General features: G+C 33.4%; 15 protein-coding genes, 1 long non-coding RNA gene and 1 pseudogene across 20 annotated transcripts in view; 9 read left to right on the top strand and 8 right to left on the bottom strand.

Annotated features, from left to right (window-relative positions):
• LOC146951010 (factor of DNA methylation 4-like) overlaps window positions 1-4,399 on the top strand; it is a 4,408-nt gene extending 9 nt beyond the window's left edge. Inside the window, exons 1-7 of the mRNA XM_085746979.1 lie at window positions 1-99; window positions 587-1,577; window positions 1,783-1,964; window positions 2,270-2,338; window positions 2,431-2,715; window positions 3,410-3,667; window positions 3,933-4,399. The exon at window positions 1-99 is cut by the window's left edge and continues 9 nt beyond it. Coding sequence (XP_085603105.1) covers window positions 587-1,577; window positions 1,783-1,964; window positions 2,270-2,338; window positions 2,431-2,715; window positions 3,410-3,667; window positions 3,933-4,166 — 2,019 coding nt within the window. The 5' untranslated portion in view covers window positions 1-99 and the 3' untranslated portion in view covers window positions 4,167-4,399. The remainder of the gene's footprint in view (window positions 100-586; window positions 1,578-1,782; window positions 1,965-2,269; window positions 2,339-2,430; window positions 2,716-3,409; window positions 3,668-3,932) is intronic.
• Window positions 4,400-14,965: 10,566 nt separating this feature from the next.
• Window positions 14,966-20,013, top strand: LOC146951009 (proteasome subunit beta type-1). The gene is made up of 8 exons (XM_085746978.1): window positions 14,966-15,075; window positions 16,180-16,237; window positions 16,357-16,464; window positions 17,396-17,477; window positions 18,841-18,970; window positions 19,054-19,196; window positions 19,291-19,377; window positions 19,657-20,013. The coding sequence occupies exons 2-8, from the start codon at window positions 16,191-16,193 to the stop codon at window positions 19,729-19,731; spliced, it is 672 nt and encodes a 223-aa protein (XP_085603104.1). The 5' UTR covers window positions 14,966-15,075; window positions 16,180-16,190; the 3' UTR covers window positions 19,732-20,013.
• A 1,605-nt stretch (window positions 20,014-21,618) lies between these two features.
• LOC146951008 (large ribosomal subunit protein eL20y-like) lies at window positions 21,619-23,298 on the bottom strand. Its single transcript, XM_085746977.1, has 4 exons — window positions 23,248-23,298; window positions 23,041-23,156; window positions 22,890-22,953; window positions 21,619-22,212 (listed from the first exon to the last, which is right to left on the bottom strand). Exons 1-4 carry the CDS (start codon window positions 23,260-23,262, stop codon window positions 21,871-21,873), a joined length of 537 nt encoding a protein of 178 aa, XP_085603103.1. The 5' UTR covers window positions 23,263-23,298; the 3' UTR covers window positions 21,619-21,870.
• Window positions 23,299-25,343: 2,045 nt separating this feature from the next.
• On the bottom strand, window positions 25,344-28,847 carry LOC146951007 (1-acyl-sn-glycerol-3-phosphate acyltransferase 3-like). The gene is made up of 11 exons (XM_085746976.1): window positions 28,522-28,847; window positions 27,971-28,093; window positions 27,823-27,862; window positions 27,615-27,688; window positions 27,400-27,459; window positions 27,210-27,287; window positions 26,938-27,096; window positions 26,531-26,656; window positions 26,291-26,383; window positions 25,976-26,062; window positions 25,344-25,796 (listed from the first exon to the last, which is right to left on the bottom strand). The coding sequence occupies exons 1-11, from the start codon at window positions 28,600-28,602 to the stop codon at window positions 25,548-25,550; spliced, it is 1,170 nt and encodes a 389-aa protein (XP_085603102.1). The 5' UTR covers window positions 28,603-28,847; the 3' UTR covers window positions 25,344-25,547.
• A 1,974-nt stretch (window positions 28,848-30,821) lies between these two features.
• On the top strand, window positions 30,822-36,219 carry LOC146951006 (uncharacterized). The gene is made up of 5 exons (XM_085746975.1): window positions 30,822-31,850; window positions 33,007-33,151; window positions 33,281-33,476; window positions 35,477-35,496; window positions 35,865-36,219. Exons 2-5 carry the CDS (start codon window positions 33,036-33,038, stop codon window positions 35,893-35,895), a joined length of 363 nt encoding a protein of 120 aa, XP_085603101.1. The 5' UTR covers window positions 30,822-31,850; window positions 33,007-33,035; the 3' UTR covers window positions 35,896-36,219.
• Window positions 36,220-37,295: 1,076 nt separating this feature from the next.
• On the top strand, window positions 37,296-42,543 carry LOC146951005 (RNA-binding (RRM/RBD/RNP motifs) family protein). Its single transcript, XM_085746974.1, has 7 exons — window positions 37,296-38,005; window positions 40,158-40,231; window positions 40,304-40,434; window positions 40,669-40,765; window positions 41,497-41,658; window positions 41,741-41,835; window positions 42,123-42,543. The coding sequence occupies exons 1-7, from the start codon at window positions 37,351-37,353 to the stop codon at window positions 42,217-42,219; spliced, it is 1,311 nt and encodes a 436-aa protein (XP_085603100.1). The 5' UTR covers window positions 37,296-37,350; the 3' UTR covers window positions 42,220-42,543.
• Window positions 42,544-43,381: 838 nt separating this feature from the next.
• On the bottom strand, window positions 43,382-47,911 carry LOC146951004 (aldehyde dehydrogenase family 3 member F1-like). Of its 2 annotated transcripts, none has more exons than XM_085746972.1 (10): window positions 47,689-47,911; window positions 47,512-47,580; window positions 47,263-47,359; window positions 46,947-47,180; window positions 46,718-46,842; window positions 46,131-46,235; window positions 45,862-46,034; window positions 44,608-44,698; window positions 44,326-44,475; window positions 43,382-43,810 (listed from the first exon to the last, which is right to left on the bottom strand). In XM_085746972.1, the coding sequence occupies exons 1-10, from the start codon at window positions 47,887-47,889 to the stop codon at window positions 43,544-43,546; spliced, it is 1,512 nt and encodes a 503-aa protein (XP_085603098.1). In that variant the 5' UTR covers window positions 47,890-47,911; the 3' UTR covers window positions 43,382-43,543. The 2 variants fall into 2 exon arrangements, with proteins under 2 accessions (XP_085603098.1, XP_085603099.1); XM_085746973.1 differs by having other exon boundaries at window positions 46,947-47,153.
• Window positions 47,912-50,705: 2,794 nt separating this feature from the next.
• Window positions 50,706-54,542, top strand: LOC146951003 (uncharacterized). Its single transcript, XM_085748698.1, has 5 exons — window positions 50,706-50,857; window positions 51,233-52,805; window positions 52,899-53,554; window positions 53,657-53,948; window positions 54,033-54,542. The coding sequence occupies exons 1-5, from the start codon at window positions 50,706-50,708 to the stop codon at window positions 54,540-54,542; spliced, it is 3,183 nt and encodes a 1,060-aa protein (XP_085604824.1).
• Window positions 54,543-55,045: 503 nt separating this feature from the next.
• LOC146951002 (uncharacterized) lies at window positions 55,046-55,396 on the bottom strand. The gene has a single exon (XM_085748697.1). The coding sequence runs from the start codon at window positions 55,394-55,396 to the stop codon at window positions 55,046-55,048; it is 351 nt and encodes a 116-aa protein (XP_085604823.1).
• Window positions 55,397-80,621: 25,225 nt separating this feature from the next.
• LOC146951001 (transcription factor MYB46-like) lies at window positions 80,622-82,893 on the top strand. Its single transcript, XM_085746971.1, has 2 exons — window positions 80,622-81,049; window positions 81,870-82,893. Exons 1-2 carry the CDS (start codon window positions 80,760-80,762, stop codon window positions 82,549-82,551), a joined length of 972 nt encoding a protein of 323 aa, XP_085603097.1. The 5' UTR covers window positions 80,622-80,759; the 3' UTR covers window positions 82,552-82,893.
• An 11,818-nt stretch (window positions 82,894-94,711) lies between these two features.
• LOC146951000 (uncharacterized) lies at window positions 94,712-97,261 on the bottom strand. The gene is made up of 3 exons (XR_015027756.1): window positions 96,839-97,261; window positions 96,186-96,369; window positions 94,712-94,892 (listed from the first exon to the last, which is right to left on the bottom strand). It is a non-coding gene; the product is annotated as an uncharacterized LOC146951000 (long non-coding RNA).
• Window positions 97,262-105,376: 8,115 nt separating this feature from the next.
• On the top strand, window positions 105,377-109,762 carry LOC146950999 (MATE efflux family protein). The gene is made up of 14 exons (XM_085746969.1): window positions 105,377-105,461; window positions 105,877-105,971; window positions 106,205-106,326; window positions 106,680-106,889; window positions 106,995-107,161; window positions 107,308-107,443; window positions 107,521-107,617; window positions 107,768-107,868; window positions 108,093-108,256; window positions 108,337-108,408; window positions 108,532-108,648; window positions 108,747-108,842; window positions 109,202-109,323; window positions 109,444-109,762. The coding sequence occupies exons 2-14, from the start codon at window positions 105,895-105,897 to the stop codon at window positions 109,484-109,486; spliced, it is 1,524 nt and encodes a 507-aa protein (XP_085603095.1). The 5' UTR covers window positions 105,377-105,461; window positions 105,877-105,894; the 3' UTR covers window positions 109,487-109,762.
• Window positions 109,763-110,845: 1,083 nt separating this feature from the next.
• LOC146950998 (uncharacterized) lies at window positions 110,846-114,483 on the top strand. Its single transcript, XM_085746970.1, has 3 exons — window positions 110,846-111,181; window positions 111,268-111,310; window positions 114,084-114,483. Exons 1-3 carry the CDS (start codon window positions 110,912-110,914, stop codon window positions 114,233-114,235), a joined length of 465 nt encoding a protein of 154 aa, XP_085603096.1. The 5' UTR covers window positions 110,846-110,911; the 3' UTR covers window positions 114,236-114,483.
• Window positions 114,484-116,578: 2,095 nt separating this feature from the next.
• Window positions 116,579-118,858, top strand: TIM10 (Tim10/DDP family zinc finger protein). 2 transcript variants are annotated; one of them, XM_085746967.1, is made up of 5 exons: window positions 116,579-116,765; window positions 116,987-117,039; window positions 117,838-117,876; window positions 117,969-118,038; window positions 118,567-118,858. In XM_085746967.1, the coding sequence occupies exons 1-5, from the start codon at window positions 116,721-116,723 to the stop codon at window positions 118,612-118,614; spliced, it is 255 nt and encodes an 84-aa protein (XP_085603093.1). In that variant the 5' UTR covers window positions 116,579-116,720; the 3' UTR covers window positions 118,615-118,858. The 2 variants fall into 2 exon arrangements, with proteins under 2 accessions (XP_085603093.1, XP_085603094.1); XM_085746968.1 differs by having other exon boundaries at window positions 116,593-116,769.
• Window positions 118,567-122,699, bottom strand: LOC146950996 (serine/threonine-protein kinase BSK5-like; annotated as a pseudogene). The gene is made up of 9 exons (XR_015027755.1): window positions 122,357-122,699; window positions 122,005-122,228; window positions 121,618-121,753; window positions 121,371-121,504; window positions 121,171-121,276; window positions 120,837-120,922; window positions 120,308-120,496; window positions 119,742-119,906; window positions 118,567-119,219 (listed from the first exon to the last, which is right to left on the bottom strand). The product of XR_015027755.1 is annotated as a serine/threonine-protein kinase BSK5-like (transcript).
• A 1,140-nt stretch (window positions 122,700-123,839) lies between these two features.
• LOC146950995 (uncharacterized) lies at window positions 123,840-128,314 on the bottom strand. Of its 2 annotated transcripts, none has more exons than XM_085746965.1 (3): window positions 128,077-128,314; window positions 124,484-127,095; window positions 123,840-124,361 (listed from the first exon to the last, which is right to left on the bottom strand). In XM_085746965.1, exons 2-3 carry the CDS (start codon window positions 126,959-126,961, stop codon window positions 124,062-124,064), a joined length of 2,778 nt encoding a protein of 925 aa, XP_085603091.1. In that variant the 5' UTR covers window positions 126,962-127,095; window positions 128,077-128,314; the 3' UTR covers window positions 123,840-124,061. The 2 variants fall into 2 exon arrangements, with proteins under 2 accessions (XP_085603091.1, XP_085603092.1); XM_085746966.1 differs by lacking the exon at window positions 128,077-128,314 and adding an exon at window positions 127,549-128,062.
• A 5,946-nt stretch (window positions 128,315-134,260) lies between these two features.
• Window positions 134,261-139,525, bottom strand: LOC146950994 (uncharacterized). Its single transcript, XM_085746964.1, has 4 exons — window positions 139,007-139,525; window positions 138,357-138,891; window positions 136,482-136,586; window positions 134,261-134,867 (listed from the first exon to the last, which is right to left on the bottom strand). The coding sequence occupies exons 1-4, from the start codon at window positions 139,193-139,195 to the stop codon at window positions 134,755-134,757; spliced, it is 942 nt and encodes a 313-aa protein (XP_085603090.1). The 5' UTR covers window positions 139,196-139,525; the 3' UTR covers window positions 134,261-134,754.
• Between the last annotated feature and the right edge of the window lie 2,221 nt (window positions 139,526-141,746).

Genomic DNA, 141,746 nt, shown 5'->3' with positions numbered 1-141,746 from the left:
ATAAGTAGTATCAAACCAATCACACAAGAAAAAACTTTCATTCTCATTTCACACTCTCTTCTACACATTTCTTAGGGTTTCCTCTCTCACACTCACGAGGTAAAACCATAATCACTTTTTTCCACTTCAGCTTAATCATTTCTACTCTGCTTCACAATCACTAGTATAACAACATTCACCTTAATAATAATCATCTTCTTTTTACTTTCAGTTCACCTTATTTTTTCTTACTCTTTCTATGATTTCAATTCATTCATAATTTTTCACATTTTTGTTCAAAACGGCTTAATCTATGAAAACAACTGATTCTCTTTTTACAGTTTTTGTTAGTTTCTCATACTTGTTTATAATTTCTACTGATTATTTATATTCTGATTTGCTTCATAATCTCTTTATTCCATTTTAGTATAACTTTGAGCAACTGAATAAAAAGCATAAGGATAATCATTATGTTATAACTTTAATTCATAAACTCATTCATGATAATAGTATCATCTAGTTTCTATTTTAGTCACTCTATCTATGTATGTAGCAGCTATTTGTTTAGCAACTTATTTTGAATTGATTTTATCATTTTCATTTTCAGATGTACCAAAAATCGGAACAAGCTCGTGAGTCTGATTTGGAGTACTACAAGCGTAGATATTATGAAGACCTGAAGGATGATTACTACAAGGAAAAGCTCAAAATCTCTGATTCCACGTATCGCTGTCCGTTTTGCTACAACAAGGATTACTACTCTTTGAGTGAGCTATTGAGACATGCATCCAGAATTGTGGGTGACTCAGGTGAGGCAGTTAAAGATGTTGCTAAGCATTCAGCTCTGGAAATGTATATTGAAAGCTATGGTGATAAGTTAATTGCTGTTACTATTGATAATGATAAGACCCCTTGTGTTAGTATTGTTAATGATAAGTCGGTTAATTTGAGTATCGCTAATGAGAAGTCACTTATTATGAATGATGCTGAGGGTCATTTGGGTAATGTGAATGTTGATGATGATGAGTTGTTTGTATGGCCATGGATGGTGATTTTGAAAAATATTGTTACTCATATTGACCCAAAAAGTGGAAAGTATGTTGGGAAGAATCATAAAAAAATTAAGGAGGAGCTGATCATGAACGGGTTTCACCCATTGAAAGTTACTGCCCTGTGGAACTTTAGAGGACAAACACCCTTTGCAGTTGTTCAATTTGGAAGAGAGTGGGATGGTTTCCACAATGCTATGAAGTTAGAGAGGAGCTTTCAAGCAGAGCACTGTGGTAAGAGGGATTACTTGGCTTTACGGGAGCAGGAGCGGGGAGATAGACTCTTTGGGTGGATGGCACGTCGTGATGACTATAATTTCAAAGATATAGTTGGCAAACACCTCCAGGGAAATGGGGATTTGAAAACTGTTTCTGGGAAAGAAGCTGAGGACAATAGGAAAGCGAGGAAGCTTCTCTCTGGTTTGGCCAATACCTTAAAGCTGAAGACCGAGGAATTGGAGCAGACAGCTAGCAAGTATGATGAGGTGAATGTGTCCCTAAGGAAAGCGATGGATCAAAAGGAAAAGATGCTTGAACATTTCAATAAGGGTATGTTGATAGTTAAACTGAACTGTTCTAATTAATATTGGTTAATATTGGTGTTCTGTTTCTTTGATTTAGAGGTGAAACATTCTGATTTTTACTACTATATCATTTTGGTGTAGCTTACAGTCTGTTACATTTTGGAATGATTTGTAGTTGATTTGATTTTTTAATACTTCATGGTAGCTTCTGTTTTATATTGTTTCATTAGAGATCAGCAAGATGCGGCAGGTTGAACGCGAATACCAGGAGAAAGTATCTAAGGATCATGAAAAGGCCAGGCTGGAACTAGAAGCTCGGAGGAACGAACTTATTTCCCGTGAGAAGGATCTGCAGAAGCGTGAAGCAGATAATCACAATGAGAAAACCAAGCTATATTTTGAGAAGAAACATGTAATATATTTCTGGTCTTTTAATTTATGATAGCAATGCTAAATGAATTATTCTTTCCTTTTGACCCTCTCATGAACACACTTTTGTGATGGGTCAATTTCTAAAATTTTAACACATTTCTTTGTAAGTGATCAATTTACAGGAGAACTAAATTTGCTTCTTTAAAATGGACCAATCACAAAAAGTGTTGTTAGCATTCCTTACTCTATGGACCATTTGGTCTTTTGTGTCAAATGTTTTACACTCCCTGTTATTTTTCAATAACTTATGCAGATTAAATCTGTTCTTCATCTTGTTGTTTACAGAATGAGATGGCAATAGAAGAGCAACAAAAGGCTGATGAAAAAATGATGTCTTTGGCTGAAGAACATAAGGCACACATTTCATTTTCCTTTTATCTACAGTTTTTAATTCAGTTGCATGTATATGCTTAAGTTTTGAGGACTCTTTTGGTTGGATGTTGCAGAAAGAAAAAGAGAAACTTCACAAGAAAATTCATGACCTGGAGAGAGGACTTGATGCCAAACAGGCATTGGAATTGGAGATAGAACGGCTGAAAGGAGCTTTCCAGGTAATGAATCACATTGGAGAGACTGATATGGATGAGAAGAAAAAATTGGAAGCAATCAGAATGGAGCTGCAGGAAAAGGAAGAGGAACTAGAGGGTGTGGAAGATCTTCAACAAACGCTGGTTGTTCAGGAGCGCAAAACTAATGACGAATTGCAAGATGCCCGCAAAAAGTTAATAGCTGTATGTATCTTCCTCAGCATATAAATGTTAATATTAATGTCTTTTGGCCATCAACTCATCTAATGGTCTGAAAATCAACTTTAAAATGTCTTCTGTAACTAATCTTTTACAAAGTCAGGATAGATTGTTTTATTTGTATAAATTGCCTTGTAAAACTTAAGCAGAAATGTAGGGTCATTTATATTTTTTAATTGACATACAACTGTTTATATAAAAATGCTACTGAAAGAAAAGTGTCCTGTTTGCAAACATTCAAATCATGTAGTTGAAATCTTATTTAAGTTGCTTGGAAGACAATGTCTTGTTCACATGTATTTACAATGGCCAATACAAATTTTCGGTGTTTTCAATTCAGTTTCTATAACTAAGGAATTTCACTTTATCAGCGTATCATCTTATGATGTGAATAACTTGGTTGCTTGTCTAAACTGTCTATTAGCTATCCAGTTGTTTGTGTCCATAAAGTTTTACATTTTAGGTGAAAATTGGTAGAATCAGGTCAGGTCTACGAAAAGAGCAGATTTTGTTTTTACATTTTCAGTTAATTTGTCATATTGTTTCATACTGGTTCAATCATAAGGTATCTGATGCCTAAACTTGAAGCAAAATAAGTTCAAGCAGTTTGTTCCTGTTGCTTTGTTGCCATGATTTCATTGTTTGTTTTGTCCAATTAATTACTTTTACTTGTGCACAGTGGATTGGCTGCCCAAAGAACACTGCTCGAGTCATAATTTCTGTGAAAAGGATGGGCGAACTTGATATTAAGCCATTTCTGGAAGCAGCTAAGAGAAAATTTTCTGATGAAATGAATGAGAAAGCAGTAACTAAGAGAGAATTTTCAGAGAAGGTGCAAATGAAAGCAATCGAGTGGTGCTCAAAGTGGGATGACTTTGTTAAGGATCCAAGCTGGCATCCTTTCAAAGTTGTAACTGACAAAGAAGGGAACTCCAAGGTACAATGACTTCACGAATTATGTTTGTTCGTTAAAATTAATATTTGTTCTCAACTGTTCTGTTAAGACACACCTTTGGATATATTTATCTCCTAAAATATATAATGCACCATTTCTTAATAATTAGAAAGCATGGTAATTGGTATTGTGTAGTGATCTATTATTTACTGGAAATTTGCTGGTGTTAGCACTTATTTGGCATGTTTGTTTCCCTGCTATGAGCTGTATGGACCATGATCTAATATATGTTCAACATATCACACAGGAAATTTTAGACGGAGAAGATAAAAAGCTGAAAAGTTTGAAGGATGATTTCGGGGATGAGGTGCATGATGCAGTAGCTACAGCTCTGAAGGAGTTAAATGAGTACAACCCTAGTGGTAGGTACCCAATACCAGAACTTTGGAATTTTAGGGAAGGAAGGAAGGCTTCATTGAAGGAAGGTGTTTCCCATTTAATTAAACAATGGAAATTAAATAAGGGAAAGAAAGCTTATTGAGGCTTCATTTGGGTGGTAAGAGCTTAGAATTAGACTTACATATATATGCAGGAAATTTAGTTGAAATTCTAGCTCTAACAGGCTTTGGTACAACTCAATCATACTGCCAGTGGTTGGTGCCTTGTGATACTTCGTATGGTTGTTATATATAGTTTTTTTTTTTTTGACAGTAAACAAGAGCTTAACATTTCATAAAACATAGAATATTACATCCAGCTAGTGTTGACATTGAAGGGACATTCCCCAGCAAACTTGAAGAGTCAATACAAGAGAAATAGCCTACTAAATCATGATTTACGATACACTTTGTAGACAAATATGAGAAATTCGACCATAATTCACAACCTAACAATGCATTCATCAACATCTTCCATCTTCTAAAGGTGACAAAGGAGATGTGAGAATCCAAAGTCTTTTTTCCTATCCAGTTATGGATCATTTTTTGGCTTCATCACGTACATTTCGACTATATTTGGTCTCGGATTTTTTCACTTTGTCACTCTGGACAGAAATCAGCCGATAAAAGGCAAAGGGGTTGAACCTGGAATCATCCTCATAAAAGGCAACAAAACTTGTGTGATGGTTGTTATATATAGTTACTTATCATGTAGGAGTACTCTTTTCGCAGATAATGTGTATGACTTTTGGGTTAAAACTTTGAAACGAGTTGAAGTTTTTTGAAATTGTTGATTATTGAAATTTGTTGAAAAGTGATCACGACGAGTAGGTGGTATCAATTGTCTCCCTTTTGTAGTCTGGTTTAAATTTTTGTCTTGAAGTTAAATTCATTTGAAATCGTACCTGAACCTAAAAATAAAGCATTATATCGTTTCCATACAATAAAAAAAGCTTTATATTCTTGATTTAGTTTGAACTGTTTTTATAACAATTAGCAATATGTTGCCTTAAAAAACAATTAGCTGGAAGTTTTATATATTTATATTTTGATGCTCTGTGTACCAGTTCAATCCTCTAAAGTATTTCAGAGATTTTTTGTGACAGTAATTATCTTAAGTTTTCCTTATTTGCATGATTTTAGACATTTAATATTTCTATAAATTTTCCCTATAATTTCTCAAATATTGCAATTGATGTCCATATTTTGTGTTACTTTAGATTTATGAGAGTACCTAGGGTGTATTGATGTTGTTTTTTTTTACTATCAAAGTAAGTATTATATATATCGTCTCCTCATGGATTAGTGTGATATCACAGATCGTTCGACACCAAATATCATTCTAAGTTTAAAAGAATAATTTGTTTGTTTGCTTAGAATCAAGTTAACTATGTTATGAGAATAAAATTGAGATTAATAAGGCGTGAAACTTGTTAGGATTAGAGTTCCTTGATCGAGCATCACACATAACCTAAAGATCATACATGGCTTCTAGCTTTTCTTTGATATTATCACGTATCCCTCTTCAATATCATTCGTGTCCAAATAATATCGTGACTTCAATTGGATTGTTTAATCGTCGATGTCTCAAACTATTAAACGAATCAAGAGTCGTTCTTATCGTTTAATCGACGATTTCTCAATCTATTAAATGATAAGAAAGCATTAAGTTTGGATACAAGAGTGATTATCTAAACATCAATTCCATGTCTAGAATTTATGTTTGGATAGAGGATTATTCTAAACCTAGATTCAAAAGTATTTTTCAATCACAATTAAATCAAACATAAACAATAAAGTGCAAGAATAATCTCAATACCAAATCAAATGCTAGAACCATATATTTAAAGATCAAAGGATTACATGTTTAGCTAAAATCAAGTACCTCTAATCTCAACGATGAAGATTTAGCTACTCATTGTCATGGAAGCTTTGCAAGATTGAATTGAAAGATGAAGATTCATTACAACTTGTGATTTCTCAACAATGAGGAAGAATCCACCTTCTATCACTCTCACTCTATCAAGACCTAGCCATATCTCTCTATGAAGCTAATACAGAAAAGTCTATGAGATTCTAAGATAATGAAATGAAATGATCAAGTGGGCTTTTATAGACATTCTGATCTGCATCAACTCGCCTCGCGAGTTCCTTCATTCGCCATGGTGAGTTGAGGTTCCTTCACCAGTGGGTTTGTGCCACGTCATCTCTGGGAAGTTTAAGCCGCCCTAACTCGCCTCGCGAGTAAATGTACTCGCCATTGTGAGTTGCTCGCCTTCCATTCGCCTTTGCGAGTTGAGGGTGTGTAGTTTCTAGTGCTCTCTGGAACTTGCTCGCCTTTGAAGCTCGCCTTTCACTCGCCATTGCGAGTTCACTCGCCTCCTGCTCGTCGTTGCGTGTTGAGTGCGAGTAGTTTCTGGACTTTCTGTCTCTTGCTCGCCTCTGACTCGCCTTTGGTCATCTTTTACTCGCCATGGCGAGTTCAGTTTTGCACTTCTTCTTTATTTTTCTTCTTTGCTTAGTGTCTTGAGCTCAATTCCTGCATAAATGGGTGAAGTAAGATAGATAAAGCGTAAAAGGGCAATAATCACTTATCTCTCGGCTTTTCCCTAAGTAACTTGCAAAACAAGTAACAAAAGTGCCTTATATATTCATTTGAAATACAACTTACTAGCACTTATCATGTATGCCTTTAGCCAAGCCTCTTGTCCGGTCGACGTAAAGTTAATCCTTGAACACTATTGTGATCTCTAGTACGGGTGAAAATAAGCTATGCCAAATTAGACTTTGCAAGATCTAAGTCTTGTTTGATCAAAAAATTTAAGGTCTGAGTTTGACCCATTATAGGTCATAGTCTTGTTTGTGGTGCGAGTCTTTGGCATATCCTAAGAAAGAAACATGGGTGGCATATACCATTTTTATGCCTAGCCACTTCAACATTTCCTACACTTCGTATGGTTATTATATATCATTACTTATCATGTAAGAGCACTTTTTTAGCAGATAATGCTTATGACTTTCGGTTTAAAACTTTAAAACGTAAAACGGGTTGAAGTTTTTTGAAATTGTTGATTACTGAAATATACATTGAAAAGTAATCGAGACGAGTTGGTGGTATCAATCGTCTCCTATTGTAGTCTGGTTTAAATTTTTGTCTTGAAACATTTAAGTTAAATTCATTTGAAATCGTACCTGAGCCTAAAAATAAAGCATTTTCCATACAATAAAAAAGCATTTATAGTCTTGAGTTAGTTTCAACAGTTTTTTAACAATTAACTTGATGTTGCCTAGGAGGGGAGGGGCAGGGGTTTTGATTACTGACGTGAGCCTGCTTCTGTCATGTTTTTCGAAGCTGCTGCAGGGCTGTTGGTGTCTGCTTTTTTTTCTGTTGTTTTGGGCACTGGTTTTTCTGCTACTGCTGTGAGTTTTCTGTCAGGGTTTTGGGGGTGCAGGTAGCATTGGAGTTTTGTTTCTGGGTGTAGTTTAGGCCAAGCGCTTTGGACTGTCTGGGCTTGTGCTGGGCTTCTATTTTAGGCACAGTTTTTGTCTTGGAAGTTAGAAAATTGCTTTTCTGACATAGAATACTTCCTTTTGACACAAGTAAATGACCAAATTACCCCCAGCGGCAGTTAACAACCGCTGGGGAAAACGCCGGTAGTTAACTACCGCTGAGTGCCAGCGGTTGTTAACAACCGCCGAAGCTGAAGGTAGCGGTTGTTAACTGCCGCTACGTGCTTGCCCATTTTCTAGAAGCTCATTTCCATTTTCCTGAAGGTTTCCTAACCAATTTTCATTTTCATATTCATTTTCATCTAAGATATTCATCAAATAACCACTTGAAAATTCTTCTAAAATTTTCATATAATAACCAATTGATACCTAAACATATTCATCCAATATTTAACAGGAACATGGTAAAATTAAAACGCAAGAAATAATATAAAACGAACGTACGTATATGTCATAGAAATAGGAAAATGTATGGAACATGTCATAATAATACATCATGATCATCATAGTCAAAAAATACATAAAAAAATCCTAATACTAATCAGCCCTGCCTACCCTGCCTCTGCTGCCCCCTGCGTCGCTTGGAAATCTGATAAGTAAGTGCAAGCTCAGTAGCACTAGCTATCCGCATGACCTCCTGGACAATCTCCTCTTTGGTCATCTCGGCTTGCTTGGCCACAATATCTCGGGCTATGTGCGCCACATCCCGGACGATCGTCAGTGTGTCAGGCATCTCCCTGGCATGCTCCTCCTCAATGAGCTGCTCCACGTTCGCCGGCCTGTGAGGGGATCCCTCATCAGGTGGGAGAATGCGAGGGTGAGAGACTCTGGCATACCAAGCCATGTAGCCAGGAACATGCTGCCATGGTGTCTCACACCCATCTCCCCAAGCAGGTACTAACCATGCCGCAGTGTCCATCAACACTGTGGTCAGCATCTGTGTAGGCACCGGAGGGACAGCTGAAGGATGTCTGGGAACGTCCTGGACAAAGGAGAACTGCCTCTTCACCCGCTCAGGCAAATGACGGTACACCCTCTCCTTCCCGCACATGAGCCATCCCGAGTAAGTGCACAAGATATTAAATGGGTGCACGTCTCTGTGATCACCATAGGTAGAAAACCTGATGCCATCCACCTCCAAGCGATCCAGGCGTGAGCGGTAATGGTGCACACTCTTATGGCCTTTGCTAGTGAGCCATCTCCCAACACATGGTGTCCGCGGGTCCCAATCCGGGTTACGCTTCCTTGGGTAAGGACCTGGCAAATGCTCCAAAATCCATCCCTGCAACAAAATAAATAATACACAAAAATAATTATTCGAGTTAAAACTTCAATAAATCTAAAACATTATAAAATAGTCTAGCATGATAATAAAATTTATAAAATAAATTCATAAAGAAATTAAGATAAATATTACCATAAAAAGAGTCGCATAGCCAGCCATCGTTCTGTTATTCAAGATAACAGAATCATCCAGATAATCATAGAGGTAGGCTAAGGTCATCCCTCCCCATGACCACTTCCCAATCGCCCCCAAGTCCGCCATGCAATCAAGATATATCAAGTCGATGTGTCTGTTCATTTTGTTAGTGAACAGCGCACAACCGACAAGATATAGAAGGAAACTCCTCACACAGCACGCCCTCCTCCTGGCTCTCTCCTGCATCTCCTCCCTCGACTGTGCATGCTCAAGGCGTCTAGCCTCAGTCAGGTGCTGCTCATAAACCGGCTTCAGTGCAGGATAACTGATATGACCAGCAGATTCTTCCCTAACCTGAGCTCTGGCATCAGCATCTGACATGCCCAGCAACCTAGTCATCAGATCAATCGAACGGTCGCTATCCATCGCCTCGTCGTGCTCCAGCATGCGACCGTAAATAGGAATGTGCAGAAGATTATGCACATCGTCCAGAGTGATCGTCATCTCCCCCACAGGTAGATGAAAACTACTCGTCTCTGTGTGCCACCTCTCGCATAGAGCACGTATCATCGCATGGGTCACAGTCGAATACCCAACGTGTATCAAACCATGGAGGCCAGACCCCTCCACATGCTCCCAAAACCACCTCAAAGCCGCCTCCGGCTTATCAAGATCTTTCAACCTTTTCCCCGCGTTTACGCACTTATAACCCGCTGCATCATGCCACATCTGAAATTCAAATTAAATAAGACATTGTCACTATTTGAAATAAATAAAACACTTACGCTACATTATATTAATTAATTAAACAACTTAAGCTACGTTATATTAATTAATTAAACAACTTACGCTACCTAATTTTAATTAATTAAATCAATTACGCTACGTTATATTAATTAATTAAACACTTACGCTACATTATTTTAAATAAATAAAACACTTACGCTACGTTATATTAATTAATTAAACAACTTACGCTACCTAATTTTAATTAATTAAATCAATTACGCTACGTTATATTAATTAATTAAACACTTATGCTACATTATTTTAAATAAATAAAACACTTACGCTACGTTATATTAATTAATTAAACAACTTACGCTCTTACGCTACGTTATATTAATTAAACAACTTACGCTACGTTATTGTAATTAATTAAACCACTTACGCTACCTAATATAATTAATTTAAACATTTAAAGAATTTTAAACAATTTAAACACTTACATTATTGTGGTTCACCCAAAGAGGGTTCGCCACGTGCCTCGAGTAGTCGGACAACAATGACGTGGTCTGAGGTCCTCCAGGAAAGGGAACCTCTCCAGCAGGATAGGGCGGTATACGCGGAACACGACAACCTCGTCGTGGCTGAGGCTCACGCTCAGGCTCACCCTCGGGAATAACATTTTGTGCCTCCATATAATCTGCCATAACATCCTCTGCCATCCCCTCATCATCTCCCACCTCCTCATCCTGTGCCTCGGCCTCCGGCTGATAAAACATCTGATCCTCCTCCATCCGATCATATCCACTAAAACCCTCCTCATACACACCCTGGTCATGCGCCGGTGTCGGATCAACCACCTGGGAGGAGTAATCCACATGTGCCTGTGACTGTGAGCCCTCTCCATGCATCCTCGGGTCCCTGCGCCTCCGAGTCTTAGGGACATACGGGTATTCAGCCCTCTTTTCTCTCCGAGCACTAGCGGTACTCGCCTCTTTACCTCTCCGCATCCTATCCTCTCTAATAACCCGCTGCTGCTCATCCGTATCCCTAGCCATATCTGTACAAAACACAAATTAAAAGAAGGCATAAATACGTGGGCAATGTATACTTTACGGTTCTAAGCCATTGAACATATCATAAAAATCCAAGACATTGAACCTAAGACATTGAACCTAAGGCAAGTAACATGTAACATATCACAAATTTTACTTAGGCATTCATAGAAATCCAAACTTAGAATCATTCAACTTGGGCATTTCATCAAAAAAAATTATGTATCGTATAACATTATGTCATTCTTAAACTTGCCAAAAAATGTCAAAATCCAGGCTTATAATAATTACAACATCTATACATTATAAAATTGAACATATTTGAAAATAAATTACAAAAAAAAGCAACATTTTCTCACTTAGGCATTTCGTCAAACACCTTATGTGCATTCTAAATTAGGAGCACAATTAGTGTTATTTGAACATCTAAACAACTACATTGTACCTACACTTATTCTAAACAACAATTCCAGCATAAACAATACATTAAAACATCTAAATCATAGTTAATTTTCAATTTTCTAACCTAACCTAAAACTACCTAAAACTAACATTTTGCTCAAAATTATGAAAACTAACACCCTAAACAAACTACATTGCATGTAAATAGGAAAGAATGAACTTACTTGTGAATTAATTGATGAAATTTGGCGCAAATTCGTGAAGTACAAGTTTGGAGAAATTTGGAAGTTGTGTTTTTTGTGTTTGTGTTTCTGGAAAATGAAGAAATGAGGGTTCTGGTGTTGTTAAATCGCAGAACTCAGCGGCAGTTAACAGCCGCTGGAAGCCAGCAGTAGTTAACTGCCGGCGCTTTAACTAGCGGTAGTTAACTACCGCTGGGGTAAAAGCGTCATTTCCATGTGTCAATTGGAAGTATTCATTGTCAAAAAAGCAATTTTCTGGAAGTTATACCCCACATCCCTATATCTATACCTTCATCCCAATTTTTAACACAAAGTTCCAATTTTACCCTTTATTTAAAATAAAACTCAATCACTCTTTCACTTGTTCACCCCACCCTTTTTCTGGAAAACTCACAAGAAACGTTCACCCCCCACCTTCTTTTTGAAAATGTTCGCACAATAAGCATTTTTTAAACCCTTTTTCACCTGGAAGATTCGATTTGATTTTTATTTTATAGGCATCAACCAAAATGTTATTGTTAATTGTTTCTTCATATGGTTGTGTCTGTTCTCTCAATTGTTTACCGGAATTGTTTCGTTTCGCTCTATGGTTGTGTTGGATTCACGCCGTGTTTTAGATTATCGAAATCAGAATCAAAATCATTCTTTGATTATACGGTATACTGTCGAATTCATAATTGTAGGTTTCATAATTGTTTTCATAAATTAAAGAAATTTTGGTAATTATTTTGTCTGCTATAGTATAGTCGACGTGTGAGAAAAGAGAAAGAACCATGGACTGCTCTATCACTTTTTTGTAATCACAATATTGGGAGTACACGTGTGATTCATCACACAAGACTTGATGATTTCATAAGCAGGAATATTATTATATATTTTTATGATAACTATTTTCGGAACGGATTTGTGGAGTTGTTCGGCATACCTTTCGAAAAATTAAAGATGAATGTTCCGGGAATTTCGAAAATGTGTTATAGGATGAATAAATTGGAAATACATACCCGGAAAAATAGCATGTGGGGGTGAACTTGAATGGAAAATGTTGAAATTGAGGGTGAAAAATTACGTGGAAAAAGGTTTAAGTAAGGAGGGTAAAATTGGATTTTTCAAAGATTTGTAGGGGTGAAAGTTCATGTGTTAGGGTATAGAGTAAAATTTCCCTTTGTCTTTTGCCAGCTGTGGTATGACACCTTAGTACCCACCTCGCCTCATAACCGCATAATATATATTTATATTTTTTTTATTCGTATTATTATGTAAAAATATATGTATAACATTTTTAAAAAAATACAATATATAACATTATACAGACTCCTCTTACTTTTTTCTTGGGTTTGATAAAAATATTTCACAACTAAGTTATAATCTTTGAAAATTGTTTTAACAGTGTTGATATGATATCATATTTTTATAATTGATCAACTAATTTTAAAGAAATGCAGGTAACGGGTATTGGTACTTAGATACGCAGAGGGCACGAGTACGAATGTTGCTACCAACATGGGGCTCGTTTATGGTGATTTCTTCGAACCACGATGATTCCTTCGCACACACCTTGTTGCAAAAGCAAAAGACTCTAAAACTAAGATGACTCTCTAACTATCCCCTTCTCATCTTGTGTAGCTTCATCGTCGCGCAATAGTGGCGGTAGATCCTCTACTTGCGGCTAGCTGAGTATAACTCTTGCATCCTTGAGTCCCCTTCCTACTAGAATCAAAAAGTAGGTAAATCCAATACTACAAAGAGGCGATGAACCTCATACCATTATTGAATTAAATTTGTTTGGTTTTGCAGTGTGGGTTTTGTTGTGAAGGTTATTTTGTTGCCGTGTGGTTGACTGATTCTATTGCGAGAATGAGAATAATCGTGGTAAAAATGACAAAAGATTTGGAAACTAAGGCAATAATTATGTTTTGGTTGATGAAAAAATGGTGGTGAAAATTTGGGGGAGGGAGGCTCTTTGCAAATAATCGGATTTGTCTTGCGTTTTTGAATATTATCTTTATACTCCATATATCACAAAAAATTCTTAATATCATCGCTAGTCACAATATAACCCTTGTATGAATTTTTGTGTGAGAGGGAAAAAAAAGAGACTGTAACAATAGAGATAATACAAATGTGCTTGCGATGCGAAATAAGGAGTAGAGGGAACACTTGCATCCCATTTTGCATGATGTTTTGCGTCTTTGTCGTCCCTTATCTATTTTTGGCCCCATCTTCGTCAACACGGTCAATCGTACATCCAACAACTCAACTAAATTATGACGAACACACACACACACACACACACACACACACACTTGCATTTCATCACCATGCATATTATGGTCATGAGGTAGCAACTTTCACACACAGACGCTTACATTTCATCACCATGCATGTTATGGTCATGAGGTAGTAGCTTTCACACACACAGAACCACATGGTTGAGTATAAAATCGGTATGAGCACATCCAAACTAAATACTTTTTTTTCTTTCGGTTTGAGTTGCTTCGACTTGCGTCTTTCTATTGAGTTTGCTCAATTGTGAACACCTCTATTGAAAATGACACAATAAGTAATGGTGTTATGTGTAACTCTTCTCGCACAGACTCATTTTGTACCACTTGCGCATGTTGCTCAAACCTTCCATGCCCATGTTTTGTACGCGAATAAGTAGTAGTGCCACATCTATTATGACTAACATGTATACGACCCATCACTGAAATAGAAGAAAAGTATAAGAAATATGGGTTATCTAATTGTTTGGAACAACAGATCCAAAACCAATCTTTGTAATGCTCAGATTGATTGGTTCATATCCAACCATTAAAACATTTAATTTTTTTTTCAAATACAAATGCATATATACTAACTCTCTTATTGACCACGAGTAAAAACTTCAAATGTGATGTATTAGATGTAAACCCGGTCCAAATAGGAGTTTTGTAGTTGAATGTTAGTAAGCCAAAGGTGTTAAGTTGTTTGTTGTGAAAAATGTAAATGAAAGTGAAGAAGACAAATTGCCTTTTAAACTGTTCCGTGCGAATCGGTTGATCCAAACGCTTTTGTCTGGATTGGCTAATTCGTAGAGAGACAAATTTAGCAACGAAAAATAAATACTCCCTCCGTTTCAAAATGAGTGTCGTTTTAGCCAAAAAATTTGTTTCAAAATGAATGTCACTTTCAGTTTCCAATGCAATAATACCTTTTTCTTTTCAATTGTACCCTCCAATTAATACTCTGCACATTACTTCCAAAGTATTACTTTTAAAACTAACCAATAGTTAATAAGGATAATTTGGTAAAATAACCATTATCTTTCTTTTAATCATTGCATTTCTTAATATATGTGTAAACACCTAAAACGACACTCATTTTGAAACGGAGGGAGTAAATTATTTTGGGTGGGGTTTTAAGAGCAAAAGGGGGTGGAAGGATAATAACTTTCCAATATTTATCATCTTATAAAAAGATGGCCCAAACCCAAAAAACCGAAAAAAATACAACGAGAAAAAAAACGTGGAAAGAAAGAAACTAAGGTGAAGTTATTTATTAGAAGCAGTAAGAAACAAATCTCAAATCGCGAAAAGCTTCAATCTCAAACCCTAACCACCCAGAACCACCGCGTTCCGAATCGTTTCCGGCCACCACAGTCCTAGCTTTCTCCGCCGTGGTGAGACTTTCATTCTATATTTTTTTTTTGTTTCTGCTTTTTCCTGAGTGAATTTCGATCTTTCTGTGTTCTATTTGATTATGAGTTGCGATTCATCTAACATTGTGTATAATTTCTCTGTTGTTATTGATTATGTGTTGCGATTCCTTGATGTTTGATTATTGGTTTTGAATTAGATTTAGGCCTTGTTTGGATGAATAGCTTAATTTGCAGCTTATTTATAAGCACTTACGTATAAGCTGTTTCTTTAACCAAAGATAAACTGAAGTTAAGTTTTTTTTCGTATAAGCTATAAGCTGTTTTCATAAGCTATCTTGGCGAGCTTAAGAAAATAAGCTGTTTTTATAACTTCTTCCTGAAGTGCTTATACCAGTAAAAAATCTCAAATAAGCCAATCCAAATAGGCCATTATTTTTGTTGCTGTTTGTTTGTTGGTCTCTGATTTAAGTTTGTTGCCGTGTTTGTAAATTTTGTTGTCTTCTTCCAATATGAATACTTGTGGTGCTGTGAAATGTGTGGATGATGATGATATTCAAATTTTGGACGAAGGGTGGGACTGCTCTTTGGGGGAAGTAGCTAGGTTGTCTTGGGTGGGTGGGAATTTTATTTTTGGTTTTTTTCTCATGGCTTGGATGTTGGAGATGATGGTAGTTATTTTTGTGTGGTTCCCTCCCTATATTTTTATCTGGATATGAATATCTTCGATTGTTATTTGATTTTGCTAGTTTGTTCTTTGATTTTTTGTTTGATTTGGTTAGTTTGTCCATTTGGCTTGAGTTGCTAAGTTCATTGCCTCTGTTTTTTTGGTGAAGTGCTAAGTTTGTGTTTGAAAGAATTCTGATTTGTATTTTGGATTGCTAAGTTGGTTTGTACTTTTCAGTTGTAGTTATATTATGGTTTGTGATAATTGGAGCCAATATAGAGCTCTGGAAAAATTGCAATTTTCCACATTCCGAACCAAACCATCCTGTATATCATTTGGGTAGTTTGGTTCGTGTAAGGTCACAATAATTGCATATACCCTATCACCCGTGACACCCTTGTATACCCTCATCTTCATTACACTATTCTTCATCTTGTTAACATTTTTTTTGTGTTTTCCAGTTCCATTTACCATGACTAAACAACACGCTAATTGGTCTCCATATGACAACAATGGAGGGTAATTTCTCTCTCTCTCTCTCTCTCTCTCTCTCTCTCTCTCTCCCTCTCTCCCTCTCTCCCCCCCCTTGTTTTAATATTTTTCAATTACTATCTTTTTAATATTATTATTATTTGTAGATCTTGTGTCGCAATTGCTGGATCGGATTACTGTGTGATCGCAGCTGATACAAGGATGTCCACCGGTTACAACATCCTCACTCGTGATTACTCCAAAATCTCTCACTTGTAAGCTATTTCTCATCCAACACAACTTAATATATATATATATATATATATATATATATATATATATATATATATATATATATAGGGAGCATATCCGGTGAGAACCAATATCTTATATGAGAAACGAGAACTATCTATATCGGCTATCAGATTTAATTAACGCGTAAGATTTAATTATTTCCTTAAAACATACTGTGTAATTGATATACAAAATCACAAGTTAACAAATTGAGCTACAATCTTGGCACAATTAACGCTGAGTTCCTCTTCTCCAAATAATTAGGTTTTACGTTTATTGTTCCCCCGTTTTTTTTTTTTTTTTTTTTTTTTTTTCTTAATATGATTTTGCCTTTTGCTCTCTTTCAAGAAAGCTAGTATATACCGCTAGAAATTTCTCAATCTTGTTTATCCTCACCAAATTGATAATCGTTCCAATTATCATGCATAAAATTGTGTCTATTACCTTTTATCGATTAATTAATTCTAGTGTTACTTGCTGATTTGAGGAAAAGGTTTGAGATTTGGAAATGGCTGCAACAAACAAGAAATCAAAGAAAGCGTAAAATCTAATCTGGTAATTAATTGGAGAAGAGAAACTGAGCGCTAATTGTGCCAAGATTGTAGCTCAATTTTTTAACTTGTGATTTTGTATATCAATTACACGGTATGTTTTAAGGAAATAATTAAATCTGATGGCTGATATAGATAGTTCTTGTTTCTCATATAAGATATTGGTTCTCATCGAATATGCTCCCTATATATATATATTGCTGAAACCCAATTGGTTTTCTATTATTGTAAAACTTCTAGTGGGGTTAATTTTCTTGATCATAGCATTAGACAAATGCCTCTTTTTTTAGTTGTGTTTATGCTGTTAAAAGATGCCAAGTCTAAACTAGGTTTTTGGGGTTTGTGTTTTGTTTCGCAACAGAGCTGAGAAATGTGTGATGGCTTCTTCTGGTTTTCAAGCTGATGTGAAGGCTTTGCAGAAGGTTTTGTCTGCTAGGCATTTGGTGAGTCTAATAATCTCAATCCTTGTAACAGATAAATAAATAATACTATTTAGATTGTAAACATATTCAGGAAACAGGGTGGCTTAGCATGTGAGAAACTTTCTTCTTTGTTGAATTTCCTTGTGTTTTTGTTCTGTTTGTATGCTTCACTATGTTGATTACTTGTTGGAAAGTTGGAAATATTTTCTAGATGAGTAAAGAAGTTTAGAAGAAACTTTATTCAGTTGCAAATTCCTTTTAACCTCTCTATTTGTTAACATAACTGATTTAGAACTACAGAAGAATAAACTGAGAGTATTCCTCTAGGGTTAAATGTTGCTTTGATTTGGGTTTCAGATATTCTGATAATAAACTAAACTCAATATTCTTAGTTATACAAAAGCAGTGTTGAGCATTTGATGGTTTATTTATAGACTGCCATGGTAACCGAAAACCTCTTTTCTCGGTATATAGAATTAGATACATTGATTAATTGACACCCATCATGACATAATGTGTTACGATATATAATAATTGCTAATTAAATTAGTTAAGAGTTGCTATAGTTAGTTACATAGTTATTTGGATTAGTTATAGAGTATGTGTATAAATTAGGAGAACACAAAGGGTAGAAAGTATCTTTTGAATATCGTAAAGTTTGTGAATGGAGTAGCAACTCTAATGCGAAGGGGAAACTCTTGGAGGAGAGATTATCTCCTAGTCTTTCTTATTTTCTTAATTCAGTTGTTCTTTCTATTCCATTCAGCTCTTGGGTTCCTAACATAATGCATGTCATGTATTGAGTTGTAAGGATTGAGATCGACCATTCACCTCTATATTTATTTTGATGTTCTGCACTAGTATTTTTGTTGGTCTCCTTTTACCTATACTTATTGGACTATTTTTGTCACCCCTCTTTTCTAATGTTTCTATAAGTTCCTTTAAATATGTCCACGATCTTTGCCATCTTTTCTATATAAAAGTTATTGAGTTAAGCCCACCTTTATAGAAGTTTATACTCCTAATTTTATTTGTTTTGCATAATCATCATCTGTTGTGTAAATTGTATTATTATCGTCTTTTTGACGCCAAGTATAATTGTATATCCAAAATTGTAAAGAAATGATAAGCAGGATTGAGGGGAAAGTAAAAACTGGCGAAGTGTTCTGTCAATTGCATTGCATCAATTATTAAAGTTTTAACTCTTTTATCAATGCATATAACCTTATCAATTACGTTGTTAGATGTTAATTTGAAATTTGGTGAAATTGGGTGTTTGACTCACAAACTGTTATGTACCTTCCATGCTTCCATTGTTTTGAATATTACCGTGACAAATAATTAAAGCTTCTGATTGAAATGACACTATTGATTCTTAATGCAGACTTATCAGCATCAACACAACAAGCAGATGAGCTGCCCTGCAATGGCTCAATTGCTTTCAAACACACTTTATTACAAACGCTTCTTTCCTTACTATTCTTTCAATGTGTTGGGCGGCCTTGACAGTGAAGGTGAGCTATTTCTAACTTTCTATACTTGTTCGTGTCCCATTTTTGTATTTGCTTGCTCTGACTTCAACTTCAACCTAAAATAGGAAAGGGATGTGTCTTCACTTATGATGCTGTTGGTTCCTATGAGAGGGTGGGATATAGCTCTCAGGGTTCTGGCTCCACTCTCATTATGCCGTTTCTTGATAACCAACTGAAGTCCCCCAGCCCACTCCTCTTACCTGCCCAGGTGAAGTTCTTGAATTGGTGTTTTTCTTGAAGTATTTTGGTTCTTTAAATTATTTTTGAATAACACCTCTACATTAAAATATGATTTATTGCAGGATGCCGTTACTCCACTGTCTGAAGCAGAAGCAGTTGATCTGGTCAAAACTGTTTTTGCGTCTGCAACTGAGAGAGATATATACACTGTAAGTTTGTTTATGTATGAAAACGGATTGTCTGCCTTCACACATTCATACTTGCAGAATTGGATCGTCTAATCTTAATCAATCCACATTTTGACTTTAGTGTTTAAGACCTGTTTTGCAAAGTCAAAATACAAGCCGTCCTATTAAGATCAGGCGGTTGAAATCTCGTGACTGTGAATGCAGGGTTATTTCGACTGCAGAAAATTGTGGTCCTTTTACATAATTGTCATTTTGCATTAGGACAAGCTTTAAACTTGCTTTGGGTGTATGTTTTTACAGGGGGATAAGGTTGAAATTGTCATCCTAAATGCTGGTGGTATTCATCGTGAGTTCATGGACCTAAGGAAAGACTGATGCTTTTACAGAGGAGTGTATGTTCATGATAGACTTGTTCTGAGAATGTTTGGAGTGCTCCTAAATTCTGAATGTGGTCTATGATTTGCCCCCTAAGCCAAATCGAGGAATGCTTTCCAATTTGCGCTATTTCTAGTCTGCTCACATTGTAACTAGACTGTGCTTTTACTTCTGTATTTGCATCGGATGTTATCCATTTCTTAACTTTATTCAAGTCTATTGTGTTGAAAAATGAATAGCCTAAATATTTTGTTATATTAATGTTATCCCAAATGAAACCAACTCTAGCTTTGCAGTAGTGTGAGTAATATGCAATCAGGAGTGCTACCAATTGTCCTGGACATTTTTTCCAACGCTATGCGTGTCTAAAAAATTTCTAAGGGACCGTGTCCAAAATGGTGAATCCATGTGATTTAATATTTAGAGGAAGTGTTGAAAAGGTAGTATCAAAGATTTCATTTCTAGATAACTATAACTATTGTACAATCCTTAATTTGAATTCTTTTGACAGATTCAAAAAAGTTTTATATGTTGACTGTCGACTGCCTGGTTTGGACCGGCTATGCAAAACTAGGCTAACCTAAGCAGAATTTAATATGCTGTGTGTATAAATTTAAAATGGCAAAGGATAATCATTTTACTACAATTGCCAAATTGTTAACAAAAATTTTGGTGCTTAGTCAAACATAAAACATTAAAAAGGAACTGGAACAATTATATAGGACGCAAGATACAATTGATACACAAGAGATTAAGGGAGTGTCAATTTATCCACCTGTATCATGATTTTTGCCATGATTAAGGAAGTGTTTGTTTCATGATTTTTGTTTCATGATTTTTTAAATTGGTGGTTATACATGGCTAGGTAATGTCTACACCTGTATTTGTTTCAAGATTGAAAAAAATTATTCCTTGGTATAAAGGTTCTAAGGAATTGAATAACTTCTCATAACATAATTCCAATGAATTTATTTTCATGTGATAAGGTGGAAATGTACATTTCCATGAAAATTTTATATAGATTTTTTTTTTAAAATTATAACCACCAATTTTGCCATGATTTTTAAACAAACACTCCCTTAAATTCCATGGCTAGGTAACCACCAATTTTTTAAACAAACACTCCCTTAAATTATAACCACCAATTTTGCCATGATTTTTTTTTTAAATTGTGTCAATTTATTTCTTAAAAATTAAAAATTAATATTTTTCAATAAATATTTACCAAGGAATCCTTAACACGTGTCAACTATTTTGAGAAAGATAAAAAATCGCAAAGTGACATTTAAAATGAGACGAATGGAGTAAGACGAATGGAGTAACTACCAACATTAGTATTAAAACAATTGCAAAATTAGGACATTTTCACTTTGGATCCTCTTCCCTTCATTCTCTCATTCTCGCTCCTTCACCAAGTTGTGTCTATCTCTGGCTCCCTTGATCTTATTTTTTGTTATTTTCTCTCTCTTGATCTTCTCTCTAAAATTTAGAGAGAGATAGATACAATGTGGCGAAGGAGAGAATGAGGTAAGGAGAGAATCCAATTTCGGACATTTTATATTTCCAATCATGCTGGCTAGGGCACATTTCTGTATCTTGGCAAACTGATACTGCTTAAAGTACATTTGTACTCTTGAAAACTGTATTCACTCACTATGCATTGGTTGTATTCAGTTCTTTCGAAAACAAACTGATTTTTTAAAATAAGTTCATGAAAAACAATAGTCCAAACTCCAAACAACAATGAATGAGCTAGAAGGTTGGACACAATTACCAACACAGCTTCGTTCATCAGCTTAAAAAACCTAGCTCATTAGCTATTAGCATCTGAAATTACATTTTTCCAGCAATAAGAGTGCACAAACAATAGAAAATTATAAACCCTCCTTCAAAACAAAAAGTTCACTAAATTCAAAACCAAGCTTGTACCGGTACATCAAAAAGAGAAAAATAAATAACAGCATAACAAAAAGATATAACAAAATACTTGATAAATAACGGACTAGGAAAAATGCGAACACTGTCTGAGTTTGCTGGTAATGGAGTTTGTTAAAACACGATTATCTTCCGAAAGCTCTTAAAGTACTGACTGATAAATCAAGCAACTCTAACATGAGAAGGGAAATGTGATTCACTGAATCACATAAACAGGTTGGGCTTCTTAGCTTTGTAGGTTGTTTTTAGGCTCCTAGTAGGAGGCCTAATCTTCTTGTACACCAAGGGGAACTTGATTTTGGAATTGTGGAACTGCTTAGTGCTCTCCCTTTTGCACAGATTAGCTGGGATGGTGGCGGTCTTAATGATCTGGATGCAAGGAAACCTGACCCTATGACGAGATGCCATTTCGTTGTACATTGTCTCCACAGCACCGTTTAGAGTAGTATCACGGTATTCCTTGTACATATTGTGATAACCAGTACGACTCTGATAACGCAACCAAATTCCATAGTTCTTAATCTTGGTAGGATTTTTCTCAAAGATCTGCAATCAAAAAAAAGATACCATAAGCCCCTATGTCCAAAAAGACTGCAATTGAAGGTAAAATAACAACTAAAGCAAACACAGGGAAATCATACTCCACATATTCTTTCACCACAATTAGCCTTATTTTGCCTATAATAATTGAAACAATACGCTATTAAAAAAATGAGCATAATTTTCAAGTTCAGCTATGAAATTAGTCACTGGTTTCATGCTAAAACCCTCTAGGAAATACTCAAGACAGGCATACAGTAACAGTTTGAAGGAAAAAACTTGAAAAATTCCTTAATAGATATGTTACAACAACAGGTAACCTATGTTTGGATTTTGACATAATTCAACTTCAATCAAAACAGCTTACACTCAAATGTTTGGTCAAAGACTTCTCAAAACAAGTAAACAGAGCAAATTTTATCCCAGCACTAATCAAAACAGAACAAGCCCTTTCCCAACCAAAGTACTTTCAAACAAGTCATAAACTGTATCATGGAATGGTAATCAAAATCAGTTAAAATCATTGAAATGTCATATAGGTTGTTCTATTTAGAATCACAAAATACCGAACAAGTGCTTCTAGGGGTCGATAAATACAAATAAGCTGTTGATAAGTTGAATCCAAACACAGCCTAAGTTGTATCAAATTTGAATTAAGAGGTAGAATAAATGAATGTGCATACCTCATTGATAGCCAAAACTTGTCCATTACTTTTCTTAACCTTCTTCAACTTCCTCAAGAAATACCTACAACAATTAACATTATTAAAAACACAATTATTAAAATTTGATAATATTAAAATTTGTTAATTAATAAATAAATAAGGAACTTACCAGAACTTGGATTTGGCACGAACCTCGTTGGTTGCCCAAAGCTTCATGCGATAAATCTTAGGATGTTCATCCTTTTCGGTGGGAAGTGCTCTTCCGACAACCTGGTACTGGTGAAACTGTGGAAACAAAAATTTATAACCGTGTTAAGATTCACACACAAAAAACTAAAAAATCACACTGATGAAGAAAATTAAACGATTAATTAACCTTAGCGTTAACCATTTTCCGAGCTGATTGTAGTTTTCTGTAAATGTGAATGAAGATCAATGCAGCAGCATTTACAATGTAAAACCCTAATCAATGGTGGATCTTTTTGACCCATTGAGTTCGACCCGATTGAAGCGGGTCAAACCTTCATGTAAATATAAGCCCATTTATGTATGTTTATTTTATAATAAAAAATATATATTGTTTGACACTCGATTCTTAATGGACATGAGTGTGACGTATGTGACTGAAAAAAAAAATGGTTCAACATGTTTTTAGTTGCTACTCCCTCCGTCCCGGTATAATTGACCTACTTTGGTTTTTCACACGGATTAAGAAAAGTGTATAAATGAAGGGGAAAGTGGAATATATTGTATTGGGAATGATAAAAGTAGTACTCCCTCCGTTTCAAAATACATGTCCAATTTTTGCAATGTGCACTATTCACTTGACTTACTTTGACCATACTTTTTTACTAATGTATAAATACAAATATTAGCATGTAAGATGTTGTTTGATTTGTCTCGACAAATATTTTCAAAATATTAAATTTTTATAATTTTTTACTTTAGATAATTAAAGATATTAACGGTCAAAATTGTGCATTGACATATGTGAAGTGGTTGACTTGGACATGTATTTTGAAACGGAGGGAGTATTATTTAGTGTTATATTGTATTGGGAATGATGAAAGTTGTATTGAAAATTGAAATGGGTCAGTTATATTAGGACACTTTTTTTTAGAAAATGGGTCAGTTATTCCGGGACGGAGGGAGTATATAACATTCATTCACTTTTCTTAAATAAAAATAAAAATCATTCACTTATGGTGTTTGTTTCAGAGAATCAAAATGTAGCTTTAGAGAAACATTTGTGGTCCTCGTGAGTTTAATTCAGTTGGTAAGGACAATACATAATAATAATATATTTGTTAAGTCTGAAGTTCAAACTCAGACCACCACCAAAAAAAGAAAAACAACTTGTGATAACAGTTGGGAATTGGATCATTCCCATCCTTTCATGCTAGGAATAAAAAGAGAGTAAAATGGTTAAAAAAAAGTTTTCAGGAATGATTTATTCCTAAGAACTTTTCTACGTGCATGTGGATCAAACATTGGAATAAATAATTCTCATCTTAGATTTCTTGGAATTTAGTTTGTAGAGGTGAAACAAACGCTCCTTAAAGTATTTGGTATAGAGGATTTTTGGTACTAAACGCAAATTAAGAGCGAACAAAAAGTTGGTTTGCTAACAGGGACTGTACCAGAAAAATTTATTAAGGGTGGCGAAAATTTAATACATGTGTGGGTCTATTTTTTTGTTTTGAAAACATAATCGTGTTAGGCAACTTGAGCGCATATTGTACACGCATATATACTTATATACTCCATACAAAAAATTATAAATTCATTTCAATAACTGTATTAATAATTAAGATGATTTACCTTTATGATCTTACCGAAAATTTATTTTGAAAGAGCCAAATTTGATGTACAACAATTGATGCAAGAATTAATCTCATTTTGAAAATATGTATGAAAGTGGCATTCGAATGAGATGCTAGGGTGATGTGGATAGGACACTATAAATGAAACCATTGTGGATTGGGTGGGTGTAGTGAAAAGTACTTGAAGTCAGTGATGTATGCTGCAATGCAGTTAATGAGTGATGCTATGATGAATCAACAAGAGCGTCTCTCTTTGTGTGTGTGTGTGGGGGGGGGGGGGGGGGGGGGGGGTGGTATTGTAACTTCTCAAGTACACAGTCTGGACCTTGGGGTGGCGACTGCTACTGAATTCGTACAACTTGGGAGTATGATTAATGAGTTCTACTAAAGAACAAATCATTTTGAAAGAATCCAAGTTCGATTTCTGGTGAAACAACTCTTGATCATACTATATTCACCTCACGATCAAACTGCGAATTTCCATGACCCTTCTTCTTGAAGAATGAGAGGGTTAAAAAAAAAAAAAAATTAAAGCACGGGAAGACAAATTATTTGAACCAAACTTTGCGTTACCATGAGATTAAGATTAAATGGACCTGCTCAGGTGGGCTGGATTAAATGGTACCAGGTACCATGAGATTAAGATAAATGGCCAAGTACTTTTTACTTTTAGGTGTTATTGTATATAGTTTTATAATAAGTTAATCCTCTTTTTTCCCTCAAAAAAAAAGTTAATCCTCTTTTTATTAACAAAAAAAAAAAAAAACTAAATAATAATAAATAAGTTATGATAGACATATATACATGTAGAATGTAACATTAAACTATTGGTCTCCTAAAAAAAAAAAAAAAATTAAACTATTGGTGCATGTTTGATAATGTCTGAATTAAGAAGCCCTTGCTTGATGGGGTCTTGTATGGGTAAATTGGTGGGCTTAGAATGCTCAGCTTGAGTTGCATGTATGAGTATTTCCATAACAGCTGTTACAATGACCATGAAAAGCACTGTAAAGAAGATGCCTGGCCACGTGGAGAGTAGTTTAGTCCATTGAAAGAATTTTACTAGAAGAAAGCAAAGGAAACTTGACCAACAAGCCATAACCTGCATTAGTTCAATTGAAATGAAAATTTATCATGAATAGAATGATTTTTATGAAATAGACAATGAGTAAAGTGATTATAAATAATAATTTTAATCTATCTATCATAATCCAACTCAAAATTTATTCAATTCATCTTTTGCTACCCCTACAGAATAAATATAAATAGAACAAAACTTACAAATATTGCTCTTTTAGGCCGACGGAATTGATGAAGTTCTAGCTCACTGAATATCTCCGTAGTACTATATTTCTCCAGTAATGCATCCTGATAATTAGTTGAGAAAACACACATTAGTTGTTACAAATTTAATACAGAAAGTTTTGAAGAATGCATGCATCAGATTTGTTTGTACAAAGTGCCTCTAATGTAGAATGTGAGGGGCTAACTTATAAACTAAGTCATACCAAATATGAGTAAGTAAAAAAGAATTGCAATTATTAGCGAACAAATTTTCTGCTACTAGAACATCTTTTACATTATTTGTAGTAATACCTTGGCAACAAAAGCATCTTTGCACCATTGTGCAATGCCATCTTCTGTTTCTGGAAGTTCGTCTATTTTGTGGCGCTTAATTTGAACCTTGACCTGCAAAAATGCAGAGGAGCGTAAATATATTTTTAGGTTGTAAAACAGATAACTATAAACAACGTCTAATTATGAAGGAATACATAAACAACATTGTTTCTTTTCTCTAATTTAGTTACTGTCAAGCAAGGTTTTCAATTGCCTTACCTTACAAGGAATCCCTTTAAAAATTCTCAACAATGTAGGTGAAGTCTCACCCCTTGGAACTGTAAAGGTGCAATCATAAATGGCCGGAATGTATTTTCGCGTTTCTTTTACGGCAGTCACAAAGCCCTGGAGAGAGATCATCAACAATAAACAAAAGATATCAGCTAATAAAACAAAGTCAAATTGTAAGCGGTAATTGGAAACTTATGTTGCTAGCTGCTAATATAACTTGTTTAAGTAGCAATTGATCATATTACTGCTATCTCCTATAATATATAGGCTTGAGGTCGCAAAAAAAACATTCATCAGAAATGACTTTTATTTTTAAGTACATAGATTCTTTTGCAGGGCTGCAAATTCTCATTTTCTCGTAACCAAACATATCCTAAAGTATCGATATTTTTTACCTTGGTACGAGGAATCAAAACATTTTTAGGTACTGGAATTCCTCTTGAAATAGCAAACTCTTGAGCTGCTAAAAGTTTTGTGTGCGTAAAGCGAGTTCCTTCAACAAAAAGAGCCACCCAAAAAGGCACTGGTTTGTGTTCAAGCTGCTTAAAACCTGACTGCCAGCAAAAGTCAAGAGATTTATAAATAAAATGCTAATAATTAAGGAACATTATTCTAATAATCACATATATATCTAAATTAGTTAAATAATATGTTTGGATTTATTTACCTTCAATGATGATTCATCTTTAGCCCAGTTTCTTTCTAGAAATAAGTATTCAGCAAACCACATTGACCAACCTATAACCTGCAAAGATATTGCAATGTTGTTACTGAACGGATCATTTAAATTAATTAAAAGCCTTAATGCATTCCTAAATTTACAAAGAACAGAGAAAGAGAGGTCTACAGAAACATACAGGTAGGTATTTAAATTCTTTCTTCATAATGGCTACCGTGCTACCAAGGCAACCTGTGCGCTGTGACAAACGAAAAGGAGATAGAATACAAGAACTATATGACTCTGAAATTGTTTTAACCCTTGTAATTTGAAGTAATACAAAAGCACTAATGTAAGCTAATCATATATATCAGTATGTACATCATTTTTTTTTTGCATATAATAGGCACCTACCTGAGCCAAGACCCATCCAATAAGCCAATCAATGTCACTCCTGTGATTGCATATCAGAAGTGCATTTTCTTTACCTGAAATTTTCACCAGAAAAAATAAAAATTTGTGAGAGATCCTATTATACTACTTTATTTTGAGCAATTAATTATAAGAACTTAATCATCTTAAAAAAAAAATTATAAGAACTTAACAAACCAGGTTAACTTACCCAATAATTGAAATGTTTCTGAATCTGCATACAACTCAACCTACAGTCCCAAGATTCAACAAATTTTTACGGAAAAAGAGGGTTAGAACATAGATAAACAACAAATTAATTAATATGAGGTAATTAATTAAGGTAATCAAACTAAGACCTTGACGCCCGCCCACCAATCAATGAGCCATATGAGTTCCAACCATAATGATTCTGTGAGCACTTTGTTTATTCTTCTGTAACAATATCTTGATATCGGACGAACAAACACAAAGAAAAAAGCCTGCAAATGCATATATATCTTATGTAAATAGTTTATTACCAACTAAATAATCATCAAAAAATGAAAATTCATAAACCAAATAGCAATTCTAATTATTTTTCTCCTTTGAGAATTCCAACTCCAAAATAAACAAGGCAGCGTTGATCAAAGAATGGATCAAGTTTTACAAAGAAACAGAAATATACTACAAACTTGATCATTTGTAGGCAATATATCATACATATACATATCAATGTTGCGAATAGTGTTATTGCATAGCAGAATTTGAACAAATCGTTATTGTTTCATGATACACTGTTGCATGGCAGGTGATTACGTCAATAGGTCAATGTACACAGATAAAATGTGAAATCAGAATGATGATAAATTTACCAACCAAGCAACTATAATAATATACATATTGTGGGTTGAAATTGAATGAAATTTACCTGAATAACATTGATAATGAGGCCTGAAAGAATGAAAATAATGCCTACAGGAAGAATAACAATTGTAGCTGGGAACGCCATGTTTTTCCTAACCTTTCTATTAAGCTAATTGAGAATTATGAATACGAGAGGGTTATCAAATAACAAAAAGGAGAGAGAGAGAGAGAGAGAGAGATAGAGAGAGAGAATGTAAAAGTGTAATTTGGGGAGAAAAAAATTTAGATATTTGTGATGAAGGAATAATAATTATGAATAGCTAGCTGTGCCACGCTGGGTTAAATAAGGAACCATAATTTTTTTTTATTATTAAATACCAACTATGGTATACAAATAATCAAATGCAAAGTTGGCACTTCTTCATTCACATGTTCATAATATAATAATTGAATTTCGAAGCTTAGTTGAATCTGAATGCCTCTCCACATCAAACTTCAATTCACACTCATCTATACACATATGATATTAACCTTTTGTTTTATTTTTATTTATTTTTGGAATGAGAAATTATTAATAATTAAAATAGCATCAATGACCATTTTATATATGTATCGATGAGATTTGAATTATGTCACATGAAGTTATATGGTAAAACTCTTACCTTTGATGTTATATTTCATAAACTCGCGGCCCAAAATTTGTATGTAAGGAAAACATCCTAAACCAATGCGATTTTTTTTGTGGTGGTCGATGTTTGAACCCCGACCTTACATATATTATGTAGTGTCCTAACTGAGCTAAGCTCACGATGACATGATAACTATTAGTATAATTGTTTTTATTTATTACGAGTCTTTTTTTTTTCTAATTTTTTTTAGGTCTAATGCAAGGGCAAGGATTTGGTTTAAATTTGATGGACAATAAAAATACAATTCATTAATATGATTGACATCTAACTAATTTAATTGGCTAAGATATATTTTTAATCTTTTATCTTTTTCCTAATTTTTATTTTGATCCTTTATTTTTCTTTTTACGTTTTGCAATGTATACAAGTTAATCCTTTTACGTATTTCTATTAAAAGATAGTTGAGTTGACAATTAACTTGAACACTTGATGACATGATTTCTCTTAAAAATTAGGCTTAATTACACCACAGGTCCTTTAAGTTTGACGTTTGTAACAGATAGGTCTTTTAAGTTTGTTTGACGTTTGTAACAGATAGGTCCTTTAAGTTTGACAATTAATTTAAACCCTAATCAAGTTCATTCGAAAATTGATACTATCTTTTGTGATTTTGATTCGAGTTTTGTTAAACCCTAAAAGATTAGTGTTCAAGGAATGCAAAAGATAATCACCCAAAAGGAATACAAAGTTAAACAAACTTAAAGGACCCCATCTGTTACAAACTTCAAACTTAAAGGACCTGTGGTGTAATTAAGCCAAAAAATTATTAGGATTCATACTAAACTTTAGAATTGGATAAAATTGAGATAGCCTTGAGGGCCAAAGTGGAAATTATCATTTTAATACACAATTTTGGGTAATTCTTACACATGAAGCAATCAAAAGAAGCTCAAACTAAAACAAGTACTAATAACAATTACAAATCCAAATCAAATGCCAATTTACCAAAAACAAACAATTCCAATACAAAAGGCAATGAATAAAATTCTACCTCTCTTACTCTCCCAAATCAATGTTCATCCTCAAACACCAAAAAATGAACAAACTTGCAAAAACCCAATTAAATGTCCAATTTCCCTAAAACAACAAATTGAAAAATTGTAAAGAACTTGACTGATGAGGAAAGACAAATGAATTTGAAAAGCATAATTGAATTTGAGTCCTCAATCGAGCAAGCAAACAATGCCATCATCCAAAACAGTCACCAGTCACCACCTCCCTCAGTTTTTCACTTTGGCCCTAAAGACTAACCTTAACATCGTCCAATTCTAAATTTTATTATGAACCTTGATAATTTTGAGGAAGAAGACAACAATGTAAGAAAAAAATCACCACATGTTAAAATCAACGATCAATTCAGCTTTTTTTTAATGAAGAAGATAGGTAAATGGACTAACTTGTAGAAGGTGGAAACATAAAGGATCATATCAAATAGAAAAAAATAAATGATCAAAGTATTTTTTTTTCGACTGGAAGTGATCAAAATAAATGTTTAGTAAAAATATGAAGGACGAAAAAAATATTTTAATCAATTTAATTTCTTCACGTCGGCCAACTAATTTCATCGAACAAGATTCTCAAACATAAGCCAATAATTCGATTCATCTAAATTCCATTCACTCCTTAGATTCTCCATCCAACCATCGAAGGTCCCACTAGAATATGCAAAACACAATGAGCACTACGAGACAATTTCACTTTTTTAATAAAAATTATATTAATTTTGGGTGAATTTGAAAATTAAATTTTACTTAACAGATTTGGAGGGTGCGGCTGTCCGGAGACAACAGTTCATTTTCTTCTCTGATGCGACATCTTTGACAGCTTGTGGTACTTTATTTATCAGTGGGTTGATATTTCTTTCATATCTTCCGAGTCGGTTAGTGATTATCTTCATCATTTTGATCATTTGGTGGGTTTGCCGTGATTTACTCATTCTTTTCTCAAAGTGATCTGACATGCTTGTGTTTGGGTTGTTTGGAAGGAAAGAAACAACAATATTTTTAAGAGTAAAGCTGAGGATTTGGTCCAATTATTAGACACCGTTAAGTTTATGTCTTTTTTATGGTTAAAAGCTAAGATGTTCATTTCTGCTTTCAATTATAATGATTGGTGACGACACCTTTTATTATGTATGGGTGTTAGGCTGTAACTTTCTTCTTGTTCATTTTTTCGTTGTGTTTTTTATAGTAAAAGACTCATAACTTTGTATTCCTTTTGGGTGATTATCTTTTGCATGTCTTGTGCGATTCCATTTTGGTTTCTTCAAAAAATAAAAATTTTGTGATTTTATTTTAGGGTGTAACAAGAATTAGATAAGGTGTAACTAGAAAAATTCATTTTAAAAAACTAAAGTCAAAATCAAATTTAAGAGAACAAAAATTAAAAATATTTGTAAAAAAATATATGTAACCCTTCAAAATTCTCAAATAGTTTAAGAATCTATAATAAAATAACCAAACATTTTTTTTATTTAAAATAAAAAAAAGTTGTATATTTGTAGTGTGTTTCTGTAACAAAATAAAAAAAAAAAAAGACTGATATTGGTTCAACTGAAGGCGCATTGGCACTCCGCTTTGTTCCCGAAACCCAGCAGCTCACCGCCAACTGTAGAGAATTTTGGGATTTGACAGTTTTTTGAGATCAAATACTGTTACGTTTCACCCAATTCACTATTCTCGCAAACCCTAACTCTCAATCGCAGGTTGGTTCCTTTCTTTAAATCGCACTTCTCTGTGTAATAATCATAAGAGGATTGATTTTGCAGACAATAGGAATAGCCAAATAGCTGCAATAGTTTCTTTAATTTATTTGGGCCATTAGGATTCAACTAGCATATAACATGGATATATGGAACATCTGATTTGAAGCGTTTTGGTTGGTATACCGTATACATATTGAATATATACTAGAAAAAATTGTCTATATGTTCAAATTTTGTCGACATTATATTGTTTGGTCTGCTTATTTTTCTCCAACTTCTTATTTATTCCTTACCATGAAGCACAGATACGGACACGACACAGACACTGACATGCCGACACAGTGCTTCATAGATTCCTTAGTTTGTACTCTGGAGTGGTCAACATTATGATGTGTTTATTCCTGTTTGTTAACCACAGTGCAGTGTTTCTTTGTAACACTGATATAAAGAGAACTCCAAAATTAACTCCCAATTTTGGTCTGACCATTTTTTTTGTACAAATTTGCCCTTAATAACAGAGTTGTTTTCCAATTTTAAAAGGGGAATCAAAAACATACACCGTAATAACATAGATCTTATGAAACAGAAAAGCGAATTAAATTTAAATGAACAATACAATAATACACAATAACATATATATACAACAAAGCGCAAGCAGACAGTTACATTAGTGTTTTTCTTTCGCTAGGAGTTATATGCAGGAAGTCCAGGGTTCAATCTTTGCTACTAACATTTTCCCCCTCCAACAACAACAACAACCTAGTCTTATCTCACTAAGTGGGGTCGGGTACATGGATCAAATTACACAATAATGTTCTATCATAAACCATATTAAGATTCAACTGATTAATCTCTAGATCTTTCTTTACTTAGTATTTCTCTGCCTTTATTAATCTCTATCTGACTATCCTCCATCTAAGCCTAGTTTGCACCATCTTTTCTACTATATGTGCTACACCAACTCTTTCTCTAATGATGTCATTTCTAATCACATCTCATACAGTCTTACCACACATCCAACGCAACATCTTATTTTTCGCTACATATATTTTTCCCCTTCCCCTAACAAAGTAACTACTAATATTTGACTAAGAAAAATTATGAATTCAACATTTGCCTTTCAGTAAAAGTCATTGAATTACCTTTCTGTTTACAGGAACAGATCATCAAATTAGACAGAATATAATGGCTGGACATTCTGGGTCAGGTTCATCCGAGAAGAAATCAAGCAATGGACTGAATGAGTTGCTGACTTTTAATGCTGAGAATATGCAAAGCAACATGAAAATCATCTATTACAGGTTTGGTTTCACTGCACCTTCTTAATACTATGTTTACTTGAATATATACATATAGTTGAAAGCGTTATATGTGTGACTGTTCAATGTTGTCTATGGATCACAATTGAATTTTCTCTGTTTCTTTTATAGCCGAACATTCTTATCTATAATTGGCGGAGTTGTTGCTGGTATTTTGGGATTTACAGGCTTGAAAGGATTTGTCTTCTACGCACTTCTCATGGCATTTACTTCACTTGGGCTCATAGTCAAAGCAAAATTTTCAATCCACACATACTTTGATTCCTGGAACCGTGTGCTAATTGATGGCTTTCTCGGTGGTCTAATGGTAGGTTGTTTATGTTTACTTCATCTTTATTTTGTCATAATTTGTGTTTTAGAAACTTTACGTTTCATGAATGAAGAAATCAGTTTGGATAAGATAGGTAGACTAGAGTAAACACACATACAAATAGGAAACTAGATATTATCCACAGAAAATAAAATTTAGAATGTCAGGGAAAGCAACAAAAGACACATCAACAGTTTAGGGTTAGCCAAACTAGAGCTTATTAACTAATAGAATCCCCTGGAACAACATGAATGAGGTCACTGTATATTCTTTATGCCATAAAGGATGCAGTGGCGAAGATTTGTCTAGAAAATTGTTTCAGCACAAAGACTCAAACTCACAAGACATGTCAACGAGATCTCTCCTTGTCAATATTTTTTAATAGAAAAATGTGATGAACACTTAGAGAGACTATGAAAAGGCATGTGTACCTTAGATGTTTTTCGTTTGAATGAGCATTATGCTCCAGCAAAAGATTCCACGAGATAGTTTGCAAAGTTCATTACCATAATATTTCCTGATACTCTAGTCAAAAGTTTGAACTTATGAAGGAAAATGCTTCAACTGTTGAGAGGATACATGTTGTAGTCACCAGACACACTAAATGGCCTACCCCAAATGTAATTAGCTGCTTGCCATTGTGAAAATAAACGTGCTGTATTTTCTAATTCTAGGGTACATGCAACATACAAGTGAAACCAACTGTTATTGACCTTATTTATATGTAAAATTTACCTTTAGTTATTAATCATACTAAGTACCACTATGTCGAAGCCTGTGAATCTACTAGTAACCTTTGAAATCATCGGTGACCTTCTCTGGCAGAAATTTTTCTCTGTTTGGACTCAGAAAATGGTTAACAAAGTCAAAAAACGACTTACAAATAAGTATACTAAAATAACCAAGAGTCGAAATCATTTTTTCCAGGTTACATGGCAAATGAACAGGGTCAAGCAAAGATAGAAGAAAATCCAATTGAAAATATTCTCTATCTTTTAAATTCCTAGAGAAATTAAAGTTCCTACAATTAACATCTAGTACTATGAAAATTTAAGATGAGATCATAAGAGACTGATACTGGGAGAAAGACAAAATAATCAAGGTTTCGCCTCCATGAATATTAAATTCCTTGTGCACCCTAACCTAAGATTTACCTAGAACCCAAGTGTCTAACCTGATAATTATTACTTACCTAGATTCCCACGCTTAGTCACCTAGCTAAACCATACTTGTTAACCCATTTATTCAGCAATTATATATGACTTTCATGCAATTGTGTGTGATCTCTTTCAAAACATGTATTTCTGTGGTCTCTATCTTAGCAAGTGTACAATGTGATCACTTTTGCTATTACTACTTTCATGCAATTGTGTGTGATCTCTTTCAAAACATGTATTTCTGTGGTCTCTATCTTAGCAAGTGTACAATGTGATCACTTTTGCTATTACTGGCTGAAAAGAGATTTTCTAATGTTCTTAAAGGCAATGTAATGCTTTGTTTCATTGTGATGATTTGTGTGTATTTCATGAGTCAGATATTGTACATTGTAAAATACATAGCTTTCCCCCCTTTTAGGAAATAAAAAGAAAGAATCAACTTGCTATTCATATTATTGGCATCCCTTATATGGACTTCTGATGTTTGTTTGAGCGGTACGTGTTTGATGACAATATTTTTCCCGTTCTCTCCCAGTCAGTAAATTAGGGCCTTTCTCTGCAAATTAAGGGAAAAGAGAGATAGAAAAGGGGAGGTTTATCCGGTCCATAATTATTTTAATATATTGGATAAGGCCTTTATATCATATTGAAATTTTAAAGTTTATAAAAAAAGACTTGCTGTAATTGCCTTGCTGATCTTATCTGGCAAGTTAAACATTATATTTAGATCATAATAATGTATATGTGGGGGGTTTGTATCCTCTTTTGCTCCCTATACATTTTATGCTTGAATGTACATTTGTTCAACATTCTAACTTTCCTTTTTTTGATCCCATGCAGTCGTTCGTGCTGTTTTGGACGTATCCTTCTCTTTGTCAATAATACTTGGAGTATTTTAATTTTAATTAAATATTATCAAATATGTTAAAAATGGAGTTAGTTTTTTCATAATTGTATCAAAAGGTAATTCATAAATATGAAAAGAAATTTGGGTTGGTGAGGATTTGGGTAAAGATAAATTCATGTTTTATTAACAATTTTGAAATGTTATGAATACACCGGTGGAACTTTCAGATTTTCTTGAGCAGCCATTCCCATGCTCATTCAACTTAACAATAGTTACTCCAGAGCATCCTACTAAAACACAACCTAAAACAACCGGTATTCCTGCATATCTATCTTCTGCTTAAATTCTTGTTATTATGCTTGCATCCTTGACAAAATACAGATTTGCATATGACATTGCTCATATATTTTGACCGCTGGGATGTGCAAATGTTTTTAGAGAAGACAGTTTTTTCTCCATTGCGGCTATTCAAAATGAAGTTACAACTTACACCCTTCACTTATGAGATAGTTTTCATTATGTTCCCGATTTTAAACAATGTAAACTTTACTTTCATTATCTTATATGTTCATGTGTAATTTAATATAGTGGGAAGCACTCAATGTCGAGGGCTTGTTGTGGCTGTTGAATTGTTCTCTAGAATATTTTTCATGAAGTTTACTTTGTGATATAGATTGCAATTTGGCCAATTCCGTATGAAACAATATCAATGACTCAGGATAGAAGTTTTGGTTGACATTCTCATGTTTAAGCTTGAAATTGAATTTGCTTGCTTCGAATGGTTGTAATTAATAGTTTGGTGTTTTTTAACAGGTTTAGAAGTGGTGTTTTTTATTTAAGAAACTAAAAAAGGAATCAAGAAATTAATTTTTCAATGAAAAGATAAACGTTTAAATTTTTAAAACATTAAATACACAATTTTTAAGAAAATATTTTTATCTTTAGCTTCTTAACCTGTGGATGAAGGATACATACAAGGACTCACATACAAGTTAACATTTTCCTTTCTTTTTTTTAAAAAAAGTTAGCATTTTCCTTATTTAAATGGACTACGCTTGTTTTTACGAACACACGAAATGACACTACATGAGATGTAGGTTTTAAGCTCCATACAACCATGATTCTGTTAAATATGTAATTAATCATTTTTTATTTCTTTAAGCTAGATACACACCATATTCTTGTGATCTCTAAAGAAACTTATTGTTGCGATTCTTGTGTCGTACTAGATAGCAATGCCCTATTTTTTTCGTCAGGTAGTCTCATAGCAAAAAATTTACCTTTAAATGAATAACTGGGGTGTCAAGGGTTCGAACTTCGACATCCACATATATTATACAATAAACCGTATGATCTAATGAAAACTTAAATATACCTTTACTAATCCCATGCCACTTCATTAATCCAATTTCCTCTATTTTATTTAGTATTTGAACTTTACATTTCAAATTTTCCTTTCCCATCACTCTCTCTTCCTCAATTTTCTCACCACTCTCTATTTTATTTTATTTTATTTTCTCATCACTTCAAAAGAAAGGGACAAATATTTGTATCAGGCACTTAAAAACACAAGAAAAATATTTGTGATTGATAAATAAAAAAATACGTAAGACAAATATTTGTTACAAATACATAAAGTTAAATAGTTGTTATTGATAAATATAAAAAAAAAAAAAAAACTTAATATGATACATTTGGATAATATATTTGTTACCGATAAATATAACAAAACACATAACAAATAATTATTTCTTAAAAAAAAAAAAATTATAATCATCATCATACTTAAACCCAGTTCACAGCAGCGTTGGCACTCCGTTTTCTTCCCGAAACCCAGGTCACCGCCAACTGTAGTCTGCTGTTAACAATGGCAACAACGTATCACCAACCAGCATCCCTCGAAGAAGTTCGAACCCTATGGATAGGCGATTTACAATACTGGGTAGACGAAAACTATCTCACACACTGCTTCTCCCACACCGGCGAAGTCATCTCCATCAAAATCATCCGCAACAAAATCACCGGTCAACCCGAAGGTTATGGTTTCATCGAATTCGTCTCCCACTCTGCCGCCGAACGCGTTCTTCAAACCTACAACGGCACTCAAATGCCTGGTACCGAACAAACCTTCCGTTTAAACTGGGCTTCCTTTGGTATCGGTGAACGCCGCCCTGATGCGGGTCCCGATCATTCGATATTTGTGGGTGATTTGGCTCCGGATGTTACGGATTATTTACTACAAGAGACTTTTAGGACTCATTATGGGAGTGTTCGTGGTGCGAAGGTTGTGACTGATCCGAATACTGGGAGGAGTAAGGGGTATGGGTTTGTTAAATTTAGCGATGAGAGTGAGAGGAATCGGGCTATGTCGGAGATGAATGGTGTTTATTGTTCTACTAGACCTATGAGGATTAGTGCTGCTACCCCCAAGAAAACTACCGGGTATCAGCAAAATCCTTATGCTGCTGCTGTTGGTGCTGTTGCTGTTGCTCCTGTTGTTGCTGCTGCTCCTGTTCCTAAAGGTATAACAAAGCCCTACACTTTTTTATAATTAGGATATGTTTGGATAAGTAGTTTAATTAAGTGCTTATAGTAGCATAAGTGTTTACACTGTTGGTGTTTATTTATAAATTATTGGGCAAACCGCTATCTTGGTTTCTGGAAGTGTAACTTGCTGTAACATTGGTCATTGAATGTATCGAAATTGCAAACACATTCACAAGTGTCTCTTTTATAAGTCATTTTTATAAGTAATTTTGGTTCTCAGAATATGTTGTTAGTAGTCAACAGAATCTGTTATTAGGTAGTCAATTTAGTCCCCAAAATTAATAACAAAAGAGACTACGATGTGTTTGCAATTCGATGCATTTAGGGGTTATAGTTTCAGCACCTCACACATTCAAGGACCAAAATGGTTGATTTGCCACAAGGTAATCTAGATAACCTATAAATTGTTTTCATATAAGTTATAAATTGTTTTTGTAACTTATCCTAGATAACTTCTGGAAATAAAGTGAAATTGGCTCATGGACATGTCATAACCTGATTCCGTAAGCTCTTTCAAGCAGACTTGGAAGGGTTTATGTTCTTAGGCAAGTTCAAATAAATCAATTCAAACAACCTTTTTTGGGCAGTAAGTTTAATTAAGTGCTTATAGTATAATTGTTTATCATGTTAGTAGTGCTTATGTATAAGTTATTGGGCAAACCACTATTTAGTTTTGTGGAAGTGTAATTCATTGTCACATTGGTCTCCCTGAATGTATCGAAATTGCAAACACACACGTCTCTTTTATAAGTCATTTTGGTTCTCGAATCTGTTCTTAGGTAGTCTATTAGAGCTTATCTATTGAAGTAAACAACTTATGACACTTTTCACAAGCTTTTCTCAGCTTAATTTCATAAATTCTCCAAGATAGCTTATGAAAACAACTTATAGCATATACAAACAACAATTTAACTTTATTTTATATGTTCCTATATTAAGCTTATATATAAGCACTTATCATGATAAACGCTTGTTCTATATGCTGCAAACAAGCTGCTTATCCAAATAGGGATAGTCGCCAATTACGTTTTTCGTTTGTCAATTTAGTCCATAAAATTACTAACAGAAGAGACAATGGGGATGTTTTTGCGATTTCGATACATTTAGGGATTAGTGTCAGCGCCTCACACATTCAAGGACCAAAATGGTTGTTTTGCTGTAAGTTATTCTATAGAAAAAGATGAAATAAAGTCAAATTGTTTCGTATAAATTATAAGTTATTTTTATATGCTATCTTGGATAACTTATGGAAATAAAATGAAATTGGCTTATGGACATGTCATAAACTGTTTTCGTAAGCTCTTTCAAACAAACTCACAAGGGTTTACTTTATACTAGTAGATAGGTTCAAATAAATTAATCCAAATAGCCCTAATTTTCAATGCAATGTGTTTTTCAGCTTTACCTTGTGAGTTATGACCATAACATTCAACAACGCTCTATTTCATATGTAGTTTTAATTCTCTATCTTTAGTGATTGAGTGTAAGAAAATTGTACATGACCGGCGTCACTATATAGTTTGTACTTGTGAATGGGTTTCTGGTTAAAGACTTACATTGTTATCTATAAGCCTGTTTGATTGAAAATTTGCCGTGTTGATGATTGATGGAATGGTACTAATTGTTGTTGTTGAGACTGTTCAAAATATGATAGAATCAGAATGGTATGTAAAGGAATTTATATTCTATCACATTCCGTCCCGTTTCTCTATTTTTCTTGTACCTATATGGGTTTAAGATGGAACTTACTTGTTTATTAATCTCCTTACAATTACATTCACTTCTCGAACTTTGGAAAGAAAGCTTTTCAACTTTTCCTTTGTATAGGCATGGTATGTTCTTATTCATAAAAAAACTATTCCATTCTATTTTTTCTTATTTCACTTGATATCCAACTTTAGCCTTGAGGTTCTAAAATTTGCATGCCTTCTTTTTACCCTACCAAGGTTATGCAATCCTTTAAATTTCAAATATTGTTAGTCATATAGATATGTATTTCATGATGTGACTAGAACCTTCCTAGGACAAAGTCTTGCATTTGAAGTTGAAACTTTGATCTTTTTGGTGTTCTGATATTTTGATTTAGTACAACTTAGGAAAGATACTTATCTATGATTTCCTTGGCAGCAATATATCCAGTGCCGGCATACACCGCCCCAGTGAATATAGTTCCACCAGAATACGATGTAAACAATACGACTGTAAGTCCTGTAGCCGTAACATTTTTGAAATTTTCATTTCCTATGGTGCTCTTACATACTTTTGCAATGCAGATTTATGTTGGTAATTTGGATCTTAATGTCTCAGAGGAGGAGCTGAAGCAAAACTTTTTGCAATTTGGAGAGATTGTGTCTGTCAAAGTTCATCCCGGCAAAGCATGTGGTTTTGTTCAATTTGGGGCTAGGTCTTCTTTTCCTCTCTAATCTCTTTTTAAGCATTGAAGTGTTTTTGTGATTTTTTTTTAAAATTGTAACTAAAAAGTAATGATAAGATTTTGATATGTTGCCTCTCAAAGGAAATAAGTTTCACGTGGCCCTAATTTACCATGCATCTTGAGTATTTTTACGATCTTTATATTTTTTCCTTAATTCTATTATGTGAATGTTCATTTAATCTTTCTCATATCTGATGTCTGTAGAGCATCTGCTGAAGAAGCCATTCAGAAGATGCAGGGAAAGATATTAGGTCAACAAATGATCCGAGTTTCTTGGGGTAGGCCCCAAACAGCTAGACAGGTATTTTTTCTTTAGAAATGGTTCATTTCTTTACAAAGTACTTAAGCTATAGCCTTGTGCATTTGTGTTTATCAATCATTTCAATTTCAGATATTCTTTCAATGTAGAATCATAGATTACAAATCGTCCATATTTGTTTAGGTTTTTAACATAGGACCCATACATGGGGTTCTATTCTAGTATAATTTTTATTGCCCTTTTTATGTATTGTTATGCTTTTATGTAGAAGTTTGTTTGTTAGGACATGTGTGGAAAATATTCTAGATTCTAGTTCTACTGAGCAATCTTGAAATTGTGAAGGTTTGGCAACTTGTGAATGGCCAATGTGGGACATTGAGAGACCCTTACATGGGTCAATACTTAATGGTTAAAGACTAAAACAGGAAATGATATCCCAGGAGTCATATGTATAGATATGGTTGTTGAAGGTTCAGTAAAAAAGTTAGACTGTAACAATAGATATGTATTGATATGGAGGACGTCAATTAGTGTTTATTGATAATTCGAATTTAGGCTTGGTCTTCTTGATTCTTGATGTATAATTTGCTAATATTAGCAACGACCCCTTGTGATAACTACAAACTTCCATCATAACAAACTTTATCTAAATATTAAAAATACTTGAGATTATATGTCAGTGAGTTTTGATATCTCTGATTAGTTCTATAAGTGTCTCATCATGTTTGAAGTGTTATATTTGCACTAATAAATTTGGTTCTAAATGGTTCTAGGACGTACCTGGAGGATGGGGACAACAGGTGGATCAAAGTCAATGGAGTGCATACTATGGGTATGGACAGCCGGGTTATGAAGCTTATGCATATGGGGCTGCTCAGGATCCTTCAATGTATGCATATGCTGGATATGCTGGCTATGCACAATACCCGCAACAGGTAAGTTATATAATTTTAAATTTACATATTGCATTGGTTCATATTGAAGGGAATGACTTTATCTGACTACTTATGTTCGTAGGTTGAAGGTGCTCAAGACGTATCAGCTATGTCTGTGCCTACCTTGGAACAAAGGGAAGAGTTGTATGATCCTCTGGCAATGCCCGATGTTGATAAGTAATTTCCCTCCTTTCTTTTTATAACATGGGAGATAAACAACTGAACACGAGATATTGACGGATCCGGATTGTATGCAGTCTTGCAGTCGGTCCATTTCTGACCATCCGACGGCCCAGATTTAAATCTCATATTTAGATTTAATAAAACGAATACAATCTGCTTTAAATATAGACCATCCGATCTAAATCGGACGGCAAAAAAGGGCCGACTGCATGATTGCATGTAATCTGGATCCCATATTGACTTCATGTGCATTTCTGACATGTCCTTGATTGCTTTGCCAGGTTAAATGCTGCATATCTCTCAGTCCACGGAAATGCCATTTTAGGGCGGTCCCTCTGGCACAAAACCCATTCCTCATCCTTGCAGCAGCAAGCTTAGGATCTATTTGTATTTGTACTTCCTGGTTTTATGTTTCAATATATTATGCAACTGCAAATGCAACATAACTTAAGTTGCCTTAGGTTTAAATTCCTATTGTTTGATCCCCAAATCCCAGTGGCTTTTTCATGTGGCCGTTAGCCGGTGTAAAGATATGACAAGTAGCATATCAGTAGACAATAGTCTTTAGTTAGATTGATCCTTTGATTTTGACAATTTAGATAACGTGTCTATTGTTTGGCATAGGAACTTTAACCTCATTTATGAGCTGATAAGTGTTGATTTAAATGGTTCAACTGATAATTAACTCATTGTGGGGTTTTATATGTTTGTGTGGCTAGTTAGTTTCTTTTTGAGATCTCATTATTATGTTGTTGTGTCCAATTCTTGTTTGATATCCCATTTATGTGTAATGGCATGGGTTGGCAGGATTGCTTTCGAGATTGATAAATAACCCCACAAATCAACTTTTCAGCATATTTTATCTTCACTCATTTGCTTCTTCGTAAACTTCTAAGGAAATCATTTCTCAGAACTTTCAACAATCTTTAACTGAACATCTCATTCCTATATTGTCTTTGCATTTCTCTCATTTCAATGTGTATTCATGTTATTCACATGTTCTTATCCTTACACCTCTTTATGTCTTTCTCATTCCTATGTGATCATGGGTCTCCATTGAAAATATGACAAATAACTTTATTTTGCGGCTTATACATTAATGGACACTCATTCATGGCCTTCACCAATAAGCGAACGACACACTACCCTTATCATTTAAGAATTGACCCTTCTTCGTCGTTACTTCCAACCAAATCAACTTATTATTTTCTGGAGAATGCTAACAAGTACGTTTTAGGCATTGTTTAAGAAGACAAAAGAGGTAAATTTTTATGGAAAATTGTGTAATCATTATATTTTTAATTGTTTAAGTTGCAAAAAAGCTAAATTCCTTTATTACTTCTTTAACCAATGTTTTAAGGACACTCATTAATTAACAAGACTTTTTTTTCTTTCTCTCTTTTAAAATTTACTTTTGAACTTTATGTGTCATTGTCTTCCTGAAATTGTATAAATAAGGTGATAGAAGTAAAAAAGGTATCCTTCATACAAACCTTGCCTTACCCATATGCCTTATAACAAAGCAAAAACAAGACATGCATTATCAAAGGAAAACAAATACACTCGAATCTTTTTATTTATTATAAAAGCACACATTAGAATCTTGGATAGCATAAATATCATAAGCCTAGAAATAAAGAATAACAATAATCAGCTATCCTTATTGGATGATAGTTGTAAAAATAGGAAAAGTAGTTGAAAATCATTTACAAGCCTCATATAATGAACGTTTTGAACTCTTCAAGCCGAGTAAAACAAGAAGTATTCCAATGTAGTTTAAATTGTAAGCTTCTTCAAGTAGTTGGAACTTGTTAAGATTCCATGGAGGAAACCTGAACCAAAAATCAGTGTAGTAACTTCTCCTAGCCACAGCTTTATGGTGACTGAATGCATCAAATGAGAACTTCCCATGATACTTGCCAAATCCACATTCACCAACTCCTCCAAATGGGATGGTATCCGCTATATACTGCAAAAAAAAAAAAAAAAAAATTATCTTTCATATGCCAATTGGTGTTCTTGATAAAATTAACGGTTGAAACAAGTGATAAATATTTAATGACGAAAAAATATATTTTTAGTTAATATTTACTTTTCACAATAAGATAGTGAGGGTAAAAATGAGAAAAAACAATACAATATAAATTATAAGTTCAAATACTACTTAAATAGTCTTAAAAAAAACTTGGATCCTATACAATCGACTTACGATGCAGTCGATTGAAGACCGTTAAAAGAAAGAAAAATCATCTTTCTTAATCTAACCGTATATAAATAGTCGGCTACATCATAAAACAGGTTATAGATGATTCAATTTAGAAAAAAATGTTATAAGCTCGTGAAAAAATGTTGTAAGCTTGAGAGAGAAGTTAAGTGGAAGTTTGGCAGCTTGCAAAACAAAACCTTACTGGTTTCATAGTAGTGAAAATATGTTAGGTTTTTAATTAATGAAGATAATGTAAGTCACTATCAGCAAATAAATACCTGTAGAATTGCATCATTAAATACAATGCTCCCGGATGATGTTTCAGATACCAATCTTCTCTGCAGTGTTTTGTTCTTTGTGAAAGCATAAATTGCTAGAGGTTTAGGCTTTGAGTTTATGAACTCAATACCGTCTTCAATCTTCTCCACCTGCAAATAAACAATTGAAACTAAACTTGGTTAACATTTGGCTAATGAATCACTTGCCTTGACACTTTTGAAGAATACTGATTAAAAAGGACTAAAATAAGGAAGAAAAAAAAAATATTGTACTTATCTTACAGTGATAATGGGAAGCACGGGACCAAAGATTTCTTCTGTCATGATTGCTGATTCAAGTGGGGGATCCAGTAATATTGTTGGTTCCATAAATCTACATAAGATTTCAGTGCAAAAAATACTTTTGATCATAAAGATAATCATGTAAGGAAAAATTGGTCTCTTTTAGGTTCATTTGGCTTTTGAAAACATTTTTTTTAGGTTTTTATATTTCTCAATTTTTTTTTTTGTACATAGATCTCGGGGAAAATTGTACATTTTACAAGGATTTCGAGTTTTAAGTTGTTTTTTCTTTTTCTTTGGATGCATGTTCTCTTACTTTACCATAGTTAATGCTATCATTCCTAAAATACCTTTGAATAAATTTAAATTTTACTTTTCAAAAACTCTATAATGTTTATGGAACAAGTTCTCAGGAGGGATGTTTTGGAGAATACAATTATTTTTTCTGTTACTTTGAGAAAATTAAATAAAGTTAACTACTTTTTTTTAAAGGGTGTAAGTTAGTTTTGATTGCTTATATATGAAACGGGAGGGAATAATGAACAATTGTAATAGAAAGAAGAAAGAAGGCGAGCTATAGAAATAAGGTATTAAAAAAAAAAGGAAAATGTTTTCACATTTTCAAATATTATTCAAGAAAATATTTAGAAAAATATCAAATCTATATCATTTTATGTTTATTATTTGAAGTCAAGGTGAAAACATGAAATATGGAAACTAAACCATCCTAAAATTCTTAAGAGGAAAAAAATCTTGTTCTATAATGTAAAACAAGTGAATTTAGTTATTAAAATTCTTAATATTTTTTGAAGAAAAAATTCTTAATATTTAAAATTTCTCATTTAGTCATTCTTGGATAAGTCAATTCGAGGCACAATTGGTTGGACACAAACCCAAATAAAAATATTTGGTCACACACACAAAATCAAGAAAAAATTAAAGGAAAATAAAATTACAAGATATCAATTGATATGATTAAATACTTTTTATTTAGTTTTATTAATTTCATGTGAGTGTGTCCAAATAATATTTATTTGGGAATGTGTCCATGAAAGACTTTTCAGGTTAATTCAATCATTTAAATTGTGTGATAGAATCTAATGAGAATAAAGTTTTATAAATTCAATGATATTTTTTAAAATTCAGTTAATTTTAAAAATCAATTCTAATTTTTAGAGATTAAATGATGATCCGTGAATTTAAAACTTCGTCGAACATTCAAGCAACTAAGAAAAGAGAGTATTAATTGCATACAAGTCATCATCGTGCATAGAACCACCAAAAACCACCGATTCTTTGACATTAGGTTCACTGAGGAGACTCTTGATTCTATTGGAATGTTGTTTATTAACAATCCTTGCAATGCTGTTGGATTTTTTTGGGTTGTCTCCAAACATTTTTTTAATCCCTTCCTTCATTAACTCCACCTAAAGAGAATAAAACAAAGGAGTAATGCTTCAAGATTAATAGTGTAATTGCAGCATAATAAAAAACTTTTAAAAAAATTATTTCCTGCTTTTTACCAATGTGGAACTGAAGCTCTTTTCTACAAGGACATAATCAATTGCTATGCATGCTTGTCCTGCACAAGCCCCATACTTTGCCACCAAAATTCGTTTCACAGCCATCTTATTGTTCAACAGAAATAAAAATCTTGTAAGCAGTTTAAAAAAATAAATAAAATCGGGGAAGAAAAAAATTGTTATTAGTTAAAGTGTTATCACCGATCATTTTGCGAATGTCCTAGAAAAGATTTAAACTCTTTCATTTGAGATTATAAGTTCAAACTCCTAACATATAGTCATTGTGGACTCCTTAGTTTATATTAATAAAACTTTTTTTAGGTAAACCAAAATGATAATGGTCATCGGAAATTCACAGACTAGTGAATGAGTTGGGATTCAATCAACGGTTACGGTGTGCAACCTAACAATTCGGTATTTTTATGACTTGTGTCCTATATTAATAAAACTTAATGGAACGAAAAATAACTCTTTTTTTTTTTTTCTTCTTGTCCTTCATTAATTTGCTACTTTTGTTTTGTCCATTCCACATTGCCTTTCTACAATAGAAGGTACATTCCATGTGAGAAGATTAAATGAACATGTACCTCTCTGTCCCAAGAAGTTGAAAGTGAATCAACCAGTGCTGGACATTTTCCCCCTAACTCCAGAGTTATAGGAGTGAGATGCTCCACTGCTGCAGACATAACAATCCTCCCCACTCGTGCACTTCCTAATATATTGGATCATTACAAGTTTAATTAATTAATTTTTTTTATCAAAAGTTAAGAAAATTGAAATGAAAAGCAAGAAGGTAAAAGAAATAGTAAGGTTGACCAGTGAAAAATATCTTGTCCCATTTTTTATGTAGGAGTTGCTCTCCAATTTCTGGTCCACCTTCAATGATCTTAATGCCATTATTGTCCAAATAATTTGGTAGAACAGTGGCTAGAAGAGAAGAAGAAGTAGGGGCCAACTCTGAAGGTTTTAGGACTGCAACATTTCCAGCAGCTATGGCTCCAATTAATGGCTCCAAGGACACTCCTGTTACAAAAACCAAGAGAAACACAACTTTGAACTTAATTTTTTTTTTATAGATTTAATTTGTATATACTAAAAGTTTATTTTATGTCTGCAGCCATATTTTACTCACCAAATGGAAAATTCCATGATGAGATTATGAGGACTAGACCAAGAGGCTCAGCAACAATTTCTGCACTTGAAAGTAGTGCTATTTGGGGCAGTTTAGCCTGTTAAGTTGAAAATAATAAGGCACGGTTCTTTAATTTCATGTAAAAGTATGGTGCAACTGTTCTTCTTTTCAATAAACTAAATATAATGGAAATAAAAAATATATACTTTTCTCATTTGTTTTGCATGTGTTGTACATATATAAACTAACCTCTTTACCAGCCATCCATTTTTTGAAGGACTTTATTGCCAAATCAATGGATTTCTTTAACGTTCCAACCTGCAAATTATATATATACATATGGATTAATTAAGCAAACCAAATTAAACAGAAATATACATATACATATTACTATTATAAGAGTAGCAAGTAGAATAAGAAACACACCTCATCTCTAAAAGCCTCAACATGATGCTTCCCTAAATCCTTCTTGAGGGCCTTCAAGATTTCTTCCTCATTTTCTTTGACAAAGTTACGCAATCCTTTTAGTTGTGATTCTCTCCATGATGCTTCTTTTGTTTTTCCACTCCCATAATACTTTCTCATGTTCTTTATATCTCTCTCCAAAGCTTCCACTGAGAACTCCATGTCACCAATATTAGAGACTGATGCACCAAACCTCTAAACTACTACTATATATAGACACTCACTTTTAACTGCCTTATATATACTAATACTAATGAAGTACATGATTTTACTATCTTTATTAACGGTCAAATTATTATACTATTTTTACATACAAATGTGAGTAATTAATGGTTATGTTAGTTTTTGGGATCTGACACCTCTTGCTTAAAACTCATTTAATAATCAATCGAACTATCTAAGTGGGGCAAACTATTATACTATTACCTATTACTATAAAAATACTTCTCTTTTAGTCTCCTTCAAAAAAAAAAAAAAAATTCTCTTTTAGTAAAAAAAAAAAAATACTTCTCTTGACTCAAATATTAGGAAATATAGTCTTGGTGCTGAATTTTTTTTCTTGTGTAAAGTAGTCTAATAGCTAGAAATTCATATTTTTAAGATGATTAAACAAATTTAACCCGTATTTTTCTTGTTTAATATCATTATTTTAAAGATACTCTCCACTTAATTCTAGTCAAGTAAAATGCAACAACCTTATACTAGGAAATGTTTTTTAGACGGTTTAGGAAATGTTTTAAGATGATTAAACAATTTTAACCCGTATTTTTCTTGTTTAATATCATTATTTTAAAGATACTCTCCACTTAATTCTAGTCAAGTAAAATGCAACAACCTTATACTAGGAAATGTTTTTTAGACGGTTTAGGAAATGTTTATAATGAACTTATACCGGTTTCCAACCCACCAAAGGTGGGCGACTAATCCGGCTCATGCGTAGAGGCATGCGCACTGGCCAAGTGTTGTTCCCCCTGGGAATCGAACCCGGTATTCCCCTGGTCGTCCTTGGAAGGAGCTCCTTGCCACTGGAGTCCAAGCAACTTGGTTGAGATAACTCATCTTAATATGTGAAATGTGTTAAGACAATCTTCAAACCGACTTACAATAACAAAGTTTTAATCCGGTTGCAATAAATAAATACCCGTCTTAAACTTTTTATTAACAAACGGTCTCATGTAACAATGGTTTATGCCGACTTTTTATAATAACCGGCTTCAAAAGTTTTTAATATACATTAAGTTGTTTTATATGTTATTTTTACCGGAACTGCTTTTATGCAGATAAATAAATAGCAAATAAATATAGTGTTGTTCATTTGTATTGATCTCTTCTTCTTCATTAACATTTCTCTATTGTTCTAATCAAATTGCTCATTGCGAAAAAAAAGTTTCCTATGCACCTTCTTTATTGAGCGTTGCTAAATCAATAGAAAAAACACACGGCAAAAGCATAGCGAAAAAATAATTAACCAATTATAAATTAGAGTGGAGCAGAATTCAAGGGAAGTCTTTGGAAAAGTTGGAAGTCAACAAAAACTGCCAAAGAGAGAGACAATTTGGGATGTATTCGTGAGGCTCAATTTTGCTTGATATATAATTTTTCTTCTTTATTTGCTTCCATTTGTTAACATCAATCACCTTTTCTACAATTCCAAGTTAAAATTCTCTGCTACAAAATGTAAGGATCTTCACATTGTATTAGAAAAAAATACATATTCCAATAAACAACTAAATAAATAAATAATTAGTAAAAAAAACATGCAAATCAGAAAATAAAGTGTGAGAAAACAACTACATATAACACTATGAAATACTTTGAAACAATTTTTAGCTTTGACAATCCATCAAAGACGATGATGTTGTATCATATGACACTTCTGCTATAACTTTGTCCTTGTAATTTGAATATGAAAAATCTATCCAAATTAAACCGTATTTAATTCAATTGCATAAGATGAATTTTTGCTTTCAAAATCAAATCACATAGCTGATCAAAATGACGTGTTGATAAAGTTTTTGATAACCTGTTTCCCTGCATGCGTTAAAGATCTCAACGACTATCTTTAGTCTCTTATTAATATCAACACGTAGACCCATTTCTTCTGTGTTACAACTGTTTGCTAGTAGTTAGTACAAGAATATATTTTTTTCCAAATTCTATTAACAGATGTATAAAAGATATTCAATTGTTCCATAAGTGTATCTCAGTCGGTAACTATCAGAGATATTATCTGTAAGGGCCGGGGTTCGAACTCCGGATTCCCCACTTCTCCACACATAATGTGTGTGAATACAACCACTAGACTACCTAACAAAAAAAAGATATTTAATGAACTGCTCTAAAAAAAGTTTTATTGAATGAACTGATATATTTCAAAGAAAAATATTACCGGAAAATTCAATTGAATTCAAGTAACTAAGTATGAATGAACGAGGAAGCAAAATATGGTCATTATTAGAACTAAACAGTAAGTATTATTTGTGTTGATTAGTTTAAACTTAGGCTAAAGTGTACTTTTAGCCCCCTAACTTTTAAAACCTTGCGATTTTGGCCCCCCAAGAAAAAAAATATCAATTTTGGCCATCTATATTTTCCCCCTTTTGCACTATTCGTCCAAATGTCCAATTTTGACCGGGTCAACGCTGATTTGTCACCTCATTAATCGCGCTGGCAGTCCACATGTGTATATACAGGTTTTTTATTTATTTTAATTGCCACGCGTGTATTAGCTGAATTACAAAAAAAGAAAAAGCGAAAATATAAAAGGCTTGGCACGTGAGAGATTAAGACAGATTTTCAGATTCTAGGGTTAACTTTGGGCTGCGATTTTAACCCCCTAAAATCCCTAAAATCAATCTCTCTTCCTTAACCCATTTTTCTTCCAAATCGAACCTTTAATCTCATTCAAAACGTTACCAAGTTTGCATTTGTTACAAAAGTAGAAATCCAGAAAGGAAGGGCTTCTATTTTCTGCGAAAATGCGGTGGGCTGAAGGTGAAAACGCGAATAGAAATGGAAAGCGAGTGAGTTCGGAGAAGACAACAGCAGCGACGGCGATGACTTGTACTCCTGCAACAACACGAGTAGGAAACGTGGGAAATGGGATGAATGGTGATAGCTCTGCATCAAAGTAAGTGACCCTTTGTATGTTTGTGTTTGTTTTTGTTTGTTTTATGTCTGAAAAGCACATGGCTGTTGTTTTGTTGTGAATAAAATAGGGTTGGTGGGTGTATTGAATATTGTGTTTAATTTTGAAAAATGAAAACCCCTAAAATGGAAAAAGTTAAAGTTAAAATCCTTTGTATGTGTCAAACCGTATAAAAATCTTGTTTATGGGGATGTTTAACTGTATATCCCGTATTTATACTGTATATAAATACCGTAGTTGTACAATATTAATATACAGTATAAATACAGTATGATTATTGTATGAAAATTCAGTATTTTATAACAGTTGTAATACAAGTTTTTTACTAATTTGCTAAGAATTATGCAATTATTATAGGACTAGGGAGGACCACTACTTGAAGATAAGGTTTCACTACAAGGGTTACTTCACTTGTGACCCTTTGATAGAGTATAAGAGGGGTGAAATACATGAATTTGGGGGTGAGTTGAACACTGATGTGGTGAACTTAAAGGATCTTGACAAACTGATCAAAGAAATTGGGGTGGTAGGAGAGTACAAGTTGTGGTATGTCTGTCCAGGGTTTAATGTATGTGATGGTCTTAGGTTGTTGAAAACTGATAGGGATATCATTAGGTTCATAAATGACCATGAGAATGCAGTAGAAGCTGATTTCTATGTAGAGGCAAAAGATGTGGAAGTTATTGATGACAGGTATGATAGTGATGTGGAAGTGGTGGGTGTAGTTGACAAAGGTAAGCAACCAGCTGAGTCTGAAGGGAATGAATCAGATCCTGATTATAGTGGTGATGAGGATGGAGAAATTCCAGATTATGAGTTAGAAGATGAAAAAGGAGGGAGTAGTGATGATTGTGCATCTGTTGATGATAGTGACTATGATGAAGACTGGGAATGGACAAGTGTTCTGCCTAATGAAACTGTGAACCCAACCCCTGCTGCACAGTCAATTAATCAAGCTTTAGTTGGTGTTGAGGCATCTAAGAACTCTGAAGGGACTGGGTTGGAAGACTTTGAAGATGAAGACTCTGATGTTCTAGAGAGTCCTGATTCATCTGATGAAAAAGAGAGATCCAGAAGGAAGAAAGTGAATAGGTTTAAATTGGGAACAAACAATGAACCTGTTGTGTTTGAAGAGGGTCAGATATTTGCAAATGCTGAGTTAATCAAAACTGCTGTGAGGGAGTATGCTTTGCAGAACAAGAACAATGTGTACCTCAAAAGAAATGAGCCAAAAAGAATTATAGTAAAGTGCATGAAAGATTGTCCATACCATATCAGATTCAGTAGGGTACCTCCTCAAACTCATTATGTGTTGTCTAGTTTAAATTCTGCTCACAATTGCTTTCCCACTTCCAAGATCAGACTTTTAACCACAACCTTGTTGGCAAAAAAGTTTGTTCCTGTACTAAAGCATACACCTTCTATGACCCTTAAGGCTCTGAAAGAGGAGTGTAAGACTAGGTGGAATGTGATCAAGAGTTCTTTCCAGGTTTATAGGGCTAAGATAAAGGCTTTAGAGATGATTCATGGTGCTAGTGACTTGCAATATGCACATCTAAGGAACTATGCTGAGGAGTTGCTCAGAAGCAATCCTGGGAGTAGTGTCAAGATCAAAACCAAACCTGGAGCTGGGGGGTTGATTTTCCAGAGGATGTATGTGTGTTTCAATGCTTGCAAGAGGGCCTTTGTTACTAGTTGTAGGCCATTGATAGGACTTGATGGATGTTTCCTTAAAGGGAGGTATGGTGGACATTTGTTATCAGCTGTTGGTAAGGATGGTAACAATCAAATGATCCCCATAGCTTTTGCTGTTGTGGAAGCTGAAACCAAGGAAGTCTGGGATTGGTTTATGGATCTGTTGCTTTCAGACTTGAATGGAGTACAACCCAACTTCCACCACAGATGGTCTTTCATATCAGACCAACAAAAGGTATTATTTTGCTTTTTTATTACAGATTTATTATGTTTTTTTAATTTACATATTTACATATTTACATGTTTGATTTTTGTTTGCTTTTTGAAGGGACTGGTGAATACCATAACTGCTATCAGTGAGCATGTTGAACACAGGCTATGTGTCAGGCACCTATATGGAAACTGGAGGAAGAGGCATGCTGGAGAACACTTGAAAGCAGCTAGGTCCAACACTATGCCAGAGTTTAACAAAGCAATGGAGCAACTGAAGTTGTTAAGTGTGGCAGCATGGGAGGAAATGAGCCAGTATGCTCCAGGTATGTGGTCTAGGGCTGAGTATAGCACTCATACTAACTGTGATTTGCAAGTTAACAATATGTGTGAGGCTTTTAACTTTGCAATCATAGACTTAAGAGATCTCCCAATTATATCACTTGTTGATGGGTTGAAGTTTTATATCTCAAATAGGATAGTTAAGTTGAGGGATTATATGTTAAGATATCAAGGGGATATCTGTCCAATGATCAAGAAAATTGTGGAAAAGGCTAAGAAAGATGCAGTTGGGTGGAGTCCACACTGGTGTGGTGATAGGGATTATTCCCTATTTTCTGTCACTGATGGCATTGACACTTATGTTGTCAATCTCATTGAAAGAACATGTGCATGTAGAAAGTGGGATTTGACTGGGATACCTTGTTGTCATGTGATTGCTGCAATTTACTACAATCAAGCTAATCCTGAGGATTATGTGGCACACTGGTATAGGTTAGTGATCATTAACTAATCTCTGATTTTATATTTCCATTTTAAATTTAGATGTAAATTTAATGGTTTGTTTGTTTGTTTATTTGTTTCTGGACATGATAGAAAACAAACATTTCTAGACACTTATAACAATATCATCCTTCCATCTAATGGCCCAAAACTTTGGCCACAAGTAGACACTCCTCCAATACTGCCACCTTACATGAGGAGGGCACCAGGGAGGCCTAAGAAGGCTAGAAGGAAGGAGAATGATGAACCTAAATCAACTAGTAGGAAAGGCAAGAGAAATCAAGAAACTGTGAGGTGCAAAAGGTGCAAAGAACTTGGTCATAATATAAGGACATGTGGGGGAAAGACAGGTGCTGATAGAAGTATTCCACCTGGAGGGAACAAGGTACTGTTATATAATGTAAATATATATACTTAAATATTATGTCATTCAAATTTTTGATTAACACTGTTATGTCATTTAATGTAGGATAACCATGAAATGCAACACCCTGAGTCATCAACTGCACTGGCTACAACAACCAATGCTGCACCAACTGCTGAGGCTATTAACACAACTGATGCACAGGCTACCATAATCAATGTTGCACCAACTGCCGAAGCAACAAACACAACTGGTGCACAGGCTACTACTCAACAAGCTCCCACAACCACTGTGACAAAGAAAACAAGCAAACCAAGAAAGAAAAAGGCAAAGACTGCTGCTGTCAATGTTACACCAACAACTGCACCATCTGCTACAAATGGTACACCAACAAATGCACCACCTGCTACAACTTCTGCTCTCAATGCATCAAATGCTGGACCTTCTGCTTCTGTCAGCAATGCAACAAATACATCTGGAACTATGAGAGGTGGCAAACATATTGTTGGTGAGGCTGCTTTGTTTGTGCCTACGAAGTCTAGAACCACTGGTGTGAAGAGGTCAACTGATGAAGTTGGAAATGTTGGAACTCAACAGTCAGTGAACAAGACTTGAGCTAGGAGGATAGTGCTGAGACATGATGTTACCTATTTGATGTTTGGATTGTGTTATTTTGTTTGCTTATTGAAATGTCAAGTACTCTTAACATTTTGTTGCTTATGTTAGGTTAAGTGCTCTTAAAGTACTCTTAATTAACTTTTGGATATGCACTCTTAATTTTCTTTTGGATATGTACTCTTGATTTAAGTACTCTAAAGAGTATCTTTTGGTAATGTACTATGAATTAAGCACAATTATTCCTATGTAATGCTAAGTACTTGTTTGCCAATTATTCCTATCTTTTGGTAATCTTTTGATCTTATGTCATTATCTTTTGGTAACTCTTTTCTTTTAATCTTTTGGTACTTGTTTCACAATGAACTATGACAAGATTCTATCAAAATATCAAATCAAACTCATGCTAATTTCATTTAATTTCTTAATCCATACATTACATAAACCATTCCAGTGAAGCTTAAAACACAACTAAACCTTACATTACAGAACTTATCCATAACTTAACAAAGCTTCATGAAAATCACAAAGAGACTAAGCAACAACAACACCCCTAAAATCACAACCATCAAAACAAGCATTTTCTCCTTATTCTTCAGTGCATCATTCTTCTTTAACAAGCCTCTAATAATCTTCTTCTGCCTCTCAGGAACTTCTGGATCGTACCATCTAAAAAAACTACACTTCCTTCTTTGAAAATACTTTCCACATCCATGGAACCTCCTCCCTGGGTTTTCATCAGTCCAAGCTGTTACTAGAGGGGAGTCAACGCCACAGTAACAGATCAAATTCGATTTTCTCAACCTTGATGACCCACTCACGGTTGAAGATGATGAATAGTATCCTCCACCCATTTTTGTTTCTGCAGAAACACGAAAAAGAAACAAAACGAATGGAGAAGAAGAAGAAACAAAATGAAGAAGAAAGTGTGAGGAACAAAATCCAGGGACTGGATCGAAAGAAGAAAGGAAGAAGAAAGTGTGAAGAACAATGGAGATTGGGATAAAAATTGGGGGTTTTTAAACCCTAATTTGTTACCGTTGCAAATTCTCACGTGCCAACGTTTTTCCTTTTTTTTTTTTTAATTCAAGAAAATCTGGCGTGGCATTTAAAAAAAAAATTGTAAATACACACATGGCGTGCCACTCAGCGTTGACCCGGTCAAAATTGGACATTTGGACGAATAGTGCAAAAGGGGGAAAACATAGATGGCCAAAATTGATTTTTTTTTTCTTAGGGGGCCAAAATCGCAAGGTTTTGAAAGTTAGGGGGCTAAAAGTACACTTTAGCCTTAAACTTAAAGCAATTTTTTTATGTGAACCGGATATCTATACACGCAATTGAAGAGAATAATCTTTTGAGTTGGGGTAGGACCGCAATAGTGTTAAAACTCTCACTTAAAAGATTTAACACTACTGCATTCTCAGCGTTGGGTTCAAACTCATAACATCTAATTAAGTTGTAAGAGATCTCATATCATCTCGATGTTTTTGGGTATTTAAAGCAAATTTGATCCATAAACCTAAATTATATATTATAAAAAAGTTAAATTTAAAAGTCATTTTTTGTAATAGAAAATTTCTCTTTTTTTTTTTATATAAAAAAAAGTTCCTATACAACATTCTTTTCTCTTTTTTTAATTTTAAAGAGTGAATGCTCATTTTAATATGCATAAGAAATAATAAATGGAGACAATATATATAGTCCTCATATGAATCACAGTAAGAAAATAAATTTCTTTTTAAAGCAGTGGCGGAGCCAGGAAAATTATAGAGCATGGGCAAAATTTTTATCGCAAAATATGACGTGTTAAGAACGTTAAAATATGGCTTTACACAAAATATTATAAATTTTCAACAAGTGACAAATTAATTATGAATTTTTAAAGTGTCAAAAACTCAAAAAACAAAACGGAAATCTCGACCTATAAATCAAATTTTGAGCTCATTATTTGCAGAGACATCTATAAAAATACATAAAAAGGATCTGTAAAGTTTCATAGCATTTCGATGTCGTTTCAATTTATTTTATTTTTCAACCAAAACGTGCAAAATTGAAATTTTGTTCCGAGTAAGCGTATACTCACAGGTCAAATTTAGTTCCCTAATTTTGCAAGCATGACTAGAAGATGATAAGAACCTTCACAATGAAATTTTGTAGTTTTTAAACGAGATACAAATTAATTATAAATTGTTTAAGAAATTCATAATTATGTGGAACAAAAATTCATAATTAATTTGTCTCTGGTCAAAAAAAATTTAATTTTTTTATGTAAAGCTATATTTTAACGTGCTAAACATGGATGGAAAAAATCATGAAAAAATTCAACATCTATGTCACATTTTTATACTACGTGTATATTATAGGATAAAAAATAAGAAAAAACTCGAATTACAATGCTAGAATCTATGTTTTTTATTTTATATGGTCAATTTGAACAATTAACCATTCAAATTAAGAGAGATGAATATGCCAATAGTGTGTTAAATAAAATCAGGATATAAACAAATACCCTTTCCGAGATCTCTTTGCTTGTGAGAATTTTTAAATTTTACCCAATTTTTTTTTAAGTAGAAAAAGGACTATTAGGCTGGACTTGGTACAAAGAAAGTAGCAGCTGAGCCCGGGCTAGCTGGGGTTGCCACCGCCCCTGTTTTAAAGATGGTATTGTTTCAAAAAGTACAATTGGTTAATGACATTAATTAAAAAAGGACAATTTTCCCGTAGCAATCATTAAAAAAGAATAGATTGGTCTTTGCAACCGAAAAAATTCCGGGAAATACTTGGGTGCCATTAATGGCACCGTGCCATTACATCCTGATCATTGATGGACCCAAACATTGTAGATGTGTGTGTGATGTGTGTGTGGTGGAGATCTAATGGCATGGTGCCATTAATGGCACCAAAGTGCCACCCAAAAATTCCTAAGTCATTTGTTATTCAACCAATCACTCATTCTTTTGCATTCGAATGATCAATTTTCTGGAGGATTGATTGAACAATAAGTGATTTATGGATTTTTTTTTTTTTTTTTGTAGTACGAACTAATTTGTCTCATTTCAATTATTTGACTCGTCACTTTTACTTATTCTAAGGAACTAATTATTTATCCTTTTTGAAACTACATCATCTAAAAAATATATTTTTATGGTGGTTAATTTAGAAATTAAATTTCCTCAATTTATTTTTATCGGTTACTGAAAGTTACTTTTTTTTTTTTGTACTAAATATTATTGCCACCTTTAATAAATGTATTTGGTATACTGTCCTTTTCTCCGCATATATTGATAAAAATCATTGGGGATGAGATAAGACGCTCCTTTGCCTATATGTTATCGACGAGCAGGACTAACAACACTTTCTTTTGAACAATTTTTTTAATACTAATTATTTTACCGATTTAAATCATTGTGAGTCTACAGTTTAGAATAGAACCCATACAAAGTGATGTGGCATACATTGATTTCATCGAATATAAGAGTAAGTGTTAAATAGAGTGTTCAAAAGTGAAAGTTGCTAGTATTCCTCATTATCAATTTACACAATACTGTATAAAGCAAACTTAAAAATATATAAGTAGAGATGCAATATGTCTATCAGCCTATCATTAATTACGCCCATTTACGGATTTACCTATCTATACTATATATCACTACGAGTTTATGATAATTTCTAGAATAATTTTTATGATAATTTCTAGAATAATTTTTTTATTTATTTTTTTTGTCAAAAACAAAAGAGAAAAAAAAAAGAGTAACAACACAATAAAAATACGAGAGAGAAAGTTGTTTCAAAATGATATAAATATCATTTCTTTTATGCTACTATAGAGTCACATACGCAGGCATGTTGTACAAATAAATACCGACATGCACCACATTAATGCTACTTTTTTTTTTCTTTTCTAGTTACTATAGATAAACCATGATTTTATGGTGATGTCTGTCTCTCCTTTTTTTTTTTTAAAGAGATGTGAAGGTGCAGGAGAAAAAGAGAGGTTGAATTGTACTATAGCTTATGAAAACTTTTAATTCAATCTCTAACACTTTACATATATGATAAATGTGAATACACCAATACATAATAATAATAATAATAATAGTATTTCAGTACATATTATACATACATACATACATACATACATACATACATACATACATACATATATATATATATATATATATATATATATATATATTATATTTTTCTTAATCTATTGTGAATTAAATCATCAATTATATCAGTTATTTTTTAGACGGAGGAAATATCAACTTTGATAAATTAATTAATTTTTATATTATTAATATCTTGATTTTAAAAAAAGTGAATCCGCAAATGAAATATGATAACATATTAGACGCGCTGAGATTTGGATCCCCTACACCTGATTCACCGTGTGTATAGCTGGTATGAGGATCGATGCCCATGGAGGCATGGACAGGCATGCAGTCGATGGAAAAGGTCTTTGATGTGGTAAATGGTAATATATGACTAATCACATTAATAGTCTTCACATAGAAGGAATCAATCGAATGAACCTAATTACAATTTTTAAATAAAATAATTTTTAATCAGATTTTACTTATCTTCTAATCAAACTCATGTTAACAATGGTCTCCTTTCCCTTGGAATCAATCATATTTTTAGAAAGGAAGTGGAACCGACCATACAATAATTTTTCTCCAAAAAGCAGGTTCTGCGTGCATACATAATCAATTAAGACATCGAAGAAGAGCCATCAAGCAACCAATGCACGGTACGATCATTCATGCTAAACATTTATAGAATGAACAAATCATTCACTGGCTGGGGCCCAAGATTGTAGCCTATCTACTGGTGCTAGTAGCATAATAGTAGATTTCCATTGAAAGTATCGTTCAATGAACTGAGAGAGTGGGATACGTATATTTATTTTGGTTACAAGTGGGATACGTATTTGTCATGACAGTGATTATCATAGTTAATAGGGTGGGAATATGTTGGGATAGATTGGACTTTGTTTAAATACTAGATTGAGTCTAGCTTAAAAATTAAAGTTTAAGTTTGATTTATTATTTGTCAAATGCTTTATTTTCATGGTCTTTTTAAAAACATCGTTGATCTATTAATCTAACTAAAAACTTAATTTGTATTATAGATTTTAAATGGAGTATAACATTTGACACACACACACATATAAAAATAAAGACTAACAAGCATATATTTCTCAAAAGCGGTAATAGGCCAATAGAATTGTATAGAGCATGTATATCCATTTTGTATTATTATATCTATACCAATTTATAAATGGAGTACACATTTTTTTTATGGACTTTTATTGGTCAATTTTACCCCCACTTACTTTCGCGTCTTGTTCTTCTAAATGCGGCGTTGTGTTGTTCGTCGTCTTGTGCGGCGCTTGATTTCGCGTCTTGTTCGTCAACGTTGCAGATCCGGAAGCATGAGTATTTTGGTGAATTAGGTTTTATCATATTATTTGTAGGCATTTTGTCGTTGTATGCTATTAACTTGGGTGCTGCGAGTTTGTTCGCAGATTCACCCTTTAAGTTTTTAGCGATGTTTGTATCTGATGTACTCTATCGATTTGAATGAATGAATATCCTTTTGTTTTTGTCAAAAAAAAAATGTGGTTGCTCTGCAAGGCATAAGCAACCAGGGGCGGATCCACCATGACATGGTGTGACTATAGCCACACCAGATTTTTCTCAATTTTTTTTTTTTTTTTTACATATTGATGTTTATAGAGAAAGTTCATAAACTTGATAGATAGCGAGAGGGAAATTGTGTTATAGGGTTGAATCGGGAGAGAGGATAGAAAAACAAAGTCAGTTTAGATATGCGAAGAAAATGAAAGGTCAGAACTCCGAAGGAACAAGAAGAAAGGAACATTGTAATAGAGAATAAGTTGGAAATGGTGCAGGAAAATAATCATGTAGTATCATGTTCTTGTGTTAGTTGGGGATTAGGGTTAGTAGACTAAGGGAGTATTGGGTTGTAAAGTTGTTGGGTAAAAACATTGATAAAAAAAAAGCTATTAGGTCTATAACATTGATATGGCACTATAGTTACAGGTGGCTTAGTATGTCGATGGTAATCCCTTATGATGTGGGGGATAATTTTATCAGTTTACTAGTGGTGGTGGTGTTACAAAGGCACGCCAATCTATTTTACAGGTTCTATGGTTCGCAACTACGTGGAAAATGTGGAAAGAAAGAAATAATATGCTCTTTAATGGCAAAGAGTGCTCAATAGTGCAAGTGGTTGACAAAATTAAGTCGCTCTCTTTCATGTTGTTGAAGGCGAAGTTTCCTAATCTTCCCCTCAATTATTATGGTTGGTGGCTCAACCCCTTCAATATTTTGAGCATAGGCTAATGATTTTTTTGCTGGTTTAAGTCGCTGTGTTTTTTTGGGTGACTCTTGTAATTAATGTACAGACTTTGTTGTTTTTTCCCTGGCATTCCTTATGCTAGGGAGGACATTTTGATGTGGTAATATAATTCATTTTAGCCTCTTAAAAAAATTATTTGTAAAAAAATAATAATATCAGGCATCGATATAAATTTTACAGGAGTATATTTATTTTTTATTAGTTAATTAATGAACTAGTTTAAACCCGGTCTAATTGGTCGAACCACAACTTATTTTGGTCCAATTAGCAATTGTTAGGGTTACAAATAGACTAAACAAATAAAACTACTAAAATTGTTAGTTTGGGTGAAATAATACATAGTCTTTAATTTCGTTGAGTAAATTTTTCGACATTATTATTTTAGCCCCACCAAAAAGTTAGTCTTTAATTTAGGGCTTTATCATTAAAAAAATATAAGAATTTGCCTTGTGTTTCAAAACAAAACTTAATTTTGAATAACAGAGCAGATTCCTTAGGCGAAAGAGAGACTAAACAAATAAAACTACTAAAATTGTTAGTTTGGGTGAAATAATACATAGTCTTTAATTTCGTTGAGTAAATTTTTCGACATTATTATTTTAGCCCCACCAAAAAGTTAGTCTTTAATTTAGGGCTTTATCATTAAAAAAATATAAGAATTTGCATTGTGTTTCAAAACAAAACTTAATTTTGAATAACAGAGCAGATTCCTTAGGCGAAAGAGGCTAGCCTAGTGAATTTGACATTTCAAAATTGATGTAAATTCTGTCAATTTGGCTCAGAGGGGCTATCACTTTCTCACATGGTAGTCTATATTTGGTCAAGTGTCCATGCTCAATTTGAAAAAATTTCTTGATCATATTTGTACTTTCAAACAAACAACAAGATTCTGCATAAAACGACCGAGTTAAATCACAAAATTGCTGGTCTCCATGTATATAATAAAATTTGGAAATCTACCTCACATTTTGGCTAGTTCTAAATTATTCAAAATTAAACAAGCTATTGAGAAGCAGTGAATAAACATGTACCTTGACTCTGCAATCATCAAAGATTCTATAATCAAATATCTGTAGACGAAGAATACACTCATGAAACAACTTTACGAGTCTTGGTGCACTTGGAATGTCTTGGTGAATATTCATGTTGTTTGGACCGAAGAATGCTGGAGCCACATGACAAAGAGGCATGAATGTTATCTTCCATGATCTTATTGAAAAAAGCATGGAGGGTTCACATTGATGAGGTGGTGGTAAAATACAAATACTCCCATTGTTAGTTTCTCAAAGTAGAGCAAAGCCTTAAGATGACTAAGGTAGCATTGATGATGTTGTTTGTACCTTTGGAATATCAACCGGAAATTTTATATTTTTCTTGGTGCATAAGAGAATTGAGGTGGACAAGAACAAAAATAAATATATCTTGGAAGCTAGGCCTTCTAGGACTAAAAAGGACTAAAAAGGAGTTTCAGAGTCTCCGAGGAAGGATCAACTTCCGAAGGATATTCATATCCAATTGGAAGGTCTTTATCAGTAGAGAGATTTTGACCATCTGTGTTAATTCCACCAATGCTATGTAAACCACTAAATCTCTAAATTTTTGTTGAATGCGAGTTATTGGCTTTATACTAGTCAGGGTCGTTTCTAGAGTTTTACCGGCCTTAAGTATAATATGAGAAAATGACCTCTTACATAATACATTATAAAAAAAAATTTAGCTCTTCATTTCGTTTTTTTATTTTGCTTTTCACTACCAAATAAATGTTTCAAGACAACATCAGAAAATAAATCAAATACTCCATAGACACCAAAACAAAATACCGTAGTAGAGAACAATATCACATGCGAAGTAGACTGAAATTTTAGCATCCCAAAACATCGTATGTCAAATGCAGCTATTGATAAAAAGAACAACAAAACAAAAAAGTTGATGCGTCTCACATCGGTTTCATTATGATGAATGTGTTTTGCATGATCTTGCATTATCAAATTCAATTCTTCAATCCTTTCAATAAATTTTAAAAAGTTGACATTACTACATTGATATAATTTTTTTTTTTTTGGAATCTTTGAAGGACAAGATTAAGGTTAATTTTTCTAGTAGGCTCATTTTCAACTAAAATTGAATTTGTTTTGTTATGAAAATTATCTCAATTTCTTGGATAATAAATATCGTCGTATTTTTAATATTAGTGAGGCACATTATTAGAACAAATGGCCCAAAAATATATCACCATTTTCTTCAATAATAAATTTTTGAGCACATTATTAAGAACAACCAATTTTTTTTATAGGAGGGTGTATATAGAAATTTTTGTGCTACATAGGGTATATATAGCAAATTGTGCCAAAAGGGCCAAAAGCGTTAACAGGTTTCAGTTCAACTTTTCATCATGTCAATGTTTGGAGCCTTTTTAGAGAATTTTGCTATATATTTCTACACACACCCCACCTTAAAATTTTTTTTGGACCCCTTACCGACATGGGACCTAGGCCGTCGCACTTCCGACCTATGCTCTAGGGCCGGCCCTGATACTAGCCTGGGATGTTGATATATCTAAATAGATTTAGATATGTCAAATAAAGTTGACTATTACTTTTCCCACCCTATCCAATTCTCACGCACCCTGTAAAATTTCCAAAAATGCCTCAGGGTTTTCGGATTATAAAATCCGAAAACATGCGCAGTGAATTCGGATTCTAAATTCCGAACAATGCTTATGTATAATCAGCCATCAGACTTTCTCACATTTCAGCAGTTTTGAGTTTTGCTTTTAAAAACAACAAAAAAAAAAACTAAGTAAAAAATGCTAAAAACCAGGCAAATAAAATCATAAAAATATAAAAATACCACCAAAAAATTCTAAAAATTAAATAAAACTAATGCAAATTTTTTCGGATTTTTCTGAGAATATAAAAAATTAAAAAAGAAATTAAAAATGGGTCTAAACGATAGAATTTTGAATTTTGGGGGGCGGAGTCCCATAAGAAGTCTCTTCTAAGGGTGTCTTAATCCTTATTTTTTCTTCTTCTGATTTTCTGGGGAAGTTTCGGAGCAATCTGATCAAGTAGCCCGAAAACCTGATTTTTGACTAAAAACAGCTAACGATGACCCAAAACAGAAGAATGCGAGTTAGGAAGATTAATATTGTCCATAAAATGACTATCCATGTTACAAACATGTTCAAAATTTGTGCTGATACAGTTCAGATTATAAAATCCGAACTATTTTTCACATGAAAAAAATGGTGTTTAGGGGGTGTTCGGATTATATAATCCGGAAAAATCAAATAGTACGCCCTATTTTTTGAGGGTTTCAGATTACAAAATCCGAAAAAATCGGAAATTGTGAAAAACTCATTTTTTTTCACCCTAGGGTGGGAAAAACTCAAACTCGGATTACATAATTCGAAGGGCATTTTTGTGAAAAAACAGAGTGCGCGAGAAACGAATAGGATGAGAAAAGTAATAGTCAATAAGGTTTGTGATGATGAATTCCCCATAAAATTGTTACCCAATTCATTTTGCACTTATCATTTTAATCAATATGAAGGTGAGAAAAACACAAGAAGGGGGGTTGAATTGTGTTTTAGAAAAATTCTTCGTTTCTCCTAAAAACTGAACACACTGATCAGAAGCTAAGTGAGACAGCTTCTGAAGTGATAATCAGAATCTAAATGCAGCGGAATAAAACAGAGAGAGAGAAGAAGAACGACACAAAGCAATTATACTGGTTCCTTCCACAATCCGGAAGTAGTCCAGTCCCCCTTGCACTTCCAAGGAGATTTCACTATGAGTAATATCTGATTACAAATGCTCAAGCACACAAGCAAGAGACTTCCAATGCTCAAGCACACAAGCAAGAGACTTCCTTTGCTCAAGAACACAATCAAGAGACTTCCTGCTCAAGCACAACTGCAAGAGACTTCCTAACTAAACAAAATTACACAGAAAATTGTTTAAGGTTGAACACTTGATATACAATCAGAGGTGCTCACAATACAAATCAGATACAGACTCAATGGACTTAAGAATTTCTAAGATATGACTTTGAGACACAGAAATTCTAAGTGAATGCAGAACAATTTCAGCAGAGGATTGGTACTTGTGAAAATCTTTGTGAGTCTTTCGTTCAGCGTTCTTGCATTACCAATTCTCTAGGTCTTCACTCCTTTATATAGAGGTGTGAAAGAGACGTTGTGAAATTGCCAGCACACCAAAGAGTCGTTGTTGAAGCTTGATCTTTCACCAATGATCTTTTGCCTGATTTGGTTGTTGTCCTATGAAGAACAAATTTGAAATCCATTCCTTATCCAAAGGAACATCTATGCAGGCGAGACCGTATTCTGGAGCTGTTTTCTTGTCTTGAAGTGCAGACACAAAACAGAGTAGTGGAGAACGTGGTTGTACAATTCGTACAAAGTACAATGTCAACGCTTTTGTCCAAATTGCAAACACATGCCTTCAAACACCTTTGAAATGACCGTTGCAAACTCCACTAATCCTTTGGTTGTGTTTTCGAATCCAATAGACAGCTTTTGCATTGATGATTCTTCAATTCTTGATTCTTTGCAAATCCAGTTGATATTCAGCTTCTGGTGAAATGGCTTCTGATGAGGCAGCTTCTGATGATGCAGCTTCTGATGATGCAGCTTCTGATGAGATGACTTCTGCAGCTTCTGATGATGCAGCTTCTGATGATGTGACTTCTGGACCTCTTGTCTTCAGGAGCACTATTCTTCAGGAGCAGCTTACTTCAGGAGCGCTATTTCTTCAGGAGCAGCTTGACTTCAGAAGCGCTTTTTCTTCAGGAGCAAGTTGCCTTCAGGAGCGTCCAAGCTTCAAATTTTTGTTGTTTCCATAGCTCTTTATTTGCTCATTCAGAACCAATGATGATGTAACTTTATAATTATGGTCCTGTACACTTGAACAAATATTAGCTAATCCAATTTACAATTTTTAATACCTTGTTATCATCAAAACTCTTTAAGGTTTATTGTTAAACACATTTTGTTCCAACAATCTCCCCCTTTTTGATGATGACAAACAAAAGTATTTAAAATTGATCAATTGTTGTTAATCTAATTAACAAGTTGACTTTGGGGTTCTGAGGTTTGTAAGCTCAGAATCTGAGGTTTGTAAGCTCAAACTCCCCCTGAGTCTGATAGTCTTTAAGGTGAGGTTTGTAAGCTCCCCCTAAGTTCTATCCAGGTTAATTAAATTCATTTTGCGCGCAATAATTATTATCAGAGCTTAAAAGCAAAATTGAATCATTGAAAGAATTAACTTATAGATAAGAAGAATGGTTCAATTAACTTTACTTGAATTTTGATACTCCTTCGTTCATTCATAGCTTATACCAATAAGGTAAAAAGATAGAAGTTTTTCAAAAATTTCAAATGCCATTAATGGGGCTCAGAGCCTTTAAATACTTGTCACATATACTCCCCCTTTTGTCATTATCAAAAAAAATTAAAATAAATCTAAGCACAAAAGACAAAAAGATATGAGAAAAACTCAAACGTGAGAGAGTATACTAAGCAATGAACTAAATAAATCAGAGCAAAAAATCATGTATATTCAATTGTCAGAAGCAGCTAAACAGTCAGAATCAGTAAGCATTCAGAAGCAAAAGAAATAAGACAAGATGATTTCAGAAGCAAGGACTAAGAAAATAAAACAAACAACAAACAAAGAAAAACACAAGGGTGTGCAACTAAGGGTTGGTTTGTTGTTGTTTCTTCATCTCTTCCATTTCTTCAATCTTCTTCTTCAACAATTCTTCAAGTTGTTGTTGCCTCTGAAGAAGAGCTTGTTCCCTTTCTTTAGCTTCTTGCTGCTGCTGTGCCATCTGTTTCTTCAGAAGCTTACACAGCCTTGCTTCTCTGGTCAAGTAATCCGTTTCAAAGAAGAAAGGCTGGTTTGCCAAGAGCAGTGTAGAGCTTCTTACTCTCAGACTCTGATTCACATGCTCCATTACCCTTCTGAATGAAGCTTGCTTGACTCTGATGCATTTGGCCTTGATCTCTTCAATAAGCTCAGCTGCCCTGTTCTGAAGTGATGCCCAGGAGTCTTCATATGCACCTGTGAGATCAATCGTCCTTCTTTGATCCACCAGATTGTGCATCTGACTCAAGATTGTCAGAAACTCAGAATCGATATATCCAGATTCCAGGATGTTTGTGGGTGGATGTTCAAGGATTTCAAGATCAGAATCACTGATTTCTAAATCTTGAATAGGGTTAGGAACTGGAATGGTAAGGTGTGTTTGTGTGTTAGAAGATGAGGGCTGGTCAGAATCAATGTGTGTGGTGGAGGTTGAGGCTTGAACATTGACTGGAGAGATGTCAACATCCATGGGAGTTGGTTCAGGAGAGTGTTCAGGTAAAGGTTGAAATTCAGTTTCAGATGGTGGTTGTTGTGGTGAAGTTGTTGTTTGAGTGTTGAGTTGGGGGTCAGTGATGGCTATTGGTGATTGTGGGGGTGTTGTGGGTTTTTGTGGTTCAGGTGTTTGTTGATGAGGGTTTTCTGAAACAACATTTTCAGAAGCAGCTGCTTCTGGAGTTGTTTCAGAGGCTTTTTCTGAGGTGGACTCAACATTTTCAGGAGGAATCATGTTGAGAGGTTGAATGTTAAGAGGTTGAGGGTGAAGGCGAAAAATAGTGTCAATGACTCTTTCTCTCTGCTCAGCCAGTTCAGCCAACTTCTCAATAATTATGTGGCCAACTGGTTCAAAAGAAGTTGACGAAGAGGGCTTATCGTTGGTTTTGGTTGATGTTGATTGGCTTTTTACTGGTTTTTGAAAAAGTTGAGCTAGGGGTACATCATCATCAGAATCATCAGAATCTGATAATGATGCGGATGCGGAATCTGAAGATATATTAATTACCTTTTCTGGTTCAGGATCAGAATCCTCTTTAGCAGATTCACTGGACACCTGCAACAGTTGCTTGGCTTCTGAAACTACAGACTCTCGTAGCTCAGCAGCAATTTCCAGAACTTTTTCAGCGGCTGCTTTCTTCTCTTGTAACTCTTTTAACTTCAAATCAGAAGCAGCTTGAGCTCTTAAGGTGATATGAGGAAAATCCTTGGTTCTCCTCAAGGCTGGCTTTCTCTTCCTTTTTGGTATAGCAGGTTGATCAAGAGAAATGTCAACACCCATGATCATCCTGGAGTCCATGTCTTCAATGGCTTCTTCAATAGAAGGTACTGATGAACTTCCAATTTTGAGCTTGTCAGCAGCAACTTTTGCCTTTTTAGTAGGTTGTTCAACCTCTAGATATTGCTCTGCAGTCATCTTCCTTTTTGACTTTCTGCCTCTGGCTCGTGGCAGAGCACCACCATACATTTCCTCTGGAATATCTTCCAATCTGATTCTCTCATTGGTTGCCTCAAAATGTTTCTTGATATAGTACATCTGCACTTCAATGGGATCCTTCTTGCAGATGGGTGGAAAGTCCTTCATAAGATCAGACTTAACAAAAGATTCACTTAAATCAGTTTGAAGTTTGGTGACTTCACTGATTAGCTTCATATTCAAGAGAGTATGAGCATTAATGAATTTTCCAGTTTTTGTGTCAAGTAGCTGATCTGTGAAGCCTTGAGATTGACTGAGTCTGTCCAAGATACCTCCTTGATAGAATATCTCTGAGAGGAGTCTTCCATAAGGAACCAAGGGTTTATCCAGTAGCTGACTCTGTTTCAAACACTCTACCAAGTACTTGAACATGTATTTGGGCACATTCACCTTTTCCTTCTTGATGAAGTGCTGGAGAAGGACCTTCTGAGCTAGATTTGGCTTCACACAGTCACCACTTGGAAACAGGGTCTCATTCTGAATCTTCAGAAGCATCTTGGTTTCCATGCTCAATTCAGCATATTTCTTCTCCTTCTCAGAATTGTAAATCACCAAGTTGGCTTGCTTTTTCCAAATGCGTTTTTCAGCAGCATCTGAAAGATCAATTCCAGAGTAGTATCCAGAGGCTGCAGCCTTGAGAACATACTCTATGTGCCATTGTGCAATTCTTATTGGAATACCACAGATGCTGGACCTGATTTCATCTTCAACAAATGGCGCAAGACCCATTTCTTCTCTTGTTTTCCCTTCTAATTCAGGATACATTAGCACCATTTGACTTTCCTCAGATAAGGATGCCGCTTTGTTGTAAAATTTTGCTCTTACCCAGAAGTGTCTAACCAGAGCTTCATATGTTGGTCCATTCAACATTCTGAAATAATCCATGAGTCCTTGCTCTTCATAGTAGCTTCTGATAGAACACCTATGAAAATTCAGAGAATCAAAGTCCACTGGATTCTCTATCTGAACTTGCAAATCCCATTCTTCCAATTTCATGCTTCTTCCTCTGTAGTCATATTCAGGGACCATTCTTGAAGTAGATACTGAATCTTTTCGTTGCGAGCTTGATGATGCCATTTGATGATTGACGAAGATTTGAAGAAGATGAAGATTTTAGGGTTCTAAGGTTGAGAGAATGCGCTTACTTCGCAAACGGTTTGAGAGCAAATGTGTTTGTTGTGAGTGAGTAGTGTGTGAATTGACAAAGTGTTAAAAGTAAAACGATTGCAATTCAAAAGAGACAAACAAACATAACATTAATGACAAAATTGGGGGCGCGTGAAAAGTACTTTCATAGCTATTAAATCATCATTGCCCTTTTTAGTTATACACCAACACATACAGGCCACGTAAGAAGTTCACAGAGTAACTACCAAGTTAGTGGGCCAGAAGTTACTTTAAAAAGTAACTCCCAACGTTTCCACTTATTCAACTATTCAGAAGCAACAAATCCAGCTTCTGGACTTCAGATGCTGATGTCATCATCAGAAGCGAGTTTTCCTCAGAACCTCAATAAAGAGCTTCTGATGGACTACTGCTTCTGAACTAACTTCAGAACCTAAAATCCTATTCAGGAGCAAGCAAACATTTAATCAGACACGAAGTGCATGTTCAAATTTTTCTTTATAAAATCAAATCTTTCAACAGTTAAAGGCTTAGTAAATATATCAGCCCATTGATTTTCAGTATCAATGAATTGTATATCTAAAATTCCTTTTTGAACATAATCTCTGATAAAATGGTGTTTGATTCCAATGTGCTTAGCTCTTGAATGCAAAATTGGATTTTTAGACAAACAAATAGCAGCAGTATTATCACAATAAATGGGAATACTGTTAGCAGTTATCTGATAATCTTCCAACTGATGTTTCATCCAAAGTAGTTGTGTACAACAACTTGCAGCTGAAATGTATTCTGCTTCTGCTGTAGACATAGCAATAGTTGTTTGTCTTTTGCTAGCCCAGGATATAAGATTATCACCCAGAAATTGACAATTGCCACTGGTTGATTTTCTTTCAATCCTATCACCAGCATAATCAGCATCACAGAATCCAATTAGCTTATAATCTAAGGATTTCCTATAAAGGAGTCCAAGATTAGTTGTTCCCTTCAAATACCTGAAGATTCTCTTGACAGCAGTCATATGAGATTCTCTAGGATCTGATTGGAATCTTGCACACAAGCATACACTGAATAAAATATCTGGCCTAGATGCAGTGAGGTATAACAAAGAACCAATCATACCTCTATACAGCTTCTGATCTACTTTAGCTCCTTCATCTTCTTTGCTCAGGTTGCACGTAGGATGCATTGGAGTGTTCATCACTTTACAATCTTCAAGTTTGAACTTCTTCAGAAGCTCCTTTGTGTACTTTGATTGATGAACATAGACTCCATCTTTGCATTGATTGATTTGAATGCCAAGGAAGAACTTCAGCTCTCCCATCATGCTCATTTCAAATTCATCCTGCATTAACTCAGAAAATTCCTTGCAAAGAGATGCACTAGTAGAACCAAATATTATATCATCAACATATATTTGCACAACAAGAATATCTTTCCCAAGGGTCCTTCTGAAGAGTGTAGTGTCAACCTGTCCTCTCTTAAAATCATTTTTGATTAAGAAATTACTTAGTCTATCATACCAAGCTCTGGGAGCTTGTTTCAAGCCATATAGTGATTTCTTCAGTTTAAAAACATGGTCAGGATATTTAATATCCTCAAATCCAGGAGGTTGCTTAACATACACTTCTTCTTCTATGACACCATTGAGAAATGCACTCTTGACATCCATCTGATATAATATTATGCCATGATTAACTGCGTAGGAAAGAAGTAACCTGATTGCTTCCAATCTTGCAACTGGAGCAAACGTTTCAGTGTAATCAATGCCTTCTTGTTGACTATACCCTTGTGCAACAAGCCTTGCTTTGTTTCTTGTTACTTCACCTTGCTCATTCAGCTTGTTTCTGAATACCCATTTTGTTCCAATAATGTTCTTGTGCTGAGGTTTGGGTACCAGATCCCACACATCATTTCTTTGAAATTGATTCAACTCTTCTTGCATAGCTAGGATCCATCCATCATCTGAAAGTGCTTCATCAACTGTTGTAGGTTCAATCATTGAGATTAGTCCAATCATTGACTCTTCTTGTCTGAAATGTGATCTTGTTCTTCTTGGACTATCTTTGTTTCCAATGATTAGCTCCTCAGGATGTGAAGACTTGTGTTTGAATGTGTTTCTGGGAGGATCTTCTTGATGTGAGCCATCTTGTGTTTCATCAGAAGCAGTTTCATTTTGCGCTTCTGATGTGGGTTCAGCTTCTGGACTATCTTCAGACTCAGCTATCTGATCAGGTTCTGGAGTAGCTTCAGGAACCTGTATCTCTGCAAAACTTTCACCTTGCTTTGAAGTTTTATCTTCAAGCTCCTTGTCATCAAATTTAACGTGCATAGATTCTTCAACACAGAGTGTTTCTGAATTATACACTCTGTATGCCTTTGACCTTTCAGAGTAACCTAAAAAGATTCCTCTTTGGGCCTTGGCATCAAATTTCTTTAGGTAGAGCTTGTTGTTCAGAATGTAACAAGTACATCCAAATTGATGAAAGTAAGAGATATTGGGTTTTCTTCCTTTAAAGAGTTCATATGCTGTTTTCTCCAAAATAGGTCTAATATAGATCCTGTTTTGAACATAGCATGCTGTATTCACTGCTTCTGCCCAAAAATGTTTTGGTAAATTGTTTTCATGAATCATGGTTCTGGCCATTTCTTGTAAAGTTCTATTCTTTCTCTCTACAACTCCATTTTGTTGTGGTGTTCTAGGAGAAGAGAATTCATGGAAAATTCCATGTTTTTCACAAAAAGCTTCAAATGGCTCATTTTCAAATTCTCCACCATGATCACTTATGACTTTCAAAATTTTTGATTCTTTTTCAGATTGAATTTTAGTGCAGAAGCTACTGAATACATCACACGCAACATCTTTACTCTTTATGAATTTCACCCAAGTCCATCTGCTGTAATCATCAACAATGACTAATCCATATCTACTTCCATATAAGGATGCAGTACTCACTGGTCCAAATAAATCAATATGGAGTAATTCTAAAGGTCTTGAGGTTGAGACAATGTCTTTGGTTTTAAAAGATGATTTCACAATTTTCCCTCTCTGACATGCACCACAAAGTGCATCTGAATGATAGTCAATGTCTGGTAGCCCTTTCACAAGTTGTAACTTACTAAGCTTAGAGATTAACCTCCAGTTAGCATGTCCCAACCTTCTGTGCCACATCCATTTCTTATCATTCACTGATAGTAGGCAAATCACCTTCTGATCAGCCAGTTCAGAAAAATTGATTTTATAGACATTGTCAACTCTCTTTCCCTTGAACACAATGGATTTGTCTTCCTTGTTGATTACTGTACAGTTGGGTTTTTCAAAAAGCACATCATAACCATTATCACAAAATTGACTAATGCTCAAAAGGTTATGTTCAAGACCATCTACCAACCATACATTATTAATTGAGGTAGAGGAATTACCAATAGTTCCTGTACCTATGATCCTGCCTGACTGGTTGCCTCCAAATTTCACATTTCCTCCCTCTTTCATTGTTAGGCTGAGGAACATGGACTTGTCTCCTGTCATGTGTCTTGAGCAACCGCTGTCTAGGTACCATGATCTTTGCTTTGGCACTGCTCTTAGACATACCTGCATCATTGACATTTTTAGATTTAGGTACCCATTGTTCTATGGGTCCTGGAAGGTTAGTACTTAAGGCTTTACTCTTCACTTCTTGTACCTTGTGCTGTGAGTTGGGTTGCTTCTGATTAGCCATCACCTTAGGTTTTGGTACTTCAGAAGCAGTAACTGTCTTCTTCTGAAACTTAGACTTCAGAACCCCAGATTTTGGTTTCACCAGACTCTGAGGAATAGGTTCTGATCTTTTCAGGATCCTAACCTTTGAAGTTTTGGAATCAGATTTGATCATAGCCTTTGACTTAGAGTTCTTTGGCTTTGAAGTAATCTTAGCCTTAGAACTAGAAGCTTCAGGTTCTGATTGAACAACAGTTTCCAACTCAGCCCCTTCTGGTACAAAGAATGTTTTCAGACCTTCCTTGATGCATTCACAACAAGACTTTAGATTGGTTTTCTCCAGTTTCACTTCTGGAAAACCAATTCCTCTGCCATTGTTCTTGTAAATGCTATAAATCATAGAAGCCACTCTGCTTCTGTCAATGCCAGATATAATGAAGTCTTCAAGAGCAATTTCATGATTACTTAAAGGTTTTTCATTACACTTTTCTTGTAGCTTCTGACATAAGAACCTGAGCTGGTCTTCATATGTTTTACACATGAAGTCAAAGCCCCTAAGTCCCTGTTCAGAAGCTTTCAGATCCAATAGAGTTGATTTTTGCTGTTGTACCAAATCAGCATATTTTTCTTTTAAATCCTTCAACTCATTGGTTCTTACTTCAAAATGTGTAAGAAGTTCTTTAAGTGACTCAACAAGTTCATCTCTGGGAATTTTGGAATAGACCTCATTTTCATCTTCTGAGTCTGAATCTGATCCAGCTTCTGAAGTTGCTGTTGCTACCAACCCAACAGCTACCTTTGCATCTTCATCAGCTTCCTCTTTATCAGATCCAGATTCACTACCCAAATCATCCCAGGTTGCCATTAAACTCTGCTTAATCTGCTTCTTGAATTTGCTTGGTTTGAATGTAGACCTCTTTGACTTGTCCTTTGACTTTTCTCTTTGAAGATCAGGGCATTCAGCAATGAAGTGACCTGGCTTCTTACAGTTGAAGCATCCCTTCTGATCTTCTTTCCTTGAGCTTCTGGAGTTACCCCTTCTGGAGAGAAACTTTCTGTTCTTCTTGGCCAGATATTGAAGTCTGTTTGAGAGCATGGCCATTTCAGCAGCATCTGGTTCAGAGTCTGAACTTGACTGTTCTTCCTCTTCAGATTCAACCACTTTGAGAGCTTTTGATGACTTGCCTTTGGATGGAAGAGCTATTGATTTACTCTTCTTAGTAGACTCATGTTCATTAAGACTTAACTCATGAACTTTGAGAGAACTAACAAGATCTTCGACACTTAAAGTGTTTAAATCTTTAGCTTCCTCAATGGCAGTCACTTTTGGTCTCCATCTGGCAGGTAAGCTTCTGAGTATCTTGCTTACATGATCAGAAGCAACATAGCTCTTCTTTAGAATCTGTAGACCAGAAACTAAGGTTTGAAACCTTGAGTACATCTCCTCAATAGTTTCATCATCCTTCATTTTAAATAACTCATACTGATGTACAAGCAGGAGAGCCTTTGCTTCTTTGACCTTCTTGCTCCCTTCATAATTTGAACAGAGAGAAGCAAACATAGCTTTAGCAGTGGATTTGTCACTCATCTTCATGTATTCTGCTTTGGGTATGGCAGTGACAAGAGCTCCTCTGATAATATGATGCTTCTTGTAAAGTTTCCTCAGTTCTGGAGTATGTTTCTTTCTATCCACAGCAGCTCCTTCTTCATCAAGGACTAAACCACCAACGCCGTCTTCCAGAATATCCCACAATTCTTCATCTAGGCTCATGATGTAACTGTAAAAATTGGTCTTCCACCAAGAGAACTCTTCAGCATCTCCATTGAACTTTGGAACTTTTCCAACACTGGTTTTCTTACTATCACTATAATCATGTGAGACATTTTTATAGCTAGTATCACCATCAGGAGGAGGAGTAGTCATGTTTTTCTCAGATCTTTGACTGTTGCACGGTTAAGTGATACACAACAGACCAAGGCTCTAGATACCAATTGAAGGTGAGAAAAACACAAAAAGGGGGGTTGAATTGTGTTTTAGAAAAATTCTTCGTTTCTCCTAAAAACTGAACACACTGATCAGAAGCTAAGTGAGACAGCTTCTGAAGTGATAATCAGAATCTAAATGCAGCGGAATAAAACAGAGAGAGAGAAGAAGAACGACACAAAGCAATTATACTGGTTCCTTCCACAATCCGGAAGTAGTCCAGTCCCCCTTGCACTTCCAAGGAGATTTCACTATGAGTAATATCTGATTACAAATGCTCAAGCACACAAGCAAGAGACTTCCAATGCTCAAGCACACAAGCAAGAGACTTCCTTTGCTCAAGAACACAATCAAGAGACTTCCTGCTCAAGCACAACTGCAAGAGACTTCCTAACTAAACAAAATTACACAGAAAATTGTTTAAGGTTGAACACTTGATATACAATCAGAGGTGCTCACAATACAAATCAGATACAGACTCAATGGACTTAAGAATTTCTAAGATATGACTTTGAGACACAGAAATTCTAAGTGAATGCAGAACAATTTCAGCAGAGGATTGGTACTTGTGAAAATCTTTGTGAGTCTTTCGTTCAGCGTTCTTGCATTACCAATTCTCTAGGTCTTCACTCCTTTATATAGAGGTGTGAAAGAGACGTTGTGAAATTGCCAGCACACCAAAGAGTCGTTGTTGAAGCTTGATCTTTCACCAATGATCTTTTGCCTGATTTGGTTGTTGTCCTATGAAGAACAAATTTGAAATCCATTCCTTATCCAAAGGAACATCTATGCAGGCGAGACCGTATTCTGGAGCTGTTTTCTTGTCTTGAAGTGCAGACACAAAACAGAGTAGTGGAGAACGTGGTTGTACAATTCGTACAAAGTACAATGTCAACGCTTTTGTCCAAATTGCAAACACATGCCTTCAAACACCTTTGAAATGACCGTTGCAAACTCCACTAATCCTTTGGTTGTGTTTTCGAATCCAATAGACAGCTTTTGCATTGATGATTCTTCAATTCTTGATTCTTTGCAAATCCAGTTGATATTCAGCTTCTGGTGAAATGGCTTCTGATGAGGCAGCTTCTGATGATGCAGCTTCTGATGATGCAGCTTCTGATGAGATGACTTCTGCAGCTTCTGATGATGCAGCTTCTGATGATGTGACTTCTGGACCTCTTGTCTTCAGGAGCACTATTCTTCAGGAGCAGCTTACTTCAGGAGCGCTATTTCTTCAGGAGCAGCTTGACTTCAGAAGCGCTTTTTCTTCAGGAGCAAGTTGCCTTCAGGAGCGTCCAAGCTTCAAATTTTTGTTGTTTCCATAGCTCTTTATTTGCTCATTCAGAACCAATGATGATGTAACTTTATAATTATGGTCCTGTACACTTGAACAAATATTAGCTAATCCAATTTACAATTTTTAATACCTTGTTATCATCAAAACTCTTTAAGGTTTATTGTTAAACACATTTTGTTCCAACACAATATACATGACTTGTTTGGATTATAAAATCCAAAATGTTTGAAATCCTCCAAAGTACACATTTTAACACGGTCTTGGACCTGTTTATTTGACATAATAATCCTTATTTAACAACTCTAGAACGATTTTAGATTATATAATTTGAACCAGTTCAGAATGTGAATGGCAGTTTGGTGAGCAAGACTGACTCATTTAACATTTATTTTTTGTCTTGGTCATACAAGTTTTTCCTTCCCATAACTGTCTGTTACACTCTATGCATGCATTTCCTCTACAAATACCAGCTCATTCTTCACAAATTCTCATTTTAACACACATTCTCTCCTTCTCTTTTATGGTGTTCATGATGTCAATGTTCCACCGTTGGTATTTCACACAAAGGTTTCTCTCATCATGTAGGGATAATCTGAATGGTCAAAGGACAATGTCTCACTCTGTAGGTTTGCACTCCACTTCTGAATCTGAGGTTGCTCATCAAAGTCTCCTTCTCCCATCTTCTCCTTCTAAGGATGTGCGAGAGGAAACAAACTCTCTCATCCTCTCCTTACGAGGATGTGCGAGAGCAAACAAATCTTCCACTCCTTCCCACTCTATCCTTTTCTACTACAAATTTAGCTTCAAGTGTCTAATAACTTGTTGTAATAAACATTATGTTAATGTAAATGTATTATGGAATATTGATCAAATAATAGAAATGTGTTCAATTATTGTCGTCTCTTAAAGTTTATGTTTTTTTTTTCCTTTTCATTTCCACTTATTTCTTTTTAATAATGTATGCCACTGTTTTGTAAAGTTGATTGAAAACCTGGTTAAATACGTTTTCAAATTATATAATATGGAAATTCTAAAAAGTAGTTTGGATTATATACGTGAGAAGAGAGTACCGTGAAAAATGAAATTGCCTAAAAATTACTAGAATGACTAAGATAAGAAAGGCAACAGTTATCCTCATCCATATTGATTCTTCTTTACTCTTGCATGAGTGGGTCTGCTTTGCTTCTTCTTGTAAAGGATCAGATCATGTATTTTTTCATTTTGATGTACATTTAAGGTTCTTCGATATGCTTTTGAAAGTGTTGAAACATTAAACGCTCAATTCACCACTTTTAAGTTTTACCCCCACAAATCCTCTATATAGCAGATTTGTCAGAAGTTGATCATTCGCAACCAAGGGTACATTAAAGTAGGAGTAATGATAAGTAGGGTACATTGAACAAAAAAAACATACTTTTTATTTTTTTTGAAGAATTTTCGTAACGTGTTATGTCATTAACCAATTTCATTGTTTCATTAACCACTAAAATGTACTTGTTAACTACTTTTGAGATCTATGTAATTTTGTAACTTTTTTGAAATCATGTAAAATAAATTGTTAATGTATTTCAGTTTTGTAATTAATGAAATAGTTAAAGTGGTAAATAAAATTTATTCAAAAAATGATTGACAAGTATATTTTTTGGCTAATACAATAGTAAAAAAATTGGTTAATAACACAACTAAAAAATATATATGATGTCTTATTATCTTTAGAAAAATGTTTGATGTCGAACTTGTGTCAATTTTTTTAGTGTTTTTTTATCATTAATCTTAAAATATGTATGTGCAGCCCACATTTTAGATGAAATAATCACCTATATAATATATCTACGTGGGTGTTTCCTAAAAAAAAAAATCTATGTGGGTGATAAAAGAGAACGAGTGCTACCGTGGAGAATTTTATTATTTATTTTAACATGAGAAAATAATAGAAACACAAATTAAGGGAACCACATAATAAAAAAAGATAATGCTAACAAGTGTCATAAGTAAAATAATATAAACTTTATATTAAAAAAAATAAACTAAAAGTGGAATACATCTCAAAAAAATTTCCTCAAAAAAATCTCTCAGAAAAATTGAATACATCTCTCTATAAAAATGAATACATCATTTTCCAACAACTTTTTTGTTTATATTGGTTTGTTTAACAAGTATCCTAACGATACACATTAGCCTTTCCTTTTAAAAAAAACGCCTAACACATCAGCCAATAAGCGTGAGCCTAACTCACGACAAGTATCATGCAAAGCAAAAAGCAAGTTTGAACTACTAACTTCTTTTTTGGCAAGCAAATTCTCACAAGCATTATCTTCACGAAGAACATGATGAATAGAAATAACCAAATCCTTAGCCATTATATAACCAAATTCTCGCATTTGGAACTCACATTAGCCATTATATAACCAAATCCTTAGCCATTATATAACCAAACTAATAGACTATATCACATTTTGCTACCCCATCATGATGCTTTTTAGAGTAGAGATTTAAATAGTCTCTTATATCACAAGAGACGTTCAACCACGAAAGTAGAAGCTCACAAGAGACTTTCAGTTGAGATAGTAACCTTACGTTTGACAAAAACAAGGAAAATTCAATATGGGTTGCACTATGATTATGAACCACGCATATTCATTCTCTCTTATTTTTGCTAACTTGGATAGTCACTAATCAAATCATTGTCGCAACTTGGAGAACGAGAAGAATAGTCTATTTTTACTTTTGAAATACAAAGTTTGTCGTTATTAAAGCTTAAAAAAAAAAAATTAAATATTGATCGTACGCTATCTATCAAAGTGGTTCATCGTAGACCTGGAAAACCAAGTAGATTTTGGCCTTTCCATTCAAGGCTGTTTCAAGCTTGTAATCCCTCACAACAAAACTGAATTTTGTCAATATATTTTTGTCCTTGCATTAAAAAGATGGCCAGAGAAGTCAATGATCTGTTGCGCCATTTCTTTCTTTCTTTTTCTCACATGATTCATCTTTAATTAATTAGTCCGAAAGAAGAAAAAGAAAAAAAATCTGTGCACGAGAAAAACAGAGAAAGCTTCTTGTTTTGGACAAAATAAAACATAGAAAGTTAAAGTGCATCATTTCCTTACTTCAACCATAATTTATGTAGATATTTTGATTACTATTTATATAAAAATATAATCACATTAGTATATATAAGCTAAATTGCACGTGATGTGCATGTGTGTCAATCACATTCACATTCATACATTTGATTAGGAACATTCCCATAACAAAGTAGTACATACTTTTATCAAACTGATTCCTTTTTCTTAATTAGTTAGTCAATCGACAACCGTACTTAGAGTAAATTACCATTACATCATAAGTAATTAACCAAAGATTAAATATACAATTTCATTTATAAAATCCAATTGCTAGCTGGTAAAAGTAGTAGTTCTAAATTATGCACTTGAATATTGCTTAATAATTAATCAACCAAGACAATCTCTATTCTTAGATTATCTAATGGCTATGATTGCTTGCATATGCAACGTTAATGTGGGTCTTGTCCGGTCCACATAAAAAATAATTATAGGCTAATTTCAAATTTTGTAAATATGATGATAGTAACATTCGATTCAAATGTTGAATCATTTATATAAATTAATTAAATTTGTGGCAGTATATATGGACTGGAAAGGTCCAAATATCTTCTTTTGTCCCTTGATTTTTAGGGATGAGAATGCGTGCACAATATAATACTATTGATTAAAATGGACATATTTGAGTCTGTTTTACTTTTCCCCCTTTTTTTTTTTTTTGGTGATAAAACTTAAGCATGTTGATCTTATGTTAAAAATATTAAACATAAAAGTGTGTGCCGTCCTAGCTTTTATTCATTAACCCTTGTATTTGTTGTACTTCTATATATCTTCAACTACACGTGTTGAGAGATTATGTGAAGTGGAAGCAAAAAACTTAGCTTGGTTATAAAACAAACTGTTATATACGTTTGATAAATATAAATATTTTGTGTCACACTATATATGGTCTATGATAAATTCATGTATGTTATGATAACCTTGTGAGTGAAGAAAAATAATAAGAAAAAGTAAAAAGACAAGGCCATGGAGTCAAAGACAAGACGACCACCAATATGTCTCAATTAATGTTTATGTCTCTCTCCAAACCGTTTCTTACTACCAACTCTTTTTTCTCACTCTTTCCTATATTGTAAGCAAACACCATAACCATCACAATCATCATCATGTTCATTATTAATTTATTTCCTCCTTATGAAGCTTCTTTCTAATCTTTCTCTCTATACCTAGCACTATAAAAAAACCATGTCTCATGTGTTCATATCAAATTAACCAATTTGGGAAGAAAATAACATAGATTAATACAATGAGAAAGCCAGAGATTTGTAGTACTAAAAACAACATCAACAACATTAATAAGAAGAAGCTTAGAAAAGGGTTATGGTCACCAGAAGAAGATGAGAAACTTATGAACTATATGGTAAGGAATGGACAAGGATGTTGGAGTGATGTGGCAAGAAATGCTGGATTGGAAAGGTGTGGCAAAAGTTGTAGGCTAAGATGGATCAATTACTTGAGGCCTGATCTTAAAAGAGGTGCTTTCTCAACACAAGAAGAGGAACTCATCATCCATTTCCATTCTCTACTTGGAAACAGGTTCATCAATATTCTTCTCCACTTAATCATCCATCTTAAACAATAAATTCAATTTATGCATCATTGATTAACATTAGGGTGGCATTGTGATTTTGTTAAATTATATTGGCACACTGTGACACTACCAAATTCACCATAATTCATATATGTTGAAAAACTTATAATATTATAATAACACAGCACTTGCTCTTGCAAGCAGCAATTTATATCATAATATTTATATCATAATGCTTTTAAATTTTTGTATTTCTGCATAGATGTTTAGTTTTAATTAATGACTAAAAGAGAAGAGTGAATTCTAAAATCAGTACTGTTCCAGAATATGTTTGCATGTTATCATGCATGTGTGTATGTGTGTGTGTATGAAAGAATTAATGCAAGTTTTCTAAGATAATGAGACACCTTAAGTTCAAATATTTTTAATAATGAAAACAGGATATTCCATGAGACACTCACGCACTATTATCCATTTAAGTCATACAATAATCAATATTATTGTTTTTTTTTAAGTAAATAATCAATACTTACATTTATATTTTTATATACATCACCTTTTTATATAGAATAAATGAAACACATTTTTCATTAATTACATTTTTTCCTCAAACAAATGAGGTTAACTATATATATATATCGATGAATATGTATATTAATTAATAGAATAGAATTCGAGTTAAAGACACTCCATATCTGAAGATTTTTTATTAGCTTCCATGCAAAGTATTCTTTTGTTATGTTTATATATAAACTTATTTCAAATTAATTAACTTCTACTATAATATGCATTGACCTGACATTTGAATACATTTGATTTTTGAAGATGGTCTCAAATAGCAGCACGATTGCCAGGGAGAACCGACAATGAAATAAAAAACTTTTGGAATTCAACTATAAAGAAAAGACTTAAGAACTTGTCTTCAACCACAACAACCTCAACCTCCCCAAATCCAAGTGATGAGTCCTCACCCGAACCTAACAAAGATTTGAATATACAAGGGTCCTATATTTCTACACAACATGCAAATTACAACAACTACATGAGTATGCCTATGTTCACTTCATCATCATCTCAATCACCATCAATATTGCAAAACACAATTTTCAATACCATGAATATTGACACATTGCCTATGCTGGATCATAGTGGATACTTCAACAATACAGTTACTACAATGCCATGCTTTTCGTCACAAAATCATGAGGTTGACATTAAAGGTTCTTATTTAGAAAACGGTGTGTTTGGGAGTGTAAATATTGGAGTAGAAGGGGATATGGAGAACAAGTGCAACACAGAAACTAACCATTCTGATTATTATTTTGATGACATAAAGATAAACAATATGCTTAGTAACTGCAATATTATTGAAAGCAATAATAATAATAATAATAAAATTGAAAGTAGGGGTGAGGTAGTGGAGAATTTATTTCAAGAACAATTCAACTTGGGAGAGTGGGATTTTGAGGAGTTGATGAAAGATGTTTCCTCCTTTTTATTTTCTTGATTTTCCATTATGATCCGATAATATTTGTTTGTGATCCTAAGGGTATATACCATTTTTCCCCTCAATTTCTTCTAATTGGGGTCCCATTTATTAGTCAGGATTTATGAACCTTAATTGGTATACTTGGTGGTTTCATTACAACCGACTTGTAATATATATGTACCTTTGTTTTTATACGAAAGGAGTATACAAGTTTACAAATTAACAATAAACAGGTAGGTCTGAAATAAAAGTCAAACATATACATGATCGTGTAAGTAGTCTTGCAAGTTAATTTTTGTACAACATTAATCTTCCTTCATAGCTTGGAAAAGGATATCATGAATAGATTAATTGTTCATACATTGTTTTTCTTGTTCATACATATACACACACATATATCAGTTCAATAGATTGAATCCTGAGATTCATAAACAAAGTATATATGCACATACTTTGAATCTTCTATATATAGTGGTTTCAAAGTCATTTGATCCAAATTTAGACATATTATATTATTTGGACACACATATTTAAAAAAAGTTGGAAAGAGAAAAGAATTAAATAATATATATTTATAAGGTGAGTGAGTGTGCGCGAGCGTGCGCTCGTGCGCACTTGTCTGTGTATATATACTTGTCTGTGTGTATATATTAATAAATCTATTGCGTTTGAAATTAAAAATATATACTCCCTCCGTTCAAAATTATAAGCAAAAAAAAAAAAATCACACTTATTAAGAAAACTAAAACATAGTAAGAATTTGGAGCATAGTTTTTTGGGAGCTTCTATGAAGAAGTCAGGCAATTGACTTCTTCGGTGCAGTCGTTTGAATGGACCAATCAGATTTCAAGTGATGACACGTCAGATATCTGCAATCATGTTACAGTGTAGGCGGTCTACATTACCGTAAATAAAAGGAAAACTTTATTTCATTATCTTAATGGTTAGATTTACTTGGTCTCTATGTTATTGTATACCATCTACACATGATTTTTCTACCAATACAAATTCTCTCTCCTCTTCATTGATCTTTATTTATTTATATATATTCTTCCTCTTCCAGATTTTTATTAAATCAACATCTTCATCTTTCCTTCATCATCTTCATCATATATTCATCTTTCCTTCATCATCTTCATCAACTTATTCATCATCTTCATGAGAAGAAAAAAAACCCAGAAAATTTAAAAAAATGAAATAACATAATTTTAAAAAAATACATTACAATTAATTACATTTCCATAAAAACACCCCCAATTTCAATTCCTCATTATTTACATCATATAAGAATTCAGTCTTATCCAGAAACTACAACTTGGTGCATTTAAGCCAAATTTGAGAAGTTAATTAACAAAAAATAGTCCAGTCTTATCCAGGGAACTACAATTCTTAGTTCCTATTAAGGTCCTAGTCAATTGGATGAATCCAAGTTAATTGGCTTAAATCTTACTAAGAATTGTAACTTCTCAAATTTGTGGTTATCAAATTCTTATCGTGTTGAATATTACTAAGAATTTGTAACTTCCTAAATTTAAACTTTTTATTATATGTTGAATCAAAACCCATATGAAATTACTCTGAAATTTGTAACTTCGGTGAGAAAAAAAAATTGATAGTTTTTTTTGCAAGGACCTTAAAAAAATCATCAGCGATTGGCTTATGGATTAGCAAAAGAAGTATGTGCTTTCTTCTTGAATTTCAATTCCGATCAGAACAACATAAAAATCGTTGAATTTCATTGTGTATAAAGGGAGATCCGTTTGGAACGAAACGCGGGTCGAAATAACCCGTTTTATAGTTATGGGCGAAGAAGATGAATATAAAAAAAATATATATATATCAGCATGAACCTTCAACCTCTAGCACTCAGTTAAGTGAAAACATTACCAACTACACCAAATAATCATCGCTAAAAACCAGTGGCGTATCCAGGACCCTGGGTTAGGGGGTGCAAATTTTTTAACTTTATTAATATTAAAATTATAAATTATAAAATTTAATATATATATATATATATATATATATATATATATATATATATATATATATCTGTGTGTGTGTGTGTGTGTGTGTGTGTGTGTGAGTTACGAAATTATGATCTAGTAATTTTTCTTAGGATTTAATTAATTGCGCCGATAATGTAACATGATTTTATACGCATGTTTCTAATGATGTGTTGGTGTATCATTTACTGTAGTTAAAAACACATGAATTGTCATATTTATTAATTGACGTAGAAACACATCATTAGATGCACATGTAGAATAATTTTACAGTTAGTGCATAGAAATTATACTTGTTTTCTTCCAAAATTTTACAGTGTTTGGGTCACTGTTTAAAGACGCGTTTTTATGAAAATACATTGAAATTTTGGAGTGTTTGATTTTTTTATGAAATAATTTTTAAATTTAGGATTTTAAAAACAATGCAAGACACAATAACCTTCCAAGTTTCATACTCATGTTTTGCCGTTTTTGGCTTTTATGGGCAGCATTAAAAGAAAAAAAGTCCACGTATGAAAAAATTAACACTAATTAACAGCATTAAAAAAAGATAAACATCGCTAGTACTATTTGCAAGCACACCAATCACTCAAAACGTGAATTCCTCAACGCGTCAGTCTGGCTCACTCATTGGTGTGAGGTGCAAAACATTAATTTCAGGGTGTGCAAATAGCAATAAAGGTAAGAATATTGGTGCAAATAGCAAAAATCCAGGGTGTGCAGCAGCACACCCTCAAGTATAGCTGAATCCGCCCCTGCTAAAAACCACTCAATTATTTTTATTTATTATTAATGCTCAATTTATGTACTAATTAATAATACCGATTAATGCTGCTTGAACATTTGTAGAAAAATCAGAAAAAAATCAGAAATAAAATATGAAAAATAGGAGACAAGACATCATGAGACAAGACAAATCGAACCACGTACATTTAAATGAATAGTTGGAAATTTAACCATTACAGAAACGTTTATTCTTTGTTATAAATTTAAATATGTTACATTTTAATTTTATAAGAGGAAAGAACACATTTTTTTCCTTTTAAAAAGAGCAGATTATTGTACCAACAAAAAAGAGCACGTTATTGTTAAATATAATATTTACACGGTAAAATTAAATATATTAAATTAACTTTAATTAATAGGAGGAGGCCAAAAACTAAATTTTCATAAAGGTATTTTTTGATGGGTCATAACGACCCGGTTAAAACCCATGTGACCCAAAACAAAACAAAAAAACATAACTTTAAGCCATTTTATCATCAAAAACTCATTTTAAACACATGATCATGAACAAAAATAACATTTGTTTTTTGAGATTTTAAGCAATGTTTTGCAACTTTAAGCACTCAAACTGAAATAAATAAATTTCACAATAAAAATATTGGATCGAAATGGAAAGAAAGTATACGAGAATAATACTTTAATTTCATGATAACTTCTTTTTGGAGTTCTATGTTAACGCAAAAAACTTGGTTTCTGATGGGATAGTTCGTTAGATCGACAATTTTTTTAATTGTTTATATTAAAATTAATTTTAAGTCGATCTAACGAACTATCCCATCAGAAACCAAGTTTTTTGCGAAGGATAAGCAGCACTGATAATTATAGCGAAGGATTCACGATGGCACTTGATTGGCTACTTATCACCACTACTTGGGTGATTTTCACAAATTCAGGGATTTAGTCAACAATAGGTGATATGCAGTTTACCTGATAGCCTTTTTTTTTTTGCCTGATGTGCTACTGTGGAAGTTTCCCTGATAGCTTACAAATACACGCTCGTAATATTTCCCGAAAAATAATTCAGGATATATAATAGCATTGCTCTTCAGTGCTGCTATTTATCACGACCCTTTTCATCCCGAGAGCTTCCCAACAATAATTCCAGCCAATGAAATCAGGTTCTGCACGGAAAACAAGGAGTGAATTGTGTGATGTGAGTCACTGCTTTTTGTTATATAGCCATCGGGACATATTCTTGAAACAAAAATTCGGGATACAAAGCATTTTCCTTATTTTCGCTACATATACCATTTTCCTTAAATAAAACCCATTCGAGCATGCATTGGATTATGTTGGATTTTTGGGTCATGCGAAAAAAAAAACATTTTCTTCAATAAATTCTAAAACATTGTGATTCAATAAACATACATGTAATATTTGGACATTCAAAAAATTACATTCAACCAAAATCACAAATAAAAAATCATAGATCGACGTGTATCTTCGAACACCCTAAATGTAAATCGTAAATATCGATCTTCTATATTTGAAATCATGTTTTTATCATTTAAAATTTTCAGGAACATTAATAAAAATAACAGATACAATTCATGTTTTTATCATTTAAAATTTTCAGAAACATTAATAAAAATAACAGATACAATTTTTAGTACACTTTCTTTCTTTTTTTGATAAATCTTAGTGCACTTTCGCATACTACAAAATTTATATTTTTTCATACATACCAATGGTAGTGCAGTGACCAGATCACACACAACATCGTGTTTCTAAACAAGAATTCTCAATTAATATATATATATGTATGTATGTATGCGCCAGTTCCCATTTGAGGGCGGTGTGAAACGGAGGATGGAATGGCAGGACTGCAGTCAGGCGGCGGAGGATGGAACTTGCTTTACTTTACGGACAGCTGGGTGGCGGAGGACGCCGTTTCTATAAAAATTGATCCACAGATGAGCAAGTAGCTGTGACTAGAGAGTATGATGATCAATTTTTTAAAATTTTGGATGGTTCGTCGTATTTGTCGGTTTCATAGTTACTCGCCTTGCTGTTCAAAGAAACAAGCCAGCCACGTGATGAGCTTTCTCTTTGGTGGATTAGATGAAGCATATTTTTCAGTGGAGAGAGAAACGATGGATGTGTGGTGTGGGTGATAAATTACTCTATAGGACATGCATTTAATAACAATTGAAAAATAGAGATGGGGCATTTTCTGTCCAAAGTAAATATGTGTAGGATGCTAATGTACACCTTCTAAAATTAAAGTGTGTGTATATTAGCATTCCCCATATATATATATATATATAAAGATAGATATAGTACCTTAGGAACTCCACGGTAAACATCAGAACCATTTGGATGATTGATTATAATGAGAGACTTTGGGTTATCTGAATTATTTGCAATGTCATCATACATGAAAACAATGATGTTTACATCTTCAAAGCCACCTCTTCTTAATATTTGATAGGCATGGCAGATATCTGCTTGGTGCCTATAATTATAATAAGAATTTTGCTCTCCACCCAGCATATTTTGCTCGCACCCTGCAGTCATGCCAAATTTACCCTTGCGCAAGTTAACTCACGCTGCGCAAGTTAACTCACGCAGGTGTTAACACATGCGTGAGTTAACTCACGCAAGTACAAAACTGGATATATGTTTTTTGCTGTGCGTTTTAATGGTTTTTGAACAATGAATTACTTGCTGATTTTGTTTTTCACTTTATTGTGTAAATGTCTTTTATAAACCATCCGAGAAAAGGTTTGAGGCGGTGTTATACTATATTTATGGGTCAACTAGCAAATCCACTTAAAAATCTTACACATTTCATGAATGAGAATGCAGCACGCGTTACTGGACAATAAGAAAGAAAACAAGTCATGTTTTTTTATAGGAAAATGTTAACTAGTGCCCCCGGGGCACTGGTTAAGGAAACCAAATATAGCATAAGTACCTTGGAACTTGTGTAGTCAAAGTTTAAAAAGTGTAAATAATGATGTTTTCAATGCAAATATTTCCTTTTTTGTTTCCTTAACTAGTGCCCCGGGGGCACTGGTTAACAAGACCCTTTTTTATATAGGGGAATTAGTCACTTTAGTCCCTGAATCGGAAGGGATTCGTCACTTTAGTCCCTGAATGCAGATAAATTGCAAAATAGTCCCTGAATGGAGACTTTGTTAGTCAATTTAGTCCCTGAATGCAGACTTCGTTAGTCAATTTAGTCCCTGAATGTAGACTCCGTTAGTCACTTTAGTCCCTGAAATTGACCATGCAGGGACTGTTTTGCAATTTCTCTTCATTCAGGGACTAAAGTGACTAATCATCTCCTATTCAGGGACTAAAGTGACTAATTTCCCTTGTATATAATTGTTGCAGCACATTCATAGACAAAATAAGGAAGAAAACCTGCGTGAGTTAACTTGCGCAGCGTGAGTTAACTTGCGCAAGGGTAAATTTGGCATGGCTGCAGGGTGCGAGCAAAATGTGCTGGGTGGAGAGCAAAATTCTTATAATAATCATTTGTTCCAGCAATAAGCAAAGCCCATTTATTCCCTTCCAAGGTTGTCACAGTCACACACATCATCCACATTGAAGCTAGCAATGCAATGTGGTATTTTCTGTTTTTAATTCAGTTTGACCGGTTCAAGGTCATGAACTCTCCTTTTGAAACCAACCACGGCAACAAAAAGAGGAATGATATTTTGACATCCAATTTTAAACAACTTTTTAGGGACAACCTTTTTCCTTCATTCTTATTGGACAATAACAATAGAGAGAGAAAAAGGAAGAGAGAGAGAGAGAATAAAGGTATAATGAGAGTAGGAAAAAGAGTTGTCACAAAAGTTGTTGAAAATTGGTTGTCAAAATATCATTCCTCCAACAAAAATATGTATCCCATGTATGGTTCTTCATGTGATTTGGCATCCTTTGATTTTAAGGAGGATCTCCAACTACAAGGAGGAGGAGGAATGGATGCACTTTACAAACAACCAGATGTTTCAATATGGAATTACCAAAAAAGGATAAGTGCAAACTTGTCTGCCATTGGCTTTTTTTAGTGTCATTAAAAAGTGTGGGAGTGTGTTATTAAAATAAGGTGCGACAGCGCACACGAGCATGCGCTCGTGCACGCTTATTTGTGTATGTATATTAATAAATATATGGGTAATGTTAACTTGTGCCCTTAGGGCACATGTTAAGCAACCTAAATAGAGCAATTTTGCATTGGAAAACACAATATAACAATTTTTAAGAACTTGAATGCACGTCTTTTGATATGTATATTTCTATAATGAGTATCTTAACATGTGCCTTGAGGGCACAAGTTAACATTAACCTAAATATATTGCATTTGGAATTAAAAAATATATATAAATCTAATTAACAATATCTCTCGAAAAAAGAACAACTTAATGTGTTATACTCCCTCCGTTTCTAAATAATAGTCGTTTAAGGTTTGTGCACGATTATTAAGGAAATGATTAATTGTGTTGATTTCAAAGGTAAAATTAGTTTCATTTACTAAAATACCCTTATTAATTGTAGTTAGTGGAGTAGTTAAGTTAGATAAAATTTAATAAATAAGGGTATAATAATGGAAAAAGATAATAAATGATGCATTGATATTTTAAAGTGACAATTATTTTGAGAAAAATAAAAAAGGTTAAAGTGACAATTATTTAGAGACGGAGGGAGTACTAATCAATAGTGCATTCAGAACCATGGTTTGCGTAGTAAATGAAAACAATATCATTTGGGAGTTAAATCCTATCCATTTATGTTTCTCTCAATTTCTTCAATTTGGATAGATAAAGACACAAAAAAGTTTTAAAAAGGTACTACCTCCGTTCCTTTTTAATTGTCATTTTTTGACATTTTACACAAACCAAGACAATCAATAAATGTTACTACTTTTGATACAATTGTTTTACTTTTACTATAATGACCTTATTAATTTAATATTTCAATTCATATGTTTCTTTCTCCGCAATAAATATCTAAGGGTAATATTGGTAAAACAACATTTAATGTTGCATTGAACTTTGAAAATGACAGTTAAATAGGAACAAATTTTTTATGTAAAAGCAACAATTAAATAGGAGTATAAAATAATTAATGATGGTGGGACTCACTTAGTGGTACGACCCAACATATATTTTTTGTGTCTATCTCTCTCCAAATTGCAAACTTCATTTACTTTGTCAAATGGAGAGGATCTTAACCCATCATTTGGTCCACTTTTAAGCACCACCTTATCACTACTTCTTGTGACATCACTTTTATTTCTCATTCAACGTCGTCATCAATAAACACAAACTCAAACAAATTTATCTATTAGTTTCATCTTCCTCTCATTGGTCTTTCTCTACATATTTATGACTTCATTATCAAATTCATCAAACCCAGAAAAATCTAAACCAAAAAAAAAAAAAACATGCGATATCGATCTACCCTCAATTTATACTCCTTCATCGAGCTGTGTTCTTTTAACAAAAAGGAGAGAAAGAATTAAAAAAAAACATAAGAAAATAAGAGTTCAATGGAGAAAGAATTGATGAGTAGTAATGAGAAAGAATTAAAAGAGGAAATCCAGTAATATTTGTGATCCTATACGGCTATACCATTTTCCCCCTCAATTTCTCCTAATTGGAGTCCCATTTCTTAGTCAAACCTTCAGAATTTATGAACCTTATTTGGTATACTTGATGGTTTCATAGTAGTTTAAACCCCCTAAGTATCAGGAAATTGTGATTTTGGCCCCCTAACAAAATAAAATATAATTCAACTCCCTAAGTACTGTCCCCTTTGCAGTTTTGTCCCCTCGGGACAATTTTGATCAAGTCAATGCTGACGTAGATTAATAATTGACCAAAAATAAAACCTAGTATACATAGTCTGCTGCTCCACCACAAGTTACATATTTTACAACTACTTCATGTGAAGACATTCCCCATCACCAAAGCGTAACATTTTCTCTCTCTAAACACAAATTCAAAATCGATTCTAAATTCATTATCATTGAACTCAAGCATTTTCAATTGCTCACTCAAATTCTCTCTCTAACACAGACATTCACCATCGATGCCACGTGTGTATTTTTTTTAATATTTTATTTTTTTAATTAAAAAACTAAAAAAATAAATATTTTTTTAATAATTAAAAAAAATTACACACATGACGTCCACATCAGCATTGACTTGGTCAAAATTGGCCCGAGGGGACAATACTTAGGGGTTGAATTGTATTTTATTTTGTTAGGGGGCCAAAATCGCAACTTTCTGATACTTAGGGGGTCAAAATTGTTATTTAGCCATTAAATAATATATATTTATAAGGTGAGAGAGTGCGCGGGAGCGTGCGCTTGTCTGTGTATAAATATTAATAAATCTATTGCGTTTGGAATTAAAAAATATATAAATCTAAGAACAATAAATCTCAAAAAAACAACAACTTAATGTGTTACTAATCAATATTGCCTTCAGAACCATGATTTGTGAAATAAATAAAAACAATATTATTTGGCCCACTCTTAAGCACCACCTCATCACTACTTCTATCGCATCACTTTTTTTTTTTTGCCTCTAAGCACACCAAAAAAGTTTTCTACAATTACGTCACCTCTCATAAAATTATAAATAAGTTTTATAAAATCCTCAATTTTATTAGAAATATCATCTGTTCATACATTGTTTTTTTTGTTCAACCTTTGTTAGGGGATATATAGTACATACACACATATATCAATTTAATAGATTAAATCCTCAGATGCATAAAAAAGTATATATGTACATAATTTGAATCTTCTATATATAGTGGTTTCAAAGTCATTTAATCCAAATTTAGACATATTATTTGAACACATGCATATTTAAAAAAGGTGGAAAGAAAAAGAATTAAATATTATATATTTATAACATATTTAAATGATATATTTTTGCTGTGCACCCAAATTATTATAACCATCCAAGCATTTTTAAAATATTAAATGTATGTATAGTTCGATATCATGGTTTAGATCCAACAGCACAATTGTGAGCTGCTACGGATGATTGCATTTATCGACTCCTTTTGATAGAAACATTCACTATAGTAACAAAAATACATTCCGTACGAAGGTCATGGAATAGCAATAACAAGCCTATTTACTTTCATGACTAACTTAATCTTGAGTATATTTTTTTTTTTAAGGATATATCTATCTACATCCTTCGGTTACTATTATAAACAAAAATTTAAATTTTAGATTCATTCAATTAATAATATATATAGTCTTTATTATAGATTGCATACATCATTCAATGAATGAATCTAAAATATTATTAATTTTTGCTTATAATAATGATCAGGATGTACGTAAACTTCTCTAAAAAAATCTATCTACGTATACTTGGAGGGATGACTAATTTAATCATTAAAGTTAATTAGTCCACTCTGTACTCATTGGTCGGATTAGTTTGTGTTAATTTTGTTGAGGTTTCATCATATTATTGGAAAGTTATTTGTTAGATTGTTGAATTTCAAAGATTAATAATTATAACTTCAACTCTCATTCCCAAGCCGTGAAAGAGAACTAAGTATTATTAGTATTCTTCAAAAAAAAAAAAAACTAAGTATTATTAGTATATTATATTGACAAACGAAAAATATGCAATTAATTAATGTAGGATAATTATCAAGAAGTGAATGTAAAGCAACAAGTAATTGAATTGAAATGGACAAGTAATAAGTGACAATATTTAACTAAATAATTTGGTTCAAATGGTTAATGAACTTCAACAAACAACAAATTGTTTAGAAAAACTTATTGATTCCTCTAAAAAAATTATTAACCAAACTTTAGTTACCTTTTGGTCAAACTCTGAATTATCGGAGTCTATTTTCCATGAAAACTCAAAGGATCAACAAAAAACAATATTTGACTCGTCGACAGAGGGATGATGTGCTTTCTTTGAAAACATTTCCCACTCATATCTACACTAGCTAATTGATGTATTTTTTTACTTGTTTTATCACTATATGCCGATTGAAAGTAGCTTTAGTACATTGCATCCCCACCATAATATGTTGCTCTTTCTTCTTCATAATTTAACTTTAGACTTTATACATATTCTCGTACCATATGTAGTCTCACTCTTGAAGCCAACATATATATAATGGAGTTCAGCTATCTAGTCTAAAAATGCTAATTCGACTTCAATTAAAAAAAGTATTTCAACCCTTTACGTATCAATCATTCTGCATGGTCATGAATACAAGCCCACGAGTTTTAGCATGGGGCAATTTGACAATTGCCCCATGTTAGATCAATTTTGTTTTATTTGGTATTAGTTGTACACCTGCATTTTTATATCCCAATTTATAGCCATATTTATTTATAATATATTAGTTTAATTTTAATTTAATGGGGACTAAAATATTTTGGAGGGACAAAAACATGTCATTTTTTTAGAAGAACTAAAAACAAAATTCGCTATATTTATAGGGACAAAAAAATTTAGTCCCCATTAAATTGAAATAAAAACTCCATGCTGAAATTTTTTAGAGGGACAAAAACATGTCACTTTTTTATAAGAACTAAAAACAAAATTCGCTATATTTATAAGGACCAAAAATTTATTTAACCCTAATTAATATTACAAAGTTTTGAGGAAGGGATTAATATTACAAAGTTAGATACAAACTAAATTTATTTCTTTAAAAATAATGTAGTAAATATATATATTTACGTCATATATTTTTTTATCCCAAATTTAAACATGTCTATGTTGTCAAATTAAAAAAATTATTGAGAATCAGCTTGACCAATTAGATTTTTAAACGGGGGATTATAAAATAACGTATTCACAAGTAAATTAATTTGAGTCAAATTATAATTAAGTAGGGTTATAAATTGGAATATAAAATCCAGGATTCACATGCAGTAGCAAATAAAACAAAATTGATCTAAGATAGGGCAATTTAACAATTGCCCCATGCTAAAACTCAACCCATAAAAGTGATCAATTTTAGTTCTTATAAGTCTAGTGGTGAAACTCAACTCCACTAAATGTTTAGAAATGAGAAATTGCAGATTCAATTATGTAATACAAAATATCAAATCTCTATCTATTTTTATCATCGCGGTTGTATAATCTGAATTTTTTTCTGAAGATTTAAAATTATATAATCCGATTCATCCTAGAGTTTTAACTTACATTTAAGGTTACTTGGATAGTTTGTGGTGTGTTAATTGCATTTTTTATTGGTTAGACATTGTATCTGTTTTCATTGAATATAGATACAGTCTAGAAACATTTTATTACTATAAATAGTCTTGCATCCTTAAACATTTTCATTCACTAGACTCTTGACCCGTGCTATCGCCCGGGCCGGGTCTGTTATAGTTTAGATCAATAAATACAGTTGCCAAACATGGAAAAAAACAGAAGCAAAACTAAAAGCTATGTAAAATTTTGACTCTTGTTACATAAAACATTTCTCACTAAGCTGTTAACATGAGAAGCTTTTAACTCCTTCATAAACGTGTGATTATTAATTTTGTTGGGAGCAACTTGCATTCCGATTTCTCTTGCAAAATCAAGCAAAGCGGTATAGCTTTCCCTTGCACTAAAAAAAAAGTAGAACAATTAATAATTCATAGCTTCAAATTTGGTACCATAACTTAATAATTCATGTTCATATATAATTTCTAATGCTTTACTATAATTCATGTTCAAAGAACAACGCCATAAGAATAGCCTGATGCAATCTTACTTAAAACTGAGTTGATACTAACACTTAATTATCTGAAATTACATGCAAGACAAAAGAAAGATTATGCTGAACAGTTTCCATGAATTGGGCAATAAATAAAATTAGAACACAAAGAAAAACTATTGTGCTATATAAATTTAAGCAACAAAGATAAATTTAATCCATGCCAATGCCATCAATTGAAGATGTATTTAGACATCTTTTGTTGGATTTATGCATAGGAGAAGTGTGAACCATAACGATTAATAAGCAAGAGAGCTGATGTGTAACTCTTAAAGGATTTCGGCCTAAACAAAGGAGGGATGTTGATGCCAATTTGCTGATATGAAGAACATGTTAGCTTGCCAATAGCACAAACAAAGAGAAAAAGTTAGTGAAGCTGCTGTTAGCATAACTATTCAGTGACTTTAGTGAAGCTGCAAGTAAACCAAAGTGTATTGATCTCATTTTTAGTTCTATCTTGCTGTTTGGTATCAAAAGTTTACTGTTATGGAATGGAATGCATCTTCGCTTGTGCCTTGTCCTTATATAGTGTAATAAGTTAGAATGCTAGCTAGCCTTTCCATTAAATGATCTATCTGTCATAGGGCAGCTAGCCTTTGCATAGACGGAACTTTTGGCAAACACTAAGCTCATGTCCGACACCTCTAACTAACTATTAAAAGTTCACATTGATCAAGATAAAAGTAATTATAATACAGCTATACCTGATGTTCTATCTATTGATTCACAATGTCCAAGAGCAATTTAGACGGCCTAATTAATTAGTGCTCTTGATAACATAACATCGACTTACATCGGAATCTATATTTAATGGTATATGTCTGTTAGTTGGAAGATGTCAGTGCCCTCTAGTGGCAGTTATATATGCTTTTCACAAATCATGTTATTAAGGGAAATTTTTTGCATTTTGTCCAATATGTTAGTCCCTTTGTAAATCCCTTCCATCAATTCAATGGAGAAATATAGTTGTTATCGGTTATCCTTATAATTGACAAATCTTTCATTTTTTAGCAGATAGCAGTCATATTCTAGCACAATAACGCCATTCAGATAGCAGATGTTATAAAACAATTTTTTAGCACAATAACAGAACTGATTATGCTACCTGAATATTAAAAACATAAAAAGTGAACCATCATATACCTTTCAGACTGTGAAGTGTAACTGAAGTGTCATGTAACAACACAATGCGATCCATGTCTTGATCTGATTTTGGGTTATCGAGTGAGAAATAGAGTATGCAGTCGCTAATCAAAAGGCAGAAGAGTAAAAGAGGTCTGCTATAAATGGTGATCAATATGAATGGGAAACCCCTATTCTTTAATCTCTGAAAATAAAACATAATAGTAAGAATGAAAGCGATGATCATGGACTATTTATATAGAGATACCAACCACTCCAATATCACTTTACTTGCACAATAGTCAACAATGACACACAAACATATACTCCAAAGAGGGAAGCATCAATCTAACTAACACTTAAAGAAAAGAAAACATTATCAATACAACTCTTATTCCAAGTCTCATATCCTATTGGATTTTTGATTAAGATAAAACCAAAGCAAAAATATTATTAAAAATGAAAGCATACTCGATAGAGAGGACTATCTTTGGTGAGAAAGTTTCCCGTTCCACTACAACATTTTATCAGAAACATGGTATGCATATCTAAAACTGAAAGAGAACAACTTAAAATTCAAATTGATTAATAAATTAATTCAGAAATCTTCACTTTGCAATACCAATATAAAATATAAAAGCAAAAATATTATAAAAAAAAAAGTGAAAGCTTACGTGGTCACTATCTTTGGAGAGAAAGCTTTGGAGATCTAATTGCTCACTAAAACATTTTATCAAACATGTGGTGTGCATATCTAAAACTGTAAGAAAAAAACATAAAATTCAAAGTGATTACTTAATTAAATTCGGTGAGTGATTGTGAAAAAGTGATTGAAAACAGAAATACCAATTAATAGTAATCGTAATACTGAATTGATAAAGGAAATCACAAAATTGAAATGAGAATTGAAAAATTGAATGGATTCAGTGAGTGATTGTGGAGAAATGGATGGGGTTTTAGCATATATATACATGCCTTTGATTTAGTAAGAAAAGGGTATGGAAATGGAGATTTATGCCTTCGTTTCAAGGAAATGAAATATGCAGAGGGATAGAAAACTATGGAGAAGATGGATAGAAAACGTAGCTGCATTCAAGAAAATGAAAATAGGCTGGTGTGAGTATTAATTCGTCTTTTGAGGAGATGAAAAACCTGATTAGTGAAGGCTTATTGAGTAGTGTGCATAGTTAATGATCACTGAGTTTGAAATTCAAATAAGAGATTAAGAGGGATTAGTGAGTAGTTAGGAGTTGAGAGTGCATTTAATGCTAGCTAAGGAGGGAAATTTAGAAGTGATTAGGGCTAAAGTGCCAGCACATCAAGTTAGGCTTTTATAATAAAGGATTCTTCACTTCTCATCCATTTAAAAAAAAAAAATTCTTATTTTTTAACTAAAAAAGGCAGCAATGCCACAATAACATTAAAAGAAAATAGATACAGAAAAAGAAAAGGGGAATTAGGTCAACACCTTTTCATAGAAGCATAAACTTGTAGCAAACCTAATCTATTTCTAATATACTCATGTCTAATGGAGTTAGGAAGGGAACCAAACAAATGAAGAGAGGGCTAAACCGAGACTAGCTAAGTTAGGTGTCCCCTTCTCTATAAATGTGAGTCACAAAAAATATACTTTTAGTTGTTTTTCTCACTGCAAAATGCTAGGACACATTATCCAAAATTGCTCTAAATTGAATACCACGTCCAAAAATGTGGGCTCTGCTATGGTGAAGTCACACAATGTCAAGGACAAGATCACTCACAATACTAAGAAGGGTAGTGATGCTCCTGGCAGTATTAACCTGGTTGGAAGAAACTCTGAGGCACATAATGGCAGCAAAAGTCATAAGAGAGATGAGCAGATGCTTGCTAAGCATGTTCTCTCACAGGATGAACAATTTGAATCATTTGATGAGTTTGAAGAGGGTGAACTTTCACCTACTCTGAATCACAACAGGAACACCACTGATATGTCACAGCATGGTCTGCTAGTTACAGCTGAAAAGCAACCTCAACAAAAGCTGGTCCTTCACAACCCCTTTGAGCTGCTAGAAGATGATGAAAATACTGCATGGGAGGCCAGACTTGTAGATTTGGATTTCACCTCTATTCCTACTGAGGATGTTGGCAGTGGTAATATGAGGGAAGGTTCCATAGAGAAGGAGAACATAATACATCCCACAAATACTCAGTTGGTGCAACCTGGTGTTGAGAATTTCAACAAACCAGCTTCACCCTCTTTTGTGCTCAACTTGCTTGATGATGAGGCTACTATTCCTGTTGGGGAGTCTCACCACAAGGTTGTGCTCTCTCTTATAAAAATGGTCACTCCGGTCACAACTTATGAAGAGTTAGGCCCTGACAAAGGTAGGGTTCATGCTATTGGTGGCTCTAAAAATGTTTCTGTTGCAGCCAAGAAAAGTGCCCAAATTCTTAGCAAACTTTGGGGGGATGTGGTGGACTCTGACCACACAACAGATGGCACTATGGACCTTGACACGGACACTGAAATGATACCTAAGTTCAGCAGAAAGTCAGGAAAGAGTAGCAGCTCTACAAGAGGCAAAGGCTCGGATGGCATCACAAATAGTGACCACATCCAAACTCGTTCCAAAAAGGGTGTTATAAAACACAATCCCAAATATGCTTCTTAATATGTGTTAGTAGCTAGTTGTTTGCTTCTTTACATATATGTTGTTTTAGTTGAGATTTGTTTTAGGGTCATAGTTGGCCAGTTTTTGTTGTAAAAAGGTTCAAGCATCTCCTGGTTTGCAATTTAATTTTCCTAGCTTTGATAAAAAAAAAAAATCCACCTATTTCTTAAATTCCAAGGCACCATAGAGTGGGATTTGAAAGCAAGCAGCGCCAATTGTGAGTTTCTCTCTAGCCATAAGCTGTTCCAATCTTTAGATACAACTATCTTTATGGCCAACATAGCAGCAGTAACTTCAATAATAAAAACAAAACCAGTAGTTAAGTTTTTAGCAAGCATCCAAGACAGACACTATTAGAATCTCTAAAAATTCCACCACATGAAGCATTGGGTAGATTTTTGGTCACTGCACCATATGTATTGACTTTTATCCAATTAACAAGAGGGGGTCCAAAGAAATTCTTTGATCAAGGGGGCTCTAGGAGGATGAATGTTGAGTTTTAAAGCTTTCGGAATTACAAATTCCCTCATATTAATTGCTAGAAGCAATCAGTTTAGTATTGTTACCTGATAAAGAGACTTTTGTATTGGTCATACTAATGGTTGTCTTCCATAGAATTTGTTTGTCCTGAAACTTGGATTGGTTTCTTGCGCATCAAGTCATCTTTAAGATGTTGATGATACAACCTTTAGTCAAAAGCTTACATTGAGGAGTCCACTGCCTTTCACAAAGTGACCAAATGTCTTCAACAGAGGTGAATTGAATGGTAACATGCACAACATTAGGAATGTGGCAGTAAGAATCAACAATGAAATCACCAACTATGGTGAGATGATGGACTACATAGGGAGGAAATTGAAGGACTGATGCAATAAAGGCCCCCATTCCAACCATCCAACCAGAAATTGATTAACTTTTCATTGCCTATGTTCCATTAGAGTTTTCAAGAATGACCGAAGCTTCAGATTTGATAATGCTCCATAAAGACGAAAAAATGTGAAATGATATTGGTTTGCTATTATTGAAAGCTCTACTCTTAAGCAAAACTGCCCAAGACTCCTTCGAATTATATGATTACGAGCTGTTCATGATATCAGAATCATTGATGAGTTGATCATACATACGATCCCTGGAATTGCTTTGCAGTTTTTCAGTATTTTCGAATTGTATAATCCAAAAACTTATCTATAAGAATTTAGATTATATAATCCGAACAAAAAATATTTTAAAAAGAAAAACAAATAGTACGCGTGAGAACACATAATGTGAAAAAAGTAAAATCTCAATTTTTATATCGGCTCAATTTTTGGGTTTGCTTATTTACGACGTGAAAATTTATGGACTTTATAGGTCGATCTGCATGCTAGTTGGTTTTGACAGCTCCAACTACAATTCATATCACAATAAACTTGACATTAGACTTTGATATAGGCGCTATAAGTAGACTATGTTACTTTCTTTCAACAACAAAAAACTAGATTATGTTACTTGCCTCTTTACAAAAATTAGCTTATAAAAAGCATTGAATGAGAGAAAATTTCTACAATGTTAAAAATAATACCAACATGAAAATATCAATGATCGAGATCCAAATTTTCTTCATTAGAAGACCAGAACCGACTCACCCAACTCATATTAGTCACACAAAAAAACTCACAACTCATAGTAATCTCTTCTTCTTCTTTTTTTGGTGAAACGTAGTAATCTAATTATGGTGCATTTTTCTATTACAATTTACTTACAACATTTTACACACCATTTTTTTTTTAAGAAGAAGACCATTGTTATTTTTTTATTCAATCATATAACAAAATCTTTTAAATATGTATATGTAGGGGTATTTTTGGTTTAGTTTGGGACACTTTTAAGATATGTTGTCATTATTTCTATTTCAAGATTAAAGTATTATGTAGTACCATTCGATTTAGATTTTTTTTTTTTTGACAAAAATAAATGATATTCATTCATTCAAATCGATAGAGTACATCGATACAATGCAAATTCGCTAAAAACAAAAAGGATGAATCTGCAAACAAACTCACAGCATCCATGTTAATAGCATAAAACGGCAAAGTACAAAAGCCTACACATATGACTATATCCATGTCTCCAAAATACCCATGTCTCCGGATCTGCAACGTTGAAGACACCAAAGTCATTGATTGGGTCTGCACTGGATCTAAGCTGATCTGACAATCTGAACCAAACAAATACCTGAACAAAACAAGAAAGACAAACAATGCCGCACAAAGACGACGAACAACACAACGTCGCACTAAGACGACGAAATCACGGAAGAAAAACGAAATAGATGTGAAAATCACTTATTTCAATAAAAGGGAAAGAGAAAAACAATTTAGATGACTTTCACAACAAATCTATTAGATTAAATGCGGTTTAGATTGAATCAATTTATTTAACTTACTAATGCATAGTTATATATTCTATTGTAGTGTCCTCTTTTTTTTTATCAAAGCACTAAAATATAAAAGACAGGAGATGCCTGAACCAATACAACAGAGTCAGAAAGTGTATAACCTGCGAAAAGAAAAACTAGATCTCTCCCTATAATGGAAAGATCCTAAGGAAAGAGGTGTCTAAGTCCACCATACAGAGAAGCTAAACAGATTACAAGACTTCCCTCTCTAAGAAATTTAGTACAAAAAAGTGATATTCCTATCTATTTTATTGCAAATGAACCAACTATTCTGTAGCTGTGAGGACAACTTTGGAGTTACTCTTTTGAGCACGGGTCCTCATTCCGGCTGAGTTAAAGCTAGCAGACCTCACTTTGTGCACGAGCTTCTTCTTCTTTTTCTCTGCCTTAGCGCTCTCCGATAGACTTGGATAATGTATCTCAAAGTCAGATATGAGGGCTTCAACATTGTCCTCTTCCACCTCAATTCTCTTGCTAGGGTTGAGAGTATCCTCCATCACCTCTTCTACTTCATCCCCCCAAAGTTTAGAAAGAATTTGCACACTCTTTAGGGCTGCAGCAGAATGGAGAGAGGATTTGAAAGTAGGAATTTGGCTTGAAGGGAGCTTGTCACTTGTCAAACTAGCATAACTAGTAGTTATAGGTTGAGGCATAGGAGCGGTTTCATACATAGATTGTGTGACAGGCTGATGATAGGTGTTTAAAACTGGTGACAGCACAGGAGTGGCTACCCAAGCAGCAACCTTAACTGGATCCAAAGCCTTAGGGGCAGCAACCTTATCTATGGTAACATTGGGAGAATTTCTAGGCGCATCATGCAAACCAGTAGGAACCTCCAATGTACCCAAATCACCAAGCAAAGCCTCACCTTCCGCTATCTCAGTAACATCATCCACCAATATGTCAAATGAGTTTTGTAAATCAAGATTTTGGTCAACCAAAACATCTTGATTTGTTGAGTATGTACATGGAGCAGCTGCAGCCTTAACAGGGACATTGGAACACTTACTGGGCAGATTGACATCATCATGAGAAGTGATATTTGGATTGCTAGTAGTGTCCTCTTTCGTGTTGACCTCAATTCTATATTTATTTTATCGCATGTCATTGTTATTTATGCTCAACATGGGCGCAACACCTTCGACATGAAAAAAAAATTATATTTTCAACAAAAAAAACTTTTCAAACGCACCTTTTCAAAATCAATATTTCAAATAGAAAACAAAGATCACATAATATAAATTAAGTTTAAAAAACCCCTTGAAAATATTTATAACATTTTTCAAAACACTCATTTTCACAAAGATAGATTCAAATAAAAATTGATTTAAAAATATATATTTCTTCGGTAAGAGAATTTTTTTAAAAATGAATTAAAATGATTGGATATATAATAATGAGGAAAATGGTTCAACCATTACATATTTGCATTATCGTTTTAAAAAAACAGATAAAGCTTCCAAACATCAAAGAATTGTTACTACCTTGTTAAAAAAAGTTTGTCACTACCTTTTCAAAACACTTTTCTTTTTTCACATCGATAAACTCATATCAACATTTTATTTTCAAATTTTTAAAGAAAAACAAAAAAAAAAGAGATAAAAGGTAAGTCTAGAAATTGTATATTTTCAAAATGATAACTTTTCAAAACACTTCTATTTCAAAATCAATAATTTAAATAAAAAAACAATGATTAAGTAAAATAAATAAAATGTCAAAACTAACTTAAAAGAATTATTACTGCCTTTCAAAACACCCCTTTTCTACAAAATTAAATGCAAATGAACAATTATTTTTCAAAAAAAAGGTAATTGTTTTATAAAAAAGATATAAGTTTTAAAAAATTATAAAAAAGATAGATTTTGATTTTCAAAATGAAAAATCAATAAAATATTTCTGAGTCAAAAAAGTGTTTTTATTTTAAAAGGATAAGATTTTCAAAACCACCCCTTTTACTAAAATGACAAGCATATTGACACAAATTGAACCTGAGACTTTAAGGATGAGCACACTCTCAAATCAGATCCCAAGTCAATACTATTAGACAAATCCAGATGGGTTGTTTAGTCTTGAAGTTATTGTGCTTTGACTTTTATTTCACAATAACATGAGATCAGAAATTACTACGGTGATCTCATGAGTTACTTCAATGAATGAAGCATTTATGGAGTTAGAGTTGGAGTTGGAGTTAGAGCAATAAATTGATCACTTCCATTTATTTTATCTCAATTAATATGAGAAATAATAAACCACCTAACTAAAATTAACAAAAGTTGTATTCAATACTCCCTGTGAATTAGAAACATAATATGTGATTTCTTCTTGTGAATTTCCCTCACAACAGTATTTTTTTTTCCCGTGAATTGTTTCTGCACCATTCTTTTTTTTTTCTCATCCCATGAATTTTCCTCAAAGCATATTGTTTTCTTTCATTTTTTTAATTAAAAGTTGTAGAAATAATTAAACTAAGACAAGATATTTTAAAGTCCAAAATAAATTAGCAATTTCAAAGATAAAACATATCCAAATAAAATATCAAATACAAAATCATTAAATGTGTAATTAGATCCTCTTCAAAACAAAATAGCATCCTTTGAGAGAGTATTGAATACAACTTTTATTAATTTTAATTAGTTGACTTATTATTTCTCACTTTAATTAAGGTAAATAAGTGAAATCTATCAATTTCTTGCTCCTTAACCAGTGCCCCCGGGGCACTGGATAACATTACCCTTTATATTTTAGTATAATTTTTTCTCAATACTTTATTTAAATTTTCATATTTATTTATCAATCAAATTATAATTGAATTTTTTTGAAGACAGGCTATGCACAAATTCTAATAAGGGTCCGGCTGACATAAGACATGTTTGTTAAATACTTATTTTGGTCCTTTTTTTAAGAGACAAATTGATCAACTACAGTTGATGTATTTAATTTATAATGTGAACCAAATACATTAACTTTTGTTGACTCGTTTATGTCTTATAAAAAGGATCGGAAAGAGTAATCAAAGAAGAGAACATTTTATGTTGAAAAGTGAAAAAGGAATTATATTAAAAACATTTAAAAGGAATCAAAGTCAAATATAAACAAGGATTAGAAAAAGTGAAAGTTAAACCAAAGACTCTCACAACATAGACGCATGACCAATACAAAAAGAAGGATTATCTTCCCTTCGTTTCAAAATACTCGTCGTTTTTTTAGGAAATCACATATATCAAGAAATCAAATAAATTTTGTTATTTTTGATGAAATTATGTGTTTTTTCTATAATATCTTTACTCATTTATTATTTCATTCTATTATTTCTCTACAATAAATAGGTAAGGATATTGATAAAGCAATAATTAATGTTGCATTGAAACTTGAAAGTGACAAATAAAATAAAACAAAACAAAATTATTCTTCAAAATCGACATGTATTGTGAAATGGAAGGAGTATCACTATGATGAATGCATAATTTTCAATAAATACTAAGTACTTTTTAAGTGTATGTAAAATCAAATTAATGATATTATCAAAATTGAGCATGTATGTAAAACAGTCAACAGATGGCATTTAATACTGAAAGAGTAGTACTAGCATTTTCCTTCCAATAATACAAGATGAAAAACGATGCTACATGGAAAATCTTTTGAGACGGTTTTCCTTCCCTAGGTGAACCCTCTACCAAAGATTTTTTTATTTTTCTTTTTCTTCTTCTGCTGATGAACCTTCCACGAAAGAATTGTCATACACGTGTCAGTCTCTGAAAACCATGCAATGACACTTCTAAACTTTGACGTCAAAAAATATTCAAGTATACCGTCACCAGTCACCACATACATTTTGTACCAGCAATTCAAGCCCCAGAACAAGTAAATGAAGATAGGATAATATTAAATTAAAATATTAATAATAACCATAATAATTACACTGTGATTGGGTGAAGGCCATACATCTCCACGAAATTTTAGGTACTAGTCGTAGCAGTCTAAGACTATAGTGGAAATTAGGCCCCACATTAACATATTTGTGGACACCTTTTTCGTCTCAAACAAGTCCAATGTTGTTTTGTTTTGTTGCAACCTTAAAGACGTTTCTGATTATATATGTTCTAGACTAAACTGTGTTCTATTTGTTCACTCTAGCATCACACCTTTTTCATGTTATTCCTTTCTTCTTTCAGATTGCAGATTTTACATGCTTTTCACCTGTTAATTTCAGTTGAGTCCTTCCATTGATTTCATAGCTAGAGTTTGGAGTTTCAAAACCTTGAGATAGTGTTATTTTTCACATGTTTTTCACCTTTTCTTTTCATTATGATGGTTTATATAGTTTTTGTTTTTTCTTTGAGTGAGAGGGTCTATTCATTTTGATTCTGTTAAAGTATTTTATTATCTTTCCATCACTGTTGTTAAGTTGATGCTTATTCCTCGATACATATTCAATTTTTTTTGTTGGTCAGTATTTAACCACATAATGGAGAATATATGTGCTTTCTTGCCTCTAAATTATGATATATTAATATCACATTGATAAACATTGGACCACCTTTTTGTTTCTTCTAATTTTTTTTTATAACTCTTCAACAACTTCTTGTTGTATTGTAACTTTCGTTCTGTTTTTCACCTAAAACAGTGAATTGGCACTTCAGAGATGGCAGAGAAAGAGAGTTTGTTTTCTATAGGTGATTGGATGAGAATACCTATTTGCACTTTCTTCAAGGATGCTAGGTATAACATTTTTTGTCCTATTTCCTCCACAATTTTTTCAATTATTGTGTTTAATGATTTAGAAATTTAAGTTCTAATTCCTCTAGTTAGCAATTATATTTTTAGGTGATGCAGAGTGATGAACTTTACCTCATATTTTTAGTTCATTTTTTTTTCTTTCAGCAGTTGTTTGTGATGTTCTTTTCATAATTCCATGTACTTAGGTTTAACTCTTGATTTCCTTCTTACTGCAGACTAGTATTTAAATTAGACGATCTTGGTCGCGAAATATTGTCAATTGCTTTGCCCGCTGCAATGGCTTTGACGGCTGATCCTATAGCATCATTGGTCGATACGGCCTTCATTGGCCAATTAGGTATGTTATCATGTTATTAGTTTATTTGCTTTGAGCTTGTTACATAAATCTTTCTGCAATTAAATTTATCATCCAAAAAAGTCGATAGACATAGCCGTTCAAATTAGTAGAGCAAGAAATATTTTGAAGCACCAACACATGCACAAGATTTGAGTGACTGAAGCCTGTCTCACAAGTGAATGGATAAAAGATAGTTTCACTAGAAAATATGAATAGAACTATAGGGAAACAAAATGTTGATCCAACTCGAAAAATGGATAGAAGAAATCCAAATAATCAATGTAATTAAGTTATACTTTGTAATTTGAATTTGTTATAACGCATCGAGTGTTGGATATTATTGGTCTCTACAGGTCCAGTGGAGCTTGCTGCAGTAGGAGTTTCCATAGCTCTATTCAATCAAGCATCAAGGATCTTTATATTCCCACTAGTCAGTGTCACAACTTCTTTTGTGGCTGAGGAAGATGCCTTAAGCGACGCATGCTCACAGGTAGAGGAAAATGGATGCTTGGAAGCTGCGACACCTCCGGATGCTGAAACCAAAGAGTTCTTACCGCAGAAAAGTACCATTCTTCTACTTTCCTGATAGTCTGCCAAGCCTTGTTTCTCAACAGGAAAACCAAGAAAATTTCCTGATTACTAACATACGAATGTGTTGACAAACTCAGATTCGGTAGTTGAAAGCTTTAATGTAGTTAAGGTTGATGGAAGTAAGAGAAGGCAAATTCCTTCAGCTTCGTCAGCGCTATATTTTGGAGGTATCCTTGGCCTCGTCCAGGCAACGTTGCTTATTTCTGCAGCAAAACCTTTATTGAACTTCATGGGAGTGACTTCTGTAAGTACTTTTGTATAAACATTACGAGACTTACTTATAGGCTAATAAGTATTATCACTTCAGTCTTTATTTTAACCTACATCTTTAATGATTCGACCTCGTATCGGCACACGATGATTGAAAAATAATATGGATTATTTGTACAGGATTCTCCTATGCTACATCCTGCAATGCAGTACTTGAAATTGAGATCTCTTGGTGCTCCTGCGGTTCTTCTTTCATTAGCGATGCAGGGAGTTTTTCGAGGATTTAAAGACACTAAAACTCCTTTATATGCCACTGGTATGTATGCGTCGACAAACTTCAATTGTTATTTGCTGTAGTCTGATTCTTATTACTGTATGTTTGTTGTAATCCAGTGGCAGGAGATTTGACGAATATAGCACTAGATCCGCTTTTCATTTTTGTATTCCGCATGGGTGTCAACGGTGCAGCCATTGCACATGTTATATCTCAGTATGTTTTACTTGGTTGTGATTTAATTCTCTGATTATAGTTTAATACAGATTTAAGGAATACTTTATGCAGACCTATCTTGTCTCTTAATTTCCTTTTGCTTCTATTTGATTTTGTCATCTCTCATTTTCAAATTAACTGTAAATGCAGGTATCTACTTTCAGCTATACTCCTGTGGAGTTTGAACAAACAAGTTGATCTTATACCTCCAAGCATCAAACATCTGCAATTCGATCGATTTGCCAAAAATGGTAAGGGTTTATAATCCTTATTATCTACGAAATGGTTTTGTCATTAATTTTTTCAGCAGAGATATATTTTCTGGGGATATTATTGAAACAAATTGTCCAATGTTATTTAAAGTTTATACACAAATTTGGTGCGTCAAATTTGTCAATTTCCTCCATGTCACTCCTTTTACGTTCAAATCGGTAATTCTATTGACTGTCCTTCCCATTTCATTATTGTCATGCAGGTTTTCTATTATTCATGAGAGTCATTGCGGTAACATTCTGCGTGACACTGGCTGCATCATTAGCTGCACACCACGGATCAACATCCATGGCTGCATTTCAAGTCTGTCTGCAAGTTTGGTTGGCAGTGTCCCTTCTTGCGGATGGTCTGGCTGTTGCCGGGCAGGTGAGATATGATTCATTACTCTCTCGGCTTCTATTAGTTCATAAATAATAACTTCCGAAAAAACATCATCTTGGTTTCAGGCGATTCTTGCAGGTGCATTTGCTAACAAGGACTATGAAAAGGCCTCAACAACTGCTACCCGAGTATTGCAGGTGTTCTACATTATTTTAAGATCGCTGATCCTTTTTAACAAGGACTATAAACGCCGCTCGCCAATTGCTTTTTGAATAATACATTGAATTGTAAATGAGACAGATAATTATAATATAATGCAGATGGGCGTGGTTCTTGGATTCGCACTTGCATTCATTCTTGGAACAGGATTGCACTTTGGAGCTAAACTATTTACAAAAGATGATGATGTCCTACACCTCATTAGAGTTGGGGTCCCGGTAATTTATTCGTGTTCAAATTTGGAAAGGATATATTGATAATCTAACTTTTCAACCCTAAAGAGTAGAACTTTCATTCATATTAAATCTCTTTCCAGTTTGTAGCACTCACTCAACCCCTGAACTGTTTGGCCTTTGTATTTGATGGTGTCAACTTTGGGGCATCTGATTTTGCATATTCAGCCTTCTCCATGGTATGTAACTTCATCCATGTTTTAATCTGCTTTGATCTTTTATTTTCAGCCTTCTCCATGGAGAGTCTATATTTTAATCTACACCAATCTTGAAGAATCATTGAAAATGATGCAGTTTCAAATATACGCGGCACTGATGCTTCACATCAAAGACGTGTTTGATGTCTGACATGTGTCTGTGTTCGACACTAACACTGATGTCAACATATCAGTGTCGTGTCCAGTGTCTGTGTTTGTGTTAGCGCTTTATAGGCTTCAATATCCAAACTCTCGCTACAATGTTTTGTTTTCTTGAGTAACAAGTATGAAGTTAACGACGATTAGTGGCATTATTTAATCATGTCATTCTTCATTCTCAGGTTATAGTGGCAATTATTAGCATAATTTGTCTACTTATTTTGTCATCTGCTGGTGGATTCATTGGAATTTGGGTTGCATTGACAATCTATATGAGTTTAAGAGCCTTTGCTGGCTTCTTGAGGTAATTATTCTCAAAAATATTTTTATCCTAATGCTTTCTTTCATATTCTGCTACTTTACTTCCAAGACACTTGCAACATTTGGATGAATTTCATTCAATCAATGAACTATTATGATGCAGGATTGGAACTGGGTCAGGACCATGGGAATTCCTTAGGAGCTAAGTGCGCTAGCCTGGCAACATCAATACATAATCATAGCTTATATTTGGCCACAGTTTGATTGTGGTTCACATTAGTAAAGGGATAAATTTCTCCTTATTTTTTTAGGTCTTGAGAAATCATTTGAAAAGAATAGGCATTGGCACATGCATGATTGTGATATCTTGTTGGGGCATCGGTTCAAAATCTACCTCAGCTTTAGAAGATGTATAGAATAAACCTCCAAGTGTATCTATCTAATACTCATAATGACATGAAATATGGGATCAAAAAGGCTAACACAAGTAACATATACTGAAAACAATTTTACATGTACGGATTTCTTTTCTTTTTTTGGGTAGCAAGAGAATCTAAGCCCAAAAGACAAAATTACATAAACAACAACTGGGCATTTTCATGTACCAATTTATTTTTATATAAACTTTGGGATACAAAACTTTTGGATATTAACGGCAGAAATTTTACTCTTTTAAAGCATAAGAGGACAATTTCCTTAATTTCTCTTCTCTATCGCGCAATATTGGCTCCAAATTGTTTAACCTTATTCTATAACGGGCAAGAGGTAGACACATGAGATGGAAAAGGGTACACGTAAGATAAGTGGTCAACCGGTTGATACTGTTACATGAGGAGTTTGGATCTTACTTTCAAAAGTTAACTCATAAGATAAAGGCGCTCAAATATATATACACATTACACAACTCATAAATTTGTTAATGTGAGACTCCAATACAACTTTAATATTCACCCTCATGACGAACATAAATTTAGTTCAATCTCCACATGTGTTACAAAATCAAGCACATAAACCATGCTAAACGAGCTTGTATCCTACATTAAAATACTAGTTGGTAAAACTAGGACACAAACACAAATATACAATTGTACAACTAAGAAATTTTAACAATGTGAAACTCCAATATAATTTCAATACTTTTCACGTCAATTAACATAAGGAAAAACATATTTATTTTTGTAGCATGATGTGTTTATTTTGATAATAGCATAGACATAATGGGACTTAAAAACTCATGTGGGAAAACAAAATTGACTAATTTTGGAAACAATTAAACAACTTAATTTGATACTAGTAATTCATAAAATAAATCTCAATGTTTACAAGTTATTTATACACCCTTTCAAAAAATCCATAGGTTTTCTTTCTCTTCCACCAACCAAAGAAGAGTGATTTTGAGTCATTTTTACGTTTTTATCGAGGTTAAATATGTTATTTATCTGATGTATTCTATTTATTTGAATAAATAAAATTTATTTTTTCATAAAAAAAATAATTTTTTTTCTCATGAAAAAAATAAAATATCGGTAAAATAACGTGTAAAATTATTCATACATCATGACTTGGTTATTCTCTTCACTCATTTTGGGCAAAAACCGCAACCGAGAAAGAAAGAAAGAAGGTCGAAATCAATGGCGAATGCATTAGGCACCAAAATCAACACTCTTCAAAACTCTTCTATTCTCAAATCCACTTTCACTTTCACTTTCATCAGAACCCTTTCCACTTCTTCTCCATCTTCTGATGCCGCTTCCGAAGCTACTAAGAAATCAAAGCGAAGAAAGAAGAAAAACTTTTTCGAAGTAGCTCAGTTTTTACCTAACTGGGGAATCGGTTACCACATGGCCAAAACTCATTGGAAGGAAGTTTCTTACGAAATCACCAAACTCAATCTCTACAAGGTTGCTTCTCTTCACATTTCATTTTTTTCTCTCTTAAATTTCACATTTTCATTTTATTTATTTTTTTATATTTTTTTCTTTTGCAGGATGGAAAACATGGAAAAGCATGGGGTATTGCTCATAAAAATGGTTAGTTTTAATTTTTCAAATGGGTTTATTTTTCTGGTATTCTAGTTATGCTCATAAACTGTTTGATAAATGTTGTAGGTCAGTATTTTTATTTATTTATTTGTTTGATTAGTTATATTGTATGTTATATCAAATTCACTTGGTAAGAGCCTTGTTTTCACATTTTGGAGTAAAAGTTGGTAACTAAGTCATGTATTTGATGATTTAGGGCATAAGCATTTGCTACATTATTTAGGAGAATTTATGAAAACATCTTATGATATGTTGATAATCTGTTTTCAGCTTATTTTCATATGCTCTCCAGGATAGTTTATGAAAATAGCTTATAGAATATACAAAAGCAGTTACTTTTACTTTATTTTATCTTGTGTTATAGAATTAGCTTATTCCTAAGTGTTTATGTTATAAGCTGAAAAATAAGTTGTTCATTCAAAACCAAGCCTTAGTGGGATAAACTTAAACTTGTCTTTCATGCTACCTGTTTCTGGTCGGATTTGGATGTTAATATCTCTAGGTTTTTGCATGCCAAAATTTCATATATGTTGCACTGTTGCAAACTGCCATTGTGTGATAAAATAAGTGCTGCCTTCTGTTTTAAACTTTAAGTTCATCATGGCTGATTTATCTTTTGTCATGGTCTTATTTGGTTTGCTTAATCTTGGTTTATCATATAAAAGGCTTGCCTTTGTTGTTCTTTCTTTATGGTTGAGCATAGTGAATAGATTTTCTATCCACATGCATGCGATTTGATTGTTATATTCTTGTTAGGGGAAAATTCATTTAGAGTTTGAAAGAACCTAAATCCAGATATTGCTTGGGGTGGATATTGGTGATTGTTCGACTCCTCATATTATCTTACAATTTTATGAGTTGTGTTTTTTAAGTTTTGAATCATGAATGTGTTAATGAAAGAATGAAGCTGGGTGTATTTTTGAGAGCTGGAACCGTCAAACTTGCGTATTGAAAATTTACCAAAAATAGAACCCAGTAGATTATCACCTTAAATGAGATGTTTATGCTTAGGAAATCACCTTCACCTTACGAGATCACCATCAAACTTGCTTATTGAATCATTTTTATGTTTAAGGTGGTGGTGGCCCAAAATCTGCTTTATTTAATATAAGTTCCATATAGTCATTATCAGTAGAATTAAGAGTTTTATTCATCTTAACTTGAACATTGAGTCACTTTCCTAGGCTGTGCAGAATGGTTTTTGGATTGTTTCTGAAGATATCAACATAGAACCCCTTTTTTTAAGGGACTTTTTAACTTATGACAAGATGTAGGGCAGTGATTTTTTGCTATTTGCTTCTTTCTTTTCTTGAAGAAAGTAATTGCATTCATTTCTGGTTTTGTTATAAAACGTGTTGGTGCTCGAAGAGTTCAGTTTATTGTATATGATGCTTTTGCTAGTGTATTAGATGGACATCTTAGATGTTTAAAAGTATGTTTATTGGCAACCAAATGTTCGATATAGTATTTTTATTGATAATAACCTTGTTAGAATGTTCTACTAAGTTACTGAGACTGTTAGATACTTATGATTTGAAATTTATAATTTCTGTTGAGGGATAGAAGAAGCATATGTTTAATAGAAAGAAGGAAGGGAGAGTAAATCCCAAGGAAGGATCAGAAATTCGTCTAAATAGAAAGGATTGTAATCTTGAAGGATGGTATACTAGGATCTGTCAGGAGAGTAAATCCCAAGGAAGCATATGTTTAATAGAAAGAAGGAAGGGAGAGTAAATCCCAAGGAAGGATCAGAAATCTGTCGGGATAGAGTATCCAGAACCCCTTTAATTTTTTTATATATGGTTGTAATCCTGAAGGATGGTATTCTAGGTATTACTAGCAAGGATTGTAATTTGGTTGTTATGCATGTTTATGTTACCTTGGAATTTTATTTGAGTGCAAGAGCTTATTTTTGTTGAAAATACTCAAGCTTAATGGATAGCTGGCGTTAAACCAAGACGAAGTCCCTGTCTAACAAACTTTTGTATTGTGACTTGACTGTAGACATGAAGCTTAACTCCATTTTCATGTAGAAAGCTATTGATAATTGAAAAACAAAGCGAAATACACTTGCATTATAATGGATCTTTTTGGGCTAACTATTTTGGTTCTATTCTACCTGTAGATAAAATTATTTTATTATGAAATCCCCTTGTGTACGGTATAGTGAGTACGTAGTAGCTCAGCTGAAATTGTCATATTTCAGCTTGACTTTAGGTTGGGTTCCTTCTGAGTTGGCAAACTCACCCACTCCCGGGAAATAGTTTTAGATTTCAAAGTACAGGGTCTACTCCACATCAGTTATGATTGAAAATTTCCATTTGATCAAAGCAGTAGACTTAACCTAGAAAATGACGATGTAGTACATTTCATCAATTCTAAGTGTGAAGTGTGTAAATGAAGGTATTGCATATCAGCAGGGATTTTCCATGCACGGCAGGTGCTTGAACATGCTCATGATTATGAATACTTTCAATCTTTGTATGAGGTCAACATTGTCTTTTTCATTGGTGTAATCGTGCTCCATGTAAAATTATATGGTCTTTTATAAATCTCATAATATTTGCTTGTACGACAATTGTATGTGTTGCTTGTATGGAAGCTTAGAGGCTTAACTATTCAATAAATTCTGAGATGAATTTGTTCTAGCAATAATTTGGTATGAAACATTATGTACCAAAAATAAAGTGTGCATTGTATGAGTTGTTCTTTTTCAGCACTTATTCTCTGGCATGCTTTGATATCATGTAAATTGTTGCAGGTTTGCCAATAGTAGATGCTCCGAAAAAAATTAGTGGAGTTCACAAGCGTTGTTGGAGGTACCTCCCAGGTGTAGTAAAAGCATCAGAAAGTTCACCAACCTTGACAAGTTCCACAGACAGTGACTTAAAAGTTGAACCCCAAGCAAGTTAATGCTTTGTATTGACTTTGGGTTTGGACTTATGTTATCAACATTATGCCTTGTGTCTTAGATTAGATTTTCAACTGGCATAGTTGTTTTTTACTATGTTAACATTTCTGAGTCAATCTTGAAATATACCTTTCGCATTCATGTAAGGTTCTTGTGCTTCTTTCTTTTAAATTTCTGAGTAACTGACCTCCTGACCATGAAATTTGTTTTGGGAGAATAAACTGAATGGGTTTAATTCTCTTTCTTCATAGGTATTTCTCTTTGGCCTTCTACTTTATATCTATCTATTATTATATCTGAGAAAAATGCTTTTTACTGCAAAACCATTTACCTACGAAACTCACGAACGACTGACCTCCTACATGAGAAAAACTGTCAGTCCCTCAGTATGTGTATTTATTTTCTACGCTTGTAGGAAAATGGTGATGAAGGTTGAACAAGACTGTTAGCGTAATTATACACTACCAATTCAATGATGGCCACTCTCTAGAATTCTCTGAAAAAATACATCTTCAAAGCTAATAAAATTGGGGAGCTTTCTTCTCACTTTAGAGTCACTTTAAGTATATTTTCCAAAATAAAAATACAATTTATATGCCGAAGTACTTTTTTTCGTTTAATATATTATATACTATCAGACTCGTGTGGTTTTGTGAAAATCTAACAGGTGAAAAAAAGAAACCCTCGAAAATTAGATGATTTGGATATTGTTGTGATTAGGTGTAATTTATCTAATCTTTACAAAAAAAAAAAAAAATTGACAGAAATCTAATCTTTACATGTGTATGCAAATATTTATATTTTATATAAGAACAAAAATTTCAAATAAAACTCACTTTAGATTATAAAATAAATATTGAGACAATAATTAACAAATCATAGAAGGGATATGGAAGATGCATTTCTTTGCATGGGTGCAGTTCTGTATACGGCAGATTTGTCACAACTTGCTTCCTACGAAAGAAAGTCTTACTCTGTTATGTGAGAATGAGGAAGAGTACATTTAACACTGTTTTTTCTTTGTGCTCATCAATTTAGTCACGGTAACATTTTGCGTTGGATTGTCAAATTTGTGTGTAAGAGCAATGCTAAGAGCAAACACTCTAATGTTGGTGTTATTGATCCTGTGATCATGTGGAACATTTTTGCCTCTTGGAATGAATTCAATTTTGAAGAATTACAGTCTATTCGACATTCGATTATATCAGCTACCATAGAGTGGTCTCATTCTCCTATTTGCGAAGATCGATGGCAGAAGGGTGATCAGGATACACTAGAGCTTAATGTAGATGGCATTGCTATGACTAATCCAGAGAGAGCAACATTGAAGGACTTGTGCAGAATTATGATTGAGCATCCAATTTGGATTCGATAGGAGTATTATAGTTATGTCAAATATTCTTCATGCAGAGATTTAGACTCTCCTTGTTAGTCTCAAATTGTGTTGGCTATCTAACTTTCGGAAGATTATACTCTTGTTTTGATTTGCTTCACATGGTACAATTAGTATATATGGACACTCATCGCTTTTATTATTACGCCTATATGTTGAAAATTATCACGGATTACATGAAGAAAGATTGCAATATTTCTCTCTTCATCAAACTCTTCATGAGGACAATACATGCAAATATTCTAGCAAATTAGGAGCACCTACATCCATGTCACCTATATGGGTGGTATAAATGAGTCTCACATAATGCATTATATTACTTCACACTTCTTAATTATTTAAACCACTCAACTACATTTTTCAAATATTCATACCACTCTTCCAAAATTTTATAATCGGTCTCACAAATATATATTTTACATTAATTTAAAACAGCCTTTGCACAAATATGAACCTATTAATTAAAAAAAAAAAACTCAAGTAAAAAAGGTTTGACAATTGCAAGCAAGGATATGTTGCCGTGGAGAGCAACGATGAAGAGTTTGACTACTCTTCTTCAATGTCAATTATCTAAGACATTTTGTTATTGTGTAGCCCCAATAATATACAGACGATATTGATGCTCTAATTGTTTGGGTACCTTGATTATGGTCTGAGTCGTTGTCATGTATCTCCTTACCTTTGTTTCTTTTTTTTAAAATGCATTTTTGTATAACGTAAAAAAAATATTGTTGGAGTGTCTTTTGTTAGAACTTAATTTGTTTTTAGAGAGAGAATTATAACCTAGTTCTTTTCTTGTTCAAAAATAAAACCTAGTTCTTTTCCCCCTTTTATGTAAACAAAAAAAAAAACTATATTAACATTAACGTTAAACTAAAAAAATCCATTAAAAAAAGTAAATTAAAAAATATTTGTCTTTAAAATAAATAAATTAACGTTTTTTTTTCAGAAGAAAAAAAAGCTACGTAAAACGTGTCCACTCCTTGTGACATTAAAGAGTGCCGTCAAGTTGAGTTTGGTCGAAAAACCCTAAATCACACACATTGGAGCGAATTGAAAGTTTTAGGGTTTAGTTTTGCAGCTTACGATCAACAATGGCCGCAAATGGAATGCCCCCTTCTGGTCTCGACAAAGATCAGGCAGGTATCTCTTCTTTTTCTCCGATTCCATTTTTTTGCTGCAGAAATTGATCCCCATTTCGATCTCAACTTTGTTTCATTTTTTATTTTTGTGTATTACCGTTTGTGATTTCAAGTTTTTACTTTTATTTTCTGGGTATTATTGTTATGATTCATTGTTTGATTTTTTTTTTTTTTTCATTCTGGATTTGTTTAAATAATTTATTTGTTAATTTGAACAGATATTTGGAATGGCTGAAAAGGAGATGGAGTATAGGGTTGAATTGTTCAACAAGTAGGTTTTCTTCAACTTGTTTTCACAGTTATTGCATTAGTCCTTTTTTACTTTTTTATCAGTTAGATTTTCGAATAAACCATAGATGTTGGACCTGTTTGGATAAACAACTTATTTGCAGCTTAAAGCACAAGTGCTTATGATGTTAAATTAAATGCTTATGTATAAGCTTACATAAGCTACTTTTATGGCAAATGGTAACATAAAGTTAAATTGTTTTTGTATATGCTATAAGATGTTTCAAAAGCTATCTTGGAAAACCTATGAAATTAAGTTGAAGAAAGCTTATGAGAAATGTCATAAGCTGTTTTCAAAATTTCTCCCAAATAGCCTCACAAAACTTATGACCGTAGATAAGCTCAAATAAGCCAATCCAAACAAGCCCTGGTCTCTAAACTATAGTTCGTAAAGTATATAAAATCTGTCAATTTAGTCGCTGCTATTAAGAGTTAGAGATCAAACTGATGGATTTTCATATATTTTGACAGGTTTCATATAATTTATAGACTAAATTGACAGATTTCATATACTTTAGGGACTAATTATATTTATGCAGTTTAGGGACTAAGTTAGATAAAGGCTGATAGTTTAGAGATTGAATTGATGGTTTATTCTAGATTTTTTTATTGAACATACATAGATTTCTATGTCACTGTCATGTTCTCTTGCTTTCGGTATTAACTAGAATATTTATCTTGTTGTGCATTTCTTGTGTGATTTTTGCAACTAGTTATAATGAAGGTTTGTTGTTGGCATAATTATTAATTTGGCTTACCCCTTTTTGTTTATACCATTCAGGATGACCCAGTCCTGCTTCAATAAGTGTGTTGACAATAAGTAAGAAAAAGCTCTTTTTCTGTTGCGTTAATTGTTCGACTCCTGTTATGACTTATGAGTGATATAATTTGTTTGTCACTTTATCTTCTCAGGTACAAGGAGTCCGAGCTAAATATGGGCGAAAACACCTGCATTGACCGCTGTGTTTCCAAATACTGGCATGTAAGATGTTCCTTATGTCTCTTTTAGGATTGGATGGGTCAGAGTTTTTTTTTTTTTTTTTTTTTTTGCAAATCCAATATTTGGTTGTTTGTTTCTCATGCTAAAATAGTTTCTCAAATGTCTAAAGGTACAATTTTAGTTGGTTTACTATCTGTTAAAATGTGCTCTTTTTGAAGTGTACTGTTTTTTGACTTGATAGTTTGATGCAATGCAAAACAATTTAAGTGCTTGGATCAAAGAAGTTATGATCTGAATATGGTTTTTACTTTGGAAAATACTGATTTGTACGATGGTGCAGTGATGAAACACAAGAACGATTTTTGGCTGTTGATTTACACCATGGCTATTAAATACGGACATTACCATTTTAGCATATTTTTTTAACGAAACATGTACAATTCTTACCTTTTGTGTTCAGTAACTTCGTAATATTTAGCAATCCTCTTTTACTTTTGGAATCATGGAAACTGCACTTGTTAACCATAATCACTGCCTTATTGTCTAACTGGTGTTTTTTGTTGTTGTCAGGTGACTAATCTAATTGGTCAGCTTCTTGGTACTGGCGGGAAGCAATGATTCAAGTATATTATATTTGTGTTCCATTTTGCGGTTTGATCTACCTGAGCTAGGACTGCAGTATTAGTAGTTGCAACCTGAGGAAGCTTAAATTTAATATTTTGCAATGTCTTTATTATTTCCCATGACTATGTTGAGGTCAAGCTATTTTATCAAGAGTTAATACCTGTTGTGAGCTTGAGGTAGCTCACAGAAAACTCCAGAATAATTTACTCAGTTAATTTAGTTCATTCTTCCTTTCTAATTTGACTCTTTAGTTTTACCTTCCGTTTATATTATTTGGTTGCGAGCTAAATAAATCAATGATTCTTTAAGGACACACTGAAAATAATGAAGATGGACAGAGACAATTATTAATTTGAACTTTGAATCTTGTTGAAGATAATAATACAGCTATTGTTTAAGATAATAATAAAGCTAATGTAATGTTTGTTGAGATATGAACGAGAACCAGAAAGAAGCAAAGACTATGTGCATGTTTCCAATGTTGTTCCTTCTTTAAGACTTTGGTGTGCATCAATGTCCATCCGAAGGTTGAAGAAGGCTGCTGCTTGAAGATAGAAGTAGGCCAGGTGTATTTGATCTGTCCACATTTGGAATGAAAGCTGTGTTGCCAGGAAAGGGCACAAGGCAAAAAAAATGTAAAACAAGGTTAATAAATGTCAACGTTTTTTTTTTTTTTTTTTTTTAACCCTCCAGTTCCTAGATCAAGCTTTGACAAGAACGGTAGTATACAAAAACATTGCTAATCGTTGAACTACAGAATTGAACTTTTTGTAAAGAAATGTGACATTTTTAAGCAAAATCTGACACTTAATCAAACCTTGATCACCAAAGAAATTGATTAAAACATATTCTTTTTGACCAAAAAGTTGAAGTTAAAACATGAGAGAGGCATCAAACAAAGGATACAAAAATACCCAAAAGCAAGTTAGTTATAGCATTGAACACTATTATGAGTTCTAGGAAAAAGATCAGGATTAATAGCTGGTAAATTTGTGATCAAGAAGCTTTTGAAAAATTTGTTTGGACCAAAAATAATAAGTAAAGCCTATCCTATCAAAGAAATATTCTCTTAACAACATCAGCAGCGACTGAGAAACAAATGTGGAGAAGCTTTGATTTACCTCATTTGCAACATTTTCATTCTTCATCGATGCCACTCTTTCCAAAATTTTGTGTATTGTAATGAGATTTTTTCTAGAACAAGCTTCCCCAAACAGTGTCAATGAAACTGTTTCAATTGATGGTTCACTCTCATCTAGTATACCCAATAAAACAAGTGATGAAACCTGCCAAATAACACTAGCTCTAAACCAAATAAATTGTTATGCTTTTACCAAGCTTCAATAATATGACACAATACTTGATTGACTTAGGCCATGTTTAGATAAAAAAGTTTAGTTAAGTGTTTATCATTCAATTGCTTATGTATAAACTATTTCTATAACAAAAGATAAGATAATGTGAAATGGTGTTCGTATAAAAAATAATTGTTTTACAAGCTATCTTAGAAAGCTTATGGAAATAAGCTAAAAACAACTTATGAAGATGTCATAAGTTGTTTCCATAAGCTCTTACAATCAGTCTCACAAGTGTTTATGCCAACAAATAAGCTTTAATAAACCAATCCAAATAGCCTTTGTTACAGAGAACAGAAAACAAAAGCAACAAGGGGAAAATAAGCTCATACTGAAGTTTCTTTTTGAAGATGAGTTAGAGCATTCACAGATGACTTGGCATTTGGTCTTTCACGAGGTTCGTACTGCAAACAATGTGAACCTAATCTAACTAACTCAGTTCCATCATCATTTGAAAAACGACCTTCCAAACACGAGTCCATGAACAATGAAAATTTTCTGGCTCGAATAAGGTTGAGTGCCTGCACTGCATGTAAAAGGATTATGATGCAACACGTAGACAGCAGTAAAAATTTGAAATTTTTTGAAGTAATTGAATATGTAGTTACTGTCATACAGGTGTCAGACACACAAGCATGTTCTTCAATTTGAAGAATTGGTGTTATATGGATCATGGTCTCCATTTTATTCGCGTACAAACTATAATTATTGTGAACATTTTAAACCAACCTTCCAAGGATGCCATTGTCAATCCAAGTCAGTTGTCAAAACTTCTATGAATCAAATATTCACTAAACAAAATAAACACAGTCCAATAAAATAAATTGAAGAAAGTGTGAAGCGGGTAACAAGAGAGTATACATGGCTGGGTGGGATATGCTTTCCACTCAGAAGATCAAGCAAAGGTGTTCCAAAACAGTAAATTACACTTTCTGGAGTAATATTTCCTGCAAATTTCAATTAACAGTGCTTGCTTGGTTAAAAAATTGAATAAGTGAGAATGCATGAAAAATGTTGACTATTTCTGCATCATCATTTTTGGATGGATAAATGCCACCAAGACTAAAAGTGAAGGATTCTAAAATTACAGGGATAAAATCCACACAAAAAAAAATGCATGGCCTAAAACCATATTTTACCTATATTATAAGGACCAAAGGCGCTATTAACCCAATTTTTTTCCTTCAATTTTTACATGTCCTCGAATATTCTGGAGGGGTAAAAGCTAAATTTGTACCGTAGCTTTTACCATCTTTTCTGTTTTTCATTAGTCCAAAACAAGACAGTCTAGGGTTGCCATCAGCCATCCTGTCTACCATTGATACCATATGTAAACAATGGTTAATAAAAACATGATGACTCAAAAGAGACTAGAACCTAATCATAAAAGCTTACTTGATCAAACAAAATTCTGCAAGCATTAAGATCATGGTACAATGGCCTTCCTCTAATGCTGCAGTATTCCAAAGCTTGTGCTAAATACAAGGCCAGTCTCAACCTCATTGCCCATTTCGTAGGCTGAGTCTCCCCTACCACATATAGTTCACACAAATCACAAACAAGTTTTCTACATGAAGTTTAAGAATTCACAAACTACATTAACAAAATATGGATATAGCAGATTCTTAAATTGAGCCCTTACAGCGAAAGAGATGCTTAAAGAGAGTTTCATTAGGCGTAAATTCTGCAATTAGCAATCTCTCTTCTCCTTCACAGCAACAACCAACCAAGTTAGCTAACCTATCATTCTGCAGTTTCCCTACTTCTTGTGCTTCGTCCTAAAATATCCAACCAAACAAAACACATCAAACATCAACTTTCATCATATGTAGCACTGACATTTCTGAAATTGTAGGTGTGTATGAGTGTCCCTGACATGTGTTGATGTACTACACCAACACAACACTCGCACTTGTGAATTGTGATTACCTACATTTACTTTTATTTTCCCAAATTATTATTGGTGTCTATATATACTCATACACATGCAAAGTGCATAAATGAAATCAATATAGAAGCACAAACAAACCAGGAATTGGTGTGAATCAGGCCAAGCAGACTTGTTGAAACGCTTCACAGCAACCAACATGTGATCTTTAATCATTCCTCTGTAGACAACATTGGGAGCCTTCTCACCATGTTCCGATACAATGTTTTCGGGTGAAAATCCTGACGTGGCAGTTCTTAGTTGGTCCAAGCTAAACTTAGTGAAACCACCCCAAGAATCCTTCTCCTCACCCTTGTTCCCATCATCTATGTCCATAATGAATCAAATCAACGTTAAAAAACAAAATTTGAATTTGAAAAAGACGCTGATAAAAAATGCTTTTGTTCTTGTCTTTTCGTTGACCCAGATAGTGTGAATAGTAAGATAAGTTCACCATGATCAGTTAATTGATGAAAAGTGGATTTTGTGTAGGAGGGCAAGAAGCATAGACAGAATTTAGAGCAATGAGCTCCCATTGCTGAAAATGCAGTAGAATACTACAGCACCACTTTTGTCTTCTTCTTGCTCTTGTTGTTTGTATCCTCTATGTGTATATAACTAGATGAAAAGACAAAGTGGTGACAGAGAATGAAGAGAAGAGAGAAAGTTCGAAGGATTTGTGTTTGGTGGTATCAGTCCCTCACCACCATTCTCCATCATTCGCTCTTGCTGTCTCTCCTTTATCATTATTCTTCTATTTTCTTTGTAAAATACTTTGACATGAGAAGAGATGAATATGTAATTTAAGTTTCTCTAGGAGAATAAGAGTGTAAGCTTTTCTTTGAAATACAAATAAATATCTATGATTAGGCTACATAATATGAATGTTATGAAATCAGATACATCATATTGAAAGGCTGTTATTTTATTTGGTCAGATTGAGACAATTTCCCATCATACACAAGAGAATATTGTAGCAGTAATTATATTATTTACCCTTTTAATTGTCTTTGTTTATCATATATATTATAATTAAAATATATTTTTTCATAGCATAATTACTTTTTTATTCACCTTATTATAGTCATGTGTGATTTTAATCTGTAAACACTTAACGATTGTGGTTCAATTGGTTGAAAATGATAATCTTGTGGGAAATATGTGATTTCAATATCAGAGATTAATCAAAAAGCAAGCGAATCATAACAAAACTGCAACAAATAATGGTGGCCTTTTGGCTTGCACCCTGTTTGGTTATTGAAACCTTGAACTCTAATCAACAAAGGGTCTTTTCTTGATCAACCTTTCCAGCTCTGTGCTCACTAGTCAGTAGTCACTACTGACCTGAACCCGAATTCTGTTGCGACATGCGACTTTTTTTTTCTTCCTGGATATGGTTAACATGTGACGTGAGCTTTGACTCCTGAGATTTGTGCTACGGACTACAGTTAATACAAATAATATTTCTGGTCTAACATTATATTTAGTTATTTACAATGAAAATGAGATATTTGCAACTGATTTCCCAGATTAATACGCCTTGGTACAATCATCCTTGCAAATGAGATATCTATAGACCGAGGAGGACTAGCGGCATATATGTTCCTGCTTTTTCAACCTTTGCAACTTCGTATGTTCCAAATGTACTTTCCGTTAATCAATGGTGTACGAATCTCTAGAGTTTGAAAGTTGAAACACCAATCATAAACTGAAAGTACGTATTGAACTCAACTCTAAGATTCGGACACCAATGATTTACCAAAATTTACATATGGAACTCAATTGTCAACTCCCTTTTGGAAATCAGGCTTAGTAGTACTAGTACACTTGTACATCACATTATTTCAAGATGCCATTTTGAATGTGGTCACTTACCCATCCGATAAAACGACTCTAATTACACGATTTATTGGTCAACCAGGTGAATGAGACAAAAATGAAATACCAAAAGATAAAATGCAATTTACTGCTATTCACACTTCAACTAGTTGTTAGTTGACAATGATTATTTATGATCGAGTTATGAGCTTGCAAGGCTTTCACCTATGCAGCACGTAAGAATAACATACTACTCTAGTAAAAAAACAAATATTTGCTAGTTACCCACGTTATGCACTAAATGGCAACGAGACATAAGATTTGACTTTACTCCATAAAATTTAGACCCTTCCAACTGGAGAGACAGGAGGATAGGCAGCGTAACTTGCAGGAATGTCATCAGATTTACCATGACCCTTTAGTTCACCTGTTTGAACCAATAGAGATTCCGCCTGATTCTTTCCCTCGATGGAGTTTCTTGATCCAGAAAGTTCGTAAGGGAGTTTGCCATCCACCATTGCAATGCAAATGGAGAACGCTTGCAAGGGTGAAAGTGATGAACCAAAAGCTACTGAATATACTCCAGGTTCAAAATGGGAAAAATTGAAAACAGGACGGTTATCTTGACATTGTTCAGTCCCCTGTATTTAGCATTCATAGCTTAAATAAATTAATAATCAATTATCTACACACTAACCAACTAAGATTAATCTACAATATGCTAGGAAGGATAACCAACTTAAATTAATGGAAGAGAAAATACCTGGAAGAAAAGCTCATACTGATCTGCAAAATAAGCTTCTGATGTTCTTGATTTTCTGCACGTTTGATTATTGTTGGCAAGAATTTTTAGCTTACAAGCCAAATCCCAACCTCCGCAATCACAGGATCCACCAGTTTTCCAGCGCTCAATAAGCGACGAAGGTCCACCATCACTTGGAAGACTATGAACTCCGCTTGGAAGCACCACTGTTACCTGTAATAGATCTTGACATTCATGCTGATGCGTATAACTAATAGCTTTGGGTGATTTGACAACTATAGCAGCAAGCTCGTCATCTGGCTGATAGTCAGCCACCTGAGTATCTCCTTGCTTTAGTTTTACAGAAAATAAAACAAACTCTTTTGTGATAGAGTCCACACGGTTCTGGCTATTTGAATCATCATAGTGCAAATCAGAAAGCTTCATTTGAGCAATGACATGGCGAACGTAATCAGGACCTTTGCTTTTTCCTGTGTTATTTGTCCGACTTCCATTCTTCTTTTTAACCTCCCTAAATGTGAAAAAAGTATAGATACAACTGCATTCACCTTGTCTTGGGACGGTTGAGTACTTCACTGTGGCGGCGAGAATATTGCTATTGTTGCCAACAGCAAATGTAAAAAGGGGCTGACCATTCTTCATGGATATTCTCAGTAGAGCTTGAGACGTCGAAGGTATATACTTCTCTTCACTTGACGATTCCGCAGTGTTAACTGTGGAACAACCAAACCTCTGGTCCTTGTCCAATTCTTTTTCAGGTAGTATAGTGGAACATTTCCCATTACCTGACCTACCACTCTTATTTGTAACCACAGACTCTTTCTGAAATAAATTTATGGAGTGATGGCAGTTTGCTGCCTTAGGTTTCAGCAGTGGATCAAGTAACCTCCTTAAAGGGCTGGACCTGCTTTTACCAGCAGCACCTGATTTGTTGCCTGAAATGTTTGAACCAACATAACCTCTCGCATTTTGTGAATCTTTTTGCGATACCTCCATGGAGTTATGGCAGTTTGCTGCCTTTGGTTTCACCAGTGGATCAAGGAATCTCCTCAAAGGGCTGGACCTGTTTTTGCCAGCATTTCCAGGTTTATCACTGCCTGGCATGTTTGAGCTAGCATGACCTCTCACATTTTCTGAACTAGGTTTATGTGTGGCTACGGAGCTCTGGTGTGGAACATATGCAACCTCTTTACAGCCAGAAACTTTATTTGTGAAGCCCATGCTGAAGCTAAGTCGACGGAAAGGTGAAGAGCTTCTTGGTTTCTCATTAGTTACTTTCTGGTCTACTTCCGTAGGAGGTGCATTTGCAGAGCAAGATACAGCAACAGTGCGCTTCCTTTCCTCGGCCTTTCTAGATCTGCATGGACTCATTCCCATTCTGACAGATACGGGTGCCGAAGGTTCTGAAAAAGTAGAAACAGGAATTTTGAAACTTTCGGCATCATTGGAACTAGGTTGTGACTCTTTAGTCTGGGAATGACTTTCTCTAAGTTCATCTGGCAGAGGACAGGAGTGTGAAACATTGCAATTCAGATATGTACAGGAGGGTTCCTTCGGATTTACAAATAATCTTGTTTGACTATGGCTTCCTAACTTCTGATCCAAGGTTGTTTGCATATCAGGAGCTCTACAGTGATTGTTTTTATGAGGGTTGTCTCTAGGTAATATAAGAACAATTGGTTTGCTTTTCCCAAGCATATCATGTGCATTAACACCACTACTTTGTTCTCTTAAATTCCCCTTTTTCTTTTCCATTTGATCATCTTGCGTGCTCATTTCCAACTTAGCATGTGAAGCTGCCTCGTAAGTCCGGTCATGTGACAAGATGCCACTTTCCTTAATAATATGTGGATGTAAATGTTTCCTGTCAGAACCTTTCAATATACTAGTAGGATGGTTTCGGGAAAGATGATCAATAGTCCGGACATTTTTTCGCTGTATGTCAATACTACTGTTGCCATCTCTTAGATTCAGACGATTTCCAGCATTCTCTCCAGAGGATCTGACAGCTATATAATGGTCTTGCTTTGTAGAAGCCATAGAGTGAGATTGCACTGATTGTGGGATTATCCTTTGACGAGAAGGAGACCAATTTAGACCCCTTCTAGAATTACCACATAAGTCCTCGGTACGGATAGAAGTTGATGTATTACTAGAAGATGTTGAGCTTCGGCTACTTCTGGGGGGTACAAGTTTATTGCTGTACTGCCAACGTTCCAGACTGGTCCAATCAAGGACCCCAACATTCAAAGCTTTCTCCGGGATTTTTTCTCCCCTCTCCAAATAACCTGGTAAAGTTTTCATGTGCTTAACAAGCTCATCTTCATCATTTTCCCTTCTACAAGTTGTTTGCCTTTGTTGATTCGAAAAACCTTTTAAAGATTTGTCTGCCTCGTCTTTGGTAACTTCACGATGAAAATCAGCGTACGACAAAGAAGAGTTTTCAGGTTTGAACCCATCAACAGGTTTTCTACTCATGCTGGTGGATAACTTTCAGGCTTCTATTCTAACCTAATATCAGTTAGATAAACATCCAATGCACCAGCTTTGAAAATACCCTTTTGTCTTCCAAATAAATTTCAGTTTTTAAAATATCGATGCTCGCTGCAAAACTGAATTACAATTACAAATCAGACTTCCAAAAACAAAGATTTCATAAACTGAATTATCACATAATGAAAATAAATATACAAACAAACAAATATATTAATATCAAATAAAGGGTAACCTCTACAACTAATCCCACATTATTATTTCCTTTTTGATAAGATTCTTAACTACTCCCATATTAGATTTGTTTCCTCATTTGAATAATCACATGAAACAAATGCAAAACTAATAACAAGTAATATTATAATAACAAGCAGTTAGAATTACACCAACTACAAAACCATATTAATCAAATATTGAGTGGTGAATGAGCTCCACCAAAAGACGAATCATTCAGTATAACCGAGTTCAATTCTTGGGTGGATCAGTTATTTGCAAGGCTTTACTTACCACTCCACCGAACTACCTACCCTTTCAACAAAACAAAAACAAACAAAAATGAAGAGAAAATAAACCTGTTATGAGTTTCATTTGATCGGCAGTAACGAAAAATGAGAAAATCCAATAGGGTAGTTAATCACAATGGAGCTCAGAATAGGTAAAGGTTGTAGCTCAAAACTCAAGTGGAGCGTTTTTTGGTTTGAAATGTTGTTCCTAAAAAATCTGATACTAATAGTTACAAGTTTGAATTGTTCACATAGCTTAACCTCTCAAGAATAGCACAAATTAAAAAGAAAAGTGTACGTTAATTAATGGATTAATGCAACAAAAAAAAATTAAAAATGAATAATGCAGGGACAAAACCGAAAATCACATAAGCTAAAATTGCGGAAGCGATTATAAAACAAACGGTAGTGGTACACGCAAGCAAGCACATTTTCATCATGTAATTACAAAAACAAAACAAAAAATGGAAAAAATAACAGAACAACGGAAAAATAGGACCTTGTTTGGAAATTGCTAAAAAAAAGCAGTTTCTGTGATTGATTGATTGATGAATCAAAATGCGAAAAGTAAAAGCTAAAATGTGATTTGAAGGTTACCGGAGAAGCGAGAAATGGAAGGAAGGAAAGAGTGTCGGTGCCGTTAGAAAACGACGTCGTAACAGAGTGAAGTGCAAGAAGAGCAACACTTCCAAAACGACGTCGTTGAGTGTTGTTACTATTGATTCCACTAACTTCAATCCAAAATGTGTGAGAGTTGTTGAAACAGAGAGATTGATTTTTGTGCAGTGAGTGAGTATTGTGATGTCACTGTGCCTGCCTGCAATGAAGTGTGTGTGAAAACTGAAGAGTGATGATGTTATGATTAGTCAATGGAGATTGCTTTTGTGGGGTCTATTGATTTCATCTAACGGTTGGAAAGTGTGGTTTGAAATATGATCGTACGGTTATGAGTGCTTAAAGTAGTTGCATGTTTTGTTTTGGGGTTATATGATTATTGCACCTCGTGTGGTTGGTAGGGATATCAACTATAGTAGGAATATGATCTAGTTTTATTGAGAGGAAACCCTGATCAACAAGAGTTTGGTTAGGAATTTGGAGTTCAGTCGTAAGGGATCTAAATTCAATAAAAAATTGTTTTATTTTAGAGTAATGATATTTGTACATCCAATTGATGACAACTTTGGTGACAACCTTATTTTTCTCTCTTCTTATTGGTCAAAAACAATGGAGGGAGAAAAAGGAAGAGAGAGAATAAGAATGTCATGTGAGTATGAGAGAGAAAGTTGTCCAAAAGTTGTTGCAAAATGGTTGTACAAATATCATTTCTCTGGATAAGAAATGATATTTTGACAACCACTTTTTGACAACTTTTGGACAACTTTCTCTCTCATACTCACATGATGTTGTTATCCTCTCTCTTCCTTTTTCTCTCTCCATTGTTTTTGACCAATAAGAAGTGAGAAAAACAAGGTTGTCAACAAAGTTGTCATCAAATGGATGTCAAAATATCATTACTCGTGAATACCATAATTTGAAAATGAATCACATAGAGCGGTTAAAGCCACGTAACTTTCACCCAATATGAAACTGAGTATTACAAATAGTGTTAAAAGAGTATTAAAGGAAAGTGTTATTAGTATTTCTATTTTGACTAATCTTCTCACAAATAAGCAGTTTTTGTATTCGTCTTACATATAATGGATAACTTTACTATTACTAACATAAAATTAAACTCCACCAAATTGCCCAAAATATCTTAGGTCAAACGGTTAATATCACTAATTTAATGAGTTTTATGCTCAATTTGCTATTAAATAAATATGAACATAATAAAACCGAACTCCATTAAATTGCCTAAAATGTCCTCGAACAAACTCTTAATACCAATAATTTATGGGTTTCATGGTCAATCTAGTACTATTATATTAACTAATAAAAGACTCGTGCATTCGCACGCATCGCGTAATATTGCAGTAATTATATAGTGAAAAATAATTACATTAGTAATATTATGAAATGTTTGAAGATGGTAAATGAAAATTATCAGTATTAATGTAATGTTTCTATTAAAAAATTATATGTAAAAATCCGTTAAATATTTGCTTGTTACAAATCTGCTGATTTGTCTATATTTACGAAAGCAAATTTTTATGAATTGATATGAGATGCGTAAAAAAAAAGTATTGATATAAGAAAATCAATATGATAAATTTTTGAAAATTCGTCACTATTTTCAAACTATCAATATTAATATAGTGTTTCTATTAAATATTTTGTTATTTTTATATGCAAAACACCGTTATATATTTTCACTGCGCTCGATGCGGATTTTATGTGTTTGTATCTATGCTGACAAAATTTTATTTAACGATATGAGAAAGTCAATATGATAAAATTTTGAAAACTCGTAACAATTTTCAAAATATCAACATTAATGCAGTGTTTCTATTAAATATCTTTTTCCTTTTACATGCATAGCACAATTAAATATTTGCATCACACTCGTTGTAAATTTTATGTGTTTATACCTGCAGAAGCAATTTTTTATGTATTTATATGATACAATTTTAAACACTTTGACTATTTTTAAAATATCGACATTAATGTAGTGTTTCTTTTAAATATTTTAAAATTGGTTAGCAGATCATTCTAGACTTTAGAAAATGTCAAGTAAGACCAAGTCTATTATGAAAAACTACCAAACAAATTTGAATATTACCTTTCCCAGCCTATTCATTTCTCGCGCCCTTTTTTTTTTTTACAATAATGCTCATGGGGTTTTCGGATTCTCTTAAATTTGTTTTCCTCCTATTTTAGGGTAGAAAAATGAGTTTTTCACCAACCCGGATTATACAATCCGAACACCCCATAAGTAGGGCGTTGTTTTTTGTTTTTTTTTTCTTTTTCTAATTATAAAATCTGAACACCCACAAACACCCCTCTTGTGCCAAAATTTAGGGAAAATAGTTCGGATTATATAATCTGAATTGTATCAGCACAAAGACTGGATTTGTTTGTAACATGAATAGTCGATTTAAGAACCATACTGATCATTATAACATTGATCCCATTGTTAGCTGTTTTCATCATGCCTTAGTCGAAAGTCCGGACTGTTTGTTCGGATTGCTCTGAAACTTGCATAGAAAATCAGAAGGAAAAAAAAAATCAAGAATCAAAACTTTCCTAGAAGGGATTTCTTACGAGACTCTTCCCCTCTAAATCCAAAATTTCATTGCTTAGACTCGTTTTTCATTTTTCATATTCTTAGAAAAAATTTGAATTAGCTTTATTTGATTTTTAGAATTTATTGCGGCATTTTTATATTTTATTTGACAGATTTTATCGTTTTTTTTAAAACAAAATTGCAACTACTTAAATGAGAGATATTACGATTGTTGCTTATATATAAACATATTTCAGATTCTATAACATGAACACATCCAAACTATGTTCGGATTATAGAATTCAAAAATACATGGATAATTTTGTAAAAAAAATACAACATGCAGAAAATAAATAGAGTGGAAAAAATAATAATTTAACAAATTTATGCGTTGGATTTTTCGGCCAAACTAGATTTGAGTCCTGCACAGTCTAACTAGGACCGGTCTATTTTCATTTCAAATGGTTAGATTGATTTTATGATTTGTTGAAAGATGATGAGTTGGTGGACTTAACATGGTCCCATTTAAGTGATTCTAGTGAACCTTGGACCATTATTGGGTCTAATTTTGAGGTTAGCTAAGAAATAAGGGATTTACTTTTCCCATCATATGGCCTTCTCCCACGCCCTGTAAATTTTCCAAAAATGTCCTTATGCATTCCGGATTATAGAATCCGGATTGCATTAGCACCATGAAAAAAAGTATAACTCATTTTTTCACAAAATCCGGATTACAAAAATCCGAAAAATCATGTAACGCGCCCTATTTTTTGAGATTTCCGAATTACAAAATCCGGAAAAATCCGTAACTCATTTTTTTCACCCTTTAACAAAGGAAAACACCATTCCGGATTATAAAATCCGAAAACTCAAGGGCATTTTTGGAAAAAAAATAGGGTGCGCGAGGAAACCCATAGGGTGGAAAAAGTAAATCCCATGAAATAAATTGAAATTTGTTGTTGTTGTTGTACTTTCTTTTTAGCGATGGTGTTCTTCTTGTACTAGAATCAAACATGTATAATGGTATTCACTTTTACCTCTTTCTTTGTCATCTCCCATTATGGAATCTATGATGATATCATCTGTGGCTTTCTATTTTGCCGAAGGTTTGCCTTCAAACATTTTTCATCGAGAAAAGTAAAGATTTTTTTTTTTTAATCAAGCAAATACGTATACAAATAATGATATTTCAATGCCACGATTTAATTTTAAAAAGGGACACTTTTTCTATAAAAAAAAAAGGAAAAAAAAAAAAAAGGTTGTTATTACCGTGTCATCATTGTACATCATTTTTTATGTATCCTATTGTATACATTTTAGTCAAATTGAGGGGGAAAATAACAAATATGTTAGAATTTTAAGGATTAACCTTAATTATTATATTAAAATAGTAAATAATTATTATATTAAAATAGTAAATTATTTTGAATTATATTTTAACTAAAATGTTGCATTATATTTTAACTAAAATGATATTTATTAATGGATGGTTTTTCATAGTAAATCCATTGAGAGGTTTCTCTCTAATGAGTAATGATGTTTATATATACCGATTATCTCATTGGATTAGCATAGACTTAGCGTAAAAGCATCATGAAGAAGAGAAGAATTATCAACTCTAACTTCCTCTCATGGCTTCTCTTATAATGACTCAAACGCCCCAAATGATCTATGGTTCAGATAAAGTACACATTTATTGTATTATTATCATATGTCATAGTTGTATCTATGATTTTAGTGTTATCAGAGCCTAACAAATAAATGTAATGGGTATTTTAATATTTGGCTTTTGTATTATGATTTTGGTCATCTCTATTAAAATATTCCAACAAAATATACTATATTGCAATCAAGTTAATAACTATAATGCAAAATGTTTCCCTAAAAAAAAACTATAATGCAAAACGTTATCTTCAAAAAAAAGATTTTCTAACACTAACCATTCTTTATTTTTATTTTTTTGTGACTCAATCTATTCCAACTCATTGTACGCGTATTTTCTTGTCACAGTCTATGTTGATCGAATAGTTGGAAAGAATGATCGATTCTTTTTGATGGAGATCGAAAGCGAGGATCATGGAGAGGCATTAGTTGGTTAAATTGAGAGAAACTCACAATGAGAAGGGAGTATGAAGTTATGAGATTGTGACATTTTAATGGTTTCAATTTAGATGGATATGCCAGCAAAGTATGGTTGGAAGCTTGCCACCAACCATGATATTATGATTACTCGCATATAAAAGCTAGATACTATCCAGTTTTGTTTGGTGTAACACTCATTCTTCCGAGGTTGTATTTCGAATGGGAGCTAGATAGACACCTTTCAGATGTCACTCAATTTGGATCTATCTGGCATTATAGCAGGACCTTGTTGACGGTTAATCAAAACTATATGATTAGTTTTACAACAAGACATGTAAACCTTGTTGGTCACACCTTTGCGAGAGTCAAAAACTTATGTTAGTTCTCATGTCTTTCATTTTGCTTCAACTTGTATTACAAACGTCGTTGTTATGAATGTGAAATACGTTTGTTCATTCAAAACAAATATGGTAATTGTTAGTAGAAATGTACAACACAAACTTAACTAGTGATTTCAAAAAATAAAACAAACAAAATAAAAATAAGTAATTTTAACATTCAATAATTTAAAGTTTATTTTTTACTAGTTGTTTTTGAAAAAATAAAAGTTGGTTTTTGTTCTCCAATGAAAACATCTTAAAAAAAAAAAAAAAAACTCATCTATCAAAAATGATTTTCAAGATAAACTAGTAAAAGTCTATCTTTTATTGTAGCATTGATAAAGTACCGTTTCGTTTTTTTGGGTTTACCGGTAGGAGACAATCTTAGGAGAGCGTCAACTTGAAAATCAGTGATTGAATCGTTTAAGAGACTCTCATAGGGAAAGGTAGGAACCTCATGACTTATTAGTATTACTCATTGGAAGTAAGTGAAATAAACCGGTTTGCAAATTTAGTGTATTGGAAATTGAGGAATGTAAACAATATACACTTTTGGAGGGACATTTGGTGATATTCCATTAAAAATAAGGTACAGGAACTTGTTTCTTCTTTCAAGTGACAAAGAAGGAAAAATAGGAAACATGGGAGCTTGGATTAATAATAGATGGCAATAGAGACTGCAGAAACAGATATGTATGCTGATCTTCTTTCCTGCATTTCACATGCAGAGGTATTGAAGGCGAGAATGATCATTTAAAATGGCGTTTCTCAGTCAGCAGTTGCTATTGTGAGTTATGTAGTATGCAGACTTCATGGAAGGCTTCCAACAAGAATAGAATTATGGCAAAGAGGAGTTTTAAGGAATATTCACCAACAATGTTGTGTGTTTAGTTTCAATGATTTTGAATCACAAAATCATTTTTTTTTCCTTCTAAATTGCGAAAAACATTTGGAGTTCTATCTTTAATTGGCTTGGCTGGAATCCGACGGATTGGCGGGTTGAGGTGGAAAATTTCTCATTGTTCAACTCCATTGGGAAAGGGAGCAAAATGAATAACATATCACATTTATTTTGGTTATCAACATATGTTGATGTATTTGGTCGGAGCGGAACAATATTTTATTCAACGGAAATAAGTTATATCAAATTTATAAGTTTGTCAATCATAACACACAAAGATTATTTCATTGCTCAAGCTAAATCATTACAAAGGATTTAAAAATACATCCTTGTTCTAAAGTCACTACTTAGTTTGCTTAGCAATTAATACAAGAAACTGCTAGACTTCACTCCTTATTTTTTAATATGTACCCCTCTGTCACGACTTGGGACAGGAGTACGTGCTACGCAAACTCATAATATATGTCCATATAAAAAAACAACTTAAGGGAGAAGCAAATTACAAAATAAGATACATATTTGTCACACTGATTGTGACATAAAAAAGATTCTCTAATGCATATTCATGGATCTAATTTGTTGGCGTGGAGTTCCTTTTATGGTTTCTTATTCATTTTCCTTATTTGTTTACTTTATTTCATTAGTTTGGTAAAAAGTTTAGCCAAAACAAAATTATCATCATCATCATCACCATTATTATAATGATGATTAAGATTATTACTGATGTCACATGTGGTTCTACAGTAACTTCAATATGTCCATTCTTGAGGCAGAATCATATCATTCTGGACATCTGTTGCTGCTTTTGTTGACTGGTGATTCTCAAGTGAAAACATACCTTCCCTATGGTTCAAAACAAGATCTGCAATTCATAATAATAACAATATTATAGAGCAAATTGATTAACAACAAATAAATAAAAAATAGATGAAAATCAAATCAGACAGTGTTTTTTTTATATTATAGAACTAGTTGGCGACAAATTGCTAGTTGATACCGAGTATTTGGACTGTTGGAATAAATTGCAGCAGTCTCGAAAAATAAAATTGGACAGCTAATACATTCCATTATTAAGAATTGCAAATCAAAGTAATCATAGAGAGATTAGTACTAACTAGAAGTCTTTCATAGAATATACTAATTTTAATTTATTCATAATTTTTGTTTTTTTTAAACATGACGTATGCCAATTTTTCTAAAGAAAAGTATAAAAAAACAACTAGATGATGTGTGTGTGAGTGTGACATTTAATACAATCTAACATTGCGCAAGACTTAAGTGTAAGCAAACAGATGAGAAATTGATAGGAAATCAAAGAGTGAATAAATTAAACAAATGTAGAAAGGGAGCTTCTATAGTGCAGTCAGACAACTGACTTTTTTGAAAAAGTTAATTTTGTTCTTAATGTTTGATTCATTTTTAAATTGTTGATTACTCATTAATGATCAATAGTAATTCATCTAGTAATGCTTGCAATATCTTGGACTTACAAGTACTATTTTATTGTCGGAATCTTTAACATGCAAGCAGAGTTGATGATATTATGTGATAGTCTTAAGTGTTACACTTTGTGGGGTGTTACGCTTATAACAAGGTAGGATAAAATTAGATTAAGTGTAATCTTGTTAATCTGATGAATTGATGATACTATGAGGACTGAACTTTTGATGTCATTGTACAAACAGTGAGGTGTTACTCATTACATTTTTGATGTTATAGTGTTAACTTCACCAAAATAGTCATTCTCATGACTTCACCGTAGAATTTTCCATGTAGAAATTGTTTATAAATTTATATGATTGATAAGAAAATGAAATAGGAAAGTCAGTAGCAAACTTAGAGTTTTTTTGTTTTCTACAAAACTTAAGAGTATTTTATTTTTGGTGCTACAAAACTTAGAGTATAAAACTTAGGAATTGCCCAAATAATTTTAAAAAGAAAGGATAATCATTTAAATTGATAGACTATATTGAATACAACCAAACTTAGAGCATTAAACTTAGGAATTACCCAAATAAATTTTATATGCATATAAAATGGGAATTGATATAACAACTAAAAGTTTATTGAATGTCATGTTGCTAAGGATGAAGCAACAAATTCATGGTCATGAGTTTTGTTTTTTTTTTTTTTAATTTAAATCGGGTGTCCTATACGAATAATTGCACAAACTAACATCTCGAATAGATTAGGATTACAATGGTAAAAAAATTCTCCTTAAAAAGATTTAACATTGTTGTATTTTTAGAGTTTGATTCGAACCTAAGACTTTTAGTTAACTTGGAAGAGATTCTTATCATCTCATCCACATATTTTGTTGGGTAAGATTATTTATTTATTAGGAGAGTAGTAACTAAACGGCATGAAGAATAGCAATAAATATTTTCTTCAAAAAAAAAAGAATAGCAATAAATAAACAACAAATCAAAGTTGTTGCTTGATGGTATAATTAACAATAATAAATTAAGAATGGTACCACGGAGTGGAGGGACGCCAACAACTTTGGGAGCCGTTTTGTCAAAGTGTAGTTGCAAAGCCTGCACAACTCTTGCTGGTATAAGGACAGTGGAGCAACCTTTCCCTAACAATATATATAACGTGCATAAAACAAATCAATTTTGATGTAAGATGTGAAACGAATTTGATATTGTTTTGGCAGTTAAGTATAATTAATTAAGGATTCACTCATACATTAACGAATCTTCAATTTTGCTCACCAAACTTTCTAACTGCTTAATTTTTTGATGTTTCTTGCTAAATGAAAAATAAAACTGAACCGAAAGGAACAACTCATCAACTCAAATGTCAGCAGCATGTTACTATAGATTAGGGAAAAATCAAGTTCAACCACCATAAAGAATATTTTTGGTCACCACTCACCATCCGATCACATGCAAACTAGTACAAAGACAAGATAGATAGGTTTTTTTTTTTTAAGGAACGAGCTAGCTAGATAGGCTAAATGTGGATGATTAGTGGATATTAATGAAGCGTAATATTAAGAATATTTTTTTTAAAAAAAAAAATCTACATGTTTATGTGACAACTTAGTGGATGACATGACATATTTAGATGGATTATCACTTGAATTTTCATTTTCTATGTCCTCGTGAGCTTAGCTCAGCTGGTTGGGACAGTGCATAAGATATGCAAGATCGGGGTTCAAACCCCGACCACCACAAAAAAAAAGCTTTCATTTTCTCAAAACATACATTTAACTTATATCGTAAGAGTTACTACATTTAATGCACCCTTAATAGCATCAATCTAGTTAGATAACTCATTTTCATCTCATCAATCTAGTTGCCACTTTAGGATTTCACCTATCACATGGTAGAAAAAGCACCCTCAATAGCATATAGGTGGATAAAATATTTGATGTTTTTAAAATTGGAGGACTAAGAGCATCTCCAATGGGGGGTCCTTACTTAACAAGGACCACTCCCCGTTAAGGACCTTCCATTGGAGGAAGAAAAATTGAGTCCCCGTTAAGGAACGGACAACTATATAAGGACCCTCTCTCTCCTGGGTAACTAACGGGTCCCACGTTTAAAAAAGTAATAAAATGTGTACTACTTGGTCCCACTTGCATAAAGAAGTAATAAAATATGTACTACTTGGTCCCACTTGCATAAAGAAGTAATAAAATGTGTACTACTTGGTCCCACTTGTAAAAATGAGTAATAGATAAATTATTTTTGTTTAATATGTAAAAATAGTGGGACATATTTAAGTACTTTTCATTGGAGTCCTTATTAGTGTATTGCCATTGGAGTCATTGAGTCCTTAATAGGTACTTTTATTAAAAAATTATAAACAAGTGATGTGTCACGTGGGGTCCATTTAAGAAGTCCTTGTTAGGGAACTACCATTGTGGATGCTCTAAGCTTGTAGAGTTACAAATGGGAGATCCATTTTAAATCTATTAAAATTGCAAACATATTTCTAGTGTTTCTTTTGAACTAACTTGATAAAAAAAAAATACATTTAAGGATTAAGTTAAATTACACAAGAAGCATATTTAGTGATCACAATAACTAACAATAACTAATAAAGAAGACACTTGAGGATTATAATAACAGCACATCACACACATTTAAAATGAAATGATTGATTGCTCATAAATCTTAACTAAAAACCATGTAAATATCTTTAAAATTATTTATTGGGTTGAAACAAACAAAGAAGAAATCTTAGAAAGTAGAAAAAGAGTGGAATTTTAGAGACAAAATATCATAAACAGATTCGAATATTAAAAGTGGGAAACTAGACATTCCATTTGATTCCGCAACCAACCATTACCGACTAGTGAAAAACATGAACAGAATAGATATAACATAATCCACGTTACCTTTCTTTTTGGTTGATTCTGATGGAGCAACAACGGTTCCAGCACGAGGCAAGAAAACACCTGTCCCACTTCTTGAACCGGACCCACCAAGAAAAACGGCCTGCATCATTCCTCCACCACTGGTCTGCAATGGAGCAGGCCTTGTTAGATGAGGACGAGGACGAGTACAGTTCCCTCCATTACCTTGCTTCTGAATCTCTTCTTTAGCCTCATTTTGCTGCTTGATGTAATGTTTTTTCCTTAATTCAATGGCTTTAATTTGTTCCTCAATCAATGCTTTGTGTGATGAAAATCTATCAATATTGGAGGACTTGAAACTTTGAATATCAGAACCATGATTCTGTTTAGAAGTCGCTGTTTCTTTAAGCTTCTTAGTATTTTTCCCAACCCCTTTAACCACGTTAGCGTAGGTTTTTGTCTTCCAACAAGGTGTAGCTGGCGGAGATGAGTTCTGTGATGACCCTTCTGAGCTCCCTTGGTTACAACTCACCCGTGACCACAAAGTTGAATCCGGTGAACTAATTAAATCCCACGACTACATGAAAAGGAAGAAAGAAAACACACAAGAGTTAATAATATAGGTCAGATACATCAGTTATTCAATAGACCTGAAAAGGAAGCGCGTGGATAGTAAGGGAAGCATATGGTACCAGTTCGGAATTGTGACTCTGGGAGGCAATAGATGAGAAATCGAATGAGTCGTCAATATCTTCTTGAAGCATGAATTGAGACATTTGATGAGTTAACTCGGTGATGAAATCCTCGTCCGTTGGAACCATGGTGTGATTGTTGTTGCTAAGTGAGAGAACACCATGGTACATATTATTATCATCAGCCATGATAAAAGGAACAAACAAAGTAACTATAGATAGCTTTGCAATTATAGCAGAACAATCTACTACTATACTATAATAAACAATTAATTAATTGGATCATGAAAACAAATTGATAATTATGGGTGCCAATAATGATTTGCAACACACAATATGTATCAGTTTAGGGTAGTAGTGTATGTACTAAAGTGGGATTTGGAATTGGAAAAGAAACTTAAGAAAGAAAGAAAGAAAGAAATACACGCCAAAGACAGATGAAGAAATTAAGCATAGGATTAAAACAAACAAGAGGTAGTAGCTAGAGGCTTAAATTGAAGTCAGAGTAATTAATTTCTTAAGGAGGAAAATGACAGAGAGTAGTATTTAAGAAGATATAAGGTGGGTCCAAATGGGAGTTTTTTTATGCTTAGAGTTCGGTTTAGTAGTTGGACTGAGCGACTATACAAACAGTACAAGTACAACTCACCTGCTATTTGTTGGACTTGGTACAGCTTCTTGCACCCTCAAACATGCAAACAACTTAACAGTCACAACCCCTTAACAAATTTATTTTATTAAGCAATTCATTTCATTTCGTGGGTGCATGTGGTGTGAATTATATTATTATTATTCTCCTTCTAAGAATTACTATTATTTATACCATTACATTATATGATGGGAAATTCAAATTTAAATATCAATAATTACTAATTTTGGAAGTCTCAATAACCTCAACAACCTGCTCAAGATTATTACGATTTAACAAGCATGTTCCGACATCTTACTAGCTTCAACAACAGCATAAACCTTCTTTGCACCTGCTTGAGCTGACCATATAGTAAAGAGAAATGTTAAACACACATTCTAATGCACATTTTTTAATACTTTTTTTGATTGGTTAAAATTCACATGACCACTAAATTTATATGGAACCCACGTGATTTGGTTCTCTTAATTTGATTAAAAGAACTAAACATTTTTCCCATCTTTAAAAGAGAAATTAAGATGGGTGAGTCGGTTAGCAAAGGTTATGGAAGGAGATTAAATAAAATAAGAAAGGGAAAGATGTTCAGTTCTTCTAAAATAAAATTAAAATATTAATTAACCAAATTAATTAATATTTTCTTTGATAAGAAGTCAAATTAATTAATATAATAATAATTAGTTAAATTAATCTAATTATTTTGCAACAAAAAAATTTAATTTAATTATTTAAGCTACTCAAGATTTAAACAAAAAAAAAATATTTGATTTTTTATCTCAATTTGTACTTTTGGATATAATCAACCATTCTTTCTTCTCTATTTCTTTTCTCTTTATTTTATACCAAACAATTCATCAAATCTACTCTAACTTCTCTCATCGTAATTTCCCTTCTAAACCAAACACACTCTTAGAGAGGAGACGAGAGAGGGAAGAGAAAGAAAGAGTTTTTTTTAATTATTATTTTTAATTAAAGCATTAAACGTGTGGCATTTTTATTCATTTTTAAATTGAAAATTACACACATGGCGTCTACGTGTGCGTTGACTTGGTTAAAATTGGTCCATGATCAAAACTGTAAAAGGGGATAAACTTAAGGGGTTGGATTGCTATTGTTTTTTTTAGGAGGCCAAAATCGAGAGTTCGTGATACTTAGGGGCCAAAATTCACATTTAACTAGTTTCATGTTAAAAAATTCCAAATTTTCATTGACGAAATTTTTATAATATTTTAAATAAGGTTGAGAATAGTCGTTCACAAATTTAAAAGTTGAAGGATAATTAAACATATGTTAAGTTTCACCAAAAACTAAAATTGTTTACCTTTGATTAATATGGCATTTAAAATATGTTACTCTGTAAACTTAGACTTCAACAAATGGTTGGGATTTAATATCTTACTATCGCGATGAAAAAAACTAATTTAAGCATAGAATTTATCTTTTGTCTCTAAGACGATCAACATATCACTAAGTTTCAATTTGAAAAGAAAAAAAAACAAATTTGAATGTTAGATAAGTTGTACACAATTTATTTTTCCTTCAATTTCATGTATGCAATATGTTTCTTGAAGACATGCATGTCAATCACCAAAAATATCACCAACTGCATACATGACACCACCGATATATCTTGTAAAGCAATTCATTATCCCTCATTCCTTGCAGGTTATATAGAACTATTAGAGTCATACATGCTAAGTGAGAATGAATATTTTGATTCATGCATGTCAATCACATAAAATAGTATTTATGTGAGAATGAAACTTTTGATTCATGCATGCCACTAATGCGATGAAAACACAAAAATAAGTGCAAGGATATATTATTGCAACAAATAATAAAGAGTAAGTAGAGTATCGATCCCACGAAGATTAATGTAGATAAGTTCTAAGTATTTGCAAATCATAACTTTACTTATTCAAAATTCAAAGTGACAAATAACAAAGATAGGATTTCAAGATTTTAACATGTAAAAGTAAAAGGCAGAAGTTAAATAAAAGCAAGTAAAAAAGATTTAGAGATTCAAGTGGAAAAACATGGTTAACGAATTGAATTGGTAAAATTAGCTTATGAGAATCACCAATCAAACTTATG

This window comes from Medicago sativa, chromosome 2 (assembly GCF_051527215.1).
Source record: "Medicago sativa cultivar Bolivia chromosome 2, Bolivia_mono, whole genome shotgun sequence".
Classification (NCBI taxonomy): Eukaryota; Viridiplantae; Streptophyta; class Magnoliopsida; order Fabales; family Fabaceae; genus Medicago; species Medicago sativa.
Note: the sequence above shows the minus strand (reverse complement) of the source record. Positions and strands in the feature narration are given on the sequence as shown.

Excerpts from the sequence above, each read along its gene's own strand:
- LOC146951002 (XM_085748697.1), bottom strand. The coding sequence starts at position 55,396 with ATGGGTGGAGGATACTATTCATCATCTTCAACCGTGAGTGGGTCATCA.
- LOC146950998 (XM_085746970.1), top strand. The coding sequence starts at position 110,912 with ATGGCGAATGCATTAGGCACCAAAATCAACACTCTTCAAAACTCTTCT. Across the intron at positions 111,182-111,267 it reads CCAAACTCAATCTCTACAAG|GATGGAAAACATGGAAAAGC; the intron begins GTTGCTTCTCTT and ends TTTCTTTTGCAG. Across the intron at positions 111,311-114,083 it reads GGGTATTGCTCATAAAAATG|GTTTGCCAATAGTAGATGCT; the intron begins GTTAGTTTTAAT and ends AAATTGTTGCAG.
- LOC146950999 (XM_085746969.1), top strand. The coding sequence starts at position 105,895 with ATGGCAGAGAAAGAGAGTTTGTTTTCTATAGGTGATTGGATGAGAATA. Across the intron at positions 108,409-108,531 it reads CTGCTACCCGAGTATTGCAG|ATGGGCGTGGTTCTTGGATT; the intron begins GTGTTCTACATT and ends AATATAATGCAG. Across the intron at positions 108,843-109,201 it reads CATATTCAGCCTTCTCCATG|GTTATAGTGGCAATTATTAG; the intron begins GTATGTAACTTC and ends CTTCATTCTCAG.
- LOC146951007 (XM_085746976.1), bottom strand. The coding sequence starts at position 28,602 with ATGGCGTTCCCAGCTACAATTGTTATTCTTCCTGTAGGCATTATTTTC. Across the intron at positions 28,094-28,521 it reads TCATTATCAATGTTATTCAG|GCTTTTTTCTTTGTGTTTGT; the intron begins GTAAATTTCATT and ends ATGCATTTGCAG. Across the intron at positions 27,097-27,209 it reads AAGATGAATCATCATTGAAG|TCAGGTTTTAAGCAGCTTGA; the intron begins GTAAATAAATCC and ends TTTTGCTGGCAG.
- LOC146951005 (XM_085746974.1), top strand. The coding sequence starts at position 37,351 with ATGGCAACAACGTATCACCAACCAGCATCCCTCGAAGAAGTTCGAACC. Across the intron at positions 40,232-40,303 it reads ACGATGTAAACAATACGACT|ATTTATGTTGGTAATTTGGA; the intron begins GTAAGTCCTGTA and ends TTTGCAATGCAG. Across the intron at positions 40,766-41,496 it reads GGCCCCAAACAGCTAGACAG|GACGTACCTGGAGGATGGGG; the intron begins GTATTTTTTCTT and ends AAATGGTTCTAG.
- TIM10 (XM_085746967.1), top strand. The coding sequence starts at position 116,721 with ATGGCCGCAAATGGAATGCCCCCTTCTGGTCTCGACAAAGATCAG. Across the intron at positions 117,040-117,837 it reads AGGGTTGAATTGTTCAACAA|GATGACCCAGTCCTGCTTCA; the intron begins GTAGGTTTTCTT and ends TATACCATTCAG. Across the intron at positions 117,877-117,968 it reads AATAAGTGTGTTGACAATAA|GTACAAGGAGTCCGAGCTAA; the intron begins GTAAGAAAAAGC and ends TTATCTTCTCAG.
- LOC146950994 (XM_085746964.1), bottom strand. The coding sequence starts at position 139,195 with ATGGCTGATGATAATAATATGTACCATGGTGTTCTCTCACTTAGCAAC. Across the intron at positions 138,892-139,006 it reads AGAGTCACAATTCCGAACTG|TCGTGGGATTTAATTAGTTC; the intron begins GTACCATATGCT and ends CTTTTCATGTAG. Across the intron at positions 134,868-136,481 it reads TGGCGTCCCTCCACTCCGTG|ATCTTGTTTTGAACCATAGG; the intron begins GTACCATTCTTA and ends TATGAATTGCAG.
- LOC146951004 (XM_085746972.1), bottom strand. The coding sequence starts at position 47,889 with ATGGAGTTCTCAGTGGAAGCTTTGGAGAGAGATATAAAGAACATGAGA. Across the intron at positions 44,476-44,607 it reads CCGTGCTTCCCATTATCACT|GTGGAGAAGATTGAAGACGG; the intron begins GTAAGATAAGTA and ends GTTTATTTGCAG. Across the intron at positions 43,811-44,325 it reads TTAATGATGCAATTCTACAG|TATATAGCGGATACCATCCC; the intron begins GTATTTATTTGC and ends TTTTTTTTGCAG.
- LOC146951001 (XM_085746971.1), top strand. The coding sequence starts at position 80,760 with ATGAGAAAGCCAGAGATTTGTAGTACTAAAAACAACATCAACAACATT. Across the intron at positions 81,050-81,869 it reads CATTCTCTACTTGGAAACAG|ATGGTCTCAAATAGCAGCAC; the intron begins GTTCATCAATAT and ends TGATTTTTGAAG.
- LOC146950995 (XM_085746965.1), bottom strand. The coding sequence starts at position 126,961 with ATGAGTAGAAAACCTGTTGATGGGTTCAAACCTGAAAACTCTTCTTTG. Across the intron at positions 124,362-124,483 it reads AGTATGAGCTTTTCTTCCAG|GGGACTGAACAATGTCAAGA; the intron begins GTATTTTCTCTT and ends TGCTAAATACAG.
- LOC146951009 (XM_085746978.1), top strand. The coding sequence starts at position 16,191 with ATGACTAAACAACACGCTAATTGGTCTCCATATGACAACAATGGAGG. Across the intron at positions 17,478-18,840 it reads TTTTGTCTGCTAGGCATTTG|ACTTATCAGCATCAACACAA; the intron begins GTGAGTCTAATA and ends TTCTTAATGCAG. Across the intron at positions 19,378-19,656 it reads CTGAGAGAGATATATACACT|GGGGATAAGGTTGAAATTGT; the intron begins GTAAGTTTGTTT and ends ATGTTTTTACAG.
- LOC146951006 (XM_085746975.1), top strand. The coding sequence starts at position 33,036 with ATGGCTGGACATTCTGGGTCAGGTTCATCCGAGAAGAAATCAAGCAAT. Across the intron at positions 33,152-33,280 it reads ATGAAAATCATCTATTACAG|CCGAACATTCTTATCTATAA; the intron begins GTTTGGTTTCAC and ends TTTCTTTTATAG. Across the intron at positions 33,477-35,476 it reads GCTTTCTCGGTGGTCTAATG|TCGTTCGTGCTGTTTTGGAC; the intron begins GTAGGTTGTTTA and ends GATCCCATGCAG.
- LOC146951008 (XM_085746977.1), bottom strand. Across the intron at positions 22,954-23,040 it reads CGTGCCAAATCCAAGTTCTG|GTATTTCTTGAGGAAGTTGA; the intron begins GTAAGTTCCTTA and ends TAATTGTTGTAG. Across the intron at positions 22,213-22,889 it reads AAGTTTTGGCTATCAATGAG|ATCTTTGAGAAAAATCCTAC; the intron begins GTATGCACATTC and ends TTTTGATTGCAG.
- LOC146951003 (XM_085748698.1), top strand. The coding sequence starts at position 50,706 with ATGCGGTGGGCTGAAGGTGAAAACGCGAATAGAAATGGAAAGCGAGTG. Across the intron at positions 50,858-51,232 it reads GGTGATAGCTCTGCATCAAA|GACTAGGGAGGACCACTACT; the intron begins GTAAGTGACCCT and ends CAATTATTATAG. Across the intron at positions 53,555-53,656 it reads TATGTGGCACACTGGTATAG|AAAACAAACATTTCTAGACA; the intron begins GTTAGTGATCAT and ends TGGACATGATAG.